The sequence below is a fragment of the Eleutherodactylus coqui genome, chromosome 6 (assembly GCF_035609145.1).
Source record: "Eleutherodactylus coqui strain aEleCoq1 chromosome 6, aEleCoq1.hap1, whole genome shotgun sequence".
Taxonomy (NCBI): Eukaryota; Metazoa; Chordata; class Amphibia; order Anura; family Eleutherodactylidae; genus Eleutherodactylus; species Eleutherodactylus coqui.
The window spans coordinates 141632288-141765798 of NC_089842.1; the positions used below are offsets into that span (position 1 = coordinate 141632288).

The 133511-nt window shown below is 42.3% G+C and overlaps 2 protein-coding genes and 1 long non-coding RNA gene across 5 annotated transcripts; all 3 read left to right on the forward strand.

The window, feature by feature from the left end:
- Positions 1–1862: 1862 nt before the first annotated feature.
- On the forward strand, positions 1863–54395 carry TNNI3 (troponin I3, cardiac type). Its single transcript, XM_066572399.1, has 10 exons — positions 1863–1959; positions 31903–31924; positions 35020–35026; positions 39086–39265; positions 39542–39583; positions 42844–42975; positions 46111–46200; positions 50521–50706; positions 51245–51350; positions 54236–54395. The coding sequence occupies exons 1-10, from the start codon at positions 1863–1865 to the stop codon at positions 54244–54246; spliced, it is 873 nt and encodes a 290-aa protein (XP_066428496.1). The 3' UTR covers positions 54247–54395.
- A 17314-nt stretch (positions 54396–71709) lies between these two features.
- LOC136631481 (uncharacterized) lies at positions 71710–89667 on the forward strand. The gene is made up of 3 exons (XR_010793026.1): positions 71710–71815; positions 88579–88623; positions 89654–89667. It is a non-coding gene; the product is annotated as an uncharacterized lncRNA (long non-coding RNA).
- Positions 89668–94444: 4777 nt separating this feature from the next.
- On the forward strand, positions 94445–120134 carry TNNT1 (troponin T1, slow skeletal type). 3 transcript variants are annotated; one of them, XM_066605781.1, is made up of 11 exons: positions 98397–98420; positions 100147–100170; positions 106898–106919; positions 109692–109752; positions 110252–110368; positions 113005–113082; positions 114576–114689; positions 114838–114947; positions 115696–115786; positions 116035–116079; positions 119826–120134. In XM_066605781.1, the coding sequence occupies exons 4-10, from the start codon at positions 109696–109698 to the stop codon at positions 116077–116079; spliced, it is 612 nt and encodes a 203-aa protein (XP_066461878.1). In that variant the 5' UTR covers positions 98397–98420; positions 100147–100170; positions 106898–106919; positions 109692–109695; the 3' UTR covers positions 119826–120134. The 3 variants fall into 3 exon arrangements, with proteins under 3 accessions (XP_066461877.1, XP_066461878.1, XP_066461875.1); XM_066605778.1 differs by having other exon boundaries at positions 116035–116075; XM_066605780.1 differs by lacking the exons at positions 98397–98420; positions 100147–100170 and adding an exon at positions 94445–94457 and having other exon boundaries at positions 116035–116075.
- Positions 120135–133511: the final 13377 nt, after the last annotated feature.

Sequence of the window (133511 nt, forward strand, 5' to 3'; positions counted from 1 at the left end):
CTGTTCACCACCACTACGGATTTGAAATAAAGATGTGTTTGAAGTGTTCTCTCTCAGCTTTTAAAAGGACTCTTCGTCTCTCCTGACATGTCTGTTTTAGTTAATCATTGCATTCCACGTTTTTGTTTTAAAGTCCTACTCTAAAACTTTTGCAGCACTTACTGGCGACTGTCATTGATAATACCCAGTTGTTAATTTATTTTTATGCGGCTACTCCAGCAAAAACACATTTTCCCACCCCTGCTCCCTCACCTGATTGCCTGTTATACTCTAGAGGTCTCATCCCTGCGGTAAAGCCCCCTGTGTGATGCTTATCTTGCACAATCTTGAGCCTTTGATTTTATACTTTGTTTCACCTCTATCCAATGATGCATCAGCAGTTCATTAGCTGAGGCTATACCATTTTTGCCTGCTGGGGGGCCAGTTCAATTATTACCTTCTATTTTTGCCAAAATAAGCTACTATAAGTATGCAGTCAAGAGGTTGAGCTGTAATCTCCTGAATTAGTCAAGTCACATTATTATGAGCACCAGCTAATATCCGGACTAACCATCGTGTTGCAGAAGCAGCAGCTAGACGGGCTGGCATTTACGTGGTATGGTGCTGGTAGGTTGTCTCAGCTTGGTGGAACCATGCTGACTGTACTGCACCCAACAGTCAAAGTGGTCCTACAGATGCTCAATTGGGTTTAAGTCTGGGGAATTAGTGGCCAGGGAAGTACTTGGAAGTCTTGGTTGTGCTCTTCCAAGCACTGTCTGACATCTCTATACAGTGTGACATGTTGCATTGTCTTGCTAGAAGATCCATTGTCTTGCTGCTTTTATGGTGCAGGATCCATAAAGACTTAAAACGTTTATTGCACTGACTCAATATAATATATAATAGCTGGTTTTAAACTTGTCATTTATGCTTAAAGGGAACCTGTCACATCCCCACAGCACCGTAAACCAAGTTCTGTTGCTGTTGGGTGAGTATAAAAGAAACACCTCACCCAGCTCCCTGTCACATCCCTATGCCCACTCTTCAGTGGTGTACCCCTCTGAAGTTGGGGCATGGCACGAAAATCGGACTCTCTTCAGAGCACCGAGCACACGTTGTCCTATACAAGTCTACTCTGAAAAGAGTCAGATTTCCATGTCACATGCCGGCTTCAGTGGCAGGCACCACGGGATCAAGGAAGCAGATGATTATAAAAAATACATCACCCGGCTCCCTATCACATCCCCTAACAGCACCATAGCTAGGTTTATGGTACGGTGGGGATGTGGCAGGTTACCATTAGGAAGAGGAACCTATGTTTCCGAAACGCGTTGTTTGGCTGTCTCAGTGCAATAAACATTTTAAATCTTGATGGATCCTATGCTATATGTGGATCTAGACTATGAAGAATTGGATGAGTGATTTATTCAAAACTGGATATCTACAGTGTTTTGAAAATGTCATGGAGTTCTTTAGAGCGTGTTGTGGACACTTGGTCATCATTTTGCGTAATAAAATAAGTTATTAACACAGCAGGATAAATTTCCAAGTCCATTCTGATTTTACTTGTAAACATTAAGGTGTCATTTTCTTGAAACTACAGTAACTGCACATATCCACTTTTGGCACCATGCCCTCAGGTGGGGAATTCTGCCTTCCGTTGTGTCTTTAGTAAGTGAAAATTGTTTTTATTTTGTGGTTATGTAGAATGATTGGAACTTTTTTCCCTGTCAACATTTTTCTTTACATTTTCAGAAAATTCTTCATTTTTCAAACTACAGTATCTCCAACTCCATGTTTTTCATTTGTTTAACATTGTACGAATCTATTCGGTAGGGCAGCATCATTATTTTAAATGCCACCTACTGTAATGCATTAGAAGAATGTCTGGCATGATGAAATGTGATAAAGTGACCTACAAGATAAAAAGCTCTAGAGTGTTGACTCCCAGCCCCCTGTGCTATACCTTACAAGGAATAGGTCAGTCCTCCACCACTTCATAACAATCACTTAAACAGTTTAGGCTGTTTCTTTCTGAAAAGGCTGCAAATAGTTGAGAGCATCATCGGGAACCTCGGCTCTGTCAAGGTACGTTAAACTAGTAATACGATATCCGTGTCTCTGAATTGAAATGTTGGGCATTTAACAAGAATCAAAGAGGCGGGTATAAAGTTCTTAATTCTTGTAATTTTCTTTTTGTCCATAGACTTAAATAAAAGATATTTCTTACATTATTATATTGGTTTTAATGGTGCAAGCAACTTTATACATGTTTGATGACCTCCTAAAATCTATGACCAGTAGATACCCCAAGGTCAACCTAACAGTCCGGAGCAAAAGTGTTCGGAGACACTTGCTCTGCGTGGGAAATTATTGGGAGTTTTGCTTAAATAATGCAGTCCATAAAAAGAATATGGCATTTAATACAAAATCTCTTATATTTATACGAGTGCAATCTGTGAATGTCCTATGAGTTAGTTTCTTATGACGGCTAATCAATAGCAAGGCCAATACAATTGTACTAATAGTCCAAGGTGGGTACAAGTTACAGATCGGACGTAACAGCACTCCATACAATTCAATATAATAAAGTTTTATTAAGGTATTCTCCATGGAGGAATTGCTTGGATGGATACCATAAAGTGATTTATCAAGACACTTTCAAATATGCATGTTTGTAAAATCAATACCTCAATTCCTAGCATATTAGGTAATAGCAATATAAGCAGATGTTTCAGTCCTCTCAGATCTTCATTATGCACAACTTGATAGCTTGTGAAGAACACTAACCAATGAGCGACCTGTATCTGGGAGTATAATGTCTTAAATTTAATTTCTGGAATCCAGGCCATTCTTCTATTGGGAATACCTCAATACAACGATGTGCATTATATTTTAGGCTCCTATGGGCCTATCATACTTTACCTCCGCTGTATGTGTCTGATTTACTTCATAACGGTTCAGATTATGCTATGAATCGGATGGGTCTGATCATTTTGATCAACTGCACAAAATGATTACTGCAGTGTTCTCAGTCGGATAATAGTGAAAATCACCAAGTATATTCAGCCTAAGGGTTTGGTATCCAGGAGCACTTAGCAAATTTGACTTTTATACAAGGGAAAATACATTTTATAGGCTGTATTAATATTTAACACCTATAAGAGTGTGTGCAATTTCACTTTAAAGTATCTTGAAATGTTTTATATTGAGTTATTTTAGGTATGTAATTGCCAATGCAATGACTATTCTTATAAGATCACTTTCTGTTCATGACTCAAATGTACTGTAATAGCAGGTTATATTCTAACTTCCTTTTTTGACCTTGTACTGAGTAACAGAAATATACTATAGTTAATACTAGCAGTTACCCTGCTGTGTTGTGCATTACATGAAGAATGCCTATTAAAATGGCTGAATATAAGTAATCATTTAAATATATGAAATATCTATGCACAAGTGCCAATCACTGTATCCTTGAATTGTGACGAGTAGACTGCTGGTATGTTTGCCATTATTATGGGTTGCACTGTTACATGACCTGGTATAACGGAGTCGTTCCCAGCTGCAGCCATACCACCTTATAAAACTCCTGAAAATCCGTTTCTTAAATACCCCATTAAATACATACACCGATTATTTTGGGTAATTTAGCCACAGCAGCCATTTTATTACAAACATAACTTTACATAAAATAACGTTTCGTTAACCCTAATTTAACCATAACCAAAAGAGGGGGAGGTCCTTGGAGCTCCAATATCTGTCGCCTCACCAGTCAAGGAAAATAACCGTAATGCCTCCTGCCGTAACCAACTGACCCGGAAGACATAAATTTTCCACTTGTCTCCCGCCTCAAGTCAACTGAGTCGGGAGACCTGCTAGCTATTTCCAGGCTAGACTCAACCATCTCTGCAAGGACATTGCCGTATCAGAGCCAAGATCGACAGACCCACCATAACCAGTAATCAAAAGGGGGGTAAGGTGGCTATCCAGCCCCTGCCCCTTCCCCCCCCCTCCACCTAATTTTTCTGCCGACTCCAAGGACCATTGCTTCCCTTCCCCATCCGCTGCTTCACTTTAAAGTATCTTGAAATGTATTATACTGAGTTTTTAGGTATATAATTGCAAATGCAATGACTATTCCTATAAGTTCACTTTCTGTTCATGACTCAAATGTACTGTAGTAGCAGTTTATATTCTAACTTACTTTTTGACCTTGTACTAAGTAACAAAAATATACTATAGTTAATACTAGCAGTTACCCTGCTGTGTTGTGCATTACAAGAAGAATGACTATTAAAATCACTAAATGTAAGTATCACTAAAATGTATGAAATATTTATGAACAACTGTCAAGCACTGTATCCCTGAATTGTGACTAGTAGACTGCTGGTATGTTTGCCATTATTCTGGGTTGCAGCGTTACATATTCCACTGTTAATGTCCTTGCTGTTCCATTATGCACTTTGCTCACAGTCTGTCAGAGAAATGGGTTATTGTACACTGTGATAATGCTGATGACTGCACCCTATAGGGTACCTTTTCCATGGGAGATTATCACCTGAAGAATCACTTAATAGCCATTTTCGGTGATGGTCGTCCCGTGTACATGCAGCCAACTACAGGGCACTGAGCTAGAAATTGCACATTAGTCGGTTCGTTTTAGCTCACTGAAACAAAGCAACTAGCAAGCGGCTTCTCCCTCAGTGTAAACGGGAGTTGTTTAATCTTTGAAGGACTGCCTGTTTGCAGTGGATGGAGGCAGCCGGAAGAGATCTCCAACCCGTTCCCTGAACGACTGTCACGCCTGTATTAAAGCAAGGAGCAATAGTCATTGGGGCGACTGTCAGGCACTTCTACATCTGACAGTTGCCCTGTGTAAAGGTACCTTTAAAAGGTATTGAGTTAGCATCCTGGAAGGGTACTTGTTCACATGTATGGATGCACTAAGATTGCACCACACAGTCATGTGACTAGGGGCATGTTATTTATGGAGGTTCTTTATAACACTTTGTGTCAGTAGATAGATTGAAAGGGGGAGCGTATCGCTCACTATTAAGACATACCACCCTGGGCACATGTAGCCCATGAAAAAGTTCTACAACACCCTAGATAGACAATAGTGAGCTACAAGAGCACGTAGACCAGCCCTGGGGATTGATTGATGAGAGACCAAGACCTGAAAGAGTGGACAGGTTCCACCTGCAAGAGATCCTGCAAGTTGTTGCAGAATGCTGCCCAAACAGTCCTTGGATGATCTACAAAAGCTGATCTGTGTGACCTGGGTTGTGCTGACCAGACAGTTTTGCCACCCTATGAATGCTGTAGAGCTGAGCTGGACCCAGTGTGTACACTGAGGAGTGGACTGAGGCCCGCTGGTATCCAAATATAACACTGTAACAAACTTTAGATGAGAGGACTAGAGATGAGCGAGCACCAAAATGCTCGGGTGCTCGTTACTCGAGACGAACTTTTCGCGATGCTCGAGGGTTCGTTTCGAGTAACGAACCCCATTGAAGTCAATGGGCGACTCGAGCATTTTTGTATATCGCCGATGCTCGCTAAGATTTTCATTTGTGAAAATCTGGGCAATTCAAGAAAGTGATGGGAACGACACAGCAACGGATAGGGCAGGCGAGGGGCTACATGTTGGGCTGCATCTCAAGTTCCCAGATCCCACTATTAAGCCACAATAGCGGCAAGAGTGGCCCCCCCCCCCCCCCCGCTCCCAACAACTTTTACTTCTGAAAAGCCCTCATCAGCAATGCATACCTTAGCTAAGCACCATACTACCTCCAACAAAGCACAATCATGACACTCCGCTGCCACTTCTCCTGGGTTACATGCTGCCTCCCCCCCCCCCCCCCGCTCGCGCACGACCCAGTGTCCACAGCTGCACTCATGCCACACCACCCTCATGTCTATTTATAAGTGCGTCTGCTATGAGGAGGAACCGCAGGCACACACTGCAGAGGGTTGGCACGGCTAGGCAGTGACCCTGTTTATAAGAAGCGGGGCGATAGCCCACAATGCTATACAGAAGCAATGAGAAATCCAATCCTGTGCCACCTCCATCAGGAGCTGCACACGTGGGCATAGCAATGGGAAACCCATGTGCCACGCACTATTCATTCTGTCAAGGTGTCTGCATGCCCCAGTCAGACCGGGGTTTTTTTATAAATAGTCACAGGCAGGTACAACTCCACAATGGGAATTCCGTGTGCTCCCAGACCATGGGTGGCTCCCTGAAACCCACCGGCGGTACATAAATATATCCCATTGCAGTGCCCTGGACAGCAGAGCTAACGTCAGATTAAATGCAGGTGGGCTTCGGCCCACACTGCATGCCCCAGTCTGACCGGGGTTTTTAATACATAGACATTGGCAGGTACAAATCCCTAATGTGAAGTCCCTGTGGACCCACAGCATGGGTGGCTCCCTGGAACCCATCGGCGGTACATAAATATATCCCATTGCATTGCCCATCACAGCTGAGGTAACGTCAGGTTTAATGCAGGTGGGCTTCGGCCCACACTGCATGCCCCAGTCAGACTGGGGTTCTTTAGAAGTGGACACATGCAGTTACAACTTCGTGTGGACCAACAGCATGGGTGGGTCCCAGAAAGCCACCGGCGGTACATAAATATATCCCATTGCATTGCCCATCACAGCTGAGGTAACGTCCGATTAAATGCAGGTGGTCTTCGGCCCACACTGCATGCCCCAGTCTGACCGGGGTTTTTAATACATAGACACTGACAGCTACAAATCCCTAATGTGAAGTCCCTGTGGACCCACAGCATGGGTGGCTCCCTGGAACCCACCGGCGGTACATAAATATATCCCATTGCAGTGCCCAGCACAGCTGAGGTAACATCACATACAATACAGGTGTGCTTCGGCCCACAGTGCATGCCCCAGTCAGACTGGTAATATGTTTATGTAGCAAAAGTGTAGGCCAACCCCACACACCTTGCTGTACCATGAGTGCAGGCGAAGCCCATAAAAATTACTAGGATTACACTGTAGGCGAGGGCCCAAAAAAATTGGTGTACCAACAGTACTAATGTACCTCAGAAAAATCTGAGGGAAATCCAGGCTTTGTTCATCTTTATGAGTGTAAGCCTGTCGGCACTGTCGGTTGACAGGCGGGTACGCTTATCCGTGATGATTCCCCCAGCCGCACTAAACACCCTCTCTGACAAGACGCTAGCCACAGGACAAGCAAGCACCTCCAGGGCATACAGCGCGAGTTCAGGCCACGTGTCCAGCTTCGACACCCAGTAGTTGTAGGGGGCAGAGGCATCATGGAGGACGGTCGTGCGATCGGCTACGTACTCCCTCACCATCCTTGTACAGTGCTCCCGCCGACTCAGCCTTGACTGGGGAGCCATAAAGCTGGCAAAGGCCTTGGAGAGTGTTCCCCTGCCTGCGCTGTACATGCTGCCTGATCTCCGCGCCTCCCCTGCTACCTGGCCCTCGGAACTGCGCCTTCTGCCACTAGCGCTGTCGGATGGGAATTTTACCATCAGTTTGTCCGCCAGGGTCCTGTGGTATAGCATCACTTTTGAACCCCTTTCCTCTTCGGGTATGAGAGTGGAAAGGTTCTCCTTATACCGTGGGTCGAGCAGTGTGTACACCCAGTAATCCGTAGTGGCCAGAATGCATGTAACGCGAGGGTCACGAGAAAGGCATCCTAACATGAAGTCCGCCATGTGTGCCAGGGTACTTGTACGCAACACATGGCTGTCCTCACTAGGAAGATCACTTTCAGGATCCTCCTCCTCCTCCTCCTCCTCAGGCCATACACGCTGAAAGGATGACAGGCAAGCAGCATGGGTACCCTCAGCAGTGGGCCAAGCTGTCTCTTCCCCCTCCTCCTCCTCAACGCGCTGAGATATAGACATGAGGGTGCTCTGACTATCCAGCGACATACTGTCTTCCCCCGCCTTCTTTTCCAAGCGCAAAGCGTCTGCCTTTATGCTTTGCAGGGAACTTCTCAAGAGGCATAGCAGAGGAATGGTGACGCTAATGATTGCAGCATCGCCGCTCACTATCTAGGTAGACTCCTCAAAGTTTCCAAGGACCTGGCAGATGTCTGCCAACCAGGCCCACTCTTCTGTAAAGTATTGAGGAAGCTGACTCCCACTACGCCGCCCATGTTGGAGTTGGTATTCCACTATAGCTCTACGCTGCTCATAGAGCCTGGCCAACATGTGGAGCGTAGAGTTCCACCATGTGGGCACGTCGCACAGCAGTCGGTGCACTGGCAGATTAAACCGATGTTGCAGGGTCTGCAGGGTGGCAGCGTCCGTCTTGGACTTGCGGAAATGTGCGCTGAGCCGGCGCACCTTTCCGAGCAGGTCTGACAAGTATGGGTAGCTTTTCAGAAAGCGCTGAACCACCAAATTAAAGACGTGGGCCAGGCATGGCACGTGCGTGAGGCTGCCGAGCTGCAGAGCCGCCACCAGGTTACGGCCGTTGTCACACACGACCATGCCCGGTTGGAGGCTCAGCGGCGAAAGCCAGCGGTCGGTCTGCTCTGTCAGACCCTCCAGCAGTTCGTGGGCCGTGTGCTTCTTCCTTCCTAAGGTGAGTAGTTTCAGCACAGCCTGCTGGCGCTTGCCCACCGCTGTGCTGCCACCCAGCGCGACACCGACTGGTGGCGACGTGCTGCTGCTGACACATCTTGATTGCGAGACAGAGGTTGCGTAGGAGGAGGAGGAGGAGGAGGGTGCTTTAGTGGAGGAAGCATACACTGCCGCAGATACCAGCACCGAGCTGGGGCCCGCAATTCTGGGGGTGGGTAGGACGTGAGCGGTCCCAGGCTCTGACTCGGTCCCAGCCTCCACTAAATTCACCCAATGTGCCGTCAGGGAGATATAGTGGCCCTGCCCGCCTGTGCTTGTCCACGTGTCCATTGTTAAGTGGACCTTGGCAGTAACCGCGTTGGTGAGGGCGCGTACAATGTTGCGGGAGACGTGGTCGTGCAGGGCTGGCACGGCACATCTGGAAAAGTAGTAGCGACTGGGAACCGAGTAGCGCGGGGCCGCCATCATGTTTTTGAAAGCCTCCGTTTCCACAAGCCTATACGGCAGCATCTCCAGGCTGATCAAACTGGCTATGTGCACATTTAACGCTTGAGCGTGCGGGTGCGTGGCGGCGTACTTGCGCTCAAACAGTTGCGCTAGCGACAGCTGGACGCTGTGCTGAGAGACATTGCTGGATGGGGCCGAGGACAGCGGAGGTGAGGGTGTGGGTGCAGGCCGGGAGACGGTAGTGCCTGTGTCCTGAGAGGGGGGTTGGATCTCAGTGGCAGGTTGGGGCACAGGAGGAGAGGCAGTGGTGCAAACCGGAGGCGGTGAACGGCCTTCGTCCCACCTTGTGGGGTGCTTGGCCATCATATGTCTGCGCATGCTGGTGGTGGTGGCTCCACGGCTGATCTTGGCGCGACAAACCTTGCACACCACAGTTAGTCGGTCGTCTGCGCTCTCAGTGAAAAACTGCCACACCTTTGAGCACCTCGGCCTCTGCAGGGTGGCATGGCGCGAGGGGGCGCTTTGGGAAACAGTTGGTGGATTATTCAGTCTGGCCCTGCCTCTACCCCTGGCCACCGCACTGCCTCTTCCAACCTGCCCTGCTGCTGCACTTGCCTCCCCCTCTGAAGACCTGTCCTCAGTAGGCTTAGCAAACCAGGTGGGGTCAGTCACCTCATCATCCAGCTGCTCTTCCTCCGAATCCTCTGTGCGCTCCTCCCTCGGACTTACTGCAATTACTACTACCTGAGTGATAGACAACTGTCTCTCATCGTCATCGTCCTCCTCACCCACTGAAAGCTCTTGAGACAGTTGCCAGAAGTCCCCAGCCTCATCCCCCGGACCCCGGGAACTTTCCAAAGGTTGGGCATCGGTCACGACAAACTCCTCCGGTGGGAGAGGAACCATTGCTGCCCATTCTGGGCAGGGGCCCGAGAACAGTTCCTGGGAGTCTGCCTGCTCCTCACAATGTGTCATTGTAATTGAGTGAGGAGGCTGGGAGGAAGGAGGAGCAGCAGTCAGAGGATTCAGAGTTGCAGCAGTGGACGGCGTAGAAGTCTGGGTGGTCGATAGATTGCTGGATGCACTTTCTGCCATCCACGACAGGACCTGCTCACACTGCTCATTTTCTAATAAAGGTCTACCGCGTGGACCCATTAATTGTGAGATGAATCTGGGGACCCCTGAAACTTGCCTCTCTCCTAATCCCGCAGCAGTCGGCTGCGATACACCTGGATCAGGAGCTCGGCCTGTGCCCACACCCTGACTTGGGCCTCCGCGTCCTCTCCCGTGTCCACGTCCTCTAGGCCTACCCCTACCCCTCAGCATGGTGTATTACGAGTAGAGCAGAAACAGAACGCTGAGCTAGTGGAATTCACAACGCAGAAGCAGTCAAGTGGCCAAAGGCCACTAGTAGGCCTTAAGTATTTTGCTTCTATTTTTTTAAATGCTGAGCTGATACAGCTGACAGATACTGTAGGCAGCGTATATTATGTATACTGTTTCCCTCTGGCGTGATGACGGCGGTGATGTAACGGAGACAGCAGAGCCAGGAAACAATTTTGCGCAAGCCTGCTGTAACGCTTAGCTGCATATTAATTAGGACTACTACCCACAGCAGACACGCAGTACACTGAAGACGGTCACAGGCAGCCCAAATATAGTATTTTTCCCCAATTTTTTTGAAAAAGCCCACTGCCTATATAGCCAGTATATCTCTTTTCCTGTACCACTGTCCCTGCCTCACTAGTACTGGCCCTATACTCTGTACAATGACTGCAGACTGAGGACGCAATGCTCTACACACCCGATATACAAAAAAAATAAAATTGTGCAACACTGCTAAAAGCAGCCTCAACAGTACTGCACATGGTCAGATGTGGCCCTAAGAAGGACCGTTGGGGTTCTTGAAGCCTAATATAACTCCTAATGCTCTCCCTATAGCAGCAGCAGCATCAGCAGCACTGTCCCTGATCTATGTCAGAATGCATCTGTGGCGAGCCGCGGGCGGGGCAGATTTAAATACTCGGGTGACACCTGATCTCCCCAGCCATTCACTGCAGGGGGGTGGTATAGGGCTTGAACGTCGAAGGGGGAAGTTGTAATGCCTTCTCTGTCTTTCTATTGGCCAGAAAAGCGCGCAAATGTCTCAGAAATGAAAGTGAAAGTAACTCGAACATCGCGTGGTACTCGTCTCGAGTAATGAGCATCTCGAACACCCTAATACTCGAACGAGGATCAAGCTCGGACGAGTACGCTCGCTCATCTCTAGAGAGGACCCTTCAGATAGTCACAAATGGATGCGAAATACATCACCTCTAATATTGTCTATGAATCCATTGCATAGTTTTTGCATATAAGATAACATCCATTTATTGATTTTTGGGTCTATATATATGTGACTCTATAATGGGTTCAATAGGGTTTAAAGAGACTCGGTCACCATCTTTTGCACCCACCTCTGAGGGCAGCATAAGGTAGTGACAGTCACACTAATTATAGTGATACATCTGCTGTGTATATCAGTGCAGTAGTTTTGGAGAAAATTACATTTTATTAGCATCATATGAATAGAGGACTACTTTAAGTAGTTCTGGATATTCATGAGCTGCATGTTAGCTATGCCCATCCGCCCTCAAGCCAATGATTGCCTTCTCTTTTCCTACTACTGTGCAGAGAGATATCAATCATTGGCTGTAGGGTGGGGTGATATTGCAGCACATGAATATGCAGGACTAGTTTTTTGTCTGGCGGCTACTAATAAAATGAAAGTTTCTCCTAAAATACTACACAGATACATACAGCAGACACATCACCACAATCCATGTGGCAGGCACTACCTTATGCTGCTCTCAGTTTAAGAATGATCATGCTATGGCTGAGAGCTCACATCTACTGTATGTATTTTTATTAGACATGGAGAAAAACTAATTTTCAACTGATACCTCTCATCTGAAGTCTACTGTAGGGGCATATTTGGATATATTGCTGAATCTAGAAACAGTAGAGGAGTTCTTGGCCACTTTTCTACAGGATTTGCCACTGATAGTGCTAGAGACTATTTTTCCACAGTTTGAGGCCATCTGATGATCAATAAGATGTACCAAAAAACAGAGCCAAAATAACTATTAGCTGCAGTTAGCTTTTGTGTGTAAGCCTCTTCTACTCTCCTCTTCTTCCCCCTACCTTCAGCTCTCATAGACTTCAGTAACCATTAATGACTCATCACCTTCCCTCACACCCTGTTCTGCTGTCCTGCCTTCTCTAGTAAGAAATAACATCACTTGACAACAGGCAGTGGATAGCAAGTTAGGAGGGAGGAGGAACCCTAGTGACTAGCAATTTCAGAGTGATTTTTCATCACAAAAAATTAAATTTTAAGTAAATTGCACTTTTGCTATCATGTAAGTTGCTTGAAAGGTTATTAACCATTTAATGTAATAGTGCTATGATGGGTAAGAAGAACTCTAGGAATACTCTAGTCAACTAAATAAGTGAAAGGACAAGACCCATTTTGTCTGCCCGTGGTTGACATATTTCCGTATCAACTCTGATTATCTCTTTGTAAGATTTCATCTCCTGTCCCAATCTTCAGCTTGGAGAGCGGCATCTAGATTACTCCAAGAAGGCATTGGATTGCTTATGTGTTCTCACCAGATAAACATTGCAGTGGAAACAATCTGATTAGAATCCCTCCATTGCTGTACAGTGCTTGTTGGATTGGATTGCTTCTAGTACATTTCTCTACACCTGAGCACTTGTCTGGCATCGTCACTTTCTGTTCTGGGGAACTAAATTAAGGGAAAATGTGAACCGAGAGCAAGGCAGGTGGCCCGGTCCCCGCAACCAGAAAGGACGCACACGGGGTGGCCAAGTCAAGAAAAATGCACTCACCACAGGTCAATAAAGGCAAGTTAATGGTAAAAGAACAGGAATAAGGACAAGCAAAATACACAGTATAGTTGGAACAATTCAAGTTAAATTTCACAATATATTCCACGTTTACTATGTCCACCTCCACAGCACGGACACTGAAAGAACAATAGTCCCAAAACTATCCCTAACTGACCCTAACTTCACATTTGGGTGCGCACCCCTCTTACCAGTGGTCCGGGTGGACTGCTTACAGTTTGTAGAAGCGCGCGTTGGGGCCCAATGTCGTCCTTTTCTAGTATAGCGAAGTGTCCTCTCCTCACGGTTATCACAACATCCGAGGCATTAAGATTCTTCTCAGCAGGCAGGAAAACAAAATGGATGAAATGGGAACCAACAGCAAGTAGCTCAGCACACTGACAGTCCTGCAGAATCCATACACCGCGGTGTGATATAAGCCAGGGGTTGTGCAGTTACCGTCCGGTACTCAACAGCACTGCCAGTCTTTAGCTTTGGTGGCAATGTTCACAGCCACAATGTCAGTATTACTGGTTAGCCACTGGGCATAGTCCTTTCAGCATGGCTCCACTGAACATTCTGTCTCTTTACACTCTGTCTGCCTCTGGACTGAATTACACACAGGTTAGCTGCACAGGAAAGTCCTCTAAGATCTCCACACACTCTCCATGCAGCACAGACACTTGGTTCTCTCTCTGCAAAGATGGCTGCTGCTCTCTCTGTGTCGTCACATCCTGCTTCCTTCTCATACTGGGTCTGCAGACAGGCAGGCTGACCTCATAGGGGTGTGTCCCTCCAGCATCACATTCCCAGTGCAGGGGCTGCTGGCTAACCAGAATCACAGAAACACATATACACTCAACTTTAACACAGTTTAAACAAATGGAACTTGGCACATCATTGGGCTGTATATTAGGACAAGTATATGCACAGAAGCAGCACTCCTATTGCCATAAGGCTGGGACACAGTCTGTATATTACAAAAACACCACTCAAAAATACCAGTTTTATTGTTCCAATGCATCTAGAAAAAATGAAGCAACTTTTTGTATCAACGGCTCTTATGCAAGCATGTGCTTCTATGATTACAGGCCGAAAACCATAGTGTCTGACCAGTGAATGAAATATGATATGGTTTGCAACGCTGCCATTTATGATTCTCTTAATAGAATTTCTTTATCAAAAACCGCTGACATATATAAGATAGTGGTCAGCCAACAGCAATCTTCCGAAACATCCCAAAAAACCTGCATGCTCAACTTGGCCAAGTGAATTGGGGCCTGAATTCAAATGAAAAATCAGCCTTGGCCATAGTGCAATGTAAGGAATGGTGAAGATATGGGAGAGCAAAGACATCAGCATTACAACAAAGATCCGAATAATCAATGTGCAACGTCCGAGGAGCAGGCCCACAGCCGAGGAGGTGGCGGCGTAGATAAGGGCCTTGTCATGGGGCTCTACCATCTCCTCCCCTGACTGTAGCTTGGGACTTGACCAAGTTACTCCTGGGATAGGTCACAGGGAAAAATGTAACCGGAGGTTACTTGCAATCTTCTTGTCACTCGTGATGCCACTGTTCTGTCCTCTGCGGTGAATCTCAGCGAAGTAAATAACTTAGTCCACACACTGGGATACTTTCTGGACAAACCGGAAACGGTCGGTAATGTCCGTTTACTGTAACTTCAGCAAAGGTTCAACGCAGAGACGTAACTTGAAGCTTCTGGGCCCTAATGCAAAGTCTGTAACAGGGCCATCATCTATAATGCTTTATTCATAGTACTAGGCTCTCTATATGGAGAAGAGAGGCCTTATGGGCCCCCTAAGTCTCCTGGGCCCGGGTGCAACCACATCCCCTGCATCCCCTATAGTTACGTCAGTGGTTCAATGTATGACAGTAGTGTAGCACAAAAAATACACTTCTAGATGGTAGAGTGACAGGGAGGACTTCTCGGGGTAATACGGACAATCCACAGTCCCAGTTATCTGTGTGATCCTGCTCCTGGCGACTCTTTCTCCCTACAACACTCTACCGGTCAACACTCACGCTTCCAGTGCCTTTCTCTCTCTGCAGCAGCGGTCCTTCTTTCTCTCTCACTCAGTGCTTAGTGGTAGCACTTTCACATCCTGGATAGAATAGGCCCAGGCCAAGCTAAAGGGTATTGCTCAGCTTCCTCTATTCTCCACACACAGACTGATTTATCTGTGGGGCTCACACACTGACTTGCACAGACTACTCTCCAGAACACTCTTTGCAAGAAGACCACCTCACTAACTAACTTGCATTAAACCTTGCAAACACATGTATCTAACATGGTTACATGACACACACAAAAATGAGGGAAGAAGTCAAAGCAGCGACAAGTCTTGTGCCGGTTGCTTTGTACAAGGCTGCCACCTAGTGACTAGATGAGTAATAATTTTGTATATTATAGAAGAAGTTTGCACTGTTATTTCTGCAGACCCATTCACATGGCTGAGTTTTCTGTCCGCTTTCAGTCTGCCTTTTTTTACTGACTAATTATGGACAGAATGCAGACCCGCTGCTTTATTCAGACCTGTGTCTTTTACACAGACCAGTGTTGCACATAAAATTGTAGTATTTCCAATTTTGATCAGTATTCATGGAGCAAATTGGTTCAATAGGCTGGTTTCACACAGATGACACATTTGAACGATTTTCTCGCAATGCGACAGTGCTACAAATCGCATATATATGAAGCCCATGCTTCCAATGGGTTCCTTCACATTAGGGATGTTTTGTAGGCTGCTACATTGCAAGAATACAAAATTGTGGCATGCTCTATACAGCCGTTATTTGCAATGTTTTGTAGTCCATGTTTCCCTATGGAGCCTTCCTTTTGTGTTTAACCCCTTGAGTGGCACGCCCGGAAAATTTTCGGGGACGAGCTCCACTGCTCATAGCAACATAGCCCGGAAGATTTCCGGGCTATGTATCACTATGGGAGCTGCAGAGCACAATGCCACAAGCTGTGACAGTGTGCTCTGCCTGCACAGACCCACACAGAGCAGTGCAAGGGCTTTGAAAAACCAGCAGAAGATATTGCCGGCATATCGGCAATGTCCTGCTTTGTTTACAAGTTGCCATAGAGACCATTGGCTTGTCAGAAGCAAGCCGATGGTCTCTGTGGCAGGGAGAGCTGGTTGTTAGCTGTCAGAGGACAGCTAGGTACTAGCTCTTACAGCAGAGATCAGAGAAAACCTCCGATCTCTGCTGTGTTAACCCTTTACATGCTGCAGTCTATGTGACTGCAGCATGTAAAGGGTTGTCACTGCAGCATGTAAAGGGATGTCACCATCGGACCCCCAGAATGTGATCAGGGGTCCTGATGGGTCCCTGTGGAAGTCCCCTAAAGGGACAAAAAAAATAAAAAAATAAAAAAAAATAAAGTAAAAAAATTATTAAAAGAATTAAAAAAACACTTGTCTCCCTTTACTTTGTAAAAAATTAAAAATACAATCACACATGTGGTATCCGTGTGCGTCGTAATGACCCAGAGAAGGAAGTTAATACATTATTTAACCCCTTAATGACATGGCCCCTTTTTTTCTTTTTTCCCCATTTCTTTTTTTCCTCCCCCCTGTTTAAAAAATCACAACTTGTCCCGCAAAAAACAAGCCCTTATATGGCCATGTCAATGGAAAAATGAAAAAGTTATGGCTCTTGAGACGCAACTGCAAAACTAGTTGAAATTCAATGATTAGACCATTTTAAAAAACCTGCCCTGGTAGGCACGACAGGGTGGTAGGAAACCTGCCACTCAAGGGGTTAATCGTGTGGTGTGATGAACCAATCACAGCCATCACATTGAATGGCTGTAATTGGTTCATCGAGCTCTGCAGTGATTGGCTGAGCTGCGGTGCTTGAGAACCAATCAGAGCCAGCATTTCCTGGAGGTAAGGTTTATTAACCTCCAAACCAGGAAGCACCTGCTGAAGACTGCAGACAAGTGCCGGATCTGCAGAGAAGTGCTGCGGAGCGGACTGCGCTTGTTAGGTGATGTATTGTGGGGGGGGGGGGGGGGGGGTTGGCTTTTGTTTTTCTGCGGATGCCGCTTATTTTCGGGGTAGGGCTTAAATTTCAAGCCCCGCCGAAACGTATAGCAAAACAGTGCTACAAAGTCGCGTGACTTTGTAGCAACACAAAATCATGGTGTATCTGCAAGAAAATGCAGCGATATCGCACAGAACACAGATGCGATTTTTCTCTCGGAGATATCACTGTCGCCCGTGCGAAAGAGGCCTTAAAGTGTTTTTTTTTGGGGGGGGGGGGGTTGTTTGTGTAAAAAACACTGAACATTAATGACAGACATGCACATTTTTTATATGTTCCTAGAAAGGCACATACACATGTATTGAGTGTGTTTCTCACGGATCAAAATTGCATACGCCTATGTGAATAAGTCCTTAAGTGGAGAACTTGCAGCACGCAGAAATACATGCACAATATAGCACTGAGCAAAGTAGAAGAAGGGGTCTGTCAACAGACGCTAACCATAGAGGTGGATTAAACCAGATGGCAAAATGCTGTTCCCATCCAAGTCTACTCTTTTCAGGACTGGAAAACACTCTTGTATATAACAGAAAAAAGAAAAGAACTATACAATTTCTTTTTTTTAACCAAAAGATCTAAGGAAGGTCGAATCCAAATATCTGGATCACCCTGTCTGGTGTTGCATCTCCCACCTCTAATTTGGTAGGGGATGTGGCTCCGTCATTGTAACAGTGTTACTTTAATGCTGGGTTTACAGGCTGACGTTTGGTTACTTATTACTGCAGTGCAACCTCAATGTTTCTCTATGGGGAAACAAGGTTGCAGGTTACTTTGTCAGGTTAGAGTGTTTTGCAGTAATTGCAGTGTGATTTTACAGTAACCTGCGGGCAACCATAAGTAGTCCTAGTCTAAGGGGATGTTCATGAGGTTAGCAAAAAAAAGCTTTTTATTGTATAGTGAAGTGCAATTTTCTAATAAACTTTATGAATTCCTCATAGTTTTTAACATTTGTGGTTTGTAATCATTGAATGGGGATCTTCACAGAGCATGAAAATCTCTCCTCGTTGTGTCATGATCACGCAGGTGCGCCGCCTGCTCCAGCTCCCTCTCATAAGAAGCCTTTGATCTCTGTGTCCATCATATGAGCAGATCAGATTTTCATACTTTAAACGTAAGCAAGGAGGGTTTCTGTGCCAGCAAGCAGAGAAGTGAAAAAAAAATCAAAATAGCGTATGTTAGGGTGTTTTCGCATCTGTGACAGATTCTGCTTTTCTGCTCCGTTCGGGGAGCAGGAAGGAGAATCCTTGTGGCCAAACTGTTCAGTCTCTGCACGGAACTGAACAGCAGTGGACAGACCCCATTGACTATAATGGGGTCTGCCCGTTTTCTACCCAGCTGCCTGGCTTTTGGACGGAAGAAAAAGCGTTACATGCAGTGCTTTTTCTTCCGGAATTTTCAGCCGGACCTTTGGCGCAACCTCCAACCGGAGGTTCTAACGCAGATGTGAAACTGGCCGTATACAATTGTATATGTTTTAATTATCCACAGAATAATCTTTTATTTGAAAATCCCTAAAAGAAATTTCAGATTACAAAAAACACCTATCTTGCGGAAACAGCACCACTTCTGGCCATTATTATAGTATTACCGCTCCAACCATTGCAATACTAAAATTAAAAAGACCCTTTTATCTAATATTATACAACCCCCTTTAAAACTTCACAGTTCTGGGCTACATAGTGAATACAGAATTTTGCAAAATCCTGTTTACTACCTTAGCACATATGGTTGTTGGGATAATAAACAGCATGTTGCTTGCTTCGGCTGAGATGCCCCAAAAGACGAAAATACTGATTGGTCTTATTGAGTATAGATGGAATAAAACACGTCTTATTGTTTTCTTTGTTTACTTTCATCCTGTTATAAACAAAAATCACGATTTACGATTCTTTTGGGATTTGGTCAAATACTGAGATTTTAGCAATATTTCTGCTGGCAGAAGTGCAGTCTGTTCTGGTGTGCTGGATAAATCAGGCATTTACTGTTGAGAACCCCAAGATTTTTGTTCAGTTCAAAACTTAAAGGGACCCTGGTTGATCAGCTGTTCAGGACCCCCCTTGTCTGCGCCACAAGATGGGAGCAGATCATTCCGACTCCTATGTCAGTCTGGCAGTCCTCATTAAAATCAATGACAGCTGCTCTTGCAATTACCAACTCTCGCCACTACACAGGGATTAGAGCCATCTGCTTCTGCCCTGCATGCTGTGTTATGGCGCTGACCGAAGACATTCGAAAAGCTGATTAGACAATGTCTTGAGCAGTGGACCCCAGACGATTGATCACCTATACTGTGGATAGGTCATCAATAGAAATGACCCAGAAAATGTCAACGTTAGTACTAATTGTATATAAACTTGGCTAACAATGGTTTTACTACTAAATCCAATTGTCTAACCTTGTATTCTTATTTTTGGAATAATCCCCTTTACAATCACAGACGAAAGGCTTTACAGAAATTACATCCATCAGTAGACAAGTTACTTTAAATTACCTTAAGCCCCATTTACACACAACGATTGTTGCTCAAAATTCGCTCAAACGATGTCTTTTGAGTGATAATCGTTGTGTTCAAATGCTACTACATTTGCTTTTCGGCCGAACGAGTTTAAAATCCATCTAGAGAGCTGATAGCAGGGACCACACACTGGGATTCTCCACGGGAGCGCTGATAACAGTGTATTCAGCAACAGTCCCGGGGCAGAACAAAGGGCTGTATGCAGATAACAGACCACCTGCTGTTCTCTACATACAGCTCAGGGAGGCTCATTTACATGCATATGAAGGTAATAAGCTGCTAATGGGCATCAGTGCCCATTAGCAGCTTGTGCAAAATGATCACTCAAACTGTCAGTCATCCTATCTTTTGAACGAATTTTCTTCACGTGTAAATGGGGCTTAAAATGGGCACTGCACTTCCTGCCTGTTATGTGAAGTATGTCTCTAGTAACAGACACCAAGACAGATTACAGGAAGTGAAGGCGGGTGTTGTCCCATGCTGTCCATGGAGATCTAGGGAACTCCAGAGGGAACTCTTGGAGGAAGAGAGAACACCAAGACTCACACAGACATGCTCTAAGCTTTTACTGTCTCTCAGCTACTCTTCAGTGTCCTCCATGATGTTATTTCTCTGTGTGTTACTGAGAGTTAGGCCGCCTTCACACGGGTGAGAAAATCGCACAAGATTTGTGCATTACGGCATTATGCAAATCATGGCATGTTCTATCTTTCTACGTGCTCTCGCACCGCAGCGCCTATTGTCTTCAATGGGGCCGGCGGCAGAATCTCACCGTGTGCTAGGTGCACACAATGCGGGGTTTACCATTTAAAACAATGGGAGAAGCTCCACGCCGGAGGACCGCTAGTTATCATGTATACTATATATGGAATGCACATTGTCATTGAAACTTATGCTTGAAGAAGGCGCCTGATGCTGCGCCAAAACGTGTTTATATACTTAACATATTCATTTAGCTATTTTAATAGATTGCAATTATTGTAATATATACAATGTATTACCATTAAATATTTTTACTTAAACAATCCCAGCAACCCTAAGTCTTGTCAAAACGAGCGCAGGGCCCGACTGTTTTCCCTTTCTAGTATATTTGAATTGTGCCATTTTATATATAACAAGGGCGGCATAGCCCATGCGCTCTCCTCATGTACATAACTTGGATTACCACAAGCCCCCCGGATCACTGGATATCATATCAATGCTGACCAGGATTTCAGGGTGCTAGCGGGTTAAAACCCTATTTAGGGACCCCGCTAAGCATTAGGTAAGTCCTCTTCTAACACACTAAAATCGAGAATACTAATATAATACACATCTAGGCGCGGTGTCACTCATTTTTGTTATTTCCGAAGTAATGCAAGGCGGTTTTGGTATAAAAATGCCTTGCATCCGTATGGAAATTGCATGTTGGTGATATTGGGCTGTGATTCCCGGTCCGATATCGCACTTGCCCGTGTGAAGTTGGCCTAAGAGCAGAATTTACAGTTCTCCATGTGCCGTGTATATAAGCCTTCCTAGCAGCTAGTCTACGCCAACCAACAGAATAAAAAATGCATCCCATAGTGGGGGAAACTGGTAAATAATGCAGGATACAAGTCGTATAGTGAGCAGAAGTTGTGTTATTTATAGAGTTGAGCGAACGTACTCTGTCGAGCTTGATGCTCGTTCCAGTATTAGTGTACTCGATGGTGCTCCTTACTTGAACGAGCATCAAATCGTGTTTGACCCCGCCCCCCGTTTTTGGCAACTCCCTGCTGTGACGTGCCTGTTTTAGCCCCTCCCCCCGGCAGTGATGGGGGGGAGAGAAAGAAAGAGAGAGAGAGAGAGGAGGGGGGGAGAGAGAGGGAGAAAGAGGGAGAGAGAGGAGAGAGATAATATTTGGGTACTCGCTCATCTCTAGTTATTTATGTACAAACCAATGATAGCTTATTCTAAAAGTCATCTAAAAATGAGGGATCATTTAAGGCTTTATTTAGATGTATGAGTTGCTTCGTGATTAGAGATGAGCAAGCACCCAAATGCTCGGGTCCGCGTTATTCGAGTCGAGCTTTACGTAAAATTTGAGAGCTCTACTCGAGTAACGCACCCCATTGACTACAATGGGAGACTCGGGCATTTTCGTATGTGGGGCACCGGGTCCTGAGCTTTTTTTCTTTTTTTCTTGGTTCGTTCTCTCTCTCTCTCCCTCTCTCCCCTGCCAGCCAGCCAAAAAAATTTGCCATTGACGCGCGCTGCGGTGGGGAGGGGCCAAAGCAGGCACGTCACAGCAGGGAGGAGACAAAAACTGGGGCGGGGTCGAACACGGCTTGATGCTCGTTTGAGTAACGAGCACCATCGAGTACGCTAATACTCGAACGATCATCAAGCTCGGCAGAGTACGTTCGCTCAACTCTATTCGTGATATGTACATAGAATAGTACATGTAGTGATTTTTTTTCCATAAAATCGCTCGTGTTTGTTTAGTCTAATAGGCTATAATAGGTCCGTGAAAAACACAGAAGGGCTTGTATCTGCTGATAAGCTGTAAAATGGTTTGTCTGACTATATGTAGATTATTTAGAATGAAATGTTCTGCAGCTTTCTTATATACAATGGTTATCTGTTTGTGAAGGTCTATTTGCTGTCAGTTCTTCAAGAAGTGACTGTGTTATAAAATAACAAACCATACTCCCCTCTCTTCTCTCCCTACGGGTCCTACAACATTTGGTCTGTGACAGCGGAAGTCAAATGACTGCTGCAGCCAATCAGAGGGCTAGGTGCATCATGGCACCTAGGATGTGAGCACTGATGCCAGGAGGACAGGTGGTGATGCTGCGGCCTGTGTCAGAGTCTAGAGTTTCTTGGGATCCACTGCAGCATTTCCTAGGGGGAGAAGAGAGGTGAGTATGGTTTATTTTTTTTATTTTATAGCACAGCCACTTCTTTAAAAGAAAATAAAATCCTTGTTAGACAACCCCTTTAAGAATATATCCGGCTAATGTCCAGGCTATTCAGCTCACAGAGGTTACAGATAATACTCTAAATATTAGGTCTTTATAGGGTCTCGGACTCCGGACGAAATTGCTTCATGCAGATTGCTTTGCCCGCCTCTGATTGAACTTGAGGATGTTTTAGTTCAGTCTATGTCTTGGATCGATAGTGGAGACTATCAAAGAGAAAAGAAAAATACTACCGTTTTTCCAAAACAAATTGTATTACAACATTACATTTCATGTTAGTCCCAACCCTAGAAAAATATGCCACTGATTTTCAGCTCATTGTTTATACATGGTGTGATACAAAGTAACCACATGTGTATAGCTGAATGATCTGTAATTAAATATGGATGTCTGTTTATATCATTTCTATATATCTATTTATCTATCTCTCGCATATCTATCTATCTATCTCTCTCATATCTATCTGTCTATCTATCTATCTCATATCTATCTATCTATCTATCTATCTCAGATCTATCTATCTATCTCTCTCATATCTATCTATCTATCTCATATCTATCTATCTCTCTCTCTCTCATATCTATCTATCTATCTATCTATCTCAGATCTATCTATCTATCTATCTATCTCATATCTATCTATCTATCTCATATCTATCTATCTCTCTCATATCTATCTATCTATCTATCTATCTCTCTCTCATATCTATCTATCTATCTATCTCTCTCATATCTATCTATCTCTCATATCTATCTATCTCTCTCATATCTATCTATCTATCTATCTATCTCTCTCATATCTATCTATCTCTCTTTCTCTCATATCTATCTATCTATCTATCTATCTCTCATATCTCTCGCTCTCATATCTATCTATCTCTCATCTCTCTCTCTCATATCTCTCTCTCTCATATCTATCTATCTCATATCTATCTATCTCATATCTATCTCTCTCATATCTATCTATCTATCGATCTATCTCTCTCATATCTATCTATCTATCTCTCTCTCTCATATCTATCTATCTATCTCATATCTATCTATCTATCTATCTATCTCATATCTATCTATCTATCTATCTCAGATCTATCTATCTCTCTCATATCTATCTATCTATCTATCTCATATCTATCTATCTATCTATCTCTCTCTTATCTATCTATCTATCTCTCTCATATCTATCTATCTATCTATCTATCTATCTATCTCTCTCTCTTTCTCTCATATCTATCTATCTATCTATCTATCTATCTATCTATATCTCTCTCTCATATCTCTCATCTCTCTCTCTCTCTCTCTCTCTCTCTCTCATATCTATCTATCTCTCATCTCTCTTTCTCTCTCTCTCATCTCTCTCTCTCTCATATCTATCATATTTAGAATGAAATGTTCTGCAGCTTTCTTATATACGGTGATTATCTGTTTGTGAAGTTCTATTTGCTGTCAGTTCTTCAAGAAGTGACTGTGTTATAAAATAACAAACCATACTCCCCTCTCTTCTCTCCCTGCGGGTCCTACAACATTTGGTCTGTGACAGCGGAAGTCACATGACTGCTGCAGCCAATCAGAGGCCTAGGTGCATCATGGCACCTAGGATGTGAGCACTGATGCCAGGAGGACAGGTGGTGATGCTGCGGCCTGTGTCAGAGTCTAGAGTTTCTTGGGATCCACTGCAGCATTTCCTAGGGGGAGAAGAGAGGTGAGTATGGTTTATTTTTTTTATTTTATAGCACAGCCACTTCTTTAAAAGAAAAGAAAATCCTAGTCAGACAACCCCTTTAAGAATATATCCGGCTAATGTCCAGGCTATTCAGCTCACAGAGGTTACAGATAATACTCTAAATATTAGGTCTTTATAGGGTCTCGGACTCCGGATGAAATTGCTTCATGCAGATTGCTTTGCCCGCCTCTGATTGAACTTGAGGATGTTTTAGTTCAGTCTATGTCTTGGATCGATAGTGGAGACTATCAAAGAGAAAAGAAAAATACTACCGTTTTTCCAAAACAAATTGTATTACAACATTACATTTCATGTTAGTCCCAACCCTAGAAAAATATGCCACTGATTTTCAGCTCATTGTTTATACATGGTGTGATACAAAGTAACCACATGTGTATAGCTGAATGATCTGTAATTAAATATGGATGTCTGTTTATATCATTTCTATATATCTATTTATCTATCTCTCGCATATCTATCTATCTCTCTCATATCTATCTGTCTATCTCTCTCATATCTATCTATCTATCTCATATCTATCTATCTAGCTCTCTCATATCTATCTATCTATCTCTCTCATATCTATCTATCTATCTATCTATCTATCTCATATCTATCTATCTATCTCTCTCATATCTATCTATCTCATATCTATCTATCTATCTATCTCTCTCATATCTATCTATCTATCTATCTCATATCTATCTATCTATCTATCTATCTCTCTCATATCTATCTATCTCTCTCATATCTATCTATCTATCTATCTATCTCATATCTATCTATCTATCTATCTATTTCTTTCATATCTATCTATCTATCTCATATCTATCTATCTCATATCTATCTATCTATCTCATATCTATCTATCTATCTATTTCTCATATCTATCAATCTCTCTCATATCTATCTATCTATCTATCTATCTATTTCTTTCATATCTATCTATCTATCTCATATCTATCTATCTATCTATCTATCTATCTATTTCTCATATCTATCAATCTCTCTCATATCTATCTCTCTCTCTCATATCTATCTATCTATCTATCTATCTATCTATCTATCTATCTATCTATCTATCTATCTATCTCTCTCATATCTATCTATCTCTCATATCTATCTATCTATCTATCTCTCTCATATCTATCTATCTATCTCTCTCATATCTATGTATCTATCTATCTATCTCTCTTTCTCTCATATCTATCTATCTATCTCATATCTATCTATCTATCTCATATCTATCTCTCTCTCTCTCATATCTATCTATCTATCTCTCTCATATCTATCTATCTATCTATCTATCTATCTATCTATCTATCTCATATCTATCTATCTATCCCATATCTATCTATCTATCTCTCTCATATCTATCTATCTATCTATCTATCTATCTATCTATCTGTTATTTATTTGGTCCCCTACCCACCTAAATAGTATAACAATGAATCAATTAAAGAAACCTGAATATAATTTGCTCTCTCTCTCATATCTCTCTCTCTCATATCTATCTCTCTCATATCTATCTATCTCATATCTATCTCTATCTCTCTCTCTCTCCTATCTATCTCTCTCATATCTCTTTCTCTCTCTCTCCTATCTCTCTCTCTCTCTCTCATATCTCTCTATCTCTCTCATATCTATCTATCTCTCTCATATCTATCTAGCTATCTAGCTATCTATCTGTTATTTATTTGGTCCCCTACCCACCTAAATAGTATAACAATGAATCAATTAAAGAAACCTGAATATAATTTGCTCTCTCTCATATCTCTCTCTCTCTCTCATATCTATCTCTCTCATATCTATCTCATATCTATCTCTCTCTCTCTCTCCTATCTATCTCTCTCATATCTCTTTCTCTCTCTCTCTCTCTCATATCTCTCTATCTATCTCATGTCTATCTATCTCTCTCTTATCTATCTATCTATCTAGCTATCTATCTCGTCTGTTATTTATTTGGTCCCCCACCCACCTAAATAGTATAACAATGAATCAATTAAAGAAACCTGAATATAACTTGCTCAGGTCTTATAGTGTTTCCATAAACAAAATTATTTCAAGATCTAAACCAGAAAAATAGAAACTGTCTGCAATATTTACAATGTTTTTACATAGTTCTATCAAACAAGTCAACTGCAACCTGACAGACCAGACATGTGACGACAGGGTTATAAACTTTTATAGCGATGGCGATATGTTATTATAAAGGCTGTCTCCACCCAAAGATGAGAAAAATAATAAAATATAAGATCACAGATCTTTCAGGCTAAAACTGACTTGAACAATAGCACGAAACTAACAACCTGCAAGTAAGAATTACCCAGTGGGTCAAATGATCTTCTATAGAGCCTTTTGATTTACTGGTGCTTAAAGAGCCTTAAATACAAGTGCCTTATACATTTCAGTATGGTTTATACACTATATTTCTAAAGGGGTTATCCACACGGGACAATCCTTTTTGTTAGAAGGGTCCCCTGATGACAAGCTTCTTTGCCTCCAACATTCATATGCAGTCTATCGGGGAAGCTGGCAGTGTCCAGGAAAAAGGAAGCATTACATTATGTCTAGAGTTGAGCGAACGTACTCTTCCGAGCTTGATGCTCATTCGAGTATTAGCATACTCGAGGGTGCTTGCTACTCGAGCGAGTAACCCGCCGTGTTCGACCCCGCCCCAGTTTCGGCCCCTACCCGTCGCTGACGTGTCAGATTTGACCCCTCCCCGCTGCTCACATCAACAGTAGTTTGTGGCTGGCTTGGCGAGAGAGAGAGAGAAAAAAGCAGCTCGTCAACTGGCGGGTCCCATACAAAAATGCTCGAGTCTCCCATTGAAGTCAATGGGGTTCGTTACTCGAATAGAGCTCTCGACTTTTACAAAAAGCTTGACTCGAATAGCGAGGACCCGAGCATTTGAGTGCTCGCTCATCTCTAATTATGTCTCTTGAAATCAGTGGGGCTGTCTATATAATGTATGGATGTGCATGGACCTCCAAAGCAAAGGCTTTTTATTGTACTTTTTGCTCTAGCTAAAAGATGAATGACAGACAAACTCCACCTCCTATTTGATCCTGAGTTTTTTTAAACCAGACAACAAAAGGTTTATACCAAAACTGTATGACTCTGTTGGACCAAGTGCTGGTGCCACCTTCAATCACTTAAAAGAACTGTAGCTCTTACCTCTGGTTTATATCAAGAGGGACTCGTGGTACAGTATCTTTTGGAAAAGTCTAATTGGGACCCAGAGAAGACTGGGAGTGCATTTCAGTGATCAGTGGAGATCCCAAGCCCTCTTTGTCAATTACAGCTAGCCTACAATAATCTACATGCCTGATATAATGCAATGATATGCTGAGCAACTCAACTGTCATCAGCAGTAGCACTGGATGGAGGGAGTCACAATATGTGAGGCAGAGTGTTAAGACAGCAGAAATGCATTCCTAAGCTCTCGCTCATGACCTAAAGGTTGTGAGTTCAATCCCTGCATGATTCAGGTGGCCGGCTCAATGTTGACTCAGACTTCCATCCTTCCAAGGTCGGTAAAATGAGTATCCAGCTTTGTGTGGGGTAATAAGCAAATTACCTGAAAGTACTGCAGAATAAGTTGGCGCTATACAAATAACAAGATTTATTTATTTATTTAACTATAGCCCTTGCTCTGTATGATAGAACAGAGTTTGGTAAAATCACTCAGTATCTAACTATATGTCACACGTCTTGATTTTCTGCAGTATGTGATCTCACAATTTGTGCTGGTATTAATTAACTCTTACTGAAAGATTTTGAAACTTTCAATAATTCTCTTGTACTAGCAAGTGACCTAATGATAAAAAGTGATCATGAGGGCAATGATGAAGACTGGCGAAAACAGATGCACTTTACATCCATTTCAGTTAACAGATCCATTATATGAATCCAGCCTAAAGGCTTATGTACAGAGCCTTATTCCAGATCCCAAAAATGGTGTTCATAGAAATGTATGGTCCTGTACTGTACCTCTATGTGCCACTGGATAGAAAACCCTCTCTAAATTCAATACATGCTCCATCACAAAATATATTGTGGAGGTATTCTCCCCTTGAAGAATTACTTGTAGGTAAGAATATGGTGCCTATGTGGTACACAGAATGCCTCCTTCTTCATATTACGTGCCCGCTTATAACCTATTCGCAGCCAATTGAGTCTGTGCACCTAAAATAGCCCTACTGTCTAAGGGCCCATTTAGACACAATGATTATCGCTCAAAATTCGCTCAAAAGCCGTCTTTTGAGTGATAATCGTTGCTTGTAAATGTGCCCATCTTTCACTTTTCTGCCGAATGATGAATTTCAGTTCGTCATGAAATCCATAGTTCAGCAGAACAGCTGATAAAAAGGTCCGCACACTGTGTTCTACCCGGGGAGCGCTGATTACATTGTTTTAGCTGTCAGCCCCATGGCAGAACAAAGGGAATATATTCACAGAACAGCGGGTGGTCTGTTCCCTGAATATAGCTCCCAACTGCTCACATGCTACTAATTGGTACTAATAGGCATTAGTACCAAGTAGTAGTTTTATGCAAAATTGCAAAATTATCGCTCAAAAGCCATCTTTACCTGGATGGCTTTATTGTATTGTGGTAATATATTCCTAAATATAATAATTTAATCCATCCCCTGAATCTCTGCTTGCTGGTACTACATTCATTATTATTCAGATTGTTAGCCTAGTGCAAAACCTGATTAATCAGTCTATAAGGAAATGGACGCATTCTGAAAAACTCAATAGATAGATACAGTCTGTGTTTAATAGAACAACCTCTGTTTAATAGTCATGAGCATCAATGAATTATAATAGTATGGGCACCCGGCTACAATCTTATCTGCCATTTGAAGGGCATCAGTGCCCCATGGGCTGTACAAGTCAGCGAGCGAGCCATGCAAGTAAATTTAGTAGATGGAAACACATCAGAAAGTTAATGTCTCTTATCTATCTGCTGCTGTAGTGCTGTTAGCTAGACCAAATATGGAGCTGAGCATGGAGGCATGAGGTAATGATATTAGGTAAAAGATATTGGGAGAGAGAGTGATGGGGCTATTCATTGTATCATTAAACACTTTCACTAGATGGAACACTTACAGTATCTTGACATGTCTATGAGTAGCACTTTCGGGTTACTACCAGCTATCCAGAGGCCAGGGACTGAAGCTATATAAATGACACATAGAAGAGAATATATCACAAAAACTTACATCCATGAAAAGAAGGATAAAACTACATATTGACTTTCAACATCAATAAAATCAAAGTTAACCCTTTCCAATCCACTGTCTGATGTCTAAAGACATTCTAATTGAAGGTTGTACAGCTCCGATTTTGGAAGACGTCCGGCAAGGTATTCTTACTGTTGATTACTGGCCGCTCTGTTGTCGGGGGCCTCTCCAGCATGTCTCTTACCGCAGTACTAGCTCTAGCCAGCAGATGGCGCCATTGTATAATGGCAGAAAGAGAAAGCCCCCTAGGAAACCCTGAATCCAAAATTGGATTGCAAAGGGTTAATGCACAGTTAAGACTATAGGTATGATGACTGTTGGTGCCCTATGTCAGATGTAATGTGTACATTTTTGGCTCAATCTACAATGCAATTTCTTGTCACGTAGGCAGCATGGTGGCTCAAGATGATTTCAATTGGTTGTGACAGCCAGGGTGCGCATTGCTGATGCATTGGCCTACACTTGTTTCACATTTATGAAACTGGTGCATGGGGTATATATAATACATTTGGCATTACTTAGTAGATGCATTAGACACTTTTTCTTATACTCCCTCATGGCTGGCATACATTTACTGCATTTTGTGCCAAAAACATTCAAATCCTTCTTTACTTTGGGAACCACATAACACTTTAAGTGATGGTTAATTGCCACATTCAATTCAAAAATGGAAGGGAGAAATTTTTAGGCAAGGGCTACATGGTGACTTTAAGCAATACACACATCATCACACATTGCGCTATAATTAAAGTAAATTTGTGATATTTGCTGCATTTGATTTAGTACATCTTTCTCATGCTGCCAGACTCTTTTTGCACCAAGAAATGGGCTACATGGTATGCTATGTGTTATTTTCACTAAGTATTCAGTTTTGGCAAAGAGGGAGTCTTAACCCCTTCCAATCCACTGTCTGACATCTTCCTACATTCTGATTGAAGCTTGTACAGCTCCAGTGTCAGAAGACGGACAATAGGGTATTCTTACCGTCTATTGCCAGCCACTCCGCTGTCGGAACCTCTCTGGCGCACACACACTGGCTTTAGCCAGCAGATGGCACCGTTGTATAACAGCAAAAAGAGAAAGCCTTTTAGGAAACTCTGAATCTAAAATTGGATTTTAAAGGGTTAAATGAGTCATAAAATGCTCAAATTGTATTATTTTAAAGATTATTTTGACACAAATATTGGTGTGCATTTACAGGAATGCTCCTATCATAAGGCAACTTGAGCATCACTGACTGAATGGAAGTGGAGCTAGCCGGGAATCATTCCGGCCCACTCGCCTCAATTTACAGTAATCAGGCAGTCATTCATAAGTGAACGGCTACTGGTTTACACTGAACGATAGATTGTTCAGTTCTCTGCAATCAGAAATTAAACGACAAACGAGAAGTGAAAGACTTCTATACGCAGTTCAGTTGCTGCATACGACAATCGTTCAGATTATCACTGGATCGTGGCTGAAAGACCTTCTCAGCAGCTACTGTGCAAGAATGTACTGCTACCTTAAAAAAAATTCCTTAACCCTTTGAAGATCTGACATTTTTTTCTTTTTTCTTTTTTTCATTTCTGCCTTTCAAGAACCATAATGTCTTTTTTCCCATCAATGTAGTAAATTAAAGGGCTTGTTTTTTGCAGGACAAGTTGTATTTTTCCATGGTACCGCTTAATGTACCATAAATGCTATTATATAACTTTTAGAAAATGTTCAGGTGGACTGAAATAGAGAAAAGAAACGCAATTGTGCCATTGTTTGTTGGGTTTTGTTTTTACGGCATGCACAGTATACTAAAAAGGATGTGTTAACTTTATTCTGTTGGTTACTACAGATACAGCGATTCCAATTTTGTGTAGTAGTTTTTTTTTTACTACTTCTAAAAATTCAAAAACTTTACTTAAAAATTGCATTTTGTTGCCAAATTTTGCGACCTATAACTTTCTTTATTTTTCTCCTTATGGGGCTGTATGAGGGCTCATTTTTTTGCAGAATGAGCTGTAGTTTTTATTGCTCCCTTATTTAAGTACATATGTTTTTTTTATTAACTTTCTATTTCTATTTCTTTTTGGGGGCAAAGGGATGCTCAGAAATACAATTCTGGCATTGTGCTTAGTTTTTTTTATTTTTTTATGGAATTTACTGTGCAGAATAGATGATATTTTAAATTTTAATAGTTAAGACTTTTACAGATGTGACAATACTAATTATGACTTTTTAAGGGGGGGGGGCTCTGATTTTTGTATGCTTATTCTGGGAAAAAGTTGTTTGTTTGTGTGTGTTTTTAATCGTGTCATTAAATGGGAGTTATGAGTGTTTCACATCGGGGAGATCATTTGTAATACCCTTGTATTTATAGGTTAAACTGTGGGAGTCAATATAATGTAGACTGTGCACACTAAGTGACCTATTTTACTAAAATGATATAATGGATACATTTATTTGATAAGAACTATTAGGTTTCAATATCTGTAATCTAATAATTGTCTTTTTTTATCTTTTTAAGATCAATTCAAGATGTCTGAAGAGTAAGTATACTCTATCAATTCACTGTGTTTTACATTCAAATATCTTACTTTAGTTGTTTACTGATCATTTTTATGCATTATCCTTTCAGTTGGCTATTTCATAGATATACCAATGCAACAAATAGTAACAATAGTCTTACATTATGGGCAGAGGCATACATAGACATTATATGGTGAAGCAATGCTGCAGTATGGCATTGTGATACTGCTCCGGGATATGGCCAGAGTACTTCAGTTCTCACTTATGGGGGTGCTGGACTGAGTGCACATTAAGGGCCTATACTGGACTCAATACCTGTTGGAAAGGGTGATGGTTTCCCAGCTTTTCTAGTCCTTATGTCAAGGTCTGCACCTCGTTGATAATGCCCTGGACCCTTCAACGTCTCCTTACCGATGCACTGAAGATCTTGGACCTCTCTTGGTTGACTATGTTTTGCATCAGGCTTTGCATCAGTAAGTGTGAACCAGTCCTGTTCACACAGCCTCATATGGCCCATCCTTAGCTGCACTGACAAGTACTGGGCCCAAAACAGCCAGTCACATGGCTGCCATGGAATCGGCTTAGACATTGCGACTAAACGCCTCTTACTCCACAGTCTGTGTTCAACTGAACTTTATTGCAACAAAAATCCATCTCTTATAGACGTTGATCTCACCTTTGATGGCAGTAGGGTGCACCAGTTTTTCGACTCTGGCCTTCCGGCTCGCTATATGAAAAACTCACACCTGAACCTCATTTTTATTTCGGTACTCATTTTTGCTCTCTCTGACACTGATGACTGTCTCTCTCTGGCTGTAGCTGTTCTAACTAATACTCCGGCATACTATTGTCAATATACAGATTCGCACACTTTGATCACTAAACTCTTATCTGGTATCCCCCAACGCCGATGCTCAGGCACCCCTGTGCCACAATCACTACTGCACCTTGTTGCGTGCCGTTTCATCATGACAGCATTATTAACTTAAAGGAACAGAGTTCTCCATAATATTTCACAATACATACCTCTACATATGGCACTGTGGCATCTATATATATAAAGCTGAAAGCCCTCACTGACTCACTCACTGACTCACTCACTCACTGACTGACTGACTCACTGACTGACTCGCCAAAAGTTCTCCAACTTCCCGATGTCGTAGAAACATGAATTTTGGCACAAGCATAGATTATCTCCAAAATAGGAAAAGTAATTGGGTCCCAACTCGATTATTCGATTCTAGCGCAAAAGAATTGGCGTAGAAATGTAATGTACATAATCTAAATCTCTCACTTCCCAATGTCATAGAAGCTTAAAATTTGGCACGGGTATTGAATATGTCATAAATAGGAAAAGTTAATAGGTCCCAACTCCATTATTCAATTCTATGCGCAAAAGAATTAGCGTCCAAATTTTACATACGGAATCTAATTCTCTCACTTCCCGGTGTCATAGAAACGTGAAATTTGGCACGAGCATTGATTATGTCATAAATAGGAAAAGTTAATGGGTCCCAACTCGATTATTCAATTCTAGTGCAAAAGAATTGGCGTCAAAATTTTACGTGCGGAATGTAATTTTTTCACTTTCCGGTGTCATAGAAACGGGAAATTTGGCACGAGCATTGATTATGTCATAAATAGGAAAAGCTAATGGGTCCCAACTCCATTATTCAATTCTATGCACAAAAGAATTAGCGTCCAAATTTTACGTGCGGAATGTAATTTTCTCACTTTCCGGTGTCATAGAAACGGGAAATTTGGCACGAGCATTGATTATGTCATAAATAGGAAAAGCTAATGGGTCCCAACTCCATTATTCAATTCTATGCGCAAAAGAATTAGCGTCCAAATTTTACGTGCGGAATGTAATTTTCTCACTTTACGGTGTCATAGAAACAGGAAATTTGGCACGAGCATTGATTATGTCATAAATAGGAAAAGCTAATGGGTCCCAACTCCATTATTCAATTTTATGCGCAAAAGAATTAGCGTCCAAATTTTACGTACATAGTCTAAATCTCTCACTTCCCAATGTCATAGAAACATGAAATTTGGCACAAGCATTGATTGTGTCATAAATATGAAAAGTTAATGGGTCCCAACTCGATTATTCAATTCTAAGTGCAAAAGAATTAGTGTCCAAATTTTATGTACGTAATCTAATTCTCTCACTTCCTGATGTCATTTTATATAAAGGAAACGTCGCATTGTTGCCTCCAAGTGGTGTTTCCTGGGTAACGCAGAGAACTATGCAAAATGGTGAACATATGTTTTTCCTCAGTATCTCTAAAGTAACCATGACTTCATAAGATTTTCCGTGTGAACACCAGATAAACACCAGTACCAAATTAACTCGTGCGAAGCCGGGTATATCAGCTAGTCACTAATAAAGTGCAGAGTGGAGTTTATTTCACAATGTCATAAAAGTCACATGCATGAGGGACAATCACAATGTGAAGACTAAAGGGATCCTAGTTCTCATTTTTGGTAGGCTTACATAGTAACATATTAACATAGTATGTTAGGTTATGTCCATCTTGTTCAGCCTGTTTCCAACCTCCCCTTGTTGATCCAGAGGAAGGCAAAAAAAACAATGAGGCAGAAGCCAATGAGCCCTGGCTGCTCAAGAATATTAAAGGTTACTGATCACATAAATTAGGAACGCTATCTTTTATTCTTAAGGAGAGTACCTAGAGGGTGAGTGAGGAGACTTATAAGACCATTCATGCTCCTCTGGGTAATATGCAAATAAGGGAGATGAAACAATACCTCTGCTGTGCCACCTATTGGAAGGCAGCATTCCTGCAAGTCAATGTTAGATTCTTTATACAAGCCTTGTAACAATGACTGGGAATTGAAAGCCAAGCCAGAATACCATACACAGACAGCTGTTTGAGGGTGTTTGCACCTCATCAGTGTGTAGGGGCCATGTCAAAACATGCCATTTTAAGTCCTAGGTTGGAAACCCCTTTTAATCTATTTTCTTATACAATGCTTTTGCATATAGTAAATGTCAATGTTATGTTTCGCTAGGGCTAAGAAATAGTTAACATTTATTTTTCCTTAAGCATCTCTGAATATTAATGTTTGTTTTTTTCTATTTTTCTTGCAGGGAAGAGGTAACTGTAAGTATTTTGTGTGCTTCTCTCTGATCTTTCATATAACCTAGAGCCATTGATTTGTCTTTACTTCTGCTCTCCAAGTATTCCTCTATAATTGTAAAAATAAGGAATCAGCCGCTCTTATAAAAATGTATAGTTTGAGCCCCCACCACCACCATTTCTCATCACCACAAACATGGTGAGAAGGTGCTTCGATGGAGCTGAAAATGTGCCTTTCCATTCAAAGTCTATGACACTGATGGAAGTATCTGGGCACTACAGCTACACTCCACTACAACTGCTAGGATCGGGACTCCCAACGGTTGACCTGCAATCAAATCTGATCATGGCACTGTGCAAGCAGTGAGTCTGCGGTAAACAGCTACACTGTACTATGGAAACTTCTTGAGACCAAACAAAGGTCCCCAAGGCTCGTGGTTTGGGAATAGCTGGGATATGCTCCTTCAGGTGCCTGTGCAAAGTTTTATCTGGTATACAAATGTACAATTATTGTTATTTTTTTTAAATAGCAGAATGGTGGCATTTTTGCTTGTCCACCCAAAATAACATTTATAAAAATTGGAACACTAACATATACCTACCCTGAAATGGTAAAAAATGCAAAATACCAAAATCCCACATTGCTGCTTCAGCGCAGAAATAAAAAATGCATTTGTTTCAGAACGAAAAATCTTAAAAAAATGTCTGTGGTACTAAACCCCAAAAGACGTTTGGTCCTTGGTTTGGACAATATTCTGTAGAATTAATTAAGAATATGCCTACTAGAAATGACTGGTCCCTACAGAATACTGGAATTGTCATTGCATTCCTTTTAATGAATGATGCCCATTATATTTTAATGTCTGTTTTTAGCTTATTTTTGCTTTTTCATAACTGTAGTAACACCTTAATAAGCTGACAGTTACTTCGCATTTGTGAATAATTGCAAGACGATGTCCAGCAGTAAGACAGCAACTGCTATTCTAGGCTGTGATTTACTCTAATAGGATCTTTAGCACAGAGTAAAATGCATTTCTATTTTGGGTTAGACTTCTTTAATGAAAGGTGGAAAACTAGAAACTGAATTTTGCATCAGATCCAAGCTGACATTTCACTAGTTCAGCAAGATGTAAAATAACATATGGAGGATTCAGCTTATATGAGTCATAGAAGATATGATTCCCAGATGACGTTTTCAGATATTTAATTTATATACAGTTAGTATGGTGTGAATTAGTGCAGGATATGACACACCATACTGCCACATGGAGGGGACGGTGCTGCCTAGCAGTCTATTAATGACATCTATACTATTAGATCAGACAAGCTTTTTACACTGAAAAGGATGATTTCTGTACACTAAAATAAGTATTCCCATTTAAGACATTTATCGCATAACCACAGGATATACCAATAATGTATGGTCTCACCTCTAGGACTCACATCTATCTCCAGAGTGCTCGTCCTTCAACCCCGCTCACCCATGGTGAGATAGCTGCTAGTTGCCACATCCCAGTGGAGAATGAATAGAGTGGTGGCTAGAGATGAGCGAGCATACTCGGAAAAGCACTACTCACTCGAGTAATGTGCTTTATCCGAGTATCGCTGTGCTCGGGTCTGAAGATTCGGGTGCCGCTGCGGCTGACAGGTGAGTCGCAGCGGGGAGCAGGGGAGAGCGGGCGGGAGAGAGGGAGATCTCCCCTCCGTTCCTCCCCGCTCTCCCCTGCAGCTCCCCGCTCCGTGCCGGCACCCGAATCTTTAGGGACGAGCACAGCGATACTCGGATAAAGCCAATTACTCGAGCGAGTAGTGCTTTTCCGAGTACGCTCGCTCATCTCTAGTGGTGGCCTCTCTCAATTACATTTTTATGGCAGTCATGAAAACAGCCGAGAATCCTTGCTCAACTAACGTCCATAGAAGTAAATGCAAAGAGCTGTGCACAATGCGGAGCCAGCTCTCCACCCATTCTCTGCCTTGACACAGTAGTCAGTGTCTTCTTCACTGAGCAGGACGGAGGTTGAGGGACCCCTGTTCTGGCAATAGATGCAGGTCCCAAAGGTGGTGCACATATTGGTTAGACATTTATGTCCTTTCTTGTGAAAATGTCTTAAGATGGAAATAGCCCCTTAAAGAGCCTATGAGGGCAGCATAAGGTAGTGACAGGCACACTGATTACAGTGATATGTTTGCTGTGTGGATCTGTGCAGTAGTTTTGTAGAAGCTTGCCTTTTATCAGTAGCAGCACATGCATAGAGGACTGCCTAAAGTAGTCCTGGATATTCATGAGCTGCAGGCCAGCTACACCCAGCCCACCCTCCAGCCATTTATTAACTGCTGTGGATGCAGAGAGCTGCCAATCATTGGCTGGAGGAAGGAGTGGGTGTGACTAGTCTGCAACTCATGAATATGCAGGACTACTTTTAGTAGTCCGCTATGCATTTACTGGTACTGGTAAAAGGCAAGATTCCCAAAAACTACTGTACAGATCCACACAGCAGACATATCACTTTAATCAATGTGGGAAGCACTATCCTATGGTGCTCTTAGTGCAGGCTGCAAAAAGATGGTTAAAGAGACTCTTTAAGGTCATCTTACATAGTCTTTGACCATACATATGTACGGCTCAAAGCTATTCCTTTCAACAACCTCGATACACATGAACTCTCAGCCTGGCCATGCGTGTGTTCTCAATAAGGAGAGGGAATAAGTAGCTGCCAGACACCTCTATAACTGTCAGGACTAGGAACCTTGGAACAGTTCAAAGTACAAACAAGTTACAGAGAAGCTTCTTTGAGACAGGCACATAAAATTGCATTGAAAAATGGTCTTAAAGGGGAGCAGCTTTCACAAAGAAGATGGTCAGTATGCGTAATGTATAGTGGAACTGAAAATATGTTACAAGAAATTTGGTTTTAAGACACGGTTTCTTAAAAAGGTAATCTTTTGGAGCGCTTTCGCTTGTGCATTGTATTAGCCAACTACATTGATTTTCATTGAACAATTCATGTTAGCGTATGTACATTGCATGTAACTACACGCATGAAAAACATCTCCGCATGCTCTATTACACCACGTATTATGCGCGTATACCCCTATTCTCCATGGGTAGCATATTCAACACTGTCCGTATGCAATACATTACACCGCTATGAAGCAGAGCGGGTAATTTTAAAAAGATATGTCACATTGGGCATGACCGTGTGCATGAGATAGGCTGTCATGCGCAGTGCACTATCGCCGCCATACTTGGGATAGCCGGCTCTCCGCCGCCTCCCATCGTGGTAAAATGCTGCGTGATTTACACAGCGTTTTACACAAATGCCTGTGGGAATGAGCCCTAAAGCTGAATAGCATCAACTCAATGGAAAGTGCTAATAGGGACTTCACATTAGACGGGAAGGGCAGAAGGTGATGGTAACTGACAATGGACCAAAAATAACAAGCAGAGAACTCCTAATCCTAATGCTTGCTTTCCCTACATTTTTGACACTAACATTAGGCACTGTTCCTAAGTAGCCCTCACTTATCACTACTGACATCCGTGTCTGAAATACTGTATACAAGAACAAAATGACCTTAAAAACGAGACAAGAAGCTAAACAAGCCAAGTAAATAATGAACCAAGACTAGGCAGATACAAACAGGGACTGAGCAGACAAAACCCCAAGGCTTTGAAACAAAGACTGGACTAGACATGACCATAGGAACAATGCCACACTGACCGGAATAAAGTAGACTAGAACAGAGTACTAGAATTTGAACAAGGAATACTGGATTAAATGCATATAGTTACTACTATCACCTGCAACAACACTGCAGATGCCAGGGACTCTTAAAGGGGTATTGACATGATTGCAAGTTATCCAATATCCACATGATAGGGGATAATTAACATATCAGAGGGGTCCAACCAGTAGGATCCCATCAATCCCTAGAGCGGTTCCAGTACGTCCTGAAGTGTGGGCAGCAGCAGTTACACATGCATGCTTCCCCTCCATTCACTTCAATAGGATTGCCGGTAATAGCCGAGCACTTGAACACTCTGTCACCATAGCACTAATGTTCTATCTCTGACAGTATGAAGAAGAAGAAGAGTATGCTGAGGAAGAAGAAGAGGAAATTATAGAGGAAGAAGAAGAACCTGAACCAGAGCCACCAAAGCCTGCACCACCACCTCCTCCTGTTGTCGCTCCACCACCACTCCGAAGGAAGTCCTCTGCAAACTATCGCTCCTATGCCACTGAGCCACAGGTCAAGGTAAAGAAAGATGAAAGGTTGTGGGTTCCTGTTTCAATGTGTATTTTTTATTGAATGGCATTACGGTTAAGAGTTTTAAAGCTAGTAAGGATTTCAGGTTATAGTTGACTCCCCACCATCCAGCAGCACAAGTGTTTATTATGCTTTATGCAGTCCTTATGATAAATTGCTGTGTCTTTTCCCAGTATTATTTGTGTTTAGCTTGGCTTGTACAGTAACAAATGTAACATTATCATTGAATAAACAAAGCAATATCAATATTTTTGTGTTTTCCAGCGGAAGCCAAAGATTTCAGCATCTCGGAAACTGCAGCTAAAGGTACAATACTAAATATATATTGAAAAGGAATGCAAGCTTTTTAACCAGGCCATTTGTATATTTAAGGATGTAGTGTCAAACCTATAGAGGTTTTAAGGCATACAATGGACCACCAATAATAACAATATGTCTGCTATATGTTCACCTACTATACAATTTAAAGAGGATATCGGGTATGAAAAGGCCTGATTTATTTGCCAGAATGGAGATTGGCTGCAAAGAGGTTCTGTCTCTAAAGGATGCGTCACTTCCATGCATTACAAGGACATTCCATTGGGAAATAGGAACAGTGTAATACTTCATTTCTCCTGTGGTAGTGCTGCAAAGTTACATAGAAAAATGATGGCAGAAAAAGAGAACATGGTCCATCTAGTCTGCCCTTTTATGATTTCTGATAGGATAGATCTATTCTCATTTGTACAAGGAAAGACTAGAAGCAATGGGATGAAACTGAAAGGGAGGAGACGCAAATTAGATATTAGAGAGTGAGGTGATTCATGAGTGGAACAGGTTGCCACGGGAGGTGGTGAGTTCTCCTTTAATGGAAGTCCTTAAACAGAGGCTGGACAGACATCTGTCTCGGATGATTTAGTGATCCTGCACTGAGCGGAGGATTGGACCAGATGATTCTGCAGTTCCCTTCCAACTCTATGATTCTGTGATTTTATGCTTATTCCAAGATGCTTTACATCATTTATTGTTAATTTTCCAACTATGTCTTCTGTAAGCATGATCCAAGCATCTACTACTCTTTCAGTAAAATACTGTAATACTTCCTGACATTGCTTCTGAGTTATTGAAAACTTGCCCCATACATTACACCTTGTTGCTGGGGGTCCAAGCAGCAGGAAACACTGTGATCAGCATCTTAAGCACACAACCCCTTAAACAGCACACTTATTAGGTAAGCCATAGATGTAATAGCAGAACCCTACCCATGTTACCAGCACTTTGAACAGTTGCTGTTCAGAGCCGCCCATTAGATATGAAGTTTCTACAGTGAAAGGCATTAGAAGCATAGTTATGATGTATTGTTATTAACACAATGTTACATTTTATCATTAAATGTGGCTACAAAAAGATGGATGCCCCCCCCCCCCCAAAAAAAAAAATATCTGTAGTATTATGCAAATGGTTCTACAGTAAAATCAAAAGTAAGAGTGATTACACGGCACTGCATAGCAATGACCGATTGACCATAGTAGTTTTGTCCTTCCACTCCCACTCAGATCAGGTAATGTGAATTGCAACTTTTATATGGTAAGAAACAATGTGGTTTGTGTTATTTTATTACTTTCAAGCAATTTTATTGATGAAGCCATGATTTAAAGGAGAGTTAAACCCATAGTCAGCTCAATGGCTTTTAATGTGTTACTAATACTTGTCGAATTGTATCTGGAGATTCTTAGAGCTATGTGACAACTCCCTGCTTGTAATCCTATTGAACAATACTATAGTCAGGCTGTCCTCTAAATGGCAACCGCAAATGGAGATACATCTTACATTTACTGCCCCTTCAACAGAATAAATCTTGTCCGCTGGCAAGTTTACATTAACATATAGTAGCAGCAATAACAAGGGCCACGGGCGAGGGCCAACATGACAGGCTGAGCAGGGAGCTAACGGGTTAGTATTAAGGGGAAGGTTTTTAGAGGGTGGGACTAGATTAGGTGGAACCGCCTATCCGGGTGCAGGAGTGCCACTTTAAAAAAGTGCATGCAATAGTCATGCCCTCTAGCCCTATACTTGTTTTGGAGGTTTAATTTAAACTTTTATGTGTTTTTTTTCACTGAACATTGCATTAAAGGTTGGTTTTGTGGTGGTTATTTGTTGTCATGGCAGTAGTTTGCAGGTGGGGGGGAGTTCTTGGAGTTGTTTCAAAATTGGTTGGAGGGAGTCAGGTGGGTATGGCCTCACCTTCACTAACTCCCCCCTTTGATCCTATATAATCGTAATTGGGTCTGGTGCTTTTACCGCTCTATCAAGGTTGGAGTCCATCAGAACCGATAGCCTTTCAAAAAATAAGTCATCTACTGTGACTACTGGTGTCTCCGAGTTGGGGAAGGGGGGAGGGGAAACTTTTATTAGAATGTTTATCAAAGTTTTTATATTGTTTAAGGCCTCGGTCACACGGACGTTTTTAGGTCCGATTTGCAGACGCGCTTGCGATTTGCAGATTTATAGACTCAATGCAAAGTAATGGGATCAGTCACATGTCCGTTTTTGATGCGGATGTGCCGATAATTTTAGGACACACCGATCCGCAGAACGCATGTAACTGCGTTCTGCGCAAATCGGTGCTTGCATATGCGCTCAATGGGGCCGGCGGCAGCAGCGCTGGCCCCATTGAGAACATATACTAAGATTGTTCTCCTCTGCCACAGCTGTGCCACAGCTGTACCACAACTGTGGCAGAGAAGAATAATGTTCTCCCATTGAAGTCAATGGAGCCGGCAATACAGCTGGCTCCATTAAAAGCAATGGGCTGCCGGCAAGCGCTGGATGAATTTTCGGGGAAGGGCTTAAAATATAAGCCCTTCCCCGAAAACCATCCTGAAAGTGTGTAAAAAAAAAAAAAGTATACTCACCTTTTTCCTGCAGCCGGAGTTCAGCCTCGTCTGGCCGGCAGTTCTCCTGAACTGCTCTGTGTAGTATTCAGCAGCCGGGGATTTAAAATCCCCGCCTGCTGCATGAGCTGCCTCTGATTGGTCACAGCCCTCACCAATCAGAGGCAGCTCTCACTCACCCATTCATGAATTCATGAAGGCAGCTCTCAGCTATTGAATGACAGCTTATATTTTAACCCCTTCCCGAAAATTCATACAGCGCTTGCCGGCACCCCATTGCTTTTAATGGAGCTGGCTGTATTGCCGGCTCCATTGAATTCAATGGGCGAACAGCCCAGCGGGCAGCGCTGGGCCATTTAGCTGAAAACGCTGCTAGGTGCAGATTTTTCAGCGAATCGTCGGCAGCGGTCACTCGATTTGCGGATGCGCATCCGTTATGCGATCCGCAAATCTCAGGAAAAAATGCCCGTGTGACTTAGGCCTAATGCTGTTAAATAAAATGGCTGCTCTGGCCAAAATGATCCAAAATATACAGTGTCGGTGTTTTATTGCCTGGGTTAGAAGAAGGAAAAGGAGGGATTGAAATAGGTGGATGTAATGTGAAGAGTACAGCACTACATGACTCTGCTATACCCGACTCATGCACATACTATGCACTGCTAATATTTTTTTAATTCACATTATTCGTTTTAGAGCCTGATGCTTCAGATTGCTAAGAATGAAATGGACCATGAGGAAGAAGAGAGAGCTCAAGAGAAGGAGAACTACTTGGCTGAGCACTGCGAGTCCCTACAACTCTCCGGATTATCTCGTTCTGAGTTGCAGGTAAAGGACAGATATTTACCGCGCATGTTATCAAGGTGTCAGAACATTTCAAACACAGACATGAGTGCTTATTGTATGAAATGTACACAATATGTGTGAATATGCCATAGTTCTGGAGGCAAACAAGTATAGAACTTCTATAAGTACTGTGGTGTGGGGCAATTTTGAGTCTTATATTAGCGCTGGTCAGTGCAGGGCAAAATGCTGTGCGATTGGATGACGCAGCTTTCTTTTCCACCCTACCCCATTCAATGTATGAGCTGAAAGCAGCAGGAGCCACTCATCCAAGAGTCGAGCGCCCTCCACCCAGCAGAAATCGACACTAAGCATGGACCCCCTTGTGCTTGCTAGCACCCACATCCCGCTGTGCGTTTGTGTACAGCGTTTTGATGTGGGCACTGAATGTATCAGGTACCGCTGGGTACAGAAGCCGGTGAGCAACACCCCCCGGGTTGGTACCGCCCACATCATGCTCTACATCCCTGTGCAGCACTTTGATGTGGGCGCTGCAGCAGGAGTGGCCAGCCACATGTTCGTGAAGCAGAAGCAGCTTGTGTATGGCACAGTGGAGTGAGTTTAGAGGAGATGGCTGAAAAGTTTCTTTATGACTCCCCGTAAAATACTTGTTGGCATATTCTCCACCCGAGAATTAAACAGGAAATTCTTTGCCCATGGTGGGAGGGAAGGGGCTAGCCAGGTAGTAACTCCTACTGTTACTTCCTGGCTAGCTAGATTGTGAGTGCGGGGTGGTGGCTGTCCTCCTCTGACTGCAATTCAATGGTGGGACTTGAATGTAGAATGTCCTGACCAAAGTCTGAGAGGCTTATTGCTAAGGGGCCCGACCCCGCACATAAATACCCTACCTGTCCCCTAGAGGTAGAGTGAATATAGCACATCCTATCTACACTTCTAACTACAAAGATAAGTTTAAATGGTGATAAGCTGTTGAAGGTCATCATCTCCCTTCATGATATAGGAGCCTAATTGATAAATAGACCACTGACCTGGGAATATAGGCAGTGATTTATTTAGCTGTTGACAGGTAGTATAAGGCCTTTACTTTCCTCCATAACTGTAGGGGTCCATTGTAAATTTGTTCACTGCACCGCCAGACAGTGATCTAGGCCATCTGCAAGCAAAGGGGTAGTGGACAAAGCGTCACATTGAATAATAATCTCCCCAAATTTGAGGGATCGCTTGGTCCACTATATATCCTAAGAATTCCATCACATGCGAATGCTTTTCAGAATGACAGGGACAGTGCAATCTCTTTAAACCATTCAGAAACAAATACACACCTACCTCCTATTAAGATATATAATAATGTCTTTTATATATATCAAATACCCAACCTTTTTTTCTCTGAACATAGACCCCTGATGAGACTTGATACACTTGAAATGCATTGGTCCATTTTCAGGGTATATTTACGGTGTGATACCTATGTACTGGGCTTTTTGTGCCCAAAGTCACGCTAGAGTCACTGTTTTCTACACCTGGATAGAGGACATTCTCTCGCCTCAGATTTTTGCTGATGCGATACGGGTTGGAAATATCCAGGGGATAACACTTTTTGTTGTATGGTCCATATGTGTATAGTGCCTAGGGAACGGGTTATTTTAAAATATTTAAATAAAAGTTATATTTTATTTTTATACCTGTAGCTTTTTTAGAGGAATATAGAATACAGATCGTAAGACCAGTGACCTCCCAGCGGGCAGATATGGTACAGTTTCTAGATGCTCATGTGCTGATGCATCATGTGATTGATATCACAGAATAGTGAAATACAAAGCTGGGGGAAATCTCAGCAACTGAAGCATCAGATAGGAGGCGGCACTGACAGGTAATAAAGAGCAGATCTCTCTGTGGCAGAACATGGCTTGTCAGGGTCTTTAAAGCTGGACATGCAGCAGTCTGCTGATCACTGGGCTGGCTTCAGTTATAAAGCTATAAAGTTATAAAGTTATACAGAGCCTATAAATGATCTATTCACATTGGTTTGTATCCTAATATATAAATTATATAGATGTATTATTATTAGATATATTATTATATGATATGAGATGTATTATATTATATGAGATGTATTATTATAAGATATGGAACATACGGGGGGGAAATTTACTAATCTTTTCGTGGCTAATGATGGATAATAAATTGGACACATTTTTAGACACTTTTGTCTAACTTTATACTTTCTATTGCCAGGCTTATTTTGCAACAATATTTTGGCACATGTTGTAATATTTAAGCCCTTCCCCAACAAGTCACGCCCTTCTTCACTAATTAATGCCCCTTGTCAACAAAAGTGCAGTGAATTTTTTGGGGGGGCATTTGCTTCATAAATAGGCTAAAGCTGGATTTAATATTGTGCAAGCAATATGCCAAATTTTAGTGCATTTTACAACAAAGTCGCAATTAGTAAATCTGCCCTACTGTGTTAGCATAGTAAAATGTTAGGCTGAAATAGGTCAGAGTAAGGCCGCCTGCACATGAACGGATTTTTGTAGCGGAATCCGCAGCAGGCATGTGCACCGCGTATCCACAGTACCGTCCATAGTACGCTATGGAAAAGCGCTTATTCCTGCACACTTGCCGAAACCAACTGAGGTTTCCGCGAGCAGAGAAAAAATCACTGCATGCTCTATTTTTGTGCAGATTCCACACGGACGACTTCCATTGCAATCAATAGAAGTTGTCCAACCAGCGGCTTTTGCACAATTAACATTACGGACAGGTTGAGGATTCCGCTTAATCGCCGCAGTACAGAAAAAGAAAAAAGAACACAGGTACACAGAGTCGCCGGCTGCGGGCTCCCACATGCCCAATCCGGCTCTGCTGTGTGCTGTTTTAGGTCTTAAATCCTGTGCTGATTTCTGTTATACTACATCTGTATAGGGAAGCTATTATTTGCTTTGCTAAATAAAGTAATTTTAGTTGTACAAAGCTAGGAGGGGCAAACGGGAAATGAATATATGCAGCCAATAAGTGCTTTCTAGTGGTCACTGCAAGCAGCCATTGTGTCAGTGTCACTGCAGTCAACTTTTTCCTCAGTGTGTATCAACAAAATACATCTCAAAGTTTTTAAGTATGGTGACCATCGTTTTAACCAACGTTCTGTTCTATTTGTAGGATCTGTGCAGAGAACTCCACGCAAAGGTTGATGTTGTGGATGAGGAAAGATATGACATGGAAGCCAAAGTCAATAAAAACATTACTGAGGTACTTGTCTTGGAACTCAGCGTCTTCAACAATTGGATCACTGACTCCAGGGCCCTTGGTGTGCATACGCGCTACTGACTAATCATACTCCACTGGTGAAGGTCCTCCTTCTTGTACTAGCAGAGCCTCTACAATCTGTGTCACAGCGTCATGTAACCATAACTGCCCACAAATGAATAGATGGCCAAGCAAAACACCTCTAAGAGGCGGACATGGAAGCATTGGAAGCCATTGCTCTCCAATTAGAACCATTGCACCAAATGTAATCTATTTACAGTATCATCAGGTTTCCATTGTCACCACTTATCATAGATTCATAAGATTAACTATTACAAGACATACTCTCTAACATACAGTACTATAGGCTTGCATTGTGCAGACATATGCCAAAATTGTTACGTCTGAATTCCTATTTTTGTGGATACTCTATAGTGCTGCTTACAACGCTTTTAAGAACCACGATTTTTAGACTATAGTCTTGATGAAAAAAGCTGCAACTATTCTTGACTTCTCCTTAAAAAACTGAATACTAGCTGAGTTCAACTGTACAACTTTGTAGGACTTTTCAGGTCAGTTTTCTCCTTGTCATGCTGGTACATCTAAAGGTACCAGTATGAACCACTAGGTGGACCCCAGGCTCAGTTTATAAAACAGTTCTCAGCATAACACACAGTTCACTGTAATAAAAATATAATGTAATACAATCTTTTAAACTATGAGATCAGATATGATTAGTAACATTCACTTCTAAGAAACTACAAACCCATATTCTAGAGTGGACATTGCTTATGGGTACTTTCATGCATGATTATCCTTGGGCACTGTAAAGTAGCACCAGTGTGCATATTTAATTTGAACAGACCAAAACTTGGCGTTGCTAAATTAGAGAGCAACCAACTCCTCTGACAGGTCTGCTTTACTAAATACTTGGGTTCACCATAAAATATCAATTTTCAAACACATTTTCTCTGTGTTGTGCCGTTCCTCTGTTATTCCTCTTGAACATTTGCCTGGTACTTCCAGTACTGATTGGACAGTTTAGCCATGTGGAAAGACACATCCTCAAGTGGTAACACCCAGCAGGCAGTTTATTCAGAAATTTCTAGGAGGAACAACAGAGGAATGGCACAATGCAGAGAAGATGCTCTACAACTGTTTCAAGTGGAATATGAGTATTGTAAAAGCAGTTGCCTGGAGAGTTGTCAAGTGAGGGGTTAATGTTTGCATGAGACTGGGAGATGCCTGCAATGTAACAATATTTGTCTAGTCATGTGATCTATGTTGTCTATAAGTATGAGTGCTTTGGGTGTAGTCTGTAGTTGTTTTTCCATTTCTTCTGTGTTCCTGAGTAAGAGTGCCAGCCCCTCTGTGGAGTGTCCCTACCCTTATCCTCCTCTGGAGATTTCCCTCATCCAGGAGCGGTGCCTGTCAGATAACTTGGCCTGCAGGATCGGTGTCATCCTGTGTTTTCCTCCTGGACCTTAAGTCTACAGTTTTGCCTGCATGGCCGTCTTATATACGCGTGCCTTGTATTCCGTTCATATCAAGTAATGTTTTGCCAGGCTCTGAGCATTCCTAGGGACCTGAGGTACATTACACAAGTCTGCGACTCATTAATTTACCGCCGAGGGTCATTCCGGTGAGTAATGGTGCAGTGGCGTCACCCGTGACAACTTCAACGCAATTTCACATGTTTATTGGCCATCCCTATCCTAATGGTTGTCCAGAAGAGACCCAGCACTGCCCTGGCTGAGGCTACGTGTGTCCCTCCGGGAGGGAGCCCGCTAGCTGCCGCCATGCCAAGCATGCACCTTAGTCTCCTAGCTCCTCAATGTATGCCCTGCATCCGGGGTCACCCTATGGGACGCTGCATGTGTGTGCAACTTCCCTTAGAAATAACAACGGACTACTGGGGCATTTTTCTTTAGGCTGCCTGTCCACGGGCATAGTGATATCCTGCGGCGGAGGAGCGGTGGACAGCTGATGGTTCTCCACGCTGAGCCTATCTGACAGATAGGCTCGCTGCTGAGAATCACGGCTAATCGCAGCATGCTGCGATTTAAAAACTATGAGCGGAGAATTGCTGTGATTCTCCACTAGTGGACAGCGGGGCTTCACATTCCATAGTAGTCTATGGAAAGCGTTCACTGCGTTTCCCGCGGCCGGATTATCGCCGCGGGAAACGCAGTGAAAAATTGCCCGTGGATTTACTGTGCTTTGCAGCAATATTAGTGTTTTTCTAAATGGAAACATTGAGATTGTGCATGAGTTGCAGAAAGGCCACAACTTGACCTTGACTCCATCAGCTAAGTGTCACTGTGGAGTACTAATTTAAAGGCCTAAAGCAGTCAAATACCTACTATAGAGGCAAAGCATGCAGTTTCTATTGGAGGAAGAACCTGCCTCCTCTTCAGTTTCTAAACTTGTCATTTAGTTGATAGATTGTAAGACCAGTGAGACTACGGAACTCTACCTGAGGACGTGATGATGGCAAATTTTATAAGAGTACAAGAAGGGCCTTGGAAGCCTTTCTTAAGCGATACAATATTACATGTTATAATCATTAATAATTTCAAAAGGGTTGTTTAACAACGGATTATTCTGATTGCCAAATTGGAGTCAGAAAGGAATTTTTCCCTTAAGTGGGTCCAAATGGCTTCTACCTCATTGGGGGGTTTTCTTGCCTTCCTCTGGATCAACATTGGGGGTGAGGGGGGTAATAGGCTAAACTGGATGGACATAAGTCTTTTTTCAGCCTTACATACTATGTTACTATGATACATTTTGGTGCAGAACCCCCAGCACTTCTTTCAGGATGAGCAGTGCTACGCAGACCTACACCAGCTCTATAGACACCAGAAAGAGACTTTCACTGGATTTCCCCTTTTCGCTTATAGGAAGTTCTGCTCTTATCTCCACTTTGCCCCACTCCTCTTTCTCAACATCCTGAAGCCTCAGCAAAGTGAAACTGACTAGCTAGAAATAGCAGTCACATCTCGCTGCACGGTTAACCCATTCCTTACTGCTATTCTGGTTAATGTACCCTTGGAACCAGCAGAATTCTTCATTTGTCCTCATCTTTCAAGTCAACAATTCTGTTCTGCTGCCATATCTGATTTTGTTCATTAACCCATAGATTTCTCATAATTGTTTATTATTTAAAGGGATTTTCCAGGACTAGAATATCAATAGTCTATCTTTAGGATAAATCTCAAGTAAGGGTTTGGCTCCAGACATTCCAGCCGATCCATTGACTGTAGCAGAGGCGTAACCTGAAGCTCCTGGGCCCCAATGCAAAATATATACCAGGGCCCCCAATTTTAATGCTTTGTTCATAGTACTGGACTCCCTGTATGGATAAGAGAGCCTTATGGGCCCCCTAAGGCTCCTGAACCCGGATGCAACCGCATCCCCTATAGTTATGCCCCTGGACTGTAGGAACAACAGTATGTGTTGGAGATGGCTGTGGCTACTATTGCAGCTCATTTTTATTCACTTTAATAGGACTGAACTCCGGTTGCTGCAGTACCAGGCACAGCCACTACAAGCAGTATAGCACTATGCCTAGTAAAACATGAAGAAAGCTGCCTACCCCATTAGTCAGTTGATTGGCAGGGGAGCTGGGAATCAGTCCCCCGCCAATCTGATATGGATGGCCTGTTGTAATGATAGGCTAACAATAACTATTGTAGTTCTGGAAAACCCTTTTAGGTCACACAGTTCATATATGTATTTTTTTCCTTTCCTATGGGAATGCCTTTTTATTTAAGTCACATTATAAAAATACCCTTGTGGGGTGGCATGAGGATACTCATTGCCTGAGTGTGCTATCTTCAGCTGTGTAAGCCCAGGGATCTTCTCTGGCATCTGCACAGTAGAAGTCGATTGGACAAAATGTGTTCAGTTTTTTTTTTTCTTTTGCAAAACGTAATGATTATTACAACAATATCCAGGGAGCATTATAAAGTGTATGTTTCACTTATGTATGGCAAGTCAGATGCATGAATAATTTCCAAATATTGCCTTACTTTGCTTCTTAAGGCATATATGTGTATGCAGAATGGGTGACTCCTGTACGTCCCTCTTACCCCCTTTTATTGGCTAGAACAGGAGGCCATTGACATAGAGGACCTCTCACTCTGGTGGAAATGGCATGTCCATGCTTTACGTGGTAAGGCATTCATTTGACAAAAAAAACAGAACAGGATTTTTGAATGCATCCTGGTGACATTTTTCCTTCTTGGTTTAGTATACAAGCAGCCTCATCCTATCTTAGGGTTAATAATTGTGCCCTTTTAACAGAAGATTGTCTCCTTACAGATTGGGGATTTAAATCAAAAGATTTTTGACTTGCGTGGAAAGTTCAAACGCCCAACACTGAGAAGAGTGCGCCTATCTGCCGATGCCATGATGCGGGCACTCCTGGGCACTAAGCACAAAGCTGCAATGGATCTAAGAGCTAATCTTAAACAAGTGAAGCAAGCCAAAAAAGATGATGTAGATAAAGTAAGTCAGACTTTTTCAAAATTTACATTTATGAATGTTTGACTTGGCCAAATGTCCTTGTGTTTAGGGAGGTAAGCCACTGCCAGACAGCTCTGGCGGTAGCCTATCTCTTTCGAAAAAGTAAAGGATTGGAGTGTCCCTGATCTGTCTTTCTCCAACATTATTTGTCAGGGTAAGGTTGAGCCGCCCCATACACATTAGAGAATCATTTGGCTCTGCCAATATCATTGGGTTTGGACGACTAAACTCTGCGTATGGGGGCCATAGGTTTTTCTGTGCACAGCGTGTGGCCAGGGCACCATTGAAGAAAGGTGTAAATGTGTTTCATTATAGTGATTCTATGTTGTTTGATAGTTGTATGGCTACTGCAGTAGTTGTATCCACTCTGAGTGTTGCAATGCGAATTACTGCCCCTTCTGGTCTTACATGAAGTACAACATAGTATAAAAGTTTAGAGTGTTTCTTTAAATCTTGTGGATTAACCATAGTCCAGAGCAATAATGAACTACTGATCGCAATGTCTGATTGGCCTGTTTAGGAAATACGTGAAGTTGGAGACTGGAGAAAGAATGTCGATGCTCTAAGCGGAATGGAGGGCAGGAAAAAGAAATTTGAATCATCTGGTGCAGTGCAGAATCAAGAAGGTATCACTGTAGTGCATGTTTACTTTCCCTTCTATGTATAACCAATATATGACAGATACTTTTTGTGCAAACAGGAAATATTTATTTTTTCATACAAAAGCACAATACTCTTAAAGGGGAGGTCTCGCGAAAGCAAGTGGGGGTATACACTTCTGTATGGCCATATTAATGCACTTTGTAATATACATCGTGCATTAAATATGAGCCATACAGAAGTTATTCCACTTACCTGTTCCGTTGCTAGCGTCCTCGTCTCCATGGTTCCGTCTAAATTCGCTGGCAGCTTGCTTTTTTAGACGCGCTTGCGCAGTCCGGTCTTCTCCTTTCAGCACGAGCCGCTTCAGTGTGCTCCCCACTACAGCTCTTCTGCACATGCGCAGACGAGCTGTCACTGCTCGGGAGCGCGCTGGAGTGGCCATTCTGTACCATCCTCTGTTAGAGGAAGGTGCAGAAACTGGAGCTGCCCAGCGGAGAAGCCCAGCCCAGCAGCCCAGCTGTCCCGAGAAGCCGCCCAGGTAAGTGATGGGTCGGGGGGTGATCTTCACTAACAGGTGAAGGTCCCGGGCCACAGCGGTAGGCCCCGGAGCCCAGCGCTAGGTTCCGGAGCCCAGCGCTGGGCTCCGGAACCTAGCGCTGGGCTCCGGAACCTAGCGCTGGGCTCCGGAACCTAGCGCTGGGCTCCGGGGCCTAGCGCTGGGCTCCGGGGCCTAGCGCTGGGCTCCGGGGCCTAGCGCTGGGCCGAGGGGGCCTTCGTCTGTCAGGGTCTAGCGCTGGGGAGCCGGGGCGGTAGCGCTGGGGAGCCGGGGCGGTAGCGCTGGGGAGCCGGGGCGGTAGCGCTGGGGAGCCAGGGGGTAGCGCGGGGGAGCCGGGTCTAGCGTGGGGGGGCCGGGGGCTGCGCCGGTTACCTGCTACCTGGCGGTGGGTGACTGGTCGGCCGTGTTCACTCCAGGGGTCCGGTCGGCGGCTGCGGGGCGTCGTGTTGTCATGGAGACACAGCTGGCAGCGTCTCGGGAGCGCGCACGTCGGGCTACAGCAAGCGACGGGAAAAAAGCCGGCGGCCATCTTGGGGAAACTTTTATAAGTTGCTGAAACGCTGGAACGGTAAGTACAAACCAGCTAGAAAAGTCATTTACAGGGGGGCTTAGTAATGTATGCTTAATTAGGGGGACTGGGCAAAAAAAAAAATTCACTGCTTCCTCGAGACATCTCCTTTAATGGTTTCTGTCACATTGGTATGCAAGCATATTAGTTATAGTCTCTAGAGGTACTGTGGTTCCCCAAAAATAAGACACTGTCTTATATAATTTTTTGCCCCCAAAAGAGGCACAGTGTCTTATATTCGGAGGGTGTTTTAATACCTAGCAGGCGCCGTCCCGGTCCCTCTTTCACTGCTCTCCAGGCACTCCGGCATTCTTACATGTCCTCCTCAATGGTGACAAAGCATTCTCTTCCTGATAACGTGTGTTGAATACATCATTGAATGACTGTGATTGGCTCATCAAGCACTGCTTGTGATTGGCTGAGGCCATGGTCTTGAGCCAATCACAGCAATCTCTTGCTGGAGGCGGGGTATTCAACCCACGTTACCAGGAAGAGAATGCTCTGTCACCTCTGAGGACGACACGGAAGACTGCCAGAGCGCATGGGGAGCAGCAATTTACACAGTCTCTTGTTGAGGCCTGGAGAACTGTGTTCCACAACACAAATCATCCAGGGGCCTGGTCACACCCAAGAAGGCTGCCAGTTCTTGCTTAAACTTCCATGTCACTATCTGTCTAAGGGAGACTCTGCCTACCACAGCATACCCTGCCTAGGCGTTATTCGTAGGCTTCTTGTGTATATATCACAGCTTGAGCAAGTTCAAAGGTGGGCAACCAAAGTAATAAATGGAATGAGCGGACTACAATACCCAAAATTGGGGTTATGCACTATAGCAAAAAGACGACTGAGGGGCGACCTAATAACTATGTATAAATATATCAGGGGTCAAAACAGAGATCTCTCCCATCATCTAGTTATACCCAGGACTGTAACAAAGGGGCATTCTCTACGTCTAGAGGAAAGAAGCTTTCTACTTTGACATAGAAGGGGGTTCTTTACTGTAAGAGCAGTGAGACTATGGAACGCTTTGCCTGAGGATGTGGTGATGGCGAATTCAATAAAAGAGAGTAAGAGGAACCTGGACACCTTTCTTAACCGTTTTCCTATATTGAAAGTGGGGATGGAAAAATGAAAAAAAAAAGGACCGCAGCAGGAAGGGGTTAAAACCTCTCCTGCTATAATGTAGCAGAACAGTATCCTTTAATAAAAGACAGCACTCCAGTATTTCATGCTTGGGTGAATTTATTATTCCAACCACAAGTGTGCCATAATACAAGAGCTAATACTCCGGACTATAATGCTGGAGCCTATTTTCAAGCTAAAGCGGTGCACTTAGCTGCCTCTCAGTGTGAATTCAACTAAGCATGTAATGCAGCATTAGACTGTATTTACATGGGCTATATGAGTCGTGTCCGAAATTCTTAGGCGCAACTGGCATCGCACAACACACAGACACTGCATCCGTTGCCAACAGACACATATTCAAGTGAAAAGCTGCCATAAAATGGGCATTTATAAAACTATCAGGTGCAATCTATAGTACTTCACATGTGGAAGAGGGAAAATTGGGCCCCCTCAGGTACCGCTACCTCTGCACCCCTATATCTACACCACTGTCTATCTTTAACTTACTTTAATTACAAAGCCACAATTAGTTTGAAAATTAATTTTGTATGAATGTTCTATGAATACATTGTATACGCTGACCAAGAGTTATTTTCTGTACTTCTGCATTTCTCAATTGTCTACCATTATTCTTCTACTTTGTCCCTTGATTCTTTTAGGTCACAAGTAGCACATATGAAGTTACACTGGAAATTGTCTCACGATCCATCATTCCTTTGTTGAGCCTGTTCATCATTTTAGTATTTTGTGCTTGTGACAATAGGATAATCGGGTTACATCCACATATTGTCTGTGCTCTGTATTACATATCACAAATAAACGCCAAAGTTCAGTATATGTCAAAATATTGTGCAATTTTTGGAAAACTAAAAGCTATGAGAGGTAGGAGTCTACACCAATTCTAGGTTTTGGTATTATCCAGCAGGCCAAACGTTTCATAAGGATTCCCTTATAGGAAGCTTTCCATCTGGTGACATGGTATGGTGACATTAGTGGAAGTACACGACCCCAAAATGCTACCTTAAAAATATAATTTGCATTACTTGCACCCAAATTTCATCAGTTCTGGTCATATGTATAATAAACTATCACTGAAGTTAAAGGACGAGTCTCACCTGGAACCCCTTTCCATGTGTCCTATTGGGGAGTCAGTATTAAAGGGGTTCTGTCATTAAGAAAAAAAAATTCTATACTTACCTATTCCTTGCCCGCCAGTCTACTTACCAGATCTTCGCCTCCCCTATTTTCTCATGAATCCTGCAGTCTGGGGGAGGGGGTCACCTCACCTCCAGCTGGTTGATTCCTCTGCTTTCTGTGAGGTTACATACATTGCAGTCTTCTTCTGTTACGTCACAGTTCACAAGCCAGTAGGTGGAGTGCTGATCTACTGCAGAGACTGCTCATGCGAGCTGTCTCAGCAATAGATCAGAATTCCTTCCTAGACAGTGAATGCTACAGCACAGGGACCTGACCTTCACTGACCCGGCCGGAAGAGAATGCGAGGAATGCAGCTTTCATAACAAGCCAGCGTGAGGTGACCTGGGGGGACTGAACAAGCTCAGCCAGGAGAAGGTGCAATAAGGAAACTGACAGAGGAGGAAATGGTGAGTATAGATTTTTTTTTTAATGACAAAACCCCTTTAACAATGTATTACTTGGTTGCCCTCTAATTCGAATGGGCCCATGCAATGCTACATTTCCCCAGCAATGAGCACTGCAGAGCAAAGGATCAGCTGCATTGAGCAACCCTTTACAAATGGCTGGTAGTGAGGTCAGACCCTTAGCAATCAGTTGACTGACAAGGCGGCTTCAGTCTCTAGAATGGGTTATCCACATGGGTTACCCCTTTAATGGCACCAGTTCAACTCTTTCCACTGTCTGATGTCTGAAGACATTATGATTTAACCCCTTGAGTGGCGGGTTTCCTACCACCCTGTCGTGCCCACCAGGGCAGGTTTTTTAAAATGGTCTAATCATTGAATTTCAACTAATTTTGCAGTTGCGTCTCAAGAGCCATAACTTTTTCATTTTTCCATTGACATGGCCATATAAGGGCTTGTTTTTTGCGGTACAAGTATGATTTTTTAAACAGGGGGGAGGAAAAAAAGAAATGGGGAAAAAAGAAAAAAAGGGGCCATGTCATTAAGGGGTTAAATGTATTAACTTCCTTCTCTGGGTCATTACGACGCATGGATACCACATGTGTGATTTTATTTTTGATTTTTTACAAAGTAAAGGGAGAGAAGTGTTTTTATTATTTTTTTTATTATTTTTTTACTTTTTTTTTGTCCCTTTAGGGGACTTCCACAGGGACCCATCAGGACCCCCTGATCACATTCCGGGGGTCCGATGGTGACAGCCCTTTACATGCTGCAGTGACAGCCCTTTACATGCTGCAGTCACATAGACTGCAGCATGTAAAGGGTTAACACAGCAGAGATCGGAGGTTTTCTCTGATCTCTGCTGTAAGAGCAGGTACCTAGCTGTCCTCTGACAGCCAAGCCGCAGCTCTCCCTGCCACAGAGACCATCGGCTTGCTTCTGACAAGCCGATAGTCTCTATGGCAACCTGTAAACAAAGCAGGAGATTGCCGGCAGATCGGCAATATCTTCTGCTGGTTTTTCAAAGCCCTTGCTTTGTTCTCTGTGGGACTGTGCAGGCAGAGCACACTGCTACAGCTTGTGGCATTGTGCTCTGCAGCTCCCACAGTGATACATAGCCCGGAAATCTTCCGGGCTATATCACTATCGGCAGTGGAGCTGGTCCCGGAGAATTTCCGGGCGTGCCACTCAAGGGGTTAAGGCTGTACAGCTCCGATTTGGGAAGACTTCCGTCGGGTTCTCTTACTGTATTTTGCCAGCCTCTCTGCTGTCGGAGCCTATCCAGCGTGTCACGTAATGCAGTACTGGCTTTATCCAGCAGATAGTGCCATTGTATAATGGCAGAAAAAGAGTAAGCCCCCCCCCCCCCCCCAGGAGAACCAGGATACAAATTGGATTGGAAAGGGTTAATATTAGAAATTCTAAGTTCTACAAAGACCAGCACCATCAGTTTCAGGTACTTTGCTGAGCCCCGGAGTTCCTTCTTTCAGAACATCAGTGGGGATATCAGCTCATAGTCACACCCCACAGTTATCATCTGACTTGAGCTGTGAATCATAAGACTTTAGAAATTGGGGTCCCCCTTTGAGACATATAATTGAACTATACACTAATGATGGAGGCAATAATGCAACAATTTAAAAAAATATACATTTTATTTTTGCTGTTGCCCTTTGGAAGCTACACTCATTATTCATGGCTCGTCGGTCTTCATGACTATTATGATTTAGCAGAGTTGGATTTGCCATTCATTGTTACAAAAGAAACACGGGATAATTAATTTCTCTGGGGACGCATCCTAATACAATGTGCTGCAGATACCAATACATACAGTGTGTGGAGTCATTTATATGAACTCCATCATTTCAATGGTATTAATAGTTAGAAGTAAATCCACGTCCTTCATTCTTTGTGAATGATGCCCACACAGTCAGTTTAGTTATGTATTCACGGTCTATGGAAACACTTCTGTGCAGTGCTGAAGGTTCCTGTACATGGCTCACATACCAGTCATTGTCCGTACGCTGCCTGCAGGGAACAATATGTCATTGTCTCACCAGAACAGCTGACTGTGGAGAAGAAGAGGGATAGTTACCAGCAGATAAGTATTCTACATGTGTTGTATCACATCACTGCTTCACTGTTTTCCTTGTCAGTTCACTTCCAGTAACACTCTCCATGAAAGAAGTCTTTCACTAATACAGTAAATAGTCTTCTGACAAGCGAGACCTGAGAATGTGTGAGGGATACTACCAATATATCATTAAACCATCTATTTTATTACTTATAAAAGTAGATATCAGGTATATGGATATGAGGCAGAAAGTCAGATACAGCGTTTCCCTAAAAATAAGACTCTGTCTTATATTAATTTTTGTCCCCAAAGAGGCACAGTGTCTTATTTTAGAAGGATGTCTTATTATACCTACCTAGCCTTCTCGGTCCAGGCCCTGCCGCTGTTCTCCAGAGCTCCAGCGTACTTGCCGCCCACAGAAGATCAATTTCAGGGTATGGGATTCATAAATCCCGCCTCCAGGAAGCGATGGCTATGATTTTTGAGCACTGTTCAGCCAGTCAATTCAACGCTCGGTGAACCAATCTCAGAAAACGTGTTGTGTAGGCAGTATTTATGAATTTTGCTGAGCTGCGGCATTGATTGACCTATTCATAAATCCTGCCTCCACAACATGATGGCTGTGATTGGTTCTTGAATGCTGCTTAGCCAATCAATCTAGTTCTCGATGAACCAATCACAGCTAACGCATTGGTTCGTTGATCGCTGCATCGATTGGGTTAGCAGAGCTCGAGAACTAATCACAGACATCACTTCCTGGAAGCGGGATTTATGAATGCCGTAACCAGGAAGCGATCTTCTGTGGGCGTCCGAGCACTGCAGCAAGCGTGCTGGAGCTACAGAGAACACTCAGGGGACCCGGAACGAGATTGCTAGGTAATGTATTTCTTTTTTATATAATGCAGCTAGGGTTTATTTTGTAGGTAGGACTTATATTTCAAGCCTCCCTGAAAATCTTGAAAAATCAGGGTAGGGCTTATTTTTGTGGTAGGTTTTATTTTCAGGAAAACAGTGTATATCGCAAACAAAGAAACACCAGATCCCAACCAGCAAACTAGGGATGTCACTCACGGTGCACAGATTTGCTCTGACCAAATTCTGCCAAAATCCAGCTTCACAAAATAATCATTTTTATTGATATAGATTAAAATCTTGAACTGTAAAGCTCTTCTAGATAGATATATGGCAAGCAGTTAGAGATAGAAAACAAATATATACATATTTCAGTCTGTATATACATAGTACAGTTCCAAGAAACAGTAAGTGAACCGTTTGGAATTATCTGGATTATTGCAAATGTGATCTGGCTGCTATCTAAAGGCCCATTTACATGCAAAGATAATCTTTTGAACAATTGAAAGTTTTAGTGATCTTTTTATATAAAGTGTTAATGGCCAGTAATGCTCATTAACATTTTATCATCTTCATTTGAATGTAAAAGGGCCTCCAGGAGCTGTGACTAATCACAGGCCCTGCTGTGCAAACAGCTGCATTGTTCTTCACAGGGCTCCTGGTCCTGGCAGAATATAATGTCATCTCCCAATTACCACGGAGAACACGGCATGTGGTCTATTGACAGATACTTTATCTCTCTGTGTCTAAAGAAAGGATTTTAAGTTCACCTTAAAATCATCATTCAGAAGAAAAGTGCACAGTGGTAGCATCTACATATAACTATTATCGCTCATTTTTGGTTGTATGAACGAATTTTGAGCAATAAACGTTACGTGTAAATGGGCCTTAAGTCACAGTCATAGACAAGCACATTTTAACTAAAGTAATAACACACAAATAGTTGTCCCGCTCATGTCTTTTATTGCGATTTTTCTCAGTAATACAAACCAAGTCATCTTGTAGATATGATACCTTTTAAAGGCTAACAAAAATACATGATGTTATAGAGAGCTTTCAAACCTACTCAAGATTCTTCTTCAGGTATAATGTCTTTTATTGAGCACATTGAGTAAATAGCCAAAGTGCAGGGAGAAAAGGTTAATGACTGTCCAAGAGCTAAGTAGCCAATGATGTTTCAATTAAGAAGATGAGATAGAAAGTGCTTGTTTCATAGGCGCTTTACCTATTAAATAAGAATATAGAAAGCCTGGTTAATGATAAATCTGTTCTTTTGAACAAAGATTCATTAGTGTGAACTATGCAAAGTTCTTAATGCAAAGAACTTTCAGAAGATATCAGAAGACTTGTTAGGGACTAGAGATGAGTGAGCATACTCTCTAAGGCTAACTACTCGAGCGAGTAGTGCCTTAGTCGAGTATCTGCCCACTTGACTCTAATGATTCGGCTGCCGGCAGCGGGGGGAGAGCAGGGAGGAACGGAGGGAAGATCTCTCTCTCCCTCTCTCCCCCTGCTCACTCCCGCAACTCACCTGTCACCCTTGCCAGCAGCCGAATCTTTAAAGACGAGCGGGCAGATACTCGACTAAGGCACTACTCGCTCGAGTAGTTAGCCTTAGCAAGTATGCTCGCTCATCTCTATTAGGGACCTTTCACACAGAATGGAATATTCTGCAACAGTATTGTGGAATATGCCATCCCTAAATTCCGCACTGAAATCTGCACTACTGACTGCAGATTTTGTTGTGGAATTGCCATCAGATTTCTGCTATTTTCAATTCCACAACAAAATCTGCATGTTAGCAGTTTGAAATTTGAAGCTAAATATTCCGCAGGAGGGCATATTCTGCAATGCTGTAGTGGAATATTCCATCCTATGTGAAAAGTCCCTATTAGAGCTGTATGAAGCTAGAAAAGGCTACAAAAGCTTTGCTGAATACCGGGGTGTATTTAAATCCATAGTTATTAGAAAATTATCTAAAAAAAGGAGAAAATTCTGAACTGTTGAAGCTCTGCCTAGTCACAGGGTCCCGGTAAGAGCACTAAAAGGCTCAACAGGTAAATCTTAATTGCAGCTACAGGAAACATTTGGTGGAGATGATTTCTGCTGAAAGAGGATTTACAGGTTATTAAAGTCAAGGGTTTGCTTACTTTTTCCCCCTTTAGGGCGAGCACCCACTGGCGTTTTTTTACCTGCGTTTTGCGTTTTTCCTGCACAGGCATAGAGATAACATGTGTTCCTGTCCACTGGCGTTTTTTTTGCGTTGCGTTTGCGTTTTTAACATAGGAACTGTCAGTTGCATATGTGTCCCTATTTTTCTCCTAATGCACCCATGAATGTCAATGGAAATTAACGGAAAACGCAGCGAAAACGCCGCGAAAAACAAACCGCGAGAAACGCGGCGAAAACGCTGCGTTTTTTTCCCGCGGAGAACGCAAACGCCAGTGGGTGCTCGCCCTTACTATGGATTATACTCAATAAGGCTAGTTTTATACAGGCAATCGTGATATCGCTGCAAGAAAAAAGTGGCAATATCACAATTTTACTCATGAGATGTCTGAGCGTCAGCGATGGATAGATAATTAGGCCCAATGTCCAAGGGTGGGTTTGATTTGTGGAATCCGCACAGGGCACCCGCGCAGAAGATCCACAAATCAAGCCACCTATAGAGATACATGGGCGCCTGCAAATGAAATACAGCATGCCGATTTGATCTGCGGACCTTTTGGTCCAGAAAAAAAAAATCGCAGCATGCTCCATTTCAGTAGATCCACACGGACAGCTTCCATTGAAGTCAATGGAAGCCATCTGATCTGCAGCTCATCCGCGGGACAGCAGGAGTTTAAAAAAAAAGAACTCCACTGCACATGTGTAGCGGCACACCGGCCGGTGCTTCCGCACACATCCGCAGGGAAGGAAATAGAAGACCCCAACAGGTAAGCAGGGTCCTTAACCACAGGCAGGGTCGGATTCCGCTGCGGGCTACACCCATGAACATGAAGCCTTACCCATCGATTCTTGCCTAAATTTAACCCTCACAAAGTGATGTAGAAATGATAGATCAGCCCTATGTTTAAATATGGTCATGGAAAGTTGTGTTTTCACCTGGTCATGCTTTGGAAATTTGGTTATTATAGGCTAAGTTTAATAACTCTGCCGTTGCCACAACCTATATGACTTAGGATTCTATAGACAATACATGAAACACAAAATCCCAAAGGTGTTGTCCTAAGAGCTTAGTATGTGAGTTTCTGGAGGAATTTGTAGAGCAAATAATCTCCGTTGCCAGGTAAATGTTTGCAGCCAGGTTAGAAAGAGTTTCATCTAAAGGTCAATGGAAGATGGATTGCAGAAAGCTATAAAAGAAGTATACCAGGTGACCTCCTGCTCCAGGAGAACAAAAAAACCTCCAAATAATTCTTCACTTATTCATCTGGCAGCGTTACATAATGACAGTCTTAGGCTGGTTCATAAATGTCTTGTCCAAGCAAGTGAAAAAGCCCAGCAAGCTTGGAAGAGCATTTCTGCTATTGAGCGGCATACAAAATAAACACCATATAAGTAAACTCTTGTGTTCGTTGGTTAATCCACTCAATGACAGAGAAGCATGTGGGAATGTCAATGAACAGGTAAGGTTTGCTACATCATGAATATGGAGACCCATTCAAGGATTAGTAGTATAGAATGAACTGACGAAACAAAAGAAATGTAAACACTTAATAATTACTCATTAACGAAAAGGATGAGTATAAGCCGCTTTGTTGAGTAGGCAAAAATAATACTAGACGTTCCACTTTCCATGACTTTTGTGGTGAACAACATTGCATGATCCTACGATGATTCATTAGATGTTGGTCCCATTAAGGACCACCTATTAATTTAGAAATAAATCAAATCATAGGATCAAATTTACTAAAAGGGGGTGTACTGGAATAGAAAACATGGCCACTTTCTTCTTGAAACTGTCCCACACTAGTGCATAGGTTGTATAGTATGTGATATCATTCCGTGTAAATTGACCATAAGACTAGTTGCGGGTAAAAAATATTCAGGGTTAAGGCATTACTTAATTCATGCATCATTCATTTTCCTGGGCGTCGTCCTGCTTTCCCTGTAAATGAACTTCTACATACTTTCTTCGAACACGTAAATGGTTACCTGCCCCAGGCATGCTAGCTCAGCTGTAGGGCATGGCCAATTATTGTCCTATTTACCTGAGCTATGAATCCTTCCTCTTTGCCTCAGTGGTGTTGTGAGTTTCTCTCTTCTGCATTTATCCTCTTTTTGTCCAGTGTTTGTCTATTTGTTGTGCTCCTAGCTCTGCACTTTACCTGTCAGATAACCCTTCGTCTGTTCCGCTGTCACGTTCTTGTTCGCTTGTCTGCAGTTCCTCAGTTTCTGCTCTTTTCCTGTCCTCAGTCTGTCTTTTGGTTTTTACAGTGTTTTATCCTGTGTCTTCTCAGGGTTAGCAAGGCCCCAGAGGAGGACTGCAGGGTCATTCTTATCAGGATGCCAGCCCCGCTTCTAGGCAGGGCTGTCCCTTTTCTTCTGTACTAGCTGAGGGCTAGGTATTTTGTCCATAGGTCTCCTCTCCGGACTGTGTCACATTCGCCTGGTATATTCACCCCCAATCACCAAGGGTCATCTGTCAACCTTGCTGGATTGGTCCTACGCCTACCCGGTAGGTTGACCCAGTAGTTCCACATCCATAGCCTTAATAAACACACTTCTGCGTTGAGTCCAATTTCTTCTCCAATACACTATGCAGATAATTAGACATACATGATTGATAAGGCTATATTACCCTTAGAGCACTTGGTTCAATTTAAATAATATTCAAACAGTAGTTAGCACTATAACCTTGCAGGACTGAGGTCTTGGGGTTGAACCTGACCAAGGGCAACACCTGCATGGAGTTTCTATGTTTCATTGAATTCAATGAGAACTGTGCCTGTAATATCAACCTTGGCTGCTGTGCTATGGTCAGTGTGATGTGCTTTCTGCACTCTCCATAATGACAGCGGCATCAGTAATCAGCTGAGCAGCGGGAATCCGAGTGGCCGATCTATTGCTGAGCTGACCTAGGAATAATAGTGAAGAGCAAATAGTGGAACAATGGGTTTGTGTCAGTATAAGGCCAATTTCAGCTCAATCATTGTGAATTGGGACAGCTGATTCAGACTCCCTTTACAGTCAATGGAAGTAAAAATTGGGTTCACTAATTTGCCCTCCAGAAGGTCCCCAATGTACCAGTGCCCTCCAAATTGCATGGGAGTATGGCCAGAGATCTGAGGAACATCTGGAGCCTACCTTAAATTGGTAAAAATAGTGTACAGTCACTCATAGCACTGAAAACAAAAGTAGGCCCAAATAGGGTCTTCTAGATCAATAATTGCACCAAGGATGACAGCTTGTTTTAAAAGCAATGTCATAAATTTTACAAGGAGAAATTCTACCATGTGAACACAACACTCAATCACAGACCTGCTCCAAGGAACAGCTGTAGAGCTACCAAAAATTACGATACACAAGACAACAGGTGTAGTGCTTGTTTTAGGTCAAAATGTTTTTTATTAATATTTCGTGCAATCCATACAGTGGCATTGACACTCATTTCAAAAATATGCATTTCTGTGATATAACCACTATTGTAACCTGCATTACAAGTGTCTTAAAATCTGTACCAAAATTTAAAGTGTTTATGTAACATGGTATACGATAATGTAGAATAAATCTAAAATTTCTACTGGAAGGTTTCTGTGAATTATTATACTACCAATCAGCGTAGTTATACCGGCTCTTACAAACTAAAAGCTCTATAGAAGAGGAAGAAGGAAGAAAAGCAGAAGAGGAGGGGAAGGAAAAAGGAAAGAAAAATGTAAGGCGCTTGAGTCCAGTGGCATTTGCAAACCCCATAACTGTTGCTGACTAGGTAGAGCTCCGTTCAACAGCCACTACTCGAACCCTCCCGACAAACGGAATGTCAGCAAGGTCTCCAAGACAGAGTAGTAAGCCAAGTATTTAGCATCATCTCTAGCTCTCAATTCCTCCATCCCGCTTCGGCGCGAGACAACCCCTTTAAGCATCTCCAACACAAGTCCGATGTTCCTGGGCAAAATCTAGCTATACATGCTGCGGTGCGATACCATCTTGTTATAAGTTTATAGTTCGGCTCTTGGTGGCTACCTGAAGCCAACATCTTGTAGGTCAGATGCAGGGCCTTAGTCCACTCATCCTCCAACAGAGCTCGCCCCAGTTCTTTTCCCCAGGATCTCTGCATTCCCCCACCCGGGTCACAGTTCCCCAGCTACCAGAATACTATAGACTGCGGATATATCTCCACTCAGATGATAGGGGCCATCACACATTTCCTCGAAATTGGATAATGGAAGCAGTGCTCTGATAAAATTGCCTATATGTAGGTATTGGAACCTCGTGCCTGTCATAGGCTCCCCCCTCACCCAGTGGTATAGTTTCATCCTTATTAACCAGATCCCGAACTCTAGGTGGTTGACACCCCAGTCTGCCCAACAATGGTAGTCCTATGTCAACTTTTGGGAAATCTGGATTCCCCACAATGAGGGGCCATGGGCCCAGTATATTCACTAAGTCGCCCCTGATTGCAAAGCCATCCCAAATTCTCAAGAGGGAGTTCATAAAGAGAGAGACCCCAAAGCTGCTATGACCCAGTTCCCCCCTAAGCCAGAAAAGCCCCTTGACCCGACCCAAGGTAGTTTTGCTCTATTTCAACCCACCGTTTGGAGGACCCTCCGTGTACCAAGTCTAATGCCGCTTTATAGATCGCTGATCTATAGTAAAGGAGCAGATTAGTGCCTGTTTTAAAAGCAATGTCATAAATTTTTAAAGGACAAATTCCACCAGAACAGCCAAGCACAGGTCATCTCCCAGGGAAAGGTGTAGAGCTACAGCTATTTCTTGTGCTTTAGAAAATTTTCGTTTTGGGAACAGGAGGAGGAGGAAGAAACATGGTGGAAGCAGGAGGAGAGCAGCAGCAGTTCCATCATCAGCAACAGCACCTTGAGGACAGAGTGTGCTCCAGTATTATTGTATCTTGACACCACCGGAAGCTATGGGTTTGACAGGAGGAACGCCCCTCTCAAACCCCTAGCTCCCGATAGGGTCAAGGCTGGAAGCTCTAAGCTGCAGCGTGTGTATTGACTAATGCCTAGGCTGCAGCCTTAGGCTGAGGGTTAGTTGTCTTCTTAGGCTGACATTATTAGATGTAATGTTGCCATCTTTGACAGCATGAACATCTAATAATGTAAGGCTACGAAGAAAAGTAACCGTCAGCCTAAGGCTGCACCACAGGCACTAATCAATACACACGCCACAGTGATCAGTGTCAGCGGACCAGCTGCCGCCTCACTGCATTCTCCCAGCAGGAGGCTGTCAGGTCCATGCTGGCCACTGGCTCTGTGTTCCGTAATGCCCATTTCCTCGCTCAGCACTCCCAATTGTTGCCTCAGCCCGCGCATGTCGTTCACCGCCAGGACAGCTGGCCGTCCGGCCGCCGTCTCTGTGCTGCATCCTGGCATGTGGCTGTCACCTCTGTGCCACCTGCTGCCTCAGGGTTACATGTCAGTTCCCCCGTGATTTCCGGACGCAATTAATGCCGCAGGCCGTGCATGTAGTACACCACCGGGACGTCCGCCCACTGCCCACGTAGCGGCATCCGGCTGTCACCTCTGTGCCTCCCGCCGCCTCAGGGCTCCATTATGTCGGCTCCCCCGCTCTCCGCTCCTAATGCTGCCGCAGTCCGCGCTTGTGCTCCAAAGCTCCTTTAGTGGCCTTCTAGGACCTACAAGCCAAGCAGCTGTGCAGCCAATCACATTCAGGGGGCGTCACCCCCCTGTCAATCTTTACTCCACCAGCAAGATACAATAATACCCTGTGCTCCTCCAGGAAGCATGAGAGGTGTAGCTCCATATTTCCATATTGACATATTTTTCATTTGGGAGGAAAGTAGGTGGAGGAAACAAGGTGGAAGCAGGAGAAGGAGAGCAGAGCACCTCCACCAGCAGCAGCAACATCACGTTGGGGGCACAGTATGGTCTTTGATATAAATCTGTGCTCAGTCATGTATGATTAAAAAAATTCCAGTGAGTTAACTATTCAGTGAAATCTGCCATCAGGGTGTAAAAATCAGGTGAAATCCATGCATGATTAACTTTTATAAACATCAGGCAATCCACATTGTCTGTGGACAGGTGGATGCATCTGTCACTTATCACACTCCCAGCTGTGCTAAGCACCCTTTCTGATAAGCACACTGACAGTGGGGCAGGCAAGCACCTCTAAAGCATGATGTGCAAACTCTGGCCACTCATCAAGCTTAGGCACTCAGAAGTCCAAGTAGCCAATACCATGTTTGAGTACATCCACGTGGGAGATAACATAGTCTTGGACTAACATGGATAATTGCTGTCTGTCACTGCCAGTCCTGCGCTGTGCTGTTGCTGCAGGCTACAATGGGTTTAAAAAACCTCTGTTACACTTCCTCTGCCACTGGTAATGGTGCTACTGTGGCGGCCTCCTGCTCATCTGCCATGACTCGCAGAGTTCCGATCCATTGCAGATGATGCATCCCCACGGCCACGGGGAAATGCTCTGCTAAAGCTGATCAACAGTGTGTCCTGATACTGCTGCATTTTGAGGTCCCTCGTCACTGCCAGAATTTTGGCCTTGTAGTGGGAATCAAGGAGGGTGGTCACCCAATAATGATCTGATGTTTTGATGTGGGCTATGCGACAGTCCTTCTGCAAGCACTGCAGCATAAAAGCACTTACATGCCTCAAAGTGTCTAAGGGTAATGGCTCCCATTCCTTGAAGTTACGCCTTCGGCTGGTCCCACCATCCACATAGAATAGCTGGGACTAGTGAGGGATGGAAAGAAAGTTGCATAGCTCTCTTCCCTGCTTCTGGACGTATATTATCCCCTGCTCTTCCTCTACCATACTTCTGACATGGGCTGAGAAATATGTTGGAAACGGCGCCCCCTTTCTTGCCTAAAGCCATCCTCCCTGTGGTGTTGAGTAATGGCAGACTGGCCAGACAGTTGGGAAATTGATATCCCTTTTCTCCTCCTCCTCCTCCTACTATGACAACAACATATCACTGTCCCTGAGGCCTTGTAGCATCTATTCCAGCAGACAGATAACAGGGATGGTCATACTGATCACTGCGTCCTCATGGATTCATCAAAGCAGGCTAAATGGCACAAACACCTTTGATCTGCAGCCACACCACAGGTGTCAAGTGACTGACCTCCATATAGCACTTACTAACGCCATATACCATCTGGTACTCTGTGATTATTCTCTACTGAAGGCTGAGCCTCTGCAAGTTATGCAACGTGGAATTCCACCATGTAAGCATGTCACATGTAATTTGGGGTCGCTTGAAGTCCCATCTTCTACTACCTCCACCACCACTACTACCGACACGTCCCCTGCCATTTGCTTTTTTCATGTTATCTTTTTTTAAGTTATTTTTTTTGTTTACTTTTTAGTGTAGTTTTATTTAACTTTTCAGCTGACTTTGTAGCTTGCAGAAAACCACATGTAGCTGCGTAACGCCTGCAAATAATTTATAGTTGCTGGACTCTCAGCTTTGAACAACATCTGAGGCAGCTGACATGCACTATGTGTATTTGCTGTTTCCCTGTTTAGAGTTGTTTTCTTTTTACATTCACAAAAAAAAAGCAAAAAAAACACTGACAACTAATTGCTGCAATGCCCGAGTAGCACGATATGTTAGAACAGAAAGCCACAGAGCATAGATTGTATAATTGGGAACAGTCCCTATTTTGTGCAGTGTAATTGAAACCCCTCACCCCAAAGGTAACTGTGTTAGGCCCAATGTCCTTGGGCAGATTTTAATTATAAAATCCGTGCGGGAGATCCGCACCTCTAGCCGCCCATGGGGATGCATTAGTATCCGCAAGACAACTTAAAGCATGTGGATGTGATTTTTTTTTCGCAGCATGCTCCCTTTTTCTGCGGATCCCGTGGGACAGCTTCCATTGAAGTTAATGAAAACCGTCCGATCGATGGCACAGCCACAGCTGTCACTGTGGACATGCTGTGGATCCGCAGTAAAGCAGGAGACTTAAAAAAAATTGCACTGCACATGTGTCCGGCACGTTACCAGCACATCCAGATGCATTCGCCATGCCGAAGAAAGAACATCCGGCCTGCACAGAGGAGATGAACGCTGGAGCTGAACAGGTAAGAAAATGTTTTTTTCTGCCCATGTCTCTGGGCACGGCTGGATTCGGCTGCGGAATTCAGCAGATGGAATCTGTGTGACAAGCGGACATTAGGCCTAAGGTCTGTAAATAATTTGCTGTAACCGGACTCATGACTTTGAAAAATGTCTGAGGCAGCTGACTCGCACTATGTGTATTTGTTGTTTCCCTGTTTGGATTTCTTTTTGTTTTATATTCACAAAAAATGCCACAAACTAAATAAATTGCAATCCCTGGGTGGCATGACATCTTTGTAAACTGTCCTTGCTTTGTGCTGCATAATTTAAATTCCCTCACCCCAGTGCTAGCTAAATAAGACCTGGAAATAATTTCTAGTGGCCAGACTCGCAACTTTGAATATCATCTGAGGCCACAAACAGAGAACTGCAATATTCCCCATGCCAAAGGGTAGTCTGTCTGATTTGTTGCTATATACAGTGACAGCAGCAGAAATATACCCTCTCCCAATGTACAGACCACATTTTGTGTAAACATGTAAATCTGTTGCAGCTAATTTCTCTACTCCCTCCAATTGAACCCTGTTTATGTTCTGTGCTGGTATACAAGCTTTCATACCATAAGCAATATATCTTCTCTAGAATATTTGTCCCTCAGAACAGACCATGTTTTATATAGGTATTTAACAGTGATGCAGCTTCTCTGTCCTGTACTCAGCTGTGCCGATGTTATATAGGGCTATGTCATGTGATGCAGATATCCAATGAAACTGCTACACATAAGCAAGATGGAGGACATATTTGGTGACATTATCCAAGTACCCTGGCTGCTAATTGGCTGCACTCTGACCTCTATAGCAGACCTTTTGGGAAATTCTATTTTCCTGTGATTTTCACCAAAAATCAGGTTGGACTTACCCAATTCAATTTAGTAAAAATTAGGGTGATTTGTTTGCCTAGTCGATCAAGACGAGCAACACTCATCAATAGAAAAAAATCAAAAAAGTCATAGACAACCCCATTAAACACTCTGCTGATTCTGTCTAGCTGATAAAGCAATGACTCTCTCATGCCTTTAGAATGACTCCCACTCAATAAGCTTCACTGATGTGTGATTGTATTGGAAAGACTTATAGCCTAGGCCAGGTGTGGGTAAGTGAAGCTAAGCTCTACGGATTTAAATAATCCTCCAACATTGTCAGAATCCACCATAGAAGCTAAATTTATCCTCCCATCGGCAGCTGCAGTGACTCTAGTTACAGACCCATCCCAATGGTTTTTAGACAATGTTACTTGACAGAACTTTTCAGCCTTCCATGGCTATAACCTATAACAATGGCAGCATCACACACAGAGGTAATAGTTGCTACAGTCTCATCGGGTTCCTGTCCTGGTAAAAGAGGCCTCTTGAAAGAGACAATAAATTATTGACGACCCTTCACCTTTTTTTGCATTGAAAGATCAACAAAGTGTCAAGTAAAATCATTTGCTGTCGCTCGTTGTTCATTGCAGTAAATCATCGAGATCTAGCAATGCATGTGAAACAAAACTCTGTTCTTTAGAGGAATGTATCATCAGTGGTACTTCTAGGTGGATATTGCTCAGCATCATTCTTCTGGATTGGGTACACTACAGAACCTATGTGGTCACTTCTTATTTGAAGGTGTTAACTTTTAACACTTAAAATCATTATCTTTTGTACTCCTAATCTACATTTTAATTCACTTCTGTGCCCTATTTTTTGACATGCCCCCCATTTTCATTGGGGTTCTTATCCCCTAGCAGCAGCTTGAGGGGAGTGTTTAGTCAGGTAACAGGAAGAGAGAGCCTGTGATTGGAGGATCAGCTTTCCGCACGGGTTGGGTGAGAGGATGCAGTTAAAAAGGAGTAGGGGTGGAGTTTAGTTTGTCAGAGTCTAATTGTAAGAGAGGAAGACATAACATCAGGAGGAATCCAGTGAAGTGGGAAGGAGAAAGTGTGAGTACAAAAGCTAGAATATGTTGAGAAGAGAAAGGGCATAAGAGAGAACTTTTGTGGACAGACAACTAGACAAAAAAAAGAAATACTAACAGTAAGAAACAGAAAGGCAAAGCACAGTGTTCATAAATGGGCCTTTATTTGCAAGTGTCACAGTAACCATCCCCAAAGTAGAGTATACAGATGCATGTTCCTGTATTTAACCCTGTAATCATCTACCTCAACCAAAAAGTAATGCTGTTTGTATGAAGTTTAGTGAAGAAAAATCTCTCTCAGTAAAATGAATAGTTTTATTGTTTTACTGTTCAACCTGCTTCCTGGAGTCCCTTCTCACCACCGTTAACATCTGCACTGAGGTACCACACTACACTCCAGGGGACAAGATAAATTTCCCCTTTTTATTTCACATTTTCCATTTTTATTATTATTTTGTCTGGCACAGGTCTCGGCCTGTATATGGACTGGCGTCACGGACTTGACAACTTTACCACCATACACTGCCCGACTGTACGGGCAGCACCAACCGCCAAATTAGAACACCATTCACACTGCAGAGTTTTCCTGAAGGCGCGGTTTGGGAAATGGGGAGAGGAGCGGAGCCACCGCCGCTGCCATTGCTGTCACCCAAACCCCTTCGCGGCCTGTGGGAATCACAAATACGATTAGAATTGATTATCTGTAATTCCCCTTTATGTATACAACATACTGTACATCTGTTCCTTTTTTAGTTAATGTAGCAACATCCACACAGTCACACAATAATCCAAAGCCGAGGGAATGTTCGCAACAGAGATGTTGGGCTGGCCTTATGTTAGAGTGGTTTACATGGGACAACTATTCTGTGAATAGTCACTCAATATAGTCGTCGAAGTATTGGACAACTATTGCTTGTGTGCATTTACAAAGAGCGATTGTTGTTCACTTGTTTAATTTTACAGTTACTGCAGCACACACTGCCCCCAAAATAGCCATAAAATCAGAAGAATAGTCCCATATGTCCATGAGTGGCTCCTCCCTTCTCCATTCCTTAAAGTTCTACCACCTAAAGCAATGAGGTGTAACATCATATACAGAGATTGTCCACTGTAACATATAGGAGGATTCAAAACTTCAAAACTCTGAGATTAGATCACTTTTTCTTATTTGTTCACATATTGATTACTGTCTAACGAAATAAATACAAATACATAAGAAGTCAACCACTACTTTCCATGTGTGCCTGTCTGTAATACAGCTCTGTCTGGGGTCTAGCTGCTTATCTACAGCTATTTTGAGATGCCAGACTCTGCAGCATTGATGCGTGTGTAAGTTTCCATATATTGATGTTGGGATCTCACTCACCCAATACAATGCGACTGATGTAGAACAGTGGTGTCCAGTTTCTGACACTAAAGCCTCGCTCTCTGTCACACTAAAGCCTCACTCTCTGTAGACGGCTCCATTCCAGAGCTGAAATCAGAGGGTCCTAGCTCCCTGCCCATCACTCCCACCGCCGTCTATAAGGGGCAAAGGTAAGTTCCACGGCTTTACGAAATCCTCTTCTAAACAATTAATACTTTTATATTGATTGCAGGTTTATATTGTATTATCTAAAATGTTCAAAGGCAATATATCTGTTTATATAATTACTTGAAAGAATTGCTTACTTCATAAGACTTGAATCACTCAGCTCATAGTATGTTCTGATTTACTAATATATTTTGTATTGTGGTTTCTGGATTCTAATTTCATGACGCCAAGTTGCTACCCATAGACCACCTTATAAGTAGCAACTTCCTTCCAGGGGTGCCAATCCAAGAGTGCCTGTGGAGTGTTGAGTGAACCAAACTAGTACAACCCTTTTTCAGTTCAAAATTTGCTAAAAGTTTGGTTTGTAACAAACCCGAACCGAGTTTATGGCAAAGTTCTACCCAAAACAGGGTTCTACTGATCCAGTTCACTCAACACTGGTGTATATACCATTGTATAAGGGCAAAACACCTGAGTGTTTTTCTCCCCTTATACAGCAGTGATAATTAATAGGAGTTTAGTGGTTTACTAAATGAATACTACAGCTGAGAAAATATAGTACATGCCCTATGTTCCCCGCATGTAGTAAATAGATTGTGCATGAAAGATCGGGCAACATCTATCTTCCCGCCTCTTTTTTCAAACTCCTGCACTCTGGCGCGGAGTTTGAACTGCCGGCAAAGGAGAAGAAATCTCCCTCATTCAGGCACAGCTACGCTCTGTATTGCTGAGTATAGTTGCGCGTACAACAGTGTGTTTTCGCCCTAAGAGCAATAAAAGCTCTGCGCTTTAATGGCTCTTAGATAATACTATACACCAGTTTTAAGGGCTGTGGTGAACTTACAGTTCAGTTCAACCTAATTCGGACCGAACTGAACTTTCTGCAAAAGTTTGGCGGATCAGCTGAACTGAAGTGTTCAAAAGTTCACTCAACACTAGTCAATAGGAATAAGTGTAGCTCCTTACATGTGATCTAATACATAGGAGCAAGTATTATTACTTGGTCCCCCTTTGGGCCCTATGCAGTTACATAGGTTGCACTTACAGTATTACCTTCATGCAAATACGCATACAAATCCTGGTCCCCAATATCTGCTCTCTATACATGCTTAATTACGTGAGCTTTATTTGAACTGGCCTCTAACTCACTAAGACCCAAATTGATCTCCAACCAGGTTTCCTGGATACAGATCTAACAGATACATTTGAATGGTACTTATGAAAACTTCACAAGTAATTACTACTCGTGGACTTTTTGAGTTGTGAGGTTTAACCTGCTCAGCACCTGGGATTTAAGGAGAAATATTGTCTTACATGGCAAAGATCACCATGGTTTAGTAAAACTGCAGGTCCAGGTATTGCAGCTATAATACCGATATATACCATATTACAGCCAGATGAAACTGGATGCACAACCAGATACAGATGTAGGTGAAAATGGTAGTCGTTTAGGTGCTGTTGTCTTACCACAAATTGAGAAGGGTACATACATATAAGGGCTCTCCCACATGAACGTATTATTACAGCATATTCCGCATGCGGGTTTTGCTGCAGGAATATGCTGTATTAATCGGCCATAGGCTGCCAAGTTGCTGCTCACACAAATTGTTCAAAATAAGTGTGCAAGAAAAATCGCAGCATGTTCTATCTTGACATGTAATATGTGTGCATACGCGCCAAGATAGTACATGGCGATTGGCGGTATGCAGCAAGTACATAATGCCACTCGCGGGTGGCATGTAGCAAATTATGGCCATCTGAGCCCAGCTTAAATGATAACTGCATCCTTTTGGGTTACTCCATCTACAGATCAAACGTGATGATGCAACCACAAAACATGTACACAAAAAAAAGTCCATATAACCTCGTGCTGTGTTCATGTTACTAAATGTAGTTTCATACAGAGAGAACACACTGACTATCACATGTACATGGTTTCTATCTGCTCTGTGCCAGCGGGGGATTCTAGACCCTTGATGTTACTATTTACAATTCTCTTTCATGTATCCTGCACTTTGATCATTCTCAGAAAATCAGGACACATTAGTTCCATTTTTAAAACCACTGACATTACAGAAGTATAAAATAAATGCCACACTCAACCAGTTAGACATCTCGGATCTTTTGTCATACGGGGTGACAGAAATTCCTGATGGCGGCTCTGTGCTTAACGAGTCAATTTAAATGTTCCTGCTGATTGTAATGCCCAAACATGTTGTGAGTCTGGCATTTCCAACACCGGTCTTAGTATAATTTCGCTTGAGCCTGATGCACCAATGATGTCCATTTTTTCAGACGTACCTGTGACTTTTTTTAATGCAAGTGTGTACCCAGCCTAATATATGACGAGGCGCACAACATTTTATTGTGGGTTTTGTTCCGGATTTTGGTTTTTGTTCCTGACTCATATAGGTGGTAGTCTGGCAAAACATATGGAATGATACTGAACCTGATAACCTCATTAGTGATATGGGACAAGTTGAAGCCTGTTATCTCTGGCTAATCCTGTAAGTGAGTGACTCAGCCTATCTAGATATAGAACAAGAGAAAATAAACTCTGCCCCATGAACACCATGAGTGGCTAATAAGAGAAGAAGTTATCAACCAAGACTCCAGTTATATCAACAGTTCATTACATATTGACAAGACACAAATGTAGGGTGTCACAATTGGTCATCTGCCATGTAAAGAATAGAATTCCGGAGTAATAGGACGTATTAGCTACTAAACTGTAGTGAGCGGCAGAGAACATTGGGGTCATTCAGACAAGAAGTGGTGGAGAACAATGGTGCATGCTCTTATGTAGGTGATATTTTTCATTGGTTTCCCTTCTACACACTTGGTCTATAGTTTTTTGCCTATCTCATTTATAAGGAACTTGGTCGGACAAGAAATACATTGTACAATCTGGGTTCCTCAACTTGTGGCGCTGCAGCTATGGCAAAGCTATTTTCCACACATTGTATCATTTGTTTGATAGTTTGGTATGTAACGGTTGCCCTTCGAAGATTTATGACCCTGAATGATGTTACGCCAATCTTAAACACTAAGTTCATACATGTGAAAGCCAGTTCGGGGATGGACCGGCTAGGATGACGGAGCATAGGGGGCATTCAGGATTGTGCAGTTACACAGGGACTGGATAATAAAGTAGTGGGTGAGTCGTGGCAAAGGCATGGCCACATGCGTTCCCAGTGTAGGGGACATACGGGGCGCTCATAATGGATCGCGAAGACATAGCAGCAGAGTCCGCTTCTTTGCTCACTTAACTTTAATAAATGGAATAGAAATTAACAAAGTTCACTCTCATCAGTCCAGGAAATGTAGGCAATGTGAGGCAGAGCCAATCATTTTTTTTTTCACGCAGCGAATCTCTCACTCCAATCAGTATGGGTTAGGAAAGAGAAAAGATGGATCGCACTCAGGGAGTGACCTGCTACCAATACTACTAAAGCTACACATATCACTTCTGGTCTCACACATGCTCCCATTTTGGTGCACACTTCCAGGCTTCAGCGTACATTGGCATACACTTACGAACGCCTGAGTGTGCTGTGGTGCACCTTTTCCAAATGCCATCCACCACTGCCAGTAATGTAGATAAATGTTTATGGTATATATATATATACACTACCGTTCAAAAGTTTGGGGTCACCCAAACAATTTTGTGTTTTCCATGAAAAGTCACACTTATTCACCACCATGCGTTGTGAAATGAATAGAAAATAGAGTCAAGACATTGACAAGGTTAGAAATAATGATTTGTATTTGAAATAACATTGTTTTTACATCAAACTTTGCTTTCGTCAAAGAATCCTCCTTTTGCAGCAATTACAGCATTGCACACCTTTGACATTCTAGCTGTTAATTTGTTGAGGTAAGCTTGTGAAATTGCACCCCACGCTTCTAGAAGCATCTCCCACAAGTTGGATTGGTTGGATGGGCACTTCTGGCGTACCATACGGTCAAGCTGCTCCCACAACAGCTCAATGGGGTTCAGATCTGGTGACTGCGCTGGCCACTCCATTACCGATAGAATACCAGCTGCCTGCTTCTGCTGTAAATAGTTCTTGCACAATTTGGAGGTGTGTTTAGGGTCATTGTCCTGTTGTAGGATGAAATTGGTTCCAATCAAGCGCTGTCCACTGGGTATGGCATGGCGTTGCAAAATGGAGTGATAGCCTTCCTTATTCAGAATCCCTTTTACCCTGTACAAATCTCCCACCTTACCAGCACCAAAGCAACCCCAGACCATCACATTACCTCCACCATGCTTAACAGATGGCGTCAGGCATTCTTCCAGCATCTTTTCATTTATTCTGCGTCTCACAAACGTTCTTCTTTGTGATCCAAACACCTCAAACTTGGATTCATCCGTCCACAACACTTTTTTCCAGTCTTCCTCTGTCCAATGTCTGTGTTCTTTTGCCCATCTTAATCTTTTTCTTTTATTGGCCAGTCTTAGATATGGCTTTTTCTTTGCCACTCTGCCCTGAAGCCCAAAATCCCGCAGCTGCCTCTTCACTGTAGATGTTGACACTGGTGTTTTGCGGGTACTATTTAATGAAGATGCCAGTTGGGTACCTGTGAGGCGTCTGTTTCTCAAACTAGAGACTCTAATGTGCTTATCTTCTTGCTTAGTTGTGCAACGCGGCCTCCCACTTCTTTTTCTACTCTGGTGAGAGCCTGTTTGTGCTGTCCTCTGAAGGGAGTAGTACACACAGTTGTAGGAAATCTTCAATTTCTTAGCAATTTCTCACATGGAATAGCCTTCATTTCTAAGAACAAGAATAGACTGTCGAGTTTCAGATGAAAGTTCTCTTTTTCTGGCCATTTTGAGCGTTTAATTGACCCCACAAATGTGATGCTCCAGAAACTCAATCTGCTCACAGGAAGGTCAGTTTTGTAGCTTCTGTAACGAGCTAGACTGTTTTCAGATGTGTGAACATGATTGCACAAGGGTTTTCTAATCATCAATTAGCCTTCTGAGCCAATGAGCAAACACATTGTACCATTAGAACACTGGAGTGATAGTTGCTGGAAATGGGCCTCTATTCACCTTTGTAGATATTGCACAAAAAAACAGGCATTTGCAGCTAGAATAGTCATTTACCACATTAGCAATGTATAGAGTGCATTTGTTTAAAGTTAGGACTAGTTTAAAGTTATCTTCATTGAAAAGTACAGTGCTTTTCCTTCAAAAATAAGGACATTTCAATGTGACCCCAAACTTTTGAACGGTAGTGTATATATATATATATATATATATATATATATATATATATACAGCACCCTTTTTACCTCTTGTAACTGCCTGATGTGCTCCCTCCGAAACACGTTACAGAGCTGTACCCATTTTATCCTTTGGCAATAAACTCTCCATTGATGAGGCATGTTCATTACCTGTGTGTACACCCATCCTTTGGCTTAACTGGTTTTCGTGGATACAGGGGATTGTGGTGGCTTGGTCTGGTCTCTCACACCACCCTGGTGAAGTAAGTAAAAGGTTTACTTTATTCCATACAGATCATCAGTATTATTGGTTGGAGGTCACTCCTTGAGCGCGATCCATCTATTTTCTTTCCTAACCAATGCTTATTCCCTGTACCTTGGTATAAGGCCTGTGATTGGTGCTCTCTGGAATCGGAGGTCCTAAATGGACGGGGAGTCCTCCCTGCTCACTGAGATTTTATAATACAAGGTGATCATGGTTGTGAGTAGGGGCCGATCTTGGTTTTCTGTGGCGACCTCATTACACATGAAAATGCCATCAGTTCTACCTCGTGCCCTTTTTATTAAAGTGATAGTGTCTTTAAACTTTACTAACGATAAACTCAGATCCAAAGCAAACACAAAGTCCACTAGGAAGGGTGTAGTGCTACCCCACTACACACGTAACAGATGGATAATGATGATGTTGCCTCCATTTTTAACCTGTTTATCTTGTTCAGGGGAGGGACAGTGGAAGCTCGAAAAGGTCCCTGCTACATCTGTTCTTATGCTGAGAGCAGTTCATCTATGTTTTATTAAGTTTACATGATATTTAGTGGAAATGTAGTATTACATGCCTGTCATTCAAATGAATGCCTGACTGTGTAATGCATGGATAAGCCAGGAATGCAAAGTGGGAGACATTGATACTTAGTAGCTCTCTGCTTTGACTCATAGGGTGGGCCAACTATGTGCGAAGGACTTCTCTCTATGATGTCCTAGTAGGGTGTGGAAAGGAGTTATCTTCATGAGACAACTCCTGTAAATATGGGATTGCAGATTTCTATGAGAAACAATTGCCAGACTAACAGTAAACCTAAACTATTTGATCCAAGACAAAAGAAATGTAAGTGTTTTTTTAGCAAGAGATGGGAAAAATAATTATGGTGGGGCTCGTGTGGTGCAGAGTGTTAAGGCAATAGAAATGCACTACTAAATCTCTCGCTCACGACCTGAAGGTTACAAGTTCAATCCCTGAATGGTTCAGGTAGCCGGCTCAAGGTTGACTCATCCTTCCGAAGTTGGTAAAATGAGCACCCAGCTTGGTGGGGGTAATAAATAAATTACCTGAATGCGCTGCGGAATAAGTTGGCGCTATACAAATAGCCAGATTTATGTTATTTTTATTTTATTTACGGAAATGTTTAACATGATAATACAGCTTAAAGGGGTTGTACCAAGATTAGAGGTTATCCCCTATCTACAGGGGATTGCTGATCGGTGGGGGGCTTTCAGCTGAGAACCCCATCAATCTTGGGGATGAAGGTCACATGTCCACTATCCTCTTCATTGTGGGATTACTGCACCCACGCCCCATAGTAAGGAGGAGACTGAATGGAAAGCTGGACATACAAGTCAACTGGCACTCCATTCACTTTCAATGGGAATGACGAGATACCTGAGCAGCAAACTCAGCTATTTCCATCAGCCCCATTGAAGTGAATGGAGCGTTGACCACACTTGCTGAGCTAGCGCTCCATTTATTCTGGCAGAAGGACACATGGGACGCCTGTTCTCTAGATTAGTTATTCCCCTATGCATATGAGATAACTTGTAATCCCCTTTAATAAATCATAGAACAATTATCCTGGCTCAGCAATAGCAACCACAACCTATGGACAAGAGTACCACTGTTTCTAGAAAAAAAAGACCATCTTTTCTTCCAATCACAGATAACCCCTTTAGGCATCAGTTCACATGGTGTCAACCGCAGTGTCTTGACTCTGAACCTTGTATAGACGCCACAAAGTAATGGAACATCTCACTTTAAAGATCCCTGTAAAGTAAATTAGTGAAGGCTCTGATTTTTAATCTCTAGTGCTTCGTACATTATAAGACAACACATGGAAAGCTGTAGGGTTTTGCACATTGCAGGAATCTTTTCCTATATATCCTCCAGCTACAAACTGAGAACATGATTCATGCGGTTTATCTGGGCCATTTGATGATGATCTGTGATTTCATGATGAGTGCAGAAGTGTTACTGAGTACAGATAGCCCACGTCCCTGGCACCCAGGGGGCAGAGGAATGTGCTATATTTAAAGAGATGTGAGATTACAAAGGACTATGAGACAATAGCGGGACATGAAAATAAACTTGATATTTAAGCAGCTGTCAGGCTCGTTCCTCTGGTACCCTGAGATTTTCAGATAGCTTTAATGACAAATTCAGATTTCTTTCCAAATATGCCTTGGACAATAAATAATGAAGCTTCTGGATCCCATTGGGAATTGTTAAATATAGAGTTATTGCTGTTTATGTTGGAGCAGAGGTAACCCCACTGAGATTTAACCAGTGACATAGGAAAAGCATTCCAGTGCTGTTTTTACAGTAAACTTTCCCACTTGCATCTGGATCCCAGGACTTCCATATTATTCCTGCGCCGCTCATCAGCTGTATGACAGGTCGGCAAAAGAAGTCCTTGAAGTCCTTAATAGTGTTCTTCCTATACATTTAACACACAGTATTTGTATGATGAAGCCAAATGTCAACTCACAGATCACATTGACTTAAAGTAAGGTTGAGGTTTTGATGCAAAGAGTAGCGCTGTATGCTGCCTTATCTTTGCCACTAAAAGGAATCAGACCCCTGACAGTGACTCCTAGACCTCTGAACAAAGCCTTATATACAGTAAACAGCCATCTCCCTGAGTGAGTTTCATTACTAAAAATTAAGACTGAGCATTGACTATCATTTTGACTTGCTGATTGAGGAACATGAATTCACAATATATGACAGGAAGTTGGCATTTCTATCACAAAAAGAAGTAAAAAAAAACCACATATATCTGGGTGCAATGTACCATAATGCAATTTTTGCTACACTACAAAGCTAAAATATTAAATTATATGTACAATAGAGATTTTGCTGAATTACTTCTATTAGAGTTTCTTTTTTTTTTAACTTTATCACTATTTGCTACAAAGTCTCCCTCAAGCAGATGAAGGGTGGTGAAGGCCTCTAGACTAAAAATTCAGCGAGCATCCATCTCCAGTAACCATATCAGAGTGCATGGCTACCTTAACCTGGACATAAGCATTAGATACAATGTATGTCAATGTGTTCACAAAAAAACTAAGAAATGTATGCATATCAACTCTGGAATGGAGTCTTCCTCAGGCATGATGCCTGATGCCTTAGGCCTCCTTCCCACGAACGGATTTCCGCCGCGTAATTCGCGGCGAAAATCCGCTGCGTTGCACGCAGCTATTAGGTTCTATTGAACCTAATAGCTCCATGCTCACGATGCGTAATTCCACCGCGGAATTACGCACCGCGATTTCTCCCGTCCTCACCCGCAGCATGCTCTATTTTCTGCGGGTGAGGACGGGCTGTACGCACTGACGGCTTCCATTGCAGTCAATGGAAGCCGTCCATTCACGCTATCTCCCGCTGTAACCAGCGGGAGATAGCGTGAAAAAACGCTTTCCCGCCCACCGCCGAGCGTCATATGACGCCAAATGACGCGGTCCGGCCGCGTCACGTGACACGGCTGGTGACGCGAGAGCGGTGGGCGGTGACGAGCGGTGACGAGCGGTGACGCGGCGGTGGTGGGCGGGGAAGCGATTTCACGCTATCTCCCGCAGGTAAGTATAGGGGCTCTGGGGGGCGCCGTGACGGGCTTCACAGCGGAATATTACGCTGCGGAGCCCGTCACGCTCGTGGGAAGGAGGCCTTATTAGGCAGACTTCCGAAGTTGAAATGCGTAGCTTTCTTTTCTTTTTTGTAAACAATAAAGACGTTTTTAATTCAGGAATTTAGTCCAGTACTTTATCAGTCAAGATTTCAAGAGTAGCGTCTACAGTTAGTTGGTATCTCTTGAGTATTGCACCTGGTTTTGAGTCCAGGGAAAGGCTCTTCCGGTGAACCTGGAAAGGTTTATAATTCTATCCAATATTTGGCCAATAAGGTTTATCCTCTTTTATTCAGAAGTGCTTTTGAGCATTTTAACACATATTGTTCAGGGAAAAGCAACAACTATTTATTTATGGGTAACCTAACCTACTACACCAGATAGCGCCCACTTGTCTTTTCATCCTTTTGTTCATTTTCCCAAATTCTGAATCTAAAACTTATGTCCCTCCACTTGGTGTAGTGATGTCATTTAATGTAAAGTTCTTAGCCAATGAACACCAAGAAATGTAAGCTGTATAGACTAGAGCAAAATCTAATCTGCAGTTTGAAAACAGAATCAGTTGGGGTCCTCCATCATGATTAACCCCTTAATGACGCGGCCCTTTTTTAAATTCCATTTTCGTTTTTTCCTCCCCCCTTTAAAAAAAATCATAACTCCTTTATTTATCCATCGACGTCGCTGTATGACGGCTTGTTTTTTGCGGGACGAGTTGTATTTTTCAATGGTGCTATTTAAAGTACCATATAATGTACTGAAAAACTTTTAAAAAATTCTAAGTGGAGTAAAATGGAAAAAAAACAACATTTCGCCATCTTTTAGTGCGTCTTGTTTCGACGGCGCACAAACAGCAAAAAAAATGACATGATAACTTTTTTCTATGGGTTGGTACGATTACTACGATACCAAACTTGTATAGGTTTTTTCTTACTATACTCCTCTTTTTTTTTTTTAAAGACATTTAATTTTTTTCAATTATTTTCTGCCGTCATTTTGTGCGCGCAATAACTTTTTTATTTTTCTGTCGACATAGTTCAGCCAGGGCTCATTTTTTGAGGGATGTTCTGTAGTTTCTGATAGTACTGATTTGGAGTACATACGACTTTTTGATCGCTTTTTATTGTGTTTTTTCTGGGAGACAGGGTAACTAAAAAAGTGTATTTCTGGCGTTCTTTATTTTTTTTTTTGGACGACGTTCACCGTGTGGGAAAAATAATGTGCTACTTTGATAGATCGGACTTTTACGGACGTGGCAATACCAAATACATATTTTTAATTTATTATTTAGATTTTTTAATAATAGATATGGCAAAAGGGGGGTGATTTAAAATTTTGCAACTTTTTTTTTTTTCAATTAAAAAAAACTTTATTGATTCTTTTTTTTACATTGCTTTGAAGTCCCCCTGGGGGACTTTAATATGCGATGCTTTGATCGCTCCTGCAGTATGACGTAATGCTATAGCATTACGTCATACTGCTTTTTGACAGGCAGCCTATGAAGCCACCCCACGGGGATGGCTTGATAGGCAGTCTATTAAGGCAGCCCTGGGGCCTTTCATTAGGCCCCCAGCTGCCATGACACCTGCACGGCTCCCCCGATCTCACCGCGGAGGGGCCGCGCGGGACCCCCGAACATCGTTCGGGGGATTTAAATGCCGTTGTCAGAATTGACAGCGGCATTTAAATGGTTAATAGCCGCAGCTGACACCCGCACTGTATGAAGAGAGGTTGCCACGCAACCTCTCTTCATACATAGCCCGCCGCTCCATGACGTACCTATACGTCATTGGTCGTGAAGGGGTTAATATGGACACCCTAACTTGCTGGGTTCGAAGAGTTAAAGCCCTCTTACATGGCCTGAATATTGGGCACCAATGTTTGCCTGAATGTTCATTCACTCAACATTCAGGACATGTAAAAGGATGACAGATCAGCAGACAAATGACTGAACACTTGTTCGCTGGCCTATAGGAAGGAACATTTGTACTTATGATCGCTTGACCCCATAAGCAGTTCTCTGCCTGCCTAAATGAAAAGTTAAAGAGTATTGATCAACATACTTGTCAATCGGCGCTTGCTATATCAGGCCCAAAATTCGGCCTGTTTAAAAGAACCCTTATATAGTTGATCAGTCTGCCACTGATTGAATATGCAAAAAAAATTGTTCCAAAAGAGATGAGGGTTTAAATTCAGGGTGTATGAAAAAGCCTGATCCATCGCTACATCTCAATATTGGTGTCTTATATTGAAATAACAATATTGTGATTGAATATGACGGCATGGATGCGCTACATGATGGCATGACGCACAGGCCCCTGGGGCTACAGAACATGGATTTAAATTTTGTATTGTAACCCCTAATAGATATAGAGTAAAACCTAATTGCAAAGTTGAAGAGTAGCATGTAGCTTTCCGCGTGTCTCTAAGTCCCGCGAAGTAAGTTAAACGTCTTCAAAGCGGACTCCTTCTGCTACAATACATGCATGAGGCCAATTAACAGTGCAGTCCAGGGCTGACACTATCATTACAAGACTCTGTTAGTGAGTGGAGAGGTGCCAATTCAATGCAGGTGCAGTGCAAGTTACTAGGAAGAGCATGACCCAATCAGAAGACAATACAAGACTCAACGTGAAGTGTGGGTTGGTATTTTGCACTCACCTCATTGAATCTGTGTTCATTCCAGGGACACTCAATGCTAATTGGTACCTGAATCTCCTGCAGATAACAGTGGATGACTTCCTGGGTGATCTGCCCCTATTTTAGCAGAAGGAGGCCACTTTTCTTACTTCAGTCATAGCATTAGTCCCACAGGACTTATAGAGATGCAGAAAGTGAATTTCTGCTTCTCTCATGCTGCTCTTCAACTCTGCAATTGGGTTTTACTCTCTATCTCTTACAGTGGTCACAACGCAAAATTAAAATCCATGTTCCGGGTTCTCCAGGTACACTATAGTTTTTTTCAATATTGGACACCAATATTGAGATATAGCTCTGAATCAGTCTTTTTGACTACGCTCTGTATTTCAAGAACTAGTAAAGACAGGCAGAGGTCTTAGCTTTAGAAGGAAGAATACTTGAAATACTTAAAATAGTGTATCTGACTTAGCAAACCCATTGTCAAATGAGGTTCTAAAGTAACAGAAGGAGAAGATCCTCTACTCAGGACCCTCACCCTCAGAGCATAGAATGTTTTTTTCCCGTAGGAATCAATGGAAAGTATGTACCAAAGATAGGTTAGGTTCTATCTTTATGCGCACCACTGAGCTTAGATGCGACCTTGCAGCCGCATGTCCTATCTTTGTTAGGTGTGCGAATTTACCGGTTTTCTATAAGAAACCATTGCTTTCTGTTCACGGCTATTCACACCGCTCGTGTGAATGAGCCCTAAAAGTGATTTAGCATATGCATACCTTGTTACACCTCTTTATAACTAATTAGGAAACAGTACGTGCAGTGACATTGGCCTCTGGGTCTCTTGGTCACACACTGTTTGTCAACTTTTTGAGGTCTTTAAATGGTAACCTATAAGTTTTCCTAAACTAAGTAACAAACCATGGACAGGCGTGCTTCTGATTAGAAGAAAGCAGCCATGTTATAGGCTAGGGCTACATGTGTCGTGTGACATGAAGATTGCAGTGTCGTACTGCAACGTTTCAAGCAATGATTTTCAATGATGTTATGTTCCAACTGCAACTAATGCAACTGCGATAACACAGTCTAAAAAAGTGCAGCTCAGTGGCATTTTGGCCACTGATATATATATATATATATATATATATATATATATATATATATATATATATATATATATATATGTATATATTAAAGATCAGATAAAGTAAAACAGAGCTTCCCTTCTTTTAGGCCTTGTAATCTTCTGATTGTCCTGTTCATATGAGTACGTGTCAAGTAAATTACAGAAAATGGGGTGGGGAACATGATAGTATTTAAACACTATGGTTTCTCACAGAGACCTTTCTAACAAAACGGAATTGTCCAAAGTGGAGAGCCATTTAGTTATCTAAGAATTATCTACAGAGAAGCTGCAATCCCAGAAATTCTTGACTTTCTTCTTTATCAGTAGATTACACAAGTCTGACATTGTGATGCCCACCAGGCTTACAAGGGGGCTATTTTCGGAATATTACCAGGCATGACTTTAACCTCTCATTGCATTACTGATGTTGCTACCAACATCTGTGAGATCATTGCAGGGACCTTAGTCTTAGAACAGCGTCTAATAATCCTATTATACTTCTGTATTTCATTTCTTTGTCCCATCTGTTCTAGATTTAATTTCAGGTTATTGTTAGACAGTGGAAAATAAACCAGTCCTCAGATAGCTTCACTCCTCTGGCATCTTCTGACCCGAAAAGGAGAAATAATATTTATATGCAGTTTAATGTTACATTCTTCATTCCTGGAACAACAAGAAACACTTATCTCAATGGCTGGTTGAATATCAGAGTAGAGGGATGTCCAGGGGATTCACAGATGACACACATATAGATTGGTCTGGCAACTGCCCAACATAAAGCTAATCAACAATGAGTATAGCCATAAATATACTGCTAATCAGCACCGATATCAGTCACACCCTTTACTGATAGAGCAGCAGGCATGCTCACTGTATCTACATCATGTTCTAGAAATCCTCCCTTTTATCTGAGTGATTATATAAAATATTGTCATCATTTGTATAGTTTTCTGCAGAATGTTAGGATGTGTGAATCTCAGACACCATACAGTATATGTAACAGGCCTATTACAATCCAGACCGAACACAGCAAACCTATTGTCCTTCGCCTGCAATTCACTAAATATGAAGGTCTGAGCTGCATACACAGAGATGTTTGTTCCATATTTGGGTTAAGCCTAGAACCATAAAGGAGTTTTCTTTTCTATTAACAGTTTCCAACCAGAACTTGGCCATATTGGGTAAATTAGAAGTTAGCACAATAGCTAAAGTTTAGTACTTATGTTTGCTTTGCCTACATGGATATTGATATTTTTATGTTCACTTTGACAGCCATTTTTGGAAAACTGACATCAGGAAGTGCAAGCACACGGTCACTTTTGAATTATGAGGTCTAATTATACAGATTTTGTAATCTGATTGCTGGAATACAATTATTGAAGCAGGTTCGGGAGATGAGTCCACACCATACCTGGAGGCTGTCAGCTATTTTTATTTTTGACAGCTGACAGCTGACAGCTACCAGCAACTGCTGTGATCAGAGTTAGCTCTGATCGTGGCAGTTAACTGTTCAGATGCCACGTGCTGGAGGGGGACCCCTTCCAGCGCCCCCAGAGATGCGATAGTGGGCTGTCGTTCAGGGAGCATAGCATCCTGGAGCCTACTGAAGGCTCCCAGGGCTGCCGTACATAAAAGCCTATCAAGCCCTGCCTGAGGCAGGGCTTGATAGGCAACATCAAAAATCGCTATATGCTGCAATACTGAAGTATTGCACTATGCAGTACAAGCGATCAGATGATCACAAGTTCAAGTACCCTGTGAGAACTAAATAAAAATCAAAAATGAAATGTAAAAAGTCAAAACAATCAATATATTTGGTATTACCATGTACGTGAAAGGTTGAACTATTAAAATATTACCTTATTTATTCTGCATGGTGAAGGCTGTAAAACAAAGTATGGAATGCCATACTTGCAGTTTTTTTTGTTATAACAGCTCCCCAAAAATGTAAATAAATTATCAAAAAAAACTACTAATAAAAACTGCAGTTCATCCTGCAAAAAACAAGCCCTCACACAGTGCAATCGACAAAAAAGGTTTTTAAAAAATTACGTGTCTCAGAATATGGCGATTGAAGGCAATTTTTATGAAAACTTTTTATTTACTTCTTAAAAGTAGTAAAACATTCAAAACATTTCCAAATTTGGTGCCACCATAATCATACTGACCCATAGAGCAAAGTTCATATGTCATTTTTACGGCATTGTAAGCACTGTAAAAACTAAGCACTTCCAAAAATGGTGTTTATTGCATTTTTTCCATTTCTCAACACTTAATATTTTTTTTTACGATTTTCTATACATTATATGCTACATTAAATGGTACCATTAAAATACAACTCATCCCATAAAAAGCCCTCATACAGCTATGTCAGTGGAAAAATTAAAAAGTTGTGGCTTTTGGAAGGTGTGGACAAAGAAACAAAAATAAAAAATCTCTGGTCCTGAAGGAGTCAAAGAAGATCTAGAAGAAAAGAAGTGTTAAAAAGAACTTTAATATAACATAAAAATGTGAAACTGTTTTGTAAATCTATGATATGATATTGTTTGCGGAGATGTTCACTATTATCAGGTTCTAAAGACAGCATGTCTGGTAAAATGTAAATGTTGTGGAGATCTAATTAGAGAATGGTGCTACAACATAATATCTAGTTTCAATAATGGCAAATGTGCATATATTGCGTGTAACATTGATGGACATGGTGATTTGAATGCAAACACCTTGACTCCATTGTTGACCTTTCTGACTTTGTAATGTTTTTTTTTTTTTAATTAGATTTGTACATAAACTTGGGTTACCACTAATTTTAGTACCTAAGGGTCAAAACTGATTTGGACCCGCTAAGAGATTTAATTCCGGAATCTGTAAGATTGTTGCTATGGTCCAAGCTAAAGGCTATACTATGATTTTACGAAGGTCTAAGCTTAAAGCCTCCATTATAGTCGTCACTTTTGAAAAGATCAGCTGTGAATGGATATCTCTATAAATCCACATCATTTTGCTTCTAGCTATATACCATTTTATGTATTAGCTTTAGACTAGAACTTCACCATGACTCTTTGCTAGAGTTGAGCGAACATACTTTGTCGAGCTTGATGCTCTTTCGAGTATTAGTGTACTCGATAGTGCTCGTTACTCGAACAAGCATCAAGTCGTGTTCAACCCCGCCCCAGTTTTTGGCTCCTCCCCGCTGTGACGTGCCTGTTTTGGCCCCTCCCCACCGCAGCGAGAGAGAGAGAGGGAGAGAGAGAGGGAAACACACAAACTAAGAGAAAAAAAAAGCTCGGGATCCGGCGTCCCACATACAAAAATGCTTGAGTCTCCCATTGTAGTCAATGGGGTTTGTTACTCGAGTAGAGCTCTCGAATTTTACGAAAAGCTCGACTCGAATAACGTGGACCCGAGCATTTGGGTGCTCGCTCATCTCTATTCTTTGCCATTGCACAACCAAGGATTACTGTGAAGCCCATTGGAGTCAATGGGGTCACAGTGTGAGTCACAGTTTGCCGCAACCATGACTCACAGGTCGCAAAAAATCCATCGAGCTTGCATTTTTGAAACCTTCAGGTTGTGCTTGCAGCAACCTGCAACTCGCATCATGACCCCATTGACCTCAATGTGAGTATGAGTTCACCAGGCTAAACAGTGTTTTTTGGTTGTGCAACCCCTGTCACTGCTAAAAGCCGCCATGTAGCCCTAGCTTTATAGGTGAGCTTTGCAACCAACAAACATTTGTCATTTCCATGTCATATCTTTCTGTCTTTGATGAACATCTAAGATCATATTTATATCTTTCACTATTGTCTAATATATAACTGCATTATCATATGAAATACTATTTTTAAGGACATACTGATATGTTTATATGTTTCTTAATCTACAGGTGAACAACTGCCATAATGTCTGATACAGAAGAAGTGGAATACGAGTAAGTCATACATACAACTGTTATGTTACCTAGGTCCCAAGATTCTGCTTTATTAGACTTCTCAGCCAATCAGATGCCCTTTTATTAACATACGACACTACAAAACGTCTTGCCAACTGATAGAAGAGGCATGGATTATCATCTATTTGTTACAATTTCTTATAGGTTTCAAAACAGTCAATATCAGGTTCTGTCAGATGACAGATACCTAAATGTAGGCACTAGGTTAACATTGCTTGACAAAGCATCTACTACTAATATGGTTACTAATCTGTCAATTATATTATTACACTAGCGGTCTATTTCGCAGGGGTCTATTTCGTGCAACTGTTTGTTGTTAGTGTGTGTAGTTAAAAACTTAATTTGCTACTGATATGAAGCCAACATAATAAACATAATAAAGTACAGTCTGTTCACAGCTAGCAAAGAGAAAAGGTTGGGTTGTTATACTTAAAAATTTGATGTCTCCCAAGTGGCGTCCCAAACAGATTTTAATTAAAGGGGTTGTCTAGTTTCTGGACAACCTCACTTCAATAGGACCACCTGTATTAAAATAATAAAGTGAACTATATTTACCCCTCTGCGGCCGCTGATATCTAGTAGTGCAGCCTCACTGTAGTCCCAGTGATTGCTGTGACAGATGATGTCACAGGAAATCAGAGGACTGCTGCAGCCAATGAGAGGCTGTAGCATCAACTCTCATTCTCCTGGCATCAGTGTCATGATGCCAGAAATTAATTGGCTGCAGCAGTTGCCGATTTCCTCTGACATCTGTCACAACAATCACTGGGACCACAGCAGAGGTGCAGCGCTGGATCCAGGCAACTGCAGAGGGGTAAATTTGTGGCAAATTTGGTGCAGATTGGTCTAGTTGTTTGGCTGTGCATAAAAAACAGACAACAGAAATCCATTTTTATACATATAAAAATTATAATAACCATTAGTTTAAGAAAATGTTTTTTTTTGCTTTGTTAATGTCCTATTTCTGCATTCTTTTCAATGTCTCTGGGTAAACTCTCTCACCACACAGGGAGCAGCAGGAGGGTAAGTCTTGCTTGTAATTGTATATTTGTCTGCATAGGATTGATATGATATGTTGCTGTTATTACGCTCATTATGACCTTCCAATCTGAGTTGACTATAAACTGCCTTGATTAAAAAGGGGTTGCTTTTCTTTTAAAACAGTGCCACACCTGTCCACAGGTAGTGTGTGGTATGACAGCTTAGGTCTATTTACTTCAACAGAGGGGAGCTGGAATGCAAGAAACAAACCATGGACAGGTGTGCTTCTTATTAGAAGAAAGCAGCCATGTTATAGGATAGGGCTACATGTGTCGTGTGACATGATGATTGCAGTGTCACACAGCGACGTTTAAAGCAATGATTTTCAATGATGTTATGTTCCAACTGCATCTAAAGCAACTGCAATAACACAGTCTAAAAAAGTGCAGCCCAGTTGCATTTTGGCCACAGGTCGTGAAGTCGCACTTTTCAACCATTGATATCAATGTAAATTGCATGTGACTGAGACTTTCCTATGATTGGGCAGGTTTTCTTTATCATCCAAATTGCAGCTCTGAAATAGTACTAATGAGCTGAGCTGTCCTTATGAGAAAACTCCTTTCATATTAGATTGCAATCATTATTGTCCAACCCTTTAGGCAATCCATCAAGGAAGTCTTACTAAGGGCTCATTCACACGGGCGTATTTGTGCTCTGTATTACTCGTGTATTTTTTACATGCATAATATGGAAAGCTGAAACCCCATTGATTTGCATTGGGGTAGTTAGACATGCGTTTTTGGCACGTGTATTTATGCATGTGATAAAACAGCAGTATGTCCTATATTAGTACATGATACAGACCGAAATAGCCTATTAAGGTCAACAGGATTGCGTAAATACACAGTAAATAAAGATGATACATGCGTATTTACTGCGTATTTATGCATGAAATCAGTGAGGCCTTCTTGCACTTTTTTAGCAGACATGAAATTCGGAATGAATATGTGTGTAAACAACCACAATAATCAGAGAATATGCACAATTTCGGTCTGTAAACATACTGCTTATTTCATGGACAGAAACTGACTATGCCTGTGTGAATGAGCCATACCTGTGATGCCGTCAAATTTTTCACACAGCTCTACTACATCCATCCTGATTCCCACACATTACACACACTGCACATTACACACACAGCTCTACTACATCCATCCTGACCCCACACATTTCACACACAGCTCTACTACATCCATTCTGACTCCCACGCATTACACACACAGCACATTACACACACAGCTCTACTACATCCATCCTGACCCCACACATTACACACTCAGCACATCACACACACACAGCTCTACTACATACATCCTGATTCCCACACATTACACACACAGCACATTACACATACAGCTCTACTACATCCATCCTGATTCACACACATTACACATACAGCTCTACTACATCCATCCTGACTCCACACATTACACACACAGCTCACTACATCCATCTTGATTCCCACACATTACACACACAGCACATCACACACACAACTCTACTGCATCCATTTTGACCTCACACATGACACACACAGCTCTGCTACATGGTGCATCCATTATGATCCCCACACATCACACACATAACTCTACTACATCACTACCAATCAACTGTTTGCCAGGTTGCTTGTGCACTGAGCTAATTTCTGCAAAAAGCAGACAGCTCCGTTCTCATTGCAGTGGTATTGCAGATAAAATCCTCATTAAAGTGAATGGTCTGTGATGCGGTCAAATTTTTCCAATTCCTGACAGTATTACAAAATAAAAAATATTCTAATTTCTCTGAAAAGAAAGCCAGATACAGTGTGTACTACAGATATCACAGAGCTGAATTTGTTCAAGAGTGAGTTAAAAGGGTTTTCTGGGATAATTGTTTTCTTTAAAATCTATGTCCCCATGTGAAGTAATAATAAACCAGCTGATACTCACCTCTCTCGGCTTTCAACAAGTCCCCTGCCAGCAGCTCCAGGTCTCCTTGCTGACATTTTTACAGGCTGCAGCAGTAGATCAACTAGTAATTATTAGGAAATTATAGTACCAGTGTTTCTGGTTGCACAATGCGCCACACAGCTGTGCTACATGGTACATCCATTATGATCCCCACACATCACACACACAGTTCTACTACATCCACCGTTATTCCCACATATTACACACACAACACATTACACACACAGCTCCACTAAATAAGTCTAAATCTTGTTATTTGTACTACATGCCACACAGTTCTACTACATCCATCTTGATTCCCACAAATTACACACACAGCTTTGCTACATTGTACATCCATTATGATCCCCACACATCACACACACAGCTCTGCTACATCCATCCTGATTCCTACACATTACACAGACAGATCTACTACACGCATCCTGATTCCCACACATTACACACACAACACATTACACACACAGCTCTACTACATGCCACACATAGTTCTACTACATCCATCTTGATTCCCACACATTACACACACAACTTTGCTACATTGTACATCCATTAGGATTCACACACATCATACACACTGCTCTACTACATCCATTCTGACCCCACACATTACACACACAGCACATTACACATAAAGCTCTACTACATGCATGCTGACCCCATTCATCACATTACACACACAGCTTTGCTACATCCTTCCTGATTCCCACAGATTACACACACAGCTTTGCTACATCCATCCTGACCCCACACATTACACACACAACTTTGCTACATTGTACATCCATTAGGATTCACACACATCATACACACTGCTCTACTACATCCATTCTGACCCCACACATTACACACACAGCACATTACACATAAAGCTCTACTACATGCATGCTGACCCCATTCATCACATTACACACACAGCTTTGCTACATCCTTCCTGATTCCCACAGATTACACACACAGCTCTGCTACATCCATCCTGACCCCACACATTACACACACAGCTCTACTACATCCATCTTGATTCCCACACATTACACACACAGCACATCACACTCACAGCTCTACTACATCCATCCTGATTCCCACACATTACACACCCAACTTTGCTACATTGTACAACCATTAGGATTCACACACATCATACACACTCCTCTACCACATCCATTCTGACCCCACACATTACACACACAGCACATTACACATAAAGCTCTACTACATGCATGCTGACCCCATTTATCACATTACACACACAGCTTTGCTACATCCTTCCTGATTCCCACAGATTACACACACAGCTCTGCTACATCCATCCTGACCCCACACATTACACACACAGCTCTACTACATCCATCTTGATTCCCACACATTACACACACAGCACATCACACTCACAGCTCTACTACATCCATCCTGATTCCCACACATTACACACACAGCTCTACTACATGCATGCTGAACCCACACATCACACAGACAGCACATTGCACAGACAGCTCTACTACATCCATCCTGATTTTCACACATTACGCACTCAGCTCTACTACATCCATCCTGATTCCCACGCATTACACACACAGCGCATTACACACATAGCTCTACTACATCCATCCTGATTCCCACACATTACACACACAGCACATTACACACACAGCTCTACTACATCCATCCTGATTCCCACATATTACACACACAGCTCTACTACATCCATCCTGACCCCACACATTACACACACAGCTCTACTACATCCATCTTGATTCCCATACATTACACACACAGCACATCACACACACACAGCTCTGATACATCCATCCTGATTCCCACACATTACACACAGCACATTACACATACAGCTCTACTACATCCACCCTGATTCCCACACATTACACACACAGCTCTACTACAGCCATCCTGACTCCACACATTACACACACAGCTCTACTACATCCATCCTGACTCCACACATTACACACACAGCTCACTACATCCATCTTGATTCCCACACATTACACACTCAGCACATCACACACACACAGCTCTACTACATCCATCCTGATTCCCACAAATTACACACAGCATATTACAGATACAGCTCTACTACATCCACCCTGATTCCCACACATTACACACACAGCTCCACTACATCCATCCTGACTCCACACATTACACACAGCTCACTACATCCATTTTGACCCCACACATGACACACACAACTCTGCTACATCGTGCATCTATTATGATCCCCACACATCACATACATATCTCTACTACATTGCTACCAATCAACTGTTTGCCAGGGTGCTTGTGCACTGAGCTAATTTCTGCATAAAGCAGACAGCTCCGTTCTCATTGCAGTGGTATTGCAGACAAAATCCTCATTAAAGTGAATGATCTGTAATACCAAGCCTGGCCACTGTTGGGAGAATGGGGTCCCAGGCAACAGACCCTCACTGGATTACTATTGCTGCCCTAAGGATGGGCCAACAATACCATATACAACCCCTTTAAGTATTTTTGGAATGTTCATTCACCAAATCTAACACACCTTCTTTTATGCACATTGCAACAGAAGCTACCTATGGTACAATATGGTTGTTGGGAAATCATCAAAAATTCAACACAGTACATGATCACAAGCCAAATTGAGGGTAACTCGGTATCACCCTAGAGTATTGCCTCCTGATATTCTAATAGTGCTAACTGGAGAGGAGTACCCTTCTACTTTCTGGGGATAATTTATTTCCATTACTCAAAAAAACAAAAATAATCTTTTCCTTTTTGTTTCTTTTTTCCTTTTCTTAACAAAAGAAGAGCAGGAAGAAGAAGGTGAGACTATACTTCACATAATGCTAATTTACCTAAGATCATCATTCAACCCAATATTCAGCGCAGAAAAATAAAATGTCTTTCTGGGTCTATAGTTTTAAAAATGTTTAATTCTCTCTATTGTGGGGATTAAGAATCTTATTTTAAATATAATTTTATATTCCTGGGAATGGGCACTGACGTGGAATGACTTCTGCCAGGTTTTCTCCTACTGTGACATTGGCACAGCGAAAATGTGACTTTGAGACCATCTGGTCATAACAAACTGTGCTTTATCTCTTACAATCATATGAGGAACCCCTTTAACACTTTCGAATGCAATTTGTTTCCTGGTTTTCCTAGGGGGCTTACTCTTTTTCTGCCGTTATACAATGGCGCTATATGCTGGCTAAAGCCAGTACTGCATGAGGTGATACATTGGATAGGCTCTGACAGCAGAGAGGCTGGCAATATACAGTAAGAGAACCCCGATGAATGTCTTCCAACATCGGAGCTGTACAGCCTTAAATCGTAATGTCTTCAGAGGTCAGGCAGTGGATTGGAAAGGGTTAAAAGGAGTATGCCATCTCAAAAATGCTGTCCAAACTGCAGGCATCATGTTATAAAGCCGCAGCTGCTGAGCAGATTGATATAAAGCTTTATGGGGAAAGATTCAGTATAACTTGTGTTTTATTCATTTACATCTCAGCTCATTTGAGTGTAGGAGTCCAGTGGGCGGTCCTATCAGTGATCGACAACTATCTGAGTATGTATAGTCACTGGACCTCCCATTGGACTGTTCAACTCAGAGTGAGCAGAGATATAAATGAATACAACACAAGTTATACTGAATCTTTCCCCATAAACTATATATCAATCTGCTCGGCTCTTCCTGCTCTATAACATCATGCCTCCAGTTTGGACTGCATTTTCAAACTGACAGATTCCCTTTAAGGGTGTGTTTACATGTAGCAGCAATGCTGTAGAATTGCTGCAGCATAAAGTATCCTATAAATTAAACGTATCACCCATTTCTAAGATAATTGATAAATGATAATTATGCAAGAACCAATACATGGTCAAGGTTGACAGATGGTCAGGGTTAATCCTTTTATACTTCATTGACTGGAGTGTAAAAAAAAGGGCAAATACTGATTTTTTTGAAAGGATGCACAATTCTTTCAGAATAGATAGAAAAATGTATAGAATTGTTGTTTGTTCTCATTGAAAAAGAGATTCTACTTCAGATCTGATACCTGCATGACAGGCTTGAGCTGATGAACATGACTTTATATGGAATACATGGATGCATGTGGCACATTGTCCTGCCTGTCTGCTAAGACTCGTTTCTAGCATAATGCTTAAGCTGCTGTTTTACTGACAATTCTTCTATGCTGTTTTTGCCTTTTCTTTGTGCTGGGCAGTGGCTGAGGAGCCTGAGCCGGAGGAGGCAGCAGGTATTAATGCTTTGCTTTCCTGTTTTACCATATGAAAATGATTCATAGTATGGATGAAGTTGTGTGTTTATACAAAGCAGGTAGAAAGAACAAGTAATAAATGGCAGACTTAGTAATGAAAGTACAGATATGGATAAGGTTAATAAGACCTAGCCCAACAATAAGCCCTACCACGATTTTTTGGGATTTTCGGGAAGGCTTGAAATATAAGCCCTACCCTGAAAACATTACATAAGAAGAAAACAATACATTACCCAGAAGGCTCAGTCCAGGTCCCTCCCGCTGCTCTCTGGAGCTCCAGCATGCTTCCTGCAGTCCTCGGCTGCCCACAGAAGATTGCTTCCTGGTTGCGGGATTCATAAATCCTTCCTCCAGGAAGTTATGGCTCAGATTGGTTCTCAAGCGCTGCTCAGCCAATCAATGCAGCAATCGATGAACCAATGCGATGGCTGTGATTGGTTCATCCAGTGCTGCATTGATTTGCTTGGCTGCACTTGAGAACCAATCACAGCTATCGCATTGTGGGGGCAGGATTTATGAATTGGCCAATCAATGCCGTGGCTCAGGGACGGAAAGTATAATAAGACATCTCCAAAAAATAAGACCCAGTGCCTAATTTGGAGCAAAAAATTAATATAAGACAGGGTCTTATTTTTGGGGAAACACGATAGACACAGGTGACACAGCACTTACAGACTAGTCATGTTAAGGATCTCATATGCGCCAATCCTTAGATCATAGTGGTGTTATAAAACTGCAGTCAGTGTCACAGGAAGGTATTGAAATGAAGCACAACACTGAACGTAGGTTTCACAGGAAATAAAAGTATCATTGTGCACTTCCTTGCAGAGGGTTAATTTCCTGAGTGCTAATTTTAGTTGACAATGTATTACTTACATATGCTTTGCTTTGGCTTGTTGTAGTCTCCTCTGGGGGATTGATATCCCCAACAATGCCTCGGACTACTGAATTTCTTCTGGTCCCAAAATAGAGCAATTTGAATGACATACAGTGGTCATACTTTTTATTTTAGTCGAATGCTATAGGCTGTCAGTGTACCCCAAGAATTATAGTTTTGCAGTATCTATAAGAAAGGTGGCATATACAGAGATGCACAGCTCACTTCAAAAACCAAAAACACAAAAAAGTATGGTGGATATACTTTTTTGTACAATAGAGTCAATAGCCAATGTATACATCTGTATAGATAGCAGTTGCATATGTCAGAGTTAGTGATGAGTGAACTTTTCAAAAGTCCCATTCGGCTGCTTTGCCAAATTTGGCCAAAAAGTTTGGTTCAGTCTGAAATAGTTGGAAGCGAACCAGAACGTCACAATACCACTAAAACTGGTGTACAGCACTAAGAGCTATAAGCCCTGTATAATAAGGAGCGTATCAAAGTACTTCCAAGCTGTTTTTAAGGCAAAGCTATTGAAGAAGAAAGAAGGTGGAAAAGAGAAGAAAAGGCAGGGAAAAAAGGAGAAGAAAAAAGAAGGTAAAAGAAGAAAAAGGAAAAAGAAGACAAATGACAGAATAATCTTTTCCCTTCTCCTTCTTTTTCCTTATTCTGTTTCTTTCTTATAAAAAAAGGGAAAGCAGAAGACAGAAAAGAAGGAAAAAGAAGAAGTTTAATGGGTTCAGCTGAGACAAATTGTCCAAGGTTTGGGTTTGTGCCAAACCGAACTTTTAGCAAAGTTCAGTTCGCTTAACCCTTGTCAGGATTATCCTTTCATTGTATACATGATGAACAGCCCTTATATTGCCATACGATGCACTGATAGGGGTGCCATACAGATGTAAATGTTGCCCACTGACGCCCATTATAAAAAATATGTATACCAAACAGTATACTTTTTTACACTGTCCCACTCTTGGCATAAGTTGGGTTCATTATAGGCTATGGGCATGTATGGTATATACATCAGGAGCATTTCTTAACATAGCCTAAAATCAATACAAGATAGTAAGTTTACTGAATATTATATGGTATGCAGAAATATCTCAATTTTATGCTATAAATTAAAGTCTAAGGTTAGCCTATCTATTACTGTAGATGATATCCCCTTTTCCTGGACAATGTAACCAAGGTGCCAGTCAGTGCATATTGTAGATATAATAGACACAACTATATACCTTGGACTAAACTGCTAGCAAAGCAGTCAGTAATTGAATACAGTATATTACAGTATGTCTGAGTTTATAGCTTTTTTGTTGCTAAATTAAATAAATTTATACTGCTTTTATCATCTGAAAGCATCTCTTTGATCCTACGTGATCCAGTTATTGAGCTTGATCAGCAAGTTGAATGCAGATGAGGTCATTTGGTAAAAAGTCCAGTAGACCACATGTTCTTGAGTGTGAGCAGATTTAGTAATTGTATGTCTATTGTCATTTAACACATGTTAAACCACGGCTTCTTCCCTCTGTCTTTATTGCTTGGCTATGATCTGCTGCTCTGCCGCTGCCTCCATTGCTGCTGCTATGATGTTGCACTTAACAGAAGAACCCATAGAAGAAGCTGGAGAAGGTAATTGTATGTGCATCATGTTTCCATCACAAGAGCTATCTTACTCTCCATACACAGCTATGTTGATCTTGCGTCACTACGTTTAATCCAGCTAAACGGTCACTTGTGATGGATGAAGTAAGATGTAGCAAGTGCAAGAACTGCTAAAAGTCTTAAAAGTCCCTACTGTATATAAAGGGGTTAAAAAATAGTAAATTAATGATATTCAACATTATGATACTATTGATTGTATGCAGCTCAGCAGGATGGGAGTATTTACTGTAAATACTTTTTTGGTAGCTGATTGGTGGTTGACAGGGTGCTGGCACTTCCTGCTGACATAGAGGCAGAAAAAGCTTCCTCATTTACAGCCTGGACAAAGAGTAATTTCCGACACATTTTCATATCTGGTGGACACTTTTTGTTTAAACCTTTATTAAAGGAGTCCTAAATAAGAGAACTCGTAAAACTAAACTTGGATGTAGATTTTAGGTTTTTAAGGTTCTCAAATCAAGAGAGAGTTGAGAAAAAGAAGTGATTGAGGCAGGTTTATGTTCTTTCTATCAGTAATCCTATTGAGGAACATTGGAACAATACGCTCTGCTCTCCTCCTGAAAATTATTGTGGTAACTATTAGAGCTGAATACGTTTCTTGTCTAAAGCTTTTAATACATAGAAGATCCACGGTGAAATTGGCAGCTGTCGGCTCTCACTGATTATAGTCCCAGAGATTATTAGTTGTACACTCTGTAACTCCTTTGTCCCTCACAATGACAACTACTGATTATACACTGCACAGATCTCTCCATTCTCAGCCCATACCCAGATATATATTCACACAGAAAATACTATACTAATTAGGACATTTCATATTAAATCTATACAAGATTTTGCTGCACACACAATTATTACAAGTCAATAGAGATTTCGACTCTGGAGTACCAACACTGCTTATAAAATTCTCTCCCTGAGGCCTTGTTCACACAAGGGTGTGTTCATGCGTACAATTGTGTGCACAAAACCGCGCAGCTTTTTGAACCATTGGTTTCCCTATGATGTGTTTACATGTCCGTGTTTTACAGGCGCGCAAACACGCGCACATGCAAAACATAGGACACGTGTGCCCCATAGGTCCGTACGTGTCAATATTCCCCAGTGGGGAGTCCTCTTGTCAATAAACACTGTGACAGCACTGTCACAGTGTTCAGTGTTGATCGCACTCCCGATGGGGAGTAAAGAATCCCCTGCCACAGCTGTGGCAAAGTATCGCGATGTTCTCCCATTGATTTCAATGGGGCTGCCTGCTGAAAGGGCTGTATCTGATTGGCTCAGCGTTCAGCCATTCATTCAATGACAGCTGAGCGCTGCCTATGATTGGTCACAGAGCTCAGCCAATCACAGGCAGCGCTTGGCTATTCATTGAATTCAATGAAGTGTTTCAGTGAAACTGCAATAGGGACGGAGACAGTGGGGGCTGCACTGCATCCAACATGCAAACTGTCTGAGAAGTGATAATAGTTTGCAGCAACAGGTACTCTGAAGCAGAACAATGCATTGCTCATCTTATACCCGTGTTGCTATGTGTGACATTATTTATTGTAGCTTGTGATTTGTTTCCTGTTCTGTATGTTCCACATTTATGTCCACACCTGTCTACTTGGCTTGCCCTGCTGCTGCTCTTTGCCATCTTGTTATTGCCTGCATCTCCTGCCATTCTGCTGTCTGTCATGCCATTCTGCTGGTGCAGAGGAATATGGAGAACATGTAGAAGGTAATAATCTTGAATCAGGAAATATAAAATTTACATTGATCTCAAGTTTTGTATTTACATATCTATATAGATATATATCTATATAGATATCTATCTATATATATATATATATATATATATATATATATATATATATATATATAGATAGATAGATACATAGATATACCGGTATATCTATATATACTTGCCTGAATTTTAAGGTATTCCTTCAGCTGATCTTAATGAAAATGTATAAACAGAAAATGGCGTATTGTGAAAATCAAGTTTTTGAATGTTTTGGTGTTTTTTTTCATGTCACTATCTATATTTTATAAATAATCCTGAAATGTTGCAGTTTTCACTCTGACCACTAAACCTCATAATAGGCGGACACTTCCTGTTCTGTGGAGATTTTTTCTCAGTATTCATCTCATCACTGGCAAGATTACAAAAAAGAATATGTCAGTATCAGGTTTCAATTAGTAAAAATTTAGGTAATGCATCCTCTTTAAACTATAAGATGTACCAAACTTGACTATCCTTGTATCCAATGAGGTATATGAGGCAGAGTGTCTTACCTCCATATTCTGACAAACTAATATGCCAGTTGCCTGCGCTTATGTGCCGAGCTCATCAGCGACTACACATAGTAACACTGTATTAGGCCGAAAAAAACATTTGTCCATCTAAAGCTTGTCAGAAACCCATGTGCGTACCCAGTCCTCTGGGTACGATCGTGTGGCCCCCCCGTGCTTAGTTTGCCCACACGATCGTAACAAAAATGTAGCTTTTTTCCCTCTAAATTGGAAACAATTTTATGCAATCATTTTTTATACATTAAGTGATAAAATGCTGTCTGACTGTAGCCACCATTAGGAGGAGGCCAGGAGCTTAGTTGTCCCAAATATTGCTCCGATGTTTTCACATAGGAAGGATATCATTCAGTGAATGGAGGCAGAGGGGGCTGGATATCAATTCCAGTCGCCCTCCTCCATTCACGGTAAATAGGCTGTCATTCATAGATGAAAGATTACCTGTATACATGGGACGATCGTCATTTGATTTTTATGCCTGCTTATACTGAATGACTAATGACAAATAAGGGAATGAATTATCATTTGTTGATCAGTCGCTTGCAGTATTTACACTGATTGCGTACTGTTCAGTTTTGCGCAGTCCAGTGAGAATCTGAATGCTAAAAGGACTCTTCTTACTGTTTATTCATTGAACTGAATATAAAGTTCTTTATCAGAAAAACAAAGCTTGGATGGCTATAAAGATATATAAAGAAACTAATAAGCATAGAGTGATCTTCACCTCCTCCCATGGCTCTGCCCAAGTCTTCACCCCCACCAATGGCTCCGCCCAGATCTTCATCCCCACCAATGGCTCCACCCAGGTCTTGACGCGCACCCATGGTTCCACCCAGATCTTCACTTCCACCCATGGCTCCACCCAAGTCTTCACCCCCACCTATGGCCCCACCTAGGTCTTCACTTCCACCCATGGCTTCGCCCAGGTCTTCACCCACACCCATGGTTCTGCCTGTTCCCTCCTTCTTAGGTCTCATCAACATATCCTACTTGCCATCTAGGAGGGGCTTCTCATGGGCTGCACAGATGGCTGACATTTTGTTCATTTCCTAGAGAACCCCCTTAAAAACATACAATAAGGCCGGATTCACATGAGCATATGTGTATTTGTATACCCACTTGAGCCGCGTTTTTGCGCATTGGGCATGGTGTATTTGCATGTGCAACTGTGTTTTTTACTATACTTTGCATGTGCAAGTCATGCACAATTGCGCAAGCATAAAAAAAAAGCACCAATGCTCTCAGCCATGGAAATGGCCAATTAGTTTAATGAGTTCAAGATTTGCTTTTTTCCCAAATGAACAGGAAATGCATAAATGTACAGGAAAATAAAGCATGCTGTGGGTTTTTGGGGAGCGGCCAAATACATGCATGTGAACAAAACCAGTGAAATCAATGGGCTATACTTTTGCATATTGTATGCGCAAATTTTTTGTGTGCATCCGGCCTGTATCTACTGGTAAATACACAAGCATAGTATGAAGTGGAATCAGTCGTGATTTTCCTGGCTCTACTTAGTAAATCTTATCCTTTCCTTCTGTACTGAATGGAACTGAGGGCAATTACACATCTTCAAAGCCGATATGTTGACTGTGTCAGCGTGCTTGTTCCCATAAAATGACTTTACAATGCCAGCCCCTTTCCTCCTTGCTGATGGTTTGTGGTATGTGTGCAGCATAATGAATACATGATCAATGAGAATGCTTGAAGGCAATACGGCTCTTACACTAATAGACTTGAGCTCAGTGTCCTGACGTCCGCTGATTTATTAAAACAATTAGTTGTCTAGTTTCTATAAAGGTCAGCTATATGTGTCTGATAGAACAATAAGGCTGCTTTCCCACGAGCCTATTATGAAGGCATTTTTGCGCACATATTATAGATGACTGTCCCGGCTATTAGGGATCTTTGATGCTGTGATTAAAGCCTTTCTAGAGGCTTTAGGCTGCATTCACATGGGGAGCGCGATATAGGGGCCTAGAAACCTGTCCCGATATCGTGCTCGCTAATGTGTGATTTTCACGGTAATGCAAAGTGTTTTTGATTAAAAATCACATCGCATCTGTGAAATTGCAATCTTCAGATCCCTAGTGTTTCCCATTGTGAAAACATGTGAAACAGAGCATTTCACTCGCATGTGAGTGCCATGCGATGTCTTTCAAGGTCTCATTGAAAATAATGGTTCGCCCCACTGACTGCGCTACTGACCCTCTTCCCTCATACCTCCTCCAGTCCCTAGCCCCAGTGGTTATCTCCCACCTCGCCACTATATTCAGCCTCTCTCTGACCTCTGGCTTCTTCTCCTATTCATTTAAACGTGCTATCATATTCCCACTGCTAAAGAAACCGACTCTTGACTCATCCTATGCTGCCAACTGCCAACCCATTTCAAGACTCATTTTCCTCTTCAGACTATTAGAATGCCTGGTCTACTCCTGCCTTATAAGCTATCTCTCAGAAAACTCTCTTCTTGACCCCCTACAGTCCGCCTTCCCCCTCTGCACTCGACAGAAACCACCCTGATTAAAGTGTCAAACGACCTCCTGATGGCCAAGTGAAGTGACTACTCCCTACTGATCCTCCTCGACCTCTCCGCTGCGTTTGACACTGTTGACCACAAACTCCTCCTCAACCTGCTTTGCTCCATCGGCCTAAAGGACACTGCTCTTTCCTGGTTCTGCTCCTACCTATCTGATCACTCATTCAGCGTATCCTATGCAGGCTCTACCTCCTCTCCTCTTTCCCTTGCAGTTGGGGTTCCCCTATGATCAGTCCTCGGACCCCTCCTCTTCGCCATCTACCCAGCCCCCATTGGAGAAACTATCAGGAGATTTGGCTTTCAGTACCATTTCTATGCTGATGACACCCAGTTATACACCTCCTCTCGTGACATCTCTGCACCTTTCTTCCAAAACATCACCGACTCTCTGTCCGCTGTCTCTAACACTATCTCCTCTCTCAACCTAAAACTGAACCTCTCAAAAACGAACCTACTGGTCTTCCCGCCGTCTACTAACCGACCTCATCCTGACATCTCCATCTCAGTGTGTGGCACCACTATAGCTCCCAGACAGCACGCACACTGTCTTGGGGTTATATTCGACTCTGATCTCTCCTTCACCTCCTACATCCAATCTCTGGCCCGAACATGTCAGCTGCACCTCAAGAACATCACAAGAATGTGCCCTTTTCTCACCGTGGGCACGCTAAAAACACTCACAGTTGCACTCATCCACTCTCGGCTCAATTATTGCAACTCGCTGCTGATCGGCCTTCCCCCACTCCAGACTCTCCCCTTTCCAATCCATCCTGAATGCTGCAGCCAGGCTCATCTTCCTGTCCAGCCACTAGTCGAATGGTCACTGCATTAGCTGCCCGTCAAATACAGAATTCAATTTAAACTCAAGACCCCTATCCATAAAGCTCTCCACAGCACCTCACCGGTCCTACATTGATTCCCTCATCTCAATCCACCACCTAGGCCAAGCCTTCGGCTCCGGTAACAAAATCAGATAAGTGCCCCTTTAACCCGAATTAACCTTATTCCCACCTCCAAGACTTCTCCAGAGCAGCACCAGTCTTCTGGAATGTGCTACCCCAAACTATCCCGGCAATCCCTGACTCACACAACTTCAGGCATGCTCTAAAAACGGACCTCTTCAGGGAGGCATACCACAACTCCTAAACCAAACCCCTCTTTACTTCACCTGATAACATGCTCTCTGCCTCTATGACTGCAATCCCTGCCATCAACCACTCCCTGCAGTCATACCGATTCGGCCACTATACAGCTTATGTCTAACCATTATCTATGTGTATAGCATCCCATATTCTCCATCTTTCCATACGGTGCACATCTCCAGCCCCTTTAACCCCTTCCCGCTCCTGGACGTACCTGGTACGTCATGGCAGCCTGGTACTTCCCGCAACATGACGTACCTGGTACGTCCTGGAGATAGCACGGGATCACATGTGATCCCGCGCTATCCCGCAGCGGGAGCCGGCTGTCAGTCACAGCCGGCGTCCCGCTCCAACAGCGGGGGGACATCGGAGATGCGCCCGCCGCTGTTAACCCCTTCCCTGCCGCGATCTAAGTAGATCGCGGCAGGGAAAGAGTTCACAGAGGGATCGCGATCCCTGTGTGTCTCCGGCCGGAACTCGCGATGTTATCGCGAGAGCCCGGCCTGTCACCATGGCAACAGGACGCCAGACACTGGCGTCCTGTATTGCCTGTGCCTATAATCGCTGTACAAGCGATAAGGCATGGCAGAGCAGTAGCTCTGCCATGCCTTATGACAGCGATCATAGGCACAGTGATGTAAGTCCCTCAGAGGGACTCAAATAGTATAAAAAAAAGAAAAGAAAAGTGTAAAAAAAAGAAAAATGTAAAAAAAAAATGTAAAAAACCCCTTTTTTTATGCTTTTTCTAATATTAGCATAAAAAAAGGGAAAAAAAACTAAAACCCCACATATTGGGTATTGACGCGTCCGTAACGACGTGTACAAAAAGTTGAACACGCTTTTTATTTTGTACGACAAAAAGCGTTAAAAAAAACGCTAAAAAACAGAGGCAAAATGCTAATTTTTAGCATTTTGCCTCACAAAAAATGCAATAAAAGTGATCAAAAAAGCCGTACATTTCCCAAAATGGTACCAATAAAAACTACAGCTCGTCTCGCAAAAAATAAGCCCTTAAAGAGCTCCGTACATAGAAAAATAAAAAAGTTACAGGACTTTGAATGCAGCTATAGAAAAAAAAAAAAGATTTCCAAAAAAAGGGGGTTTTATTGCAAAAAAGTGTAAAAACCTAAAAAAAATATAACAATTTTGGTATCGTTGTTACCGTACCGACCCGCAGAAAAATTTTAGTGTGTCATTTATGCTGCATGATTAACGCTGTAAAAAAAAAAAAAAAAATCTATGGCAGAATTGATGCGTTTTCTCTCCCTGTTATCACTAAAAAAAAAAAAAAAAAAATTTACGATATTGTCTATATACCCAAAAGTGGCACCGATAAAAACTACAGATCGCCACGCAAAAAACAAGCCCTTACACGGCCGCGTCCACGGAAAAATGAAAAAGTTATGGCTTTTGAAAAATGGAGATGGAAAAATACCAAAAAATCGCTTGGTCCTCAACGCCAAAATAGGCCGTGTCATTAAGGGGTTAAGTTCTGTATCACCCCATTATTTGCAGTATGTAAGCTCGTTGGAGCAGGACCCTCACCCCTACTGTTTTCATCAATTGATTACTTCATGTAACCATGGTTTTGTTTCTCTTCCCCCTATACTGTAAGCACTACAGAATATGTTGGCGCTATATAAATAAAGATTATTATTAATGGGCGAGGCATTCCAAGGGAACGACCAAATATAGAATATGCAGCAACTTTTTTTTCCTCGCACGATGCAGCAAAAGAATGGATAGCATATTCGTGCAAATTTTGTGCCCATCGCATCACACAAAACTCGCGCGATAATCTTGGTCGTGTGAATAAGCTCTTAAAGGATTTTTTGGCTGCCTCTGTAGATATACGTCTCACCCAGATACCTGACCCGAATAGATTTTCCACCATTACTTCTAGAGCCAATATTCTACCACAGAAATGTCCATTGACTTACAAGCAGTCTATTCTTAAAAATACACTTATGCAAAACCAATACAACTAGGGGACAGATTTTCTAACCTGATCCCCAGAAAACAATGTAAATTCTATTGAAATGTAACAACATAGGATAATTAGAAAAAAAATCTAATCGTGTTTAACTGAAAACATGGTATGACAATGTCTGTATTCGGAACTACAACATTCTGTATAAGTCATGTGTATTCCATCCAAAGCAACAATTAAACACTTGTACTGTACCGCATGTTCAACACATTGGCTGTCACAGCAGATACACGTCTGACAGGTAGATTATGGTGCCGCTTGAATCACTGCGGATCAGTTCTGTTCCCCGCATAAGTGTTCTGCACTGTAGTATCTGCTAATTGACACGTTTGATGGGAAATTAAGTGATATTAAATTGTAAAATCTGACTTCTAAGAATATTAACACATTCCCTATAGGCTTGTGACTGGCAGAGGATTATGACATACCACATGTCAAATATCATTATTTGCTGAATACTCTAATAATGTCTTTTTATTAACAGAGGAAGAGCGCCCCAGGCCAAGGTAAGCGTTATCTACTTCTACTGACACATTAAAGTGTCAGCTAATCAGATTTCTTGTTGTATAGTAGATCAACTTAAAGTTCAGCCTTGTCATTACTAGACCATAAACTGAAGAATATAGTAGAATATCCGAGGATAAACTCCTCACATTAAACTTTTTTTTTTTACTAAATGCAATTTTTTGGAAGTTCATAAACATGCCAACACAGGACAAACTTGGTCAAAACTGTAAATATTCTTTAAAAATTATAGGTAGCAGTAGCTGCGTCCCTGACATAGGCTGGTAGGACAGGCACTGCAGGGCCAACAAGCATTTTTTCATGGTATTAAAATAAAAAGCTAGGCCAGCAAACAGAATCTTCACCCCAGAAGGCCTAGCTACAACTTTAATTACTTAACCTTAAAATATGACTTTTAATAAACATTACTATTCTGTATTGCTGTCTGTAAATCAAGAGATAATACACACTCAAAAAATAGCAAACACAACAAAGTGCCATTGCCAATAGCCACCTTGGGAGTACTGAATATGCTAGGTTCCCTATGGAGCATTCAATGCATTGTGTTACACTCTGAGGTCATGTAGTCCCTAGACACCTAACTTTTCTGATAACTTTTGCTCATTTAATGCATTGACTGCCACACAAAGAGAAAAAAAATTCCTTAAGGCCACAGTGTTTTATTTGAAAATAGAATATAAATAGAGATGAGCGAGCGTACTCGCTAAGGCAAACTACTCGAGCGAGTAGTGCCTTATGCGAGTACCTGCCCGCTTGTCTCTAAAGATTCGGGTGCCGGCAGGGATGGGGAGCGGCGGGGGAGAGCGGGGAGGAATGGGGGGAGAGATCTCTCTCTCAGTCTCTCCCCCCCGCTCCTCCCTGCTCACTCCCGCAACTCACCGCTCTCCTCCACCGGCCCCCGAATCTTTAGAGACGAACGGGCAGGTACTCGCATAAGGCACTACTCGCTCAAGTAGTTTGCCCTAGCGAGTATGCTCGCTCATCTCTAAATATAAACTTTTTAAACAGAACAATCTTTTCTAATTCAATGAAAAATCTATTTGTTATTTTGTATTGTTTTTTGTGCGTGAGACATATAGAACTCACGAGCTAAAAGGCTCAAAACTAGTGTGAATTAAATATAACTCACATGGCAGTTAATGTGTTAATAGCTTGTGTGTGTCTCATCATTCATGCAATATACTTTCATAAATGTTTTGTTTTATGACTGTAAATTAAGGCTGAAGTACAGCCCCTATGCAATTCACTACTTGTCATTAGGCATTGAAACTTCTCTAGCTACTAAGACATTTATTAAAGGGGTTGTCCCGCGCCGAAACAGGTTTGGTTTTTTTTGCATAGGCCCCCTGTTCAACGCAGGACAAACCCAAGGGATGTGTTGAAATTAAAAAAAAAATTTTACTTACCCGAATCCCCTCTCTGCAACTTCTTCCTTCTTTTCCTCCAAGATGGCCGCCGGGATCTTCACCCATGATGCACCGCGGGTCTTCTCCCATGGTGCACCGTGGGCTCTGTGCAGTCCATTGCCAATTCCAGCCTCCTGATTGGCTGGAATCGGCACACGTGACGGGGCGGAGCTACGCGATGACGCGTAGAAGGGGGCGGAGCCAGAACGCCGCTCGTGCCCGGACTGACCAGAAGGGAGAAGACCCTTCTGCGCAAGCGTGTCTAATCGGGCGATTAAACGCTGAAATTAGACGGCACCATGGAGACGGGGACGCCAGCGCAGGGAAGGTGAGTATATAACTTCTGTATGGCTCATATTTAATGCACGATGTATATTACAAAGTGCATTAATATGGCCATACAGAAGTGTATAACCCCACTTGCTTTCGCGGGACAACCCCTTTAACTGTAGGGGAGTGGATGTCTTCATAGGCTCAGCGGCTCTGAACTCACTCAGCTCTCAGACCTGCAGTCAGGGTGTACACAATCTCTGACTCTCCTGATGTTATATTTTCCTAACTTTACACCTGTCTTTATGTTGCAGACATTATATGTGTCTCTAGTTTGCGGTCAGTAAAGCAGCATAATTCTTATTGGATTGATCTGTTTTAGCATCTTTACTAGTTCTTGTGTGTTTGCATGATCATAGCATACATAGAGTATGTATAGAGATCTCTATATGTGCTGTGACCATACAGACACACAAGAGGCAGTAAATAAGCTAGGTACTCATTTTACAGACCTCGGAAGGATGGAAGGCTGAGTCATCCTTGAACTGGGTACCTGAACCATGCAAGGATCGAACTCGCAACCTTCAGGTCCTGAGTGAGAGCATAGGACTGCATTCAACTGGCTTAACACTCTGCACCACACGAGATTGAAAGCTATCCTCTATCTGCAGGACACAGTGGTCAGACACCAACTAATGACAAAAATGGGGGTCCTGAGTGTCCCTGAATGGATGAAGTGGTGGTCGAGCATGCACACTGCTGCTCCATTCATCTCTATATGACTGCAGGAGACAGCCAAGATCAAGTGCTTGGCTATCTCTGACAGTCGCTATAGGAATAAATAGAGCAGCAGCCCGAATGCTCAGTGCAGCTCCATTTACATGGTGGAGAAACAGGACCCCCATTCACCTGATCGGTGAGAGTCTTATAGGGTTTCCTAAAACTATGGAATAAGTAAAAACTACATAGATTTCTGTTTCAAATATTAACATTGCAGGGTTTAATACCTCCATACTCAAGGACTGTAATATAATAGCATGTCATTTTGCTTCATCTTATCTTTTCTCTTGTTCATAGACCCATGATGCCCCAGCTTGCACCTCCAAAAATTCCAGAGGGAGAAAGAGTTGACTTTGATGTAAGTGACTTTACTAAGTACATTTCTAATTACTATTTAGATTCTCATTTTATAAAGCTGGAAAAGCTTTTCTGGAAGACATTGGATAATATACTTTCACTTCCTTAGAAGTTAGGCTCGGTTCCCATATGTCTGACCCTCCAGATTTTTTTTTCCTGTGGCACTGTAGTGAAACGCCAGGAGAAAACTGATGTTAGAACTGATCCCATAATTTTCTATGGGATAGCTCGAAGCATCTGGTGCATCAGTTTGCCGGATGCCTAACTGTGCTAGACAGAAAAATGGCACCAGTTGTGTCAGGCTCTGGTGTAAAAACATTGGCTGAACACATCCAATATATGTAAACCCAGCCTAAGAAATAGTTTAAGAGAGTTGCAACCAAACACATCCAGACATATGTATCATCTCAAACTGAGGGAATAGGAAAATTTACCAACATTTCTCTGTAAATATTACATATTACATGAATAAAGCTACTTACTGTGATTTGCCACTTTAGGATATTCATCGGAAGAGGATGGAAAAAGATCTCCTAGAACTTCAGACATTGATAGATGTCCATTTTGAACAACGCAAAAAGGAAGAAGAAGAATTAATTGGCCTAAAGGGCAGGATAGTATGTATATTTATGAGATGTACTGTATTTGTTTGGATAGACTGGGACATTAAATGTAAATTCCTTGAAAAACTATTGAGGCCAATGGGGCTTGGTTATTTACATCACTATGCATTTATTATTTACAGCAGCTTTAAGCTAGGCAAAAGTTAATGAAGTGTAAAAAATCTATTCAGTGCCTGCCATGCCAATAAATGATACATTAGTGCAAGTACTGATAATTGGAAGCAAGATAATAGGATTACTCTTCCCTTGTGGGAATATTAACAAAATGATTGAGAGCTTAGAAGTAAGCGTATGTACTGTACTATTTGAATTATGCACAACACACGAGGAAACGACAGCTAGAGAGGTTATAGTTGGTTATATTCATTGCAATTGATAGAGAATACATTGGATTCAAACTAGTCATTTGTTGTTTCAATGGCATAAAAAGTATTGTACATGTTCTATATGTAGCTTCATTCAGACAAGGTTACTTAATGCCTAGAATTTTTTCCCTAAACAGTAAAATCAGCCTTGGGTATCATGAACAGGAATAAATGATACTGTACAGTACACTTCAAGGAGGGACATAGTTGTAGTAAGTGCAGAGGTAGTAGTCCCACCCGGGCCATGACGGGTGCTATACATTTCGGACCTGGGCCCAGAGATTTATATTATATCTGTCACGTCTGTGCGGCACACAAGCACCACGCTCAGCACGGACGCAGGGTAACGTTCACAACCACTGCAGTTGATAATACTATGCACTGTAGAAAAGTGCACACCACAACAGGTGTACGGAAACCAGTGTGTGACACAAGAGTACTACGCTCAGCACGGCGTCAAAGAACATACACTCTGCTGGAAAGAGATGCACACCAAACTATGTGGAACAGTAGCACCACTCCAGGGAGAAGGAAGCCTGGCCCTAACCTAGCAGGTGGGGGGAAGGGTCCCTGCCTAGAAGTGGAGTAATCGCCTCGATAGATGCGGCCCCACAGTCTTCTTCCTGGGCCCTGATTGTCCCTATAGAAGCCCCTGGAGAGATGAACCGAACAGCAAAGCAAAACGGAAATGAAAAGAGAAAATACAACTGAAAAGTAAACCGCAGCAACTTATCTGTAAGTACATAAACACGAAAAATCTGGGAACACGGGCTGTGTGAAATATTTTCCTCCTTTGTTTAACAATTAGTGCTCATGCATCAGGATAAATGGAGAACGCGTTTCAATTACTCAGAACCTTGTTCACCTTGTCTCAACAACATATACTGTTTCCTTAAAAACCAACATTCATTAAAATGACCTGATTATTAACCTTTTTCAAACTTCTAGGATTTGTCGGCAGGTCGACTCCTCTGTTCCCATCGAGAAAGCCATGATGCCATCTAATCCTATTAAGTACATTGCTTCCATAATATCAGTATATGTTGTTGAGACGAAGTGAACAAGGTTTTGAGTAATCGAAACACGTTCTCCATTTATCCTGATGCATGAGCACTTATTGTTAAATAAAGCAGGAAAATATTTCACACAGCCCGTATTTCCAGATTCTTCGTGAAACAGACCACTAGGACTGAGTGGTGAAGGGCATGGATATATTTTTGACAACATGAAAAGATGAAGAGCGTGTACGACTTGCAGAGAGGTGAGGTCTTTCCTTGTCTGGAAGTAGCAGTACACCCAGCACAGAGGAGCTCGATTCTCCACTACTTCTCTATGGAGCTGAATAAGCAGCATTGAACAAAGGAAGGGGTGAGAATATAAAGCTACTCCACACCTGAGGACTGGGACTGGCAGAGCAATTAGAGAACCCCACCTCCAACCTTCTCCCAGGCATGTCTAATCCAGCATGCATCCATACAGCAAAGAGAGACAGAACTCAGCAGTCTCTGCACATGGTGCATTACCCCTTGTCCTGCATAACAAGGCGACAGGTCAGGGCCTGCGTCAGGGCCACCATGCCACGACGCTGTCGGGACTTACGAGCCGCGACAATATGCCTGTACAATCGGCACTTGTAAAGTTCCATAAGGTTGCAGGTAATGTATGTTTTCATATATGTTACATTTGAGTTCTGATGTATTTTCTGCTGCTAAACCCATCCTTCTTGCTAACAGTTTATATGCATTAATTTCTATAGGGAAAATTGGCACCTACTCTATATTGCATCTAATGGAGGATAGCATAATTTTTGTCATATAGGCATACACATTGGATTCAAAAATCATCTATACAAACATTCAGTGGCAAACTGAGCTATGGAGATTTCTGTAGGATAATGTAACCCCCATACTGATGAAAACATTTACAAACTCATTCATAAAGTCTCATGCATAAGGCCTTTGTGAATTCAATTGCCAATACACATTAGTTGAACACTGACCAACTACATAATGTGTATGGGGCTGTCCCAACTTTCCCTGGAAAGCAGATGTTGAGAGGAAGAAGGTTTGGCACATTGCTTTTTAATGTATTGGATCCTTTCTTCTTAGGCGAGATAAGCCAACACATGTAAGCTTAGTTGAGCCAAGCATGCATGTGTATAGGGGTTCAGGGGGAATAGCTGACAACTATCTGAAGTGTATGGTCACCTTTGGTTCATTTATGGAAATAAGATATAATATCAGGCTATTTGATATGCTTCTTCAGGAACATCGTAGAGCTGAACGGGCAGAGCAACAACGTTTCAGGACTGAGAAGGAGCGGGAGAGACAAGCCAGGATGGCGGTAAATAACCAGACTTTAGACAATTGACTTTATTATAATAATTAGTGTCGGCAAAACATGGAGGTAATGCTGACAACAACCAAAGTGATCGAAAATGCTGTCTGTGTTAATTCATGGGAAGCACACATCCCCATTATAGGCTATGGAGCCATACATATTGGCGTTTTTCAAATGGACTGAAGGTCCATGTGAAAAAACTCATCACATGTCCCATTCCTGTCCATATCACAGATGAGAAATAAGACATGCTAATGCATGTCTATCCACTGTGTCCATGTACTGTGCAGTACGAGTTATACCTGAGCCTTTTGGGCGCAACCTACACTCATAGGAAGTGTGCACTCAGCCTTGTATTCCAGAAGTAAACATAGTATCATGTAACAGGGATGTGACTTGAAAGTTTATTGTACACCTTGTATCATGTCATCCACTTATAACCAGTATTGCACAGCAGAAGTAATCAGGAACAGGTCACATTCAGACAGGTAGTTTTACTTTAGCACATTTGAGGTCTGTGTTCTGCTCATTTTTCTCTTGGGTTCTGTTCCCGTTTTTGGTTACTAAAAAAGATAGCAGAAGTGACCTTAAAAGCAATAATTTCAGCAAGTCTTAAGCAATCTAACTGTAGATGTAAGATATTTAATGTAAAATGTATCCGGTTTCAGCTATACTGCACAGTTGTCATATCTGATAAGCAACTGCAAAAGTCATATAGATCTTATTTCAACATGCTCATGAACCACATTACTCAATTTCCCATAGTGTCACTCTTGCAGAGGATCCATCTCATGGTCAGTAATACTGTAATCTAATAATAAAGTATGTGCCCCCAAGCCTAAGGAGCAGTACTTCTATTCAGAGCCAGCATCAGCACCACACGAACTTGAGCAGAATCCAGGGCCTAATCACCCATAGCAATCTAGGTACACATGTTCTACGCTTCTAGGCTTCACATCTGGATCGGAACCTCCGGTTGGAGGTTCCGTCACAGATGCGATGAAAATACCACATGCAGCACTTTGTCTTCTGTCCAAAAGCCGGCCAGTTGGGTGGACCCCATTATAGTCAATGGGGTCTGTCTTGCACTGTTCGGTTCTGTCCAGAAACAGAACTCTTTGTCCATGGGCATTCCCCTTTCCAACTCCTGGAATGGAGCAGGAAAACGTTCCACCCAGCCCAGGTGTGAAAGCACCCTTCATTTGATGGTGGGGTAGGCAGGGAGCCACATGAGTTCCTGTCACTTAAGGGTCTATATACACCTGGGACTGGCCCTGCCTTTGGTTGCTGATGTCAGAAACCATTTTTTACCACTTTTCATGGGTAAATATTCTTGGTTTTGCTTTTCTGTACTGAGAAGATCTATGTTGGCATCACAGGTGACTTTGTGATAGATCCTCTTTCCTTTCACTTGCACTAAAACCCAGGTTCTGGGAGTATTTTTCAGAGCTGTGGGTTAATGCAAACAATTTTAGCTGAAACTTTATATTTTGTAGGAAGAAAAAATGAGAAAGGAAGAAGAAGAGGCTAAAAAGCGTGCTGATGATGATGCCAAGAAGAAAAAGGTCCTGTCCAACATGGGTGCCCAGTATGGAGGCTATCTCATGAAAGTAAGTCATCATGAAATATATTTTCATTAATATAATGTATAACAACATAGTGTCCCCCCAGATAGAGCACTCATATATCTACGGTGTCCTTAGTAATTAGATCTGTTCTTAGAGTTTGTAGGTAAACCTCCTTTTATTTCTTTCTTAGGCGGAGCAGAAGAGAGGAAAGAGACAGACCGGTCGTGAAATGAAGAGAAAGATTCTATCGGAGCGGCACAAACCATTAAGCATTGATCACATGAATGAGAACCAGCTAAAGTAGGTTGTACACATAGGAGCAGGACATGTGTAACACATCTCTCAAGTGAATATAATTAGAAGCATGAAACATGCAAATTGTTGTGATAAGAAGTAACTTATAAGCACATGGAAGCACTTCAGTTGCAGATAGCTGTCTAAACCAAGGGTTTGTTTCCTGTCTGAATATAGAATTTGTTGTCAGTTTGTTAACCCTAGAGTATATCTTTCAGTAGCAGACAGTTCGGGGTAACTCCAGATGGACAGTATATGGACCCTTTAGCCTTTGTTGGTCCCCTGTTTACTCCATTGTCAACTTGATAAGTGAAGAAAATGTTTTTCAGTTCCCCATGTACCCACCAAGTTCAGAAGGCTTGGCATCTGTCTACGTTCGCCATTTGCTGATGGCAACCCTGCATACAAAAGACAAATAGAACTATACTATCACTAATCAATACCACCATACAATGACAGGACCATCGTGACATATAGTGGTTGAATATAAGTGCCATACATGGGGTCTGGGCATCATCATAGTGAAAAGGAAAGTACAGATGCTTCCAGCTACCACTTCCTATTTTTTAGTTACACTCTTGGCATTTGCTGTCACTTCTTGAACCCCCACCTCTCAAAATAATGACGGTTTCCTGATGGCTATGGATATCCTATCCAGCCAAACACATTGGAGATGCACAAGTGTGGCTCGTTCTTTGATATCTGACAGGTTCCTTTTAATGGCATTGAGTCTTTGTGTCCTTCATTGTAACAGGGAGAAAGCTAAAGAGCTCACAGACTGGATGTATCAGCTGGAGTCTGAAAAGTTTGATCTCATGGAGAAGATGAAAACACAGAAATATGAGGTACTGTTCAGATGAGTCAACACGCCCATAACACATACCCTACATATTTTATAGTTCTACAACTATCACTACGACTAGGGCACGGGTGCCAGAAAGATGTCAGCAAAGCACATGGAGTTAGGCTTGCAATTCTTTTAATATAGTTATGAAATAAAGCTTTGGATTTTTAATACTGACTAGTCCCTGGATAAAGCACGACCGTTCTGTAAATAATACATATTTTATAAGTCTACAACTTCTTCCTCTAGATTAACGTCCTCTACAACCGTATAAGCCATGCACAGAAATTGTAAGTATGTTTCACTTCCACTTGTAATGAAAATATCTATTATAAGATGTTTATGGTATAATTGACCTCTAAGTGATTTTCCTGCAGATTTCTGCCATTTTCACCATTTGGCATTTTTCTACAAGAGTAAACAAAGACATTGGGAGGGTTTCCATGTATCTCATATCGTTGTCCAACCATTCAGGATGAGCTGTGTTAGATTTCTGAGTTGATTCCTGTACAGTGAGGGCCTGTGGCATATTAACTATGTGTTCGCTCTAGACCTCAGTAAGGGCTTCTACCCACTAGCATTTTTTTCAATGATGCGATATCGCTGTGTTTTTTTCAATGGGACTTTCTAATTTTAAAATTGCATTGCACAAAAATCGCAAATGCACAAACTTGCAGTTTTTGTGCAATCCGATTTTAACATTAGAAAGTCCCATTGAAAAAAACGCAATGTCAGTCCATAGGATGCAATGCAAAAGTGATTGTTCAACGCACAGGGGTGGAAATCAACTGTAATTTGCGTTCGTGGAGGGAAAAAAAACGCAGCATGCTCAATTTCAGAACGATTTATGCACGTCTGATCTGCGGCCTATCCAGAATGACAATTCTGGAAAGGTTGCGGATTCCGCGTTCTCACTAGGTGACAGCATGGGGAAATCTGTACTGCGGATGTGTGGGCCAGTACAGAGGAGAGAAGACATGGACAGGTACGCAGGGTCGCCAGCCGCGGGCAGTGAAAATGACCTGTCAGTATTCTCCACAAAATAACAATTCTGTAGCATCCCTTCTAGTAACTCCACATTGTTCTGTTCTTTTGTTTTTCCTCCTGGATCTGTGTGAATAAAATGACAACTGAGTATTACCATTCTCTTTGTCAATAGGACGTGTCTCTGGACTATCATACATTGTCAGCACTGATTGGATAATTTCAGACTATGTAGAGACACACCCCATTGACACTTACACACAGTTGTTAATTTATTTAGCCATTTTCAGGAAGAATAACAGAGGAATGACAATGCTAAATTCTAACAAAAGATCCCCAAGTTATTTTAAAGGGAATACAAGTATTGACTGAACAGATATGTCAGGAGAGCTGAGAGGTCCTCTTTAAAGTAATAATGGGATATTTCCGAAGTACAGAGCTGCAATGCAATGGAGAAATAGCATGCAGAGATCAGGACACGTGTTCGCTCTGTTGCTATTTTTATTTGACACATTACATAAGGTTTATGGTCCAAAACTATTGCAGTTTACATAGAACTTGGAGTTTCCTGGATGTTATCAATAAGTTTCAGCAAGGTTGTAATCATAAGTAAGAATCATTCTACCGATACTAAGGACTAAGTGGGGCCATATTCTTTTCAGAATTAACCTTGTCAAGTAGGTCTTCCCTACAATTACTGACATCTGTTAATGATTTGTTCTTCTCTATTACACATTGTCCTTGGCTTATAATAACCAGAGAGGAAGCAGTGAGTCCTTAAAGTGATTTTACATGGTACCACTGGCGTAACTGGGATTATTGTATCTTGATGCCACCAGGAACTCCTGGTGGAGACAAAAGTGGCAGGGGGGTGACGCCCCCTGTACCTTATTGGCCGCAGACAAGGCTCCCCTGCAGGTCCTGGCAGGCCACTATTCTTAAGCTGTCCTGGCTGCTGCTGTAAGTATCCGTGTCCCTTAGGTCCTTTTAGTCGGCCCTTTTCCTGTGGCCCTGATGTTGCAGTATGCCCCGTCCACTTCAGTACCCCTCTTTCTCTGCTACCTGCAACGGGGCCAGTCTTCCCCCCGGTTAGCAGCGGCACAGTGTCGGCGGTGAGGTACGGCCCCCTCCTCCACCTGAGTTAGCACAATGTCCAGACTCTCCCCCCGTCCGCTGTCACTACCCCTCTTCCTCTGCTGCCTGCTCAGGGACAAGTCTTCCCCCTGCTTTGCAGCAGCAGAAAGTTGACCGTGATGTGGCACCACCTCCTCCGCCTGAGCTCTCACTTAGTCTGGGACTCAGGGAGGTCAGGAGCCATGGATGCTGTTGTCGTCTGCTGCCGCAGGCGAGTTTGCCGTGGCAGCTCACTGACGTTTGGGGCAGCTGGGAGGATGGGTCCGGGGTGGGGAGTTGGCTGCTTGTCTTGTGCTGTGTCGTCGCCATTGTCGCTGGTGCCGCCGCTGCTGTCTGCACACCTGGTCACCCTGCTACGGTGACACGGATCTCAGCTGCAGCGTCTGCAGTTATTGTAGGCTGTTGTGGAGGGTTAACGTTCCTTTGTGCTGTTAGCCTTACATTATTACCTGTAACTACTGCCCTGTTACAGCTGTTTTACATGGCAGCATGTACAGCTAATAATGTAAGGCTAACAGCACAAATGACTTCAAGGACCTTTAGCAATCCATCAATGGGAGCTAGGGGTGTGACAGGGGCGTCCCTCCATTGAAGGGCTGTCACATCCCTAGCTTACTGGTGGCGGCAAGATACAATAATACCAACGTAACTATAGAGGATGCGGTTGCACCCGGGCCCAGGGGCCTTAGGGGGCCCATAAGGCCTCTCTTCTCCATATAGGGAGCCCAGTACCATCAATAAAGCATTATAGTTGGGGGCCCTGTTACAGTTTTTGCATTGGGGCCCAGGAGCTTCAAGCTACACCTCTACATGGCACGATTATCATTCGGATTCCCATAATCCAGCAAGAATCTGAACAATTATCTTTCACTGTAAATGTATGCACCAACTGAGCGATAAACGAGACGTTGTTAACTTTTCATTCATCATTCAGTTTCTGCATGCAGAAAACTGAACAATATATTGTTCCATACAAACAGGCAGCCGTTCACTTATGAATGACTGCCTGCTTACTGTGAATGGAGGCGGGTGAACTGGAACGATCCCCGACCTGCTCCACCTCTATTCAGTCAGCGATGCTTGTTTCTGCATAAAAGCATAGGAACGATTATCGCTTGGATAGCCCATTGCGCATCTATTGCCTGGCAGATATGCCTATGTAAAAACACCCTTAGACCCAGCTCCTGTTTTATTGATCCACAGATTATGTTTTGTTTTTTTCAATTGGTAACTCACAGATAGAGGAATGTTCATGGTGCATAGGGGTGTGCGGGGAAAAGGGAGAGACTGTCTGAGATTAGGCATTGGAGCCCAGGAGCTTCATGCTATACCTCTGCTGGTAGACACATAAACACATTAATAACTCAGTTAATTTGTGTAATAATGACCATTGGGTTTATGCAGGGAATTTATTACCTTAGGTACCATCTAAACAAATGGATTGTACAACTTGCTCCAAGCTAGAATGTTCAACTTTGGCTAAGGCCTGACATGGATTAGTCTTTTCACTACAAATCTGCAGCAATTACAGTGTTACATCTGCAATGAAAATCTGCAAGCATTATCTGAATTCTGCTTGGATGTTTACTAATATACATGAATAGAATTTTCAAAGCACCATCTCTGTATTAAACTGCAAATTGTTACATATTTTCAGTGCAGAACCTGTACCAAAAATCTGTGACAAATATGGGGGCATGAGGACATCCCAACATGCTCTAAGTGTGAGTCTGCAGAGGCTTCTGCCAAGGGGCTAATAAGCCCTGTATGCATCTTGCACTATTCCATCCACTCTGCAAAGTTTCCTATAGTTAAAGAAGGTCAATCCAATGAAGACTTTTTTGTCTTCGAGAAGCAGTAATAATAACACAGGAGTAGATTTTTATACAGGATTATTGATGATTCTTGTATCTTCCCTTTAGCAAAAAAGGAGCCGGAAAAGGCCGTGTAGGTGGACGTTGGAAGTAAAGGTTCATTATGGCGACTGAGCAGTGCTGGGAAATATTGTGTCCATCCTTCAAGAATACATCTTGCGCTTTATATGTCATGTTCCATCTGTACAAGACTATCATCCAAGCACAATAACATTCTGCTGCTTGCAATTGTCTTTTAATGTACAGTTAAATATGCAAGCTAAGTGCATTGTCAGCAACTGTCTACACATCTCTATGTATTTTAAGTCCAACAACCACAAAAAAGGTTCTCGCTAAATAAATAGCCATACAAAATCATCTGTCTGACTTCTTATGTATTATATGTCTACAAACTACATATCTAATTTTTGGTTTACCACAACCCTCCGAGAAACTGAAGTGTGATTTGCTAGGATTGTGGTCATCTTACTCATTCTCACAAATGCGATCATTCATGTGTCAGATGAATCTAATGGTTTAGTAGTGATGAATCATTGCAGGAGATGAAATTCAGTTCAGAGGGTTGGTATTAAGGAGGGTGGCAAATTGGGCAATTACGACCCCCATTTCCTAGGGAAGCTTTTGTAGACAGAAACATTGGGAGAAACTTGAGTAAACTGGTATAACATTTCACTTTGTGTGGGCAGTACATTGCGGTATTTATGTGGGGCACTATATGGATAGGGAAGTATTATTTGGATACTTTATGATGCTATTTGAAGGTTCAACAGAACACTGCAGGTGATGCAATACATTTTTAGGTGGTGTTCCCAATCAGGACTTGCTAAAGATATCCTATATACAGTATAAGACTAGGTTCATATCACATTTCTGCATCCTGTTGAAATGTCCTGTCATCATTTGTGTTTTTTTCCAACAGTAAGCTTTTTAAGAACAGCAGTCTGTTTTTTTACAGATCTGTTGTATCAGTATGCATCAATTTGTATCTGTTTTCAACTCATCTATTTTTTGCTTTTAATAGATGTTTGTAGCGATTTCAGGCACTGGGTTGGAGCCTCAGGTGTAATAGCCACAGGTCTGGAGAGTAGTCAAGGAAGCTAGGGGTCAGCAACGGGAGGTCTCAGTTTGCAGTACAGATGGATGAGGCGGGTAGTGTAGTTGGAAGGAAAGCCAGAAGTCAGTATCAGTAGGTCTTGTGGAAATGGTAGAGAAACAGGCAAGTGGAGCTTGATCAAATGGTGCTGTGGAGCAGAATAATCACACACTGAGGGAGTGGCAGGGCCAGGCTTTTATAGGAAGTGTAATCAGGAACAGTGTCAGGACTGGGAGGCAGGAACTAGGTAACTGGGATCAGGGAACAAGGCTGAGAGTCATGAGGAAACTGTCCACAGGCTGGATAGCTCAGCAGTAAGGGCCACCAACTGGAGCACAGGAGGTTCTCAGTTCGATTCCTGACAATGTTCATTTAAAATTGCAGGTTTATAGCAAAAAAATAGACTTCAGAACGAGTGGCATGATAGGCTGCCTATAAGGATGAGCGAGTATACTCGCTAAAGCACTACACGCTTGAGTAATGTGCTTTAGCCTAGTATCTCCCTGCTCGTCCCTGAAGATTCGGGAGCTGCCACGGCTGACAGGTGAGTCGCAGCGGGGAGCAGGGGAGAGCGGGCGGGAGAGAGGGAGAGAGAGATCTCCCCTCCGTTCTTCCAAGCAGCTCCCCGCCCCGCGGCGGCCCCCGAATCTTCAGGGACGAGCAGGGAGATACTCGGCTAAGGCACATTACTCGAGCGAGTAGTGCCTTAGCGAGTATACTCGCTCATCCCTAGCTGCCTATCATGGAAAAAAACTAATCCAGCAAAGAAATAATACTTTCAAATAAGTTGATTTATCGTTTGAACGAGTGAACTGTGTCAGAGTTTATACAGCCAGACACATTGTTGGCTCATTCGCTGTATAAGTGACTAAGAAGGACTAAACGAGTGCTATTTAAACCGAACAATAAGTGAACGAGCCAACGATGAACGACGAGCATAAAGCGAACAATTATAGTTTGTCATTCAGTCACTGGTACGCATTTAAACTAAAAGATTAATTTTGAAGAAAACCGGAAAAAGGACAATTTTAACCAGAGAAGCCCCACTGAAAACCTGTAGATCCATTAACTGATCCATTTGAGAAATATAAACACATAAATCTAATCATCATGACAACAAGACAGTCAAATGTAATGTGAACTGGCCTTAACTTATCTGAGTTCCTATAACACAAGAATTAATCAGAGGAGAATTCTGGGAAATTACAGCTCTGAAGGTTGAAGAATTGTGAATTGAGCTATATTGTACAAGTTACAATCAGTTCAAGATAAGTAATGTATACTGTGTGTGCCATGTTTGCAGCCTCAACAATGTATGTAGCTCAGTTGTAAAATATAAAAGATATCAGTTGTGAGCATAGATCACATTCACACATTCATGGCAGATTAATTAGTATAGAAACTGTACCAAAATTCTGCAGATAAATTCTGCAGACGGTACAATGCATTTGAATGGGGTTTATAAAAGTTTAAGGCTGGGTTCACACGGGGCGGATTTGCCGCGAAAATTCCGTCCGGAATTTTACCGCGGCAAATCCGTCTGCGGCCGCTAATCCCGGGATTAGCCAGCCATGTGACGGCAAATCCAGCGCGGCAAAGCTGGCAGAAGCCGGCGCTGCGGTGCAGATTCGCCGGATGCAGCATGTTCCGCAGGTTTTGAAGCAGCGCTTCACCCGGTGGAAATCTCGCGGTTTTTTGCTGCGGCCAAACCGCGAGATTTCTGCCGGGATTCCACAGTGTGTGAACCCAGGCTTAGATCTACATAGATTTAAAAGGAGAAATACAAGGTAAATCAATGGAATACAGATGGATTTACTGCTGATCGTTGCTGTGTGAAACCATCCTAAATGGTAGTGACAGACAGATTCTTTTACTAGTGACAATGACAATATACGATATCAAGAGCTTACAAGGCTTGAAACACAAGACGTTCATAGTCTGCATAGATGAGTCAACAGTGACCTGAAGTCCAGCTGCTTACACTTTGGTTTCTTTTCTTGGAAGCCACCTTATGCTTCCTCCTTGCTTTTATCACCGCAGAAGTGAATCATCTTATCATGTGTAAGGAACGTTTTATGCCACATCAGATAACAAATGATTAAAGAAGAAGCTAAAATCCCTTTTACATGGAACAACATCATTCAAAAAATTGTTCAAACAACAGAAAAGAACGATAATCGTGCCGTGTAAACGCAGCCAACGACTGAATGACGAATTATAAATTATTCGCTTTTCGTTCACCGTACTTTTTATGCAGCATAAAAATCATCGTTGGCTCGTTCACTAATCATTCGGTTTAAATACTGATAGTTCAGTCGTTCTCATTCACTTAGACAGTGAATGTGAAGAAATGAACAATTTCTTGCATGAACGAGCCAAAGATGTATCTGCCTATATAAACAGGCTGCCCGAGTGAACTCTGACACTGTTTGCTTGTTTAAACAATAAATCATTTGGTGTAAACGGACCCTAAGGGCCCCTCTACACAGGTCAATAAATCGTTCATATTCCTGCATCCATTATTGTTCAGTGTAAATGCATGCCCCGGCTAAAGGACAAACGAGAATTTGTTCCCTTCTCGTCGCTCTGTTTATGCATGCATAAAACTGAATGAAGCCCTTCATAGTTGGGACTAAAATTAAAACTTCCAATTTTTATTAGAAATAGCTTAAAAACACATAGCGTGGGGGCACAAACAAATAACACAGTAATCCCTAATGAATAGGGCACTGAAGAGACAGACAGTAATATCTGGAGGTATCAAATAGACACCTAAACAAGGTAAGTACAAGGCTATGGATACTCAGCCCTTGATAGTAAGGTTGCTATTATAGTGCATAGATGTACTGCTGAACTGTTTGTATATATCGACAAACAGACTGTCCAGAGTTTAGTTCATAGATGTAACTACTATACTTTTACTGGGCAGTAGAAAAATGACGTGCTCATATTGGTTATGAAGAACCAGGAAGTATTTGCTGTCAATACTGTCCAAGCAACATGATTATTTTACATCTTAATATAACAAATGAACTATAATAAAAAAATGTTCTCTGAAGTTACAATCAAATTGGATGTCAATGAATTGAAACAATGGCCTGGAAGATCTTATATGATTGGTTGTATGGAATGTTTCCATTCATATTACACACTTCCTTTATTTGTTATTTCTGAACTATTCATATTCCCCATGTTATTTATTTGTTACTCGACGCGTTTCTACGCTGATACGTAGCGGTTCATCAGGAGTATATAGGGTTTACAACGTATTTATTAGACAGTAGGTATGGTCATGTTCTATAAGGTTGGGCCAGATGTTGTGAACATTGTATGTATGTCCAGGCCAGACGAAAAAAGTTTAGCTATTGATAGTAGATGAACTCGTAAACTTTACAGGTCAATGGCAAGAAGAAACAATAAGCGAGGGGCTGATGATAGCCGCTCTTTTGTATTATAATATCAGTAATGGTTGCCATTGTAACCTGAAAGTGCATGTAGTTATGTAATTAATACACTTAATCGGTGCTCAGTGATGGGTGTTAGCAAATACACTGAGTAATTTTCAATGACATAATTGCCGTAATGAGGCAATAGTTGTAGTATAAATTAACAGAAAAAGAGCGTGCTTAAACAATATAGAGCTCCACTTGTCAGGGTAGATGTGCATATTATATATGTTTATGTACAATATAAAGCTCCACTCGTCAGGGTATATGTGCATATTATATATGTTTATGTACAATATAGAGCTCCACTTGTCAGGGTAGATGTGCATATTATATATGTTTATGTACAATATAAAGCTCCACTCGTCAGGGTATATGTGCATATTATATATGTTTATGTACAATATAGAGCTCCACTTGTCAGGGTATATGTACTTTAATGCTCACTATATTCTAATATTGTAATAGAGCAGTTTAGTAGGCCTTTATTGGCACTAATGTGCCTTAGCGGTTGGTTCAAAGTGGAGAAAAATATTCTTTACTGAATAACCGTTGAGATATATTTTGTAACAGTAAAGCAGTGCAAGCGTTATATGGCACTGGTTACCGCAAATAGTGCAACAAGCTGTGAACTCTCAACAGAGGCAGAAAATGCATAGATGATAATGCATTTCTTAGCACTTATTGAAGTACACCCTCTGAGCTATAGTACATGCCTAAATGAAATAGCACTATTCTGAACTGCCGAGCACTACTCTCTAGTATAGATGATGTCATTAGTGTATTAACATCTGATAGAGATATCCCAATAGATCAAATAGCTAGACTAAGATAAAGTCAGAGAAGCATAGCCTCCGGCCAGGATGGTAGGTCAGGGCTACTCTACGCATCAGCGGAGAAACGCGTCGAGTAACAAATTAATGACATGGGGAATATGAATAGTTCAGAAATAACAAATAAAGGAAGTGTGTAATATGAATGGAAACATTCCATACAACCAATCATATAAGATCTTCCAGGCCATTGTTTCAATTCATTGACATCCAATTTGATTGTAACTTCAGAGAAATTTTTTTTATTATAGTGCATTTGTTATATTACGATATGTAAAATAATCATGTTGCTTGGACAGTATTGACAGCAAATACCTCCTGGTTCTTCATAACCAATATGAGCACGTCATTTTTCTACTGCCAAGTAAAAGTATAGTAGTTACATCTATGAACTAAACTCTGGACAGTCTGTTTGTCGATATATACAAACAGTTCAGCAGTACATCTATGCACTATAATAGTAACCTTACTATTAAGGGCTGAGTATCCATAGCCTTGTACTTACCTTGTTTAGGTGTCTATTTGATACCTCCAGATATTATTGTCTGTCTTTTCAGTGCCCTATTCATTAGGGATTACTGTGTTATTTGTTTGTGCCCCCACGCTATGTGTTTTTAAGCTATTTCTAATAAAAATTGGAAGTTTTAATTTTAGTTCCAACTGTGAAGGGCTTTATTCTAAATCTCTTGTGGACTCTCTGCTCTCTGTGACACATAAAACTGAATGACTGAATCGGTCAGTATATTTTATGCTTTATCAATTTTTATTGAAAAAAATTGTTGTTTTAGCAAAACCAGAAATAGACAATTTTCCTGACAAACAATATTTCCAATACCTAGCATTTAACATATTACGCCAGAAACCAGTCTATTAATTAGATACCAGAGGAGATAAATTCCTAATTAGACTGCTAAATCTAAATCATCACCTCCATTGTACTTATCTAAACCCAACTTTGAGCTTTCCTATACCTTAGCTCCTAGTATGACTACCCAAATTAAGATATCCTAATAGGGAGAGGGAGTAAAAAGAAATAAAAAACATCCACACACTTTACACACATCAGTGGCATAGGAGGGATACTTATAAGGATAAATAAAGGGGGAGATATTAGTCCACAACCATGCAGAATTATCCCTCCTGAATCGCCAATGTACCACTCCAAAACAACTGCCTGCGAGTTTCCAATGAATCTCCAACATTCCGGGGATCTCTGGAAATGTATCCAGGGACTCCAAATGCGTATAAACTTCTCCCGACTGTCCCTCTTCTCCGCCACCAACTCCTCCATAGTCAACAACTTGTTTGTTACGTCCGCTTGGCGCACAAAAGCACCACTCCACAGAAGGCCGCAAGTGTGCCCCTTTAAAACCTGCAAACACCCTCATCAAATAATAAATGGGAAGTCTTACCCTAAATACGTAACGAACGAGGGAGAGGCCCTGCCTACCACGGCAGACTGATCGCGTCGATAGATGCGGGCCTGCACTCGGTCCTGAGACCTAACTATCCATGATTAGGGAGCTGGAGAGATGCACTAAACAGACACACAGGACATGACACTGTACTGACACACCGAACACAGAACATGACTAGACATACAGAGCATTGTTAACCTCCTGCATCCATTCAACTATTGTTGGGATATTTTGTGTTTCCCAATATCTAGGTATAACTGAGTGTGCGGCTGTTAGAAAGAAATGCAGCAGATATTTTTTGATGATAGACACTGAGCCAGGTAACATAGACAAGAGCGCTATCTGCGGAGAGAGAGTAATGGAGCGTTTTGTAATCTTCTTGTAAGTGGTAAACACTAGGCGCAATTTTAGGACAATTCTACCAAATATGCAGTATGGTTCCTATTTCCCTATTACACCTCCAGCAATTCAGGGAGACTGCGGGGAAAATGTGATGCAACAGAACCGGACACCTATGTCATCTAGTTATTATTTTATTATTGCTTTCTTGAGCTCTACAGGCCATGGGCAGCTTGTGGGCCAGTAAAAAGGCCCTCCCCCAATCCTTGGGTCCTATTCCACATCCAAGATCCTTTTCCTACTTTTTCACGAAGGGAGTGTCCCAATCAAGGGAATTCTCCATAATCTCTTGGTAAATCTTAGATAAACATCTAGGTGGGGGCGATTCCTTGGTGAACATGGTTTCAAAAGGAGTAAGTGCAGTCGTGAAGTTTGAGCAATTGGATTTAAGGAAGTGCGCTAATTGCATATACGAGAACCATGACAGCGATTTTCGGGTTGTGCTGCTCTTAGCTCCTCGTATGTTGGTACCCCCATATTTCTCAAAATCTAATACATTCTAATGTCATTTGTTATGGACCAACCCAGGAAGTTGGAGGTCTCCATGGCTGGAGGAAAATCTGGGTTACAAAATAAAGGGGTTAATGGCCCCTTCTTCTTGAACAACACAAATCTTATCACTGCAATGTCCTATAATTTCAGGAAATCTACTGCGAAAGGCGAACGCTCAATAGGGTAAACCCCGAACAAATACCCCTCCAATCTCACCCATTGTTTGGAGTCCCTGAGTCAAACAGGCTCATTACTATGAAGGCCAGAAGATAAATCCTAATGTCAGGTCGCCCCGCTCCTCCCTTACCCCTGGGTCTCGTAAGTTTCCTGAAGCCTATCCTACTATGGTTCCCTCCCCACACAAAGTGAGTAAATGTTGTTTTCAGTTGATTAAAAAAACTCTCGGACAATATATTTTATGAAAAACTACCTGTTCACTCTGAATCAAGGCAGATGGGTAAGAATGATCCCCAGCACGCTCTGCCTCCATTCACTTGCGATGATCATTCCTGTGTAAAAGCACAGGAACAATTATCACTGGGACCACCCATTGGGCATCTGCATCCACCAGGTTGTCCTGTACTAAATGGCCCTAAATTGCAACATTTTTAATGGTCAAGTGTGGACCATTCTATCTAAAAGAGTTCTTTCTTTAGCTACTCCAAATGCTGTATAGACGAAGTTCTGTAGAATACAAGATAGATCTATCCCCATAATAATATTTTCATGATAACCTAAAATAAAACATTTCAATCACAATTTACATCACTATAGAGGAATAGTGCAACCAGAAAAATGCGTTCTTCAAGATTTAGGTCATTTTTTAAAATTTGCTATTATTTTTGAAAACCTCCTCCTACATGACTGGTTGTCTGACAAAGAGCTTATTATGGGGGTTCTGCTACCAGGGTTCCTCACATTCAGCTGTTATTGACACAGTAAAGGCCCGAGCAGGTAATCAGTCAGATTCCAATGCAAATATGCAACCGTACACGATAATTAGTATATTGTAAGCAGGTGAAACAACTTGCAATAAACAGCCCTTTGATCGTCTGAACAATTGTGGACACTTAAAGATAATTGTTGGTTGAGTATTAAGTGTTAAAAAATAACTGAGCATACAATAAATATTGAATGAGTATTTAGATGATAACATTGTGTGGAAATACTTGTTTGTAATCACTGTGAGATCATGTACAGCTATTGTATCGGTGATCTTTAATATAAATATCCGCTCATCCAAATGAGCCTAAAGAAAGATTGTGCATCTCTGCAGGGACCTTTCAAATGAACAGGGATTGTCCAAAACAGACATTAATGACCAAAAAAAAGATATTACACTGAAGGAGGTAATATCTAGATAACTCAAGCCTGTGCTTTCTTAGGGAGCTCAAATGGCCAGACATAAACATTTATCATCTGCTGCTGGTCATTTTGATATTCCAATGTTTCAATAATTTTAATCTTTAATTATTTAATGCCAACATAGTCCACAGCACATTACAAGTCAGAGGGAACATGGACAACATAGACATAACATACAGTATTAAGCCAATAGACAGTCTGAACAATAGTAGTGAGAGCCCTGCTCACAACCATCTTTTAAATGACTAGGATAGTATACGTAAAGCTGTATGAAGCGGTCATATCTGTGTATATACAGATAGGAAGTGCAAAAATCTTGGAGATGGGAGTGGAGGGTTTAGATTCAAGACGCACTTATTCTAAGGTCATTAGCAGAATGGAGAGCAGGGTAGGGCAGTAGACAGAGACGTGGGAGGAGATATAGGGTGGTGCAGCACTGAGGAGAGCTTTATGGATGACGGTGATGAGCTTAAATTGCATTCTGTATTGGACTGGCACAGGCTGGAGGCATCGGTGTAGTTGCTGGACTAAAACATAAGCCTAGCTGCTGCATTCGGGATGGAGGGGAGAGTTTAGTGAGAAGACCGATTAGTAGTGAGTTGCAGTAATCAAGATGAGAATGAATTAGGCAATAATAAGAGTTTTTGATTTTTCCAAAATAAGGAAAAGGTGGATTTTGGAGATGTTTTGAGTTACAGGTGACATGAGCATATAAATGATTGAATATAGGGAGGGAAGGAAAGATTGGAGTCAAATATGACCAGAAGACTGTGTGCTGCCTCACAGATATGGTGATACCATAAACTGAAATGGAAATATCAAATTTATGCTACAGCGCATCACCACTGCTCTCCTGCTCATGGGGTTGTGTCAGACACAGTACTCCTATGGCTCTGCTCACCCACAGGTCTCTGCCCATAGGGCTCACATGTGCGCCTGCTTCCTCTCTTAAAGGGCCAGCACTTGCTCCCTAATTTCGTCTTCAACCAATCCACAACTGGCATCTACATATTAGGCATCCTTTCTTCATGCTTTCATAACCATTGTGAAAAAAGCCCCATTTTCTGAGTATTCTTGGTCTTGACTGGTGTCTGTTTCTGAATTCTGTGCTCCCTGACCTCGGCTCTATGTTTCTGGACTCTGCTACTGTCTGCTCTGACCTACAGCTTGGGCCTCATTTATGCATCTGTAATGCCAGCCTTGACTTCAGCTTATTTTCTGACTATGACTTGTTCAGAACTTCAGGTATTGCGCCTTGGCCCACTGTGGCATCAGCAGCCACATAACCGGGACTATATGTATGTGTAATGGATTGGGAACCTTGCAGCAAAGCTGGTATCCCACTTGGAGGGGTTAAGCGGGAAAACCCGTGGTTCTCTAAGTGCTGCTACCACCTCAGAGACCCCGCGGCTAAACATCATGTGTGGCAAAGAGGATCCACATCCATCTGCTTGACTGTTTAGTAGATGGCGGAAACACCAGAAGTTCCGTTTTTCAAAAAAGATTCAGTTTTAGGTAGAGAGAGGATACATTAGAGACATCGGACAATCACTAGCGTTTTGTAGTAGTGAGGGTGAAATATCACAGGAAGAAGTGTATAATAGGGTGTCATTGGTGTAGAGATGGTACCGAAAGCCAAATCTGCTAATAGTTGGTCCAATAGTGGCTGTGTAGGCAGCAAAGAACAGAGGACAAGGTCTCTTCTGTAGAAAGCCCGCCACCCATTAGGGACATCGCGTCCTTTGCTCTAGGATGCAGATTAAACCACTACCCCCCCAATGTTTCTTCTTTTCTGATACCTTAAATTTCTTCTAACTTCTTAGGCGATACACGCCTGTCAATGCTCTTGTAGCAACTTTCTTCCCACCCATCTCTACTTTCTAACTATTAACTTTTCCACCTTCGCCCCACCCCTTTTTTTCCTTTCCCTCCCTTCTTCCTCATCCCCCTCCTATATAGCCTCACTAATGGCGCCCCTCAGACTTTGCTCATTGAATGTTCGAGGACTTAATATTCCTCAGAAACAGTCACAGGTTCTTTACCACATGCATAGGCAGGGGGTCCAAGTGCTCCTTCTCCAAGAAACACATTTTAAAGTTTGGCATGTACCTAATATAAAAGACCGCTATTACGCACATTGCTTCCACAGCGCCAATCCTGACTCTCGCTCCGGAGGGGTGTCTATTGCTATACATAAATCACTGGCTCACTGTCTGATAGATGAATGGCTTGACCCACGGGGCCGTTACCTCCTCCTCGAATTAATGATCGGATCGACTAGGCTCACCATTGCCTCTCAAATTTGTGTGGGGTCGCTCGAGACCCAGGGTGGGAGTGCGTACCCTCTTTCGCCCTAAGATAGATGGAGGTGTAGGTCTGCCAAATTTCAGACTATATCATGCAGCAGCAGTTTTAACACATATTGTGGATTGGCACTACCACTCCGCTCACAAACAATGGATACAGTTAGAACAGGCAGATTGCTTGATTCCGATAAGACTTCTCCCATGGATTCGTCCCTGTGACAGAGCCCAAATCCTATCTACCAATTACCTATTGAAAGAGACACTTAAAGGGGTTGTCCCGCGAATGGAAGTTAATCTATGCACTTCTGTATGGCCATATCCATGCACTTTGTAATATACATTGTGCATGAAATATGTGCCATACAGAAGTTATTTACTTACCTCCAGGGGTGCCCCCCCCTGTGTTGACGACTCCGTTGTCCTAGCGCCGACCAACGATCCTCTTCTGGCTGCTTCAACAGTCGCACCTGCGCAGAAGGAGTCTTCTTCCTCGTGGACAAGCCTGTGTAGCGTGCTCGCGTGGTTCAGGTCGTCTGCGCATGCGCAGACGACCTGTTACAGTGCGTAAGCGCGCCGAGTGCCCATTCGTCTGCTGGCCGCGAAGAAGAGAAGCAGCAGGAGCGGGAGCAGACGACCGGACGACCAGACCACCAGACCCAGGTGCCTTACCCGGAGCAGTCACCAGGTAAGTGAGGGGGGGGGGGGTGGTAAGTGAGCGCACGTAGCAGAAGAACACCCGCGGTGCACCATGGGAGAAGACCCGAGGCGCCATCTTTAAAATGAAAATTCTCCAACTGAAGAAAAGCTGCTCTAGGTTAGTGTGCAGCACGTTTGAAAAAGGTTTTAAAGTATATTTTATGCCCTTTGCTCGCTAGGGCGACTGGGCAGAAAAAATTTTTTTGCTTTTCCCGCGGGACAACCCCTTTAAACTCTGGGACTCGAAAATACAAAATTAGATCCTGTCAAGGTTAGATAGTCCCTTCACACCACTTTTCTCCAACCCAGCATTCCCACCAGGTAACAGCCGAGAACGTTTCATGGGTTGGAAGGCTCGAGAGGACCCCCGGGTTCGCAATGTCCTTAGTGGCCCCTCGGTGCCTTCATTTCAAGAATGAAGGCACCGAATACTACAGACCACAAACATTTTATTCTCAAATTGCATATTCGGGTATTATCATTATTGGGGTCATCCACTAGGCTCCCTCAAGAGTTTTTTTTTAGATGGATATTTTCAAGAAGAGGCCGATTTATTTATGTTATGTCTTTTGCTATACGTTTTATAGGTCCTGTGAGACCTTTTTGAGATTTGTATGTTTTGTAACCTATCCTATTAAAAAATTCTATAAAAACGGATTGAACAAAAGAACAGAGGACATAGGACCGAAACATGAGGAACCCCAACAACAAGAGGAAAAGAAGTAGAGCCGGCAAATGATACACTGAATCAGAGAGGTAGGAGGAAAGCGAGGAGAGCTGGACTGAACACATTTGTATGTAGAAATAGTCCAAAATTCCTCCTCAGGGCTGCGCAAATCTTGTTTACAGCTACAGGATGTGTTTGGTGCAGCTGATTGCTGCTAAAGATCTACAGGTTATTAAATTCAAAGCTCCACTTACGTCTTCGCCCTGCACTTTGGACTCAATGAAAGACATGAACAGTACGACTGTTTGAGTGTAATTAGCTTCGTTAGACTGTGTTGGCCTATGAGCCTGGGTTTCTATGATGCATTTGTAAAGCGGTCATGTGCTGCAGGATTGTGAACAGCACTGCAAAACCATGAGCGGTTTTGCTGCGCAGTTCGCGGTCACATGGCGCACTGACAAACTACAAATATCCCATGGAAAGCCGGGCTATTTGTGACTTACATAACAATCAGACCACATTTTATTAGTGATCAGTGCAAAAATCCAGGTGATATAAAAGGTTCACTTACTGCTTCTTGCAAACATGACTTCATTTGCTCTTTAAACCCCTCCATCTCACGTCACACCAGCTCACACCCTCATCAAGGCTATTGCTAAACCAGATTATTGTCACTCATGTCATATTACCGAATCATCAATAAATCATTGCATACTAATTGCGTAAAAGGCATGAGTTAATAAGTGTATAGCGATCTGTAAGTACTTCACATTCTTGGTGTGGCAGATCCTATTGTTGTAGGCTGTGTGACCTGTGTTCTTGTTGGCACGTTCTGTGGATCACATGTGAACTGAAGTGGCCAACATGACTAATTGCCATAATCCTCCTTATTGTCACTGTTGGTTCAGGCTCTATGGGGTCTCTATATGCCCTGTCATGGGTTATTTATATACTCTGGGTTTATCTGGGCCACTATAGGGGTCTATAATGTAATGAGATGCCCGTATGATACAAATGAT

What these genes read in the sequence shown, in the direction of transcription:
- TNNI3 (XM_066572399.1), top strand. Translation starts at nt 1,863, where the DNA reads ATGTCTGGCATGATGAAATGTGATAAAGTGACCTACAAGATAAAAAGC. An exon ending in TCAATAAAAACATTACTGAG is followed by an intron (nt 46,201 to 50,520) that starts GTACTTGTCTTG and finishes GTCTCCTTACAG; the next exon opens with ATTGGGGATTTAAATCAAAA. An exon ending in AAAAAGATGATGTAGATAAA is followed by an intron (nt 50,707 to 51,244) that starts GTAAGTCAGACT and finishes TGGCCTGTTTAG; the next exon opens with GAAATACGTGAAGTTGGAGA.
- TNNT1 (XM_066605780.1), top strand. Translation starts at nt 109,696, where the DNA reads ATGATGCCCCAGCTTGCACCTCCAAAAATTCCAGAGGGAGAAAGAGTT. An exon ending in GAGAAAGAGTTGACTTTGAT is followed by an intron (nt 109,753 to 110,251) that starts GTAAGTGACTTT and finishes TTGCCACTTTAG; the next exon opens with GATATTCATCGGAAGAGGAT. An exon ending in TGAAAACACAGAAATATGAG is followed by an intron (nt 115,787 to 116,034) that starts GTACTGTTCAGA and finishes TTCTTCCTCTAG; the next exon opens with ATTAACGTCCTCTACAACCG.